The sequence below is a fragment of the Myotis daubentonii genome, chromosome 11 (assembly GCF_963259705.1).
Source record: "Myotis daubentonii chromosome 11, mMyoDau2.1, whole genome shotgun sequence".
Lineage (NCBI taxonomy): Eukaryota > Metazoa > Chordata > Mammalia > Chiroptera > Vespertilionidae > Myotis > Myotis daubentonii.
The window spans coordinates 81,327,476-81,457,185 of record NC_081850.1 but is presented as its reverse complement, the minus strand read 5'-3'; the positions used below and the strand labels follow the sequence as shown (position 1 = coordinate 81,457,185).

Sequence of the window (129,710 nt, the reverse complement as noted above, 5' to 3'; positions counted from 1 at the left end):
GGCGCCAGGAGAGAGTGAGAAGCCCACGGGGCACTGCGCCAGGGCAGTAACAAGCCTGGCCCTGGCCGGCGTGCTCAGTGGTTAGAGCGTCGGCCTGGGGACTGAAGGGTCACGGTTTATTCCTGGTTAAGGGCATGTACCTCAGATCCCTGGCCCTGGTTGGGGCATGGGCCGTAGGCAGCCAATTGATCTTTCTCCTTCCCTCCCTCCCTCCCTCCCTCCCTCCCTCCCTCCCATTCTCTCTAAAACAGCGGTTCTCAACCCGTGGGTTGCCACCCCTTTGGGGGTCAAACGACCCTTTCACAGGGGTCGCCTCAGACCATCCTGCATAGCAGATATTTACTTGACGATTCATAACAGTAGCCACATGACAGTTATGACATAGCCACGAAAATAATTTTATGGTTGGGGGTCACCACATGAGGAACTGCATTTAAAGGGCCAGAAGGTGAGAACCACTGCTCTAAAAGAAAATCAATGGAAAAACATCCTTGTGTGAGGATTAGCATAAAAAAAAAGTAACAGGTGGGTCAGGGACTTAACACAGTGCCGAGGCCGCCCTCGCCAGGCCCGGGGGAGGGACCCTGCAGCCCTGCTGAGTGAGGAGCCAGCGGCAACCAATGAGGCCACACATAACACTCAGACGAGCAGGTTCCCATGACTCAGCATCGTTTTGTTCAAAGCCGGGAAGTACCGAGTGGCATCTGACTTATGTAAGAACTGCAGGGCCCTGGCTGGGTTGCTCAGTGGATAGAGCATCGGCCTGCAGACTGAAGGGTCCCGGGTTCGATTCCAGTCAAGGGCATTTGCCAGGGTTGTGGGCTTGATCCCCAGTGGAGGGCATGCAGAAGGCAGCCAATCAATGATTCTCTCTCATTATTGATGTTTCTCTCTCTCCCTCTCCCTTCCTGTTTAAAATCAATAAAAATATATTTGTTTAAAAAAGACTGTAAGTTATCAAACATTCATGCTTAACAGACTCCCCAGACGTGAGCGTCAGTGGCACTTACTTTTTTATTTTTTAATAGATTTTTATTGATTTCAGAAAGAAAAAGGAAGAGAGAGAGAGAAACATCAATGATGAGAGAATCATGGGTCGGCTGCCTCCTGCACACCCCACACTGGAGATGGAGCCCACAACCCGGGCCTGTGCCCTGACCGGGAATTGAACCCTGACCTCCTGGTTCCCAGATCAATGCTCAACCCCTGAGCCACACTGGCCGGGCCAAGTGGCACTTACTTCTGTTGGTCTGGATTCTGAGCCTCCTTCTGCTTCTCTCTCTCAAGGTGTTTCCTTCTCCTCTCCGTTACCAGCTGCTCCTCAGGAACCGCCGGGACCCCCATGGCGGCGGCAAATTCTGCAGCGCCCAGGCCGGTCAGGAGGCAGTGAGGCGTCTGACCAGGGAGAGGCAGACACGGGATTGGTTTTTTAAAACGTTGAAATCTTGTTAACCATCCCTATGTGAGCAGGTGACACTCCTCCCGCCTCTGGGTACCAAGCATTAAAAACACACAAACCAAAATGATGGCATGTTGGTGGGAATGTGACTCAATGTGACTTTTTTTTCTCATCCTCACCCCAGGATTTGTTTACTGATTTGAGAGAAACACTGACGTGAGAAACAGCCATCAGTTGCCCCCTCCTCCCTCCCCCCTCCCCCCCAGTACATGCCCTGACCAGCTGAGCCACCGGCCAGGGCTACAGGTGATTTTAGAGAATGTGCCCTGGCCAGTTTGGCTCAGTGGATAGAGTGTTGGCCTGTGGACTGAAGGGTCCAGGGTTCGATCCCACTCAAGGACACCTACCGCCCTAACCGGTTTGGCTCAGTGGCTAGAGCGTCAGTCTGCGGACTAAGGGTTCGATTCCAGTCAAGGGCATGTACCTTGGTTGCTGGCACATCCCCAGTGGGAGGCATGCAGGAGGCAGCTGATCGATGTCTCTTTCTCATCGATGTTTCTAACTCTCTTTCCCTCTCCCTTCCTCTCTATAAAAAAATCAATAAAATATATTTAAAAAAAAAAAAAAAAAAAAGGACACCTACCTCGGTTTCCGGCTCGGTCCCCGGCCCTGGTCGGGGCACATGCAGAAGGCAACCAATCGATTTGTCTCTCTCTCCCACCCCGCCCCCCCATTCTTTCTAAAAATCAATGGAAAAAATATCCTTTGTGAAGATTAACCAAAAAATTAAAATTTAAAAAAAAAAGTGAGGCAGGAAAATGGAAGACTTGTTTAAATGTAGAGAGCACAATCCGTGTTTATTTCTCACACGCTGCTCAGCAGCTGGGCTGCTCGGTGTGTGTTGTGTTGAGGTAACACGAGAACAAAGTCATCGCTTTGTTCGTGTCCAATCGCACCGTCCAGTCAGAACCCTGGCTCACCCGAGCGGCGTAACCGCCCTCCCGCTCTCACATGATTGGGGAGTGGCCTCCGGTGTCCCTGCGGCCAGACCCCGGCGGTCACCACAGGGCAGCGGCGCCGGAGCCGGGGGGAAGGGCGGGCACACCCACCTTCTCCATGACGAGCCGCGCGAGCCGAACGGGGTTGGCGATGCGGCGGACGGCGGACACGGCGCCCGAGGACAGGTCTTTGCCACTCATGATGCTGGCGTCCATCTCCACCTCCCCATTGACGTTCAAGACGGACCCACAACCTAGGCCGGAAAGGGAGGGGAGAGCACTTCACCCTCGCTCCTGGGCCAGGCGGTCGTTCATTTTCATTGATTTCAGAGGGAGGGAGAGGGAGCGGGGCATCAATGATGGGAGCATCATGGATCAGCTGCCGCCTGCGAGTCCCCGGCTGGGGATCGAGCCCACAACCCGGGCCTGTGCGGCTAAATCCCCAGTATGGGGCGTGCAGAAGTCAACCAACCCATGTTTCTCATCAATGCTCTCTCTCTCTCCTCCTACTTACACTCTCTCTAAAAAATCAATAAACATATTTAAAATAAATGTCAGACCACAGTGCAGACTGAGTTCATGCAGATGTCCCAGGCGGCGGTGGCCGTGCCTGGCTCTCACCGTAGTTAGGCTGATTGTCACTCCAATCGGCTCAGTGAAAGAAGGCAAACACAGAAAAACCCATTCTGCACGAGATCCTAGGGAACGCAGGTTACTCTCCTGACAGCAGGCCAGCAGGTGCCGGGAGCTGGGGACCAAAGGCGGAGATGAACCCCTCGGGGGTGATGGGAATGTCTGACCTGATGGTGTGGTCACACAGGTGTGTTACACACCTGTCAACACTTAAAATGGACAGTTTGTGGTGTGTAGTCTACCCCAGCCCCCACAAAAAGCCTCTTGGGCCCCAGCCGGTTTGGCTCAGTGGACAGAGCATCCACCTGGGGGCCGAAGGGTCCTGGGTTCGATTCCGGCCAAGGGCACAGGCCCAGGTTACAGGCTCGATCCCCAGTGGGGGGCCTGCAGGAGGCAGCCGATCAATGGTTCTCTCTCATCATGGGTGTTTCTCTCTCTCCCCCTCTCCCCCTCTCCCTTCCTCTCTGAGATCAATAAAGGTATATTTTTTAAATATATTTTATTGATTTTTTACAGAGAGGAAGGGAGAGGGACAGAGAGTTAGAAACATCGATCAGCTGCCTCCTGCACACCCCCTACCGGGGATGTGCCCACAACCCAGGTACATGCCCTTGACCTGAATCGAACCCGGGACCCTTCAGTCCACAGGCCGACGCTCTATCCACTGAGCCAAACCGGTCTGGGCAATAAAGGTATTTTTAAAGTGCTACTTATTCATATATTTAAAAGCCTCTGGGGATGCGAATTCTAGGAAGCGGGTTCAAGGGGACAAAGGGGGGAAAGATTTAAAAATCCTTAAAGCAACTTGGTCACCAGGTAGTAAGACACACGCAGCTCTACCCCAGGGCGGCCCGGTGCCCCCGGGAGGGGCTTAGCCTGACCCGCGCGGGGCACACTCACCGGCGTCGAACTCGGGATCGTCCTCCAGGGCGGCCACCGCGCTCTCCACGGCGTCCAGCGCGCTGCCCCCCTCCGTCAGGACGCGGTACCCCGCGGCGGCGGCTCGGGCCACGCCCTGGCGCACCCGCTCCTCGCGGTCCTGGGAGACCCGGCCGCCCGCGCCCCCGTGGACCACGACCACGGGGTTCATGTCCCCGGACCCTAAAGATGGGGACGGCGCAAAGGCCATGTCAAAGGGCCCGGGACCCCGCACGGGGCGCCACCCCCTCGGGAGACTCCGCAGGGACAAGTCCGGCTTCCATCAGGGAGGACGCGGGGTCAGGGCTGCGGCAACGCCTGGACCCCGGGGCGGGGAGGGGGTCGGTGGGGTAAGAGGCGGCGCGGCTGGGATTTTGCAGGAAAAGCCTGGAGCGCGCGCAGGCGTCCCGGCTCCCCCCGCCGCCGCCGGGGCCTCCGCCTCCAGGGCGCACCCCAGCTCCTGGCCCCAGCCCTCCTCCCGGGCCCACGGGGCGTCTGGGTTCCGCAGGCCTGGACTGCCCGCTGGGGACCCCTCCGCTGCTGGGTCCCGCCGAGCCCGCAAGCCCTTTCGCCGGCGCCCTCCCGCCCCCACCACCAGCATCGGGAAGGGTGCTGCCACGGGCCGGGCGCGCGCTCACCCGGACGCCGCCGCTCGCCGGGGCTGCAGGACCGGGAGCCGCCCTGCACGTGAGAAGGGAGGCGAACCCCCAAACCCGGGCCCCCCTGGAACATAAAACACACCTGGGAGCCGGGCAGCAGGCGGCACCTGTGCTTCCGTGCAGAGGGGCGCGCGCCGGCGGTGGTCTGGGCGCAGGCGCACTCGGAGCCGCGGGCCGCTGGCTTTGTAACCCCGCCCCCTTCCCTGCCCCTCCTGATTGGAGCGCAGGCGCACCGTCTTTCCTGATTGGCTGATTCAAGGGGCGGGGCGGGCCTTTGCCGGTCCAAGATGGCGGCCGCCAGGGGAGCTGCGAGTCGTGCGGCCGACATGGCGCTGCCTGCGGTTCTTGGACGGAGAAGGCGCGTCCATTCTCGGTTCCCCTTTTCTTGATTAAACTCTTTTCTTCAGACTCGGCTGACGGCCACGGCTCTCCCACCGCCAATTCCACGTAAAAAACACCAAAAAAAAGACTTTCCTCGGCGGCGCCGCCCCCTCCGCTCCGCCTCCTGCGCCGGGGCTGGGGCTCGCCGTGCCGACCTGGCGCCCCTCCTGCGAGGAAAAGCCTGAGAGCGGCGACCGCGTTACCGGGGAGGCGGGCGGGGCGGTTCCGGGCGCAGCTTCAGCCTCCGAGGCGCCCCCTTGGGGACGAAGGGAAGCACCGCGGGGCTTGTGGGGGGCAGGGCGGACGCCCGCCCGCTGGCCGTGGAGGACGGGGGCGCAGTGATGGGCCCCCGGCCAGGAAGCATCCCCGTGAGGAGCTGCAGTTCGGCCTCCACTCACCTGCCGGCGCAGCATGGTCCTCCCTGCGCTCACCCCGCCCGGCCCTGCACACCCAGCAGCCGGCCCTGCACTGCACTGCACACCCAGTGGCCGGCCCTGCCCTGCACACCCAGCAGCCGGCCCTGCACTGCACTGCACACCCAGTGGCCGGCCCTGCCCTGCACACCCAGCAGCCCGCCCTGCCCTGCACACACCCAGCAGCCACCCTGCCCTGCACACCCAGTAGCGGGCCCTGCACTGCACACCCAGCAGCCGGCCCTGCACTGCACACCCAGCGGCCGGCCCTGCCCTGCACTGCACACCGAGCAGCCCGCCCTGCACTGCACACCCAGTGGCCGGCCCTGCCCTGCACACCCAGCAGCCCGCCCTGCCCTGCACACACCCAGCAGCCACCCTGCCCTGCACACCCAGCAGCGGGCCCTGCACTGCACACCCAGCAGCCGGCCCTGCACTGCACACCCAGCGGCCGGCCCTGCCCTGCACTGCACACCGAGCAGCCCGCCCTGCACTGCACACCCAGTGGCCAGCCCTGCACTGCACACCCAGCAGCCGGCCCTGCACTGCACTGCACACCCAGCAGCCCACCCTGCACTGCACACCTGCAGCCGGCCCTGCACTACAGACCCAGCAGCTGGCCCTGCACTGCACTGCACACCCAGCAGCTGGCCCTGCACTGCACTGCACACCCAGCAGCCTGCCCTGCACTGCACACACCCAGCAGCCACCCTGCCCTGCACACCCAGCAGCGGGCCCTGCACTGCACACCCAGCAGCCGGCCCTGCACTGCACACCCAGCGGCCAGCCCTGCACTGCACTGCACACCCAGCAGCCCGCCCTGCACTGCACACCCAGCGGCCGGCCCTGCCCTGCACACCCAGCAGCTGGCCCTGCACTGCACTGCACACCCAGCAGCCCGCCCTGCACTGCACACCCAGCAGCTGGCCCTGCACTGCACTGCACACCCAGCAGCCCGCCCTGCACTGCACACCTGCAGCCGGCCCTGCACTACAGACCCAGCAGCCGGCCCTGCACTGCACACCCAGCGGCCGGCCCTGCCCTGCACACCCAGCGGCCGGCCCTGCACTGCACACCAAGCAGCCCACCCTGCACTGCACACCCAGCGGCCGAGGCCCGTGCACCGGCATCTGCATTGTTTTGGTTTTTTTAACTAAATGGCCAGTGGTATGTTCTGATCGCATCACATGGAGATGGGACCGGGAATACTGGTTCTGGGAACACCCCCTCCCTCTGTTAGCAGCATGCTCATGCAGCTCTGGGCCTTCGGGTCCAGGAAGTTATTTTTTTTTAATATATATTTTTATTGATTTTAGAGAGGAAGAGAGAGAAACAGAGAGAATATCATGGATCAGCCGCCTACTGCACGCCCCCCCAACCCCCCCCCCCCCCACTGAGGTTCAAGCCAACAATCTGGGCACGTGCTCTTGACCAGAATCAAACCCAAGACCCTTCAGTCCACAGGCTGATGCTCTATCCACTGAGCCAGACCGGCCAGGGCAGTTATTTTGCTCTCACTGTTTAACAAAAAAAAGAACAACATAAAAATTCTTGCAAACCTTGTTTGATTGGAGAATTTTAATGTTTTTCATTTTTTACCATTGTAAAACCAAGGATGATTTTATAACTCTGTTGTACGCAGCTGTTACAGGGAGGGCGATCTGTCTTTACGTAGGGATTCAAGTACTCTAAAAAAATGAATCCTAGATAGTTTTCCCTTAGTCAAGTGTCTTGTTGTTTAAATAAACTTCTTGTTTAAAATGAAAAAAAAAAAAAAAAAACCACACCACAAACAGAAAACTTTTCTTAAAACGTAAACCCTAGGAAGGTTGTCAAACCCATTCTACCAAAAGATTATGTAGCAAAGTGACAAGAGGGTATAAAACACAAACATAAGATCGTAAAGCTTCAGTTCCCATAACTAAGTTTCTTTTTAGTACCTGGTTAATAGGACACATAATAGTTTATAGGACTTTTGCTTTAGGAAAAGACTAACCAAAGTAAGGTTAATGTTCTAATTTCGTTTGTTCTTGGGTGCGGTCAGCAAACCTCACTCATTGGGTTTCTCTCCAGTCTCCCCGAGTACGTTGACATAAGCCATTTACCCTCTGGTTAGGGAGGCAACATGCAAATCATTCGCTCTAGGTGCCTTTGGCTTAGGGAAGTCGGCTTACCAGCTGGCCCCAAATTGCTGTTTAACTATTTCAATTTCCCTATCCTACGCATCCTGGCTTACTGGCCTGTGTCATTTATTCGATTTTCTTTTCAACATTTTTCTTTACAAACATTCTGTATCTTTTACAAATTTTTCTTTAGAAACCTTATAACTTTCAGAAATAACCAGCTTTAGCAACCACATTCTTTCTTCTTCAAAATGCATTTTCACGCCTCATGCTTTCTCTGTTAAACCGAAACCATAATTCCTTTTCATAACTTTTGAATTTTTTAACCTTAGAAGCCTTGATGTTTAGGTGGCATGTAATCAACATTCCTCAGATTAGCAATACATTCACATTTTAAGAGATATTTCAAGTAAAACCCAAGACTTATTCATTAATAGATTCAAATCCATCCTCTATATATTTTCCCTAAGAGGCAAACCCAAATTAATTAATGTTGCAGTATCCTGGTACTTTGAAATATTTAGATGTTTATTATTTAACCCAGCAACGCTCCAAGGCCTGTAAGTTATCAAAGACTTTGGGAAATGGTGTGTCGGCCCAGGAGGCTGGAGGAAAGGGCAGGGGGAGGGAGCAGGCCCCACAGCCCGTTCCCAGGCCTTGGGTTCAAAACTGCCCCATGTTCCCTGGAGATGACCTGCTCAGGGGTGGGCGATGCTCCGTGGCTCCTGTTCCCAGCCCCTGCCAGCCCTTCCCTGGGCCACTCGTCCGGCCGTTGTGAGCATTAGGTCAGCCTTCTGTGTCTGCCTTTTTTATCTTTACGTCTAGACCTTCTGAGCCTCTGTTCTCAGCTCGTCCGCACTCTCTCCTTCCAGTTCTCTAACGTGGCAGTTTTCGTGAGATGTCAGGGCCACTATTGGTGACCAAATGTAATTTTTAATATTTCTCGGCCCAACAGGTCCTGGGGCCTGGCCCAGAGCATGCTCTCTGAGCCTCGGCAGAGGTCGGAAGGCCCTTCTTGGCCTCGCTGACTGCTGAAGGCTTCGACCTAGAAACTGTGCTTAGCCCTGCACCTGCTCCGAGCTGGGCCAGGCAGGGGTCAGCCCCAGGCGCCGGCGGGTCGGTGCAGGTGTGGGTGTCTCAGCCACGGCGCCCCCTCACGGAGCCCAGACTGGGGCCTCACAGGGCCTCACCCCACAGGCCTCCTAGGGCCGGGGCGGGGACCTTGGTCACACAGGCAGGACCAGCCCCCACAGACCCCCTGCCAAGGACAGAGCAGCGGGTGACAGTCTCGCCTGTGCCCTGCCTGTCCCTCGGGCCCCAGGGACAGCCATTGGGTGACGGGTGGCCGCTGCCAGCCAGCGCCCAGGAATGCTGCGGGGCCGGGTGGCACTGGGTGGCACAGGCGGAGCGAGGCCTCCGCAGCCTCCAGCTATTTCCTGGGCGAGTCACCTCCCGGGAAGGCGCTAGGCCCTTTCCTTGGGCTCCCGCAGCCTATGCCCGTGGGCCCTGCCGGCCCCTGGCAACCCCCACCTTCCAGGGACTTGGAGGCCCCCAAGGAGAGGAAATGTCTGTGGGTGACCCAAGGGGGCCTCGGGGCAATGGGGGGCACATGCTCCCCAAACTGTGCAGAAGCTTTTCTCAGGGTAACGAGCTTATTGGAAACAGTGCTAAACCTGAGAGCTCCTTTTCCGTAAGCCAGTGCGTTTGTGTGTCTCTTCCTCCTCCCCCCCTCCTCCCCCCCTCCTCCCCCCCTCCTCCTACTCCCCTTCCCCTCCTCATTCCCTCCCTCTCCTCCCCCTCCCCCTCCCTCCCCTCCCCTCACCTCCCTGTCCACCTCTTTCCTCCCCAATTTGGGATCCACGCAGAGCTTGGCCAAGCCCCTCAGGTCCTGGTGGCACCCGGTGGTGGGCGGGTCCTAGCTGCCACTGGGCCTTGGGGGAGGGGCTCCAGGGAGGTGGGCGCAGGAGGAAGGCGGTCTGGGAGGAGGGGGCTCGGAGCTGCCACCCCAGCCCTGGCTGCAGCCCGCGGGCCGGTTCTCTGCCCTGCGGTGACCTCAGGTAGCCTGGCCCCCTTGCCCTGGCCTGGTCCTTGTCCGAGGCCCACACCGGCCTGGAGGGTCTACCTCTCTCTAGGTGCCCAGGCCCCCCTTCCCAGGGGCACAGCAAGAGCCCTGCAACTGACCACTGCCGCCTCCTGCCAGGCCTCCCGGGTCAGGCCCAGGGAGAGGCGAGTCAGGGAACCAGGGCGAAGCCAGGCACCCGGGCACCGGAGGCGGAAGCCGGGCGCGCTGGGCGAGGCGCAGGCACGCGGTGCTGACATCGCCCCCTGGCACTCCAGGCAGGTCCGGCGTCACCATCTGCACCCCCTCCTTCCTGCTCCCCGAGCCTGGGCCGGGCCAGGGCCTGGCGGATGGGGCAGTGTTCTCCTCTCTGAGGCTCCTTTGGGATGAGCCCATGGAGGACCTGACGGCCTCCCCGGACCCCCCTCCCAGGGGGCACTCTGCCCGGGCTGGTGCGTGAAGCTCGGGGCGGTTTACAGGGAGCAGGCGAGGGTCCAGGTGTGTCCAGGCGTGCGTGCCCCCAGGCGGGGGAAGAGCAGCCGGGAGGGAGGGGAGCAGAGTAAAGGGGGGTGCAGAGGGGCCGGCGCCAGGGGGAGGCACTGTGATGGAGGCTGAGTGCCCAGGAGCGCCCCCTCTCCCAGATGTCACCCAGGAGCCCCTCCTCCGTGGACAGAGCACGTCCTTCCCGGGCGGCCATGGGGGCAGCGCCGTGTCCCTGGGGTCTGCCCCCGACCCACCTTCCTTTGGGGGTTGTGCTGAGAGTCAGATCTCCAGATGCGAGAAGACACATCCGGGTGCCGTGGGCGGGGTGTCCCCGGCCCAGCTGGAGCGGCCAGCAGGGGCCCAGGGGCCAGGGCCATCACGGGGCAGCATGGGCCCAGCAGCTGGAACCAGAGCTCCTACTGTGCGCCGGGCTCAGCGCGCCCAGACCCCTGACCCCTCGCAGCCCCTGTGGGACGGGCTGTGGAGCCCTCGTTACAGGCGGCAGGAGCGAGGCTCAGAGGGGGAAGGCAACGTGTGCTGGTCACACAGGCTTACCTCCGAGTCTGAGCCTGGGCCGGCTCGCGCCGAGAGTCCGGGCTCTCCTAGCCCAGGGACCCCAGCGCCCTGGTCTCCCTGCGTCAAGGAAGGAAGAAGAAATGCCCTCCCCCCCGCGGTGACAGCTACGGGGCCACCGAGCGCCCCTCAACCCGCCATCCACGGCTCATCACTATGGGGGCCTCCTTGGCCCAGGCCCCTGGCACACGCGTGGTCCACGTAGAGGCCACAGCCGGGGCCTGGCCCAGGTGGGCCCGGGGCAGCCCCTGCCCGTGCCGAGAGGCAGGCCTGGGCTGTCACAGACCAGGGGGGCCCCCTCCGCTGTACCCCGCACCCGCAGCGGCCGGCTGGCGGCGGCGGCCAAGGCCAGGCGCAAGGCCGTGCCCAGCTCCTGTGGCTATCGGGGGAGGGCGCGTGGGACCAGCCTGGGGCGCCGGCTCCGGGCACAGATGGTTCTCATTGCTGCCGCCTCTTCCTCGGAAAAACAAAGCAGCCGGCCAGGCCGTGCTTTATCTTGGGTTGGTTTCGACCCCGCTCCCTCTTCTTGGCCCGAGCCAGCCGCCTGTGGGCTGCGTCCTGCCAGGGTCTGGCTGGGAGGCTGTGGCATTTTTTCTGACCTGGGGCCGCTCTCCGGGGAGGGGCTGGACGCTGGGCGGAGGGGGGGGATGAGCGGGGAGTAGCCCGTTTCCCGCTGCTGGACTTGTCTCCATCCTGCTTGGTCACAGCGACTCTCCAGGGTTTGGGGTCTCCTGGCTGCACCAGGAAGGTTGGGAACGAGGAGGGAGCAGGACAGAACCAGAAGGTGAGACCCACATGTGCCCGCGGTGCCCAGGAGCTGGCCCTGCCCCCGACTGGAGAGAACACCCTGAGCCCTGGGGGGTGGGGGGGGGCAGAGCCAGGGCGAGGGCGGGTGGCTAAGAGGCCGCATCTCACAGCCGGGCCTTCGGGCCCCGGGAATTCAGAGCCGGAGGTGGCCCAGTGCCCACACCAACCGGCCGCTCAGCCAGCGGCCCTCCCTGCACCGGTCCAAGTCTCCCCCGGCCCCCTGGCCCCCCCCCCCCTCGCAGGTAAGGCCAAGGGTCGGAGGGGGACAAGGCCACTGCGGGTCTCAGGGTCTCGGTGGTGAGGGACAGCAGGGACGGGGCTGCCACTGTCCACAGCGCCCTGGCCGGGCCACACTGCCCCCCACGCCCCTCCCCCTCCATCCCTCCTCCCAGACCCCAGGTCACAGGGGCAGGGGCTGTTGTGATCAGCACCCCCAGGTCTCTACCCGAGGCCGAGGAGCTCCCCAATGCCCACTCCCCTGCCAGTTCCAAGGGGTGACACGCGGGGGCGGGACCAGAGGAGAGGGGGCGATGCCAAACAAAGGCAGCGGGTCCTCAACATCCCCCCGTGGGGGTGGCGGGAAGGGGGCGGGGAGGCCAGCGCGGCTCAGCAGCTGGGCCAACGCCGGGCCCAGCCCCGGATCCTGGGGTCGGGGCGCAGCACCGCCCGCCCCCCCTCCCCCCTGTGCCAGGCGCAGGAGGTCCCGCCCGCCCCCGCCGCGCGTGGCCGCAGCCGCCCCTCCTCCACCAGCGGCGGGAGGAGGGACCGTGACATCACGGCCACGGCGGGAGGGGCGGCGCCCGCGCACATCACTTCCTCGGCGCCTCCGCCGGCGGGGCAGGCGGACAGACGGTGGACAGCGGGCAGCGGGCAGCGCACGGGACGCCGACGCTGGGCAGCGCGGGGAGGGGTGCGGGGCCCTGGCCTTCGGCGACCCCGGCCCATGGCCAGCCCGGCCCCGCCCGCCGTGGACGAGCTGGCCGGCGCGGCGCGGCGCCTCTACTCCAGGTGGGCTGGGCGCCCCGGGCGGCGGGCGCGGGACCGGCGCGGGGCTCGGGCGACCCGAACAAAGGCGGCGGCGGGCGCGCAACGTGGCGGGGACGCGCCCTCCCTCCGGCCGGCGGGGAGAAGCGCCGGGGGCGGGTAGCGGGGATGTAGGGGGTGTGGGGGATGCTGGCCTCCCTCCGCGGGGGACCAGCGAAGGCCCGCAGACGGGTGGGCAGGGCGGGGGCTGGGCTGGGCTGCTGCCGCCGGACCCCCACCCCGGACATGGGAGCTGGTAGCTTCTCCCCGTGGTGGGGCCACCTGCACAGCCAGGTGGGGCGGGGGCTGCCAGGAGCTTCCCGCCCAGCCTGGCACCCCCTGCACCGCCGGCCTGCGCGCTCAGAGGCCGGGCCGCGCCCCCAGCCCGGGTCTAGCGGGTGGCACTGGGTTGAGGCTGCAGAGCCCGCCACCAGGTGGGTGTGTGCCGCCTGGAAAGACACCTGCCTCCAGGCAGATGCCTGGGCGATGGCACTGCCTGGGCCTGTGCCCCGTGCCCGCAGGGATGGCAGGGTGGCCCTGCCCAGGCTGCGTGCCTGCTTGGTGACTCCAGGCCTTTCCGGGGTGTTCCGCAGGGTGATGCCCTGGGCCAGGCCCTGGCGGGTACAAGACCCTCCGAGGGGCTGGGCTCTGCCAACCTATGCAGGGTCCAGACCAGTGGGGCGGGCACGCGTGCTGGGCAGGGACGATTCTTGGTGGCAGCTCCCAGGGGCGGGCCTGGCGCCCTGCGTGAGCCTCACAGCACCCCCCACCCCCGACCTGAAGGACATTGTCACCCCAGCTCCCCGGCCGCCCCTAACGCCCGGTCCTCGCTGTGGGGCCCTCAGGGGGCCGCGCCGGGCAGCCCAGCCGCAGGGAACCTCTGCCCGCGCCCGGGTGCGGAGTGGGGGCGTCGTGGCGGGAAAGGCCCTGCTGCCCCGCCCGCTGGTCTGCTCGGCGCTGCTGGCCAGACACAGCCCCATTGTGTGGGCTCCTGGGCCCCCCACGGGCGGGAGGGGGCGTGGTGTGGGTGGGTTTGCTGGCAGCTGATGCGGGAGGCCTCCCTGAAGGACCCCTCCAGGCCCCCGGGGATGGAGGGCTGTGCAGGCAGCCTTGGCCCAGGGCCGTGCTTCACGGAGGGGGTGTCGGTCCCAAAGAGGAGCAGGAGTTCATCTGGCTGCACCGGCTGTGAGTGTGTGTGCGTGTGCGTATGTGCGAGTGTGTGCGTGCGCGTGTGTGTGTGTGAGAGAGACAAATAGACAGACAGACAGGCTGGGAGACCGAGGACAGCTGAAGGCCCACAGCATCCTGGTCACCCCACGGCTTGACATGGGAGCCGGGGTGTGGGCTGGTGCCAGAGCCCAGTGGGGACACAGACAGGGAACTGGCCCGGGAGACAGCCCGGAGGGGACGCCGGGAGAGGCCTGGGGCCCAGCCTGCCTCCGTGTGAACCGAGGTCACGCTGAGCTGCCTGCAGGGCCGGCGAGCAGGCCCCCTGGGCTGAGAGCCGGGGAGCCAGGCCCAGGTGCGCAGCAGCTCCCGGGCAGAGCGGGCAGCCTCGGGCCAGGGTCCTGTGCCCCCCTGACGCCTGCGTGTCGGGGGAGGAGGGGCAGCCCACCGGGATGCGGTGTCGGAGCGGGAAGGCTGGCCACCCGGGAGCCATAACCACTTCACCACCGGGAGCCAGCAGGCAGCGGCGGGAGCGTGGCAGACAGCGCCGGCCTCCCGGCCACTGCGGTCTGGCTGCTGGGAAAGCGCCTGGTCAGCCCCTTGCAGGGAGCGGTGTGTGCGCCGACAGGATGGCGTGAGAGAGTAGACCCGCCAGGCTTTGGGCGGTGAGTCTGGCGGGGGAGCTAAGACCACAGCCCCGGGGACCAGAGCGCCCTGGCGGCCAGCCGGGCCCCAGTCTCCTGTCCCGAGAGTGGGCGCCGTGGCAGCCCTTGGGTGCACAGGCCTCGGGGAGGCCCAGGCAGCCGGTGGGGTGGGGAGCCGGCCGCGGGCAGGAGGGCTGGCCCGGGAGACCACTTGGCCCAGTGCACACGGGCACCTCGCCAGGTGCGGGGCAAACACCCGCAGGCCTGCAGAGGGGGTGTTGGGGCAGAGGCGCGGGAGGGGCCTGGCCGTGCGGGGCAGCTTCCCAGGGGACCCGGGAGGGTGGCCTGCAGTGCATGTGCCGGGCAGCAGCCTTGGGGGGTGGAATCGGGGCCTGGGGGTGCTGTGTGCCTGCAGAGTTTGGGGGTTCAGCTCATCAGCAGGGGCTGGACACGGAGCAGGTGGTCTAGGCCCCACCCACTCGGCTGAGCTGTTCTCGGGGGCGATGGTGGCATTGGACAGAGACCTCAGGGCAGGGAGGGGAGTGCCCGCTGGACACCCTTGGGAGCAGGGTCTGGTGTGGGCGGGTGCCTGGGGCCTGGTGCCCCCTCGGCATCCACTGCCCAGAAGGAATCCAAGCTGCCCTCCAGGTGGGCCCTGGGCTTGCCCCTACCCGGTCTTCACGTGGAGGGCGGTGTGTGAGAGCAGGGGCTGGGGCTGGCGGCAGACACACCCACTGCCCCGTCTCCTTCCTTCCTCCATTCCTCTGGGCTCCGCGCACCCCCCCCTCCGCCCCCGCCTGCCCACCGGCCCGCCCTGCTGACTGCGCTGATCCCGGCTCTGAGCTGCCCTTGATCCTGTCCACCTCGGGCCCTGGGAGCCCCAGATGATCCACTCGAGGACCTGGGTCTCCTGCCGCTGAGGCTGCCAGAGCCTTCAGCCCACCACCCTGGGGCGGGGAGCATCAGGGGAACCCCGACTTCAGTGCAACCCCAGGACCAACAGCCAGGGCAGGGGAGGGCTGACTGGCCAAGAGGGAGGCCGGGAGCCCGTGATGCTGGCCATGGCCGTGGAGGGCCAGCCTGTGGCCCTGAGCCTGGCCGACAAGGCGGCGTGCCCCACCCCCGCCGCCCGTGGGCCTGGAGCTGCAGCTGCTCGTGCAAAAGATGCGCAACCCGCAGAGGGCACCTGGGCAGGGGCGGGCGATGGGTGTCGGTGGGGCGGTCAGGTGCCATCGGAGGTTTGGGGGTGCGTGGAGAGGAGCCCTGTACACCTGCCTGGCCTTCTCCAGGTGACCTCCCTGCGTTGCTGGGGCTCATGTTAGACGCCCCTGTCTGCCTTCGCGATGACGCCCCATCAGGGTGACCCCCCCCTTGAGTTTGGGGCCCTGGTTCCCAAGCCAGAAACCTTGGCTCTGGGACAGGTGGGGGCGGCCAGGCCTGCCGGAGCCAGCAGGGCCTGTTCCTGCCCGAAGGGCCCACAGTTCAGAGCCCACGTCCCCCCACCGTCCCCGGAGGAGAGGGCAGGTCGCCCATCAGATGGCTGGCCAGGCAGCGGGGCAGGGACAAGCCGGCCCTCACGGAGTGGCCCCCGGCGTGGCGCCTCAGGGCTGCCCATGGGCGCCTGGGACGGGGCATCTGGCTGGCTCTTCCCGGAGCACCGCCAGTGGCTGCCCGGCATACGGGGGGCGGGGGGTCCTGACAGAGACCGAGGTCTCAAGGCCGTGTCCCTGACCGCTGGCTCTTGCCGAGGTCACACAGGCTCTGCTTGAATCTCGGGGGATGGGGAGGGTCCCAGAGCCCAGGGCCCTGGGTTCACGGAGGGGAGGAGCCTGCTCTGCCCCCGGTGTCGGGAGTCGGCTGGACAAGGGGTGGGGGCTTCCCCGGCAGAGAGCTGGGGGCCGTGGACGCAGCTTCCGAGGGTCCCCAGGCCCCGGCCTGCCGTGGGGTTGCGGCCGCCGGGAATGTTGGGGCGCGTGGGCGCGTGCAGCAGCGCGGAGGGCTGCATGAGGGGCGCTGGTCAGCGTTTCAGAAGCGCCGGCCCAGCAGCTGTTTATCTCTAAGGAGATGTGTTGGTTCCCAGAAACTGCTCATCGCACGTTTCCCGCAACACGGGGGGCGAGGGCCTTGGGCGCACGGGTCGTGTGTGCGTATGTCTGGATCCACGGGCTCCGAAAGCTCCACACGCAACGGAACGAGACAGGCCCGTGGGGCGGCCTGACCGTGTGGGACGTGGGGACAGGACCTCTGGGCTCCCCCTGCTGCCCGGCACTGAGCCCCCCTTCCCTCCGCCCTCGGGCCTCCTCTGGCTGGGGCGGCAGTGTCAACGGGGCCCGAGGCCGGGTCAGGCCTTGAGCCTGGGACCCACGTGACCAACAGGAGCCGCCGGGGGAGCCGAGGCCGGGGAGAGTGTCCGGCCCAGGCCGCACCGCAGGCAGGGCCACAGCCAGGCCTGGGCTGCCCCGACGCCCAGCTCCCCTGACGAGTCCTGAGTCCTGAGGGCAGCTCAGTGAGCAGGGCCCACGCGGGGTGCTGAGCGGGGCCCCCGGGTCAGGCCTCTCGTCTGAAGCTCCTGCCCACAGCCCGGGGAGGAGGGGGGACGGGGAGCCAGCACGGCTTCCCGCGAGGTGCTGGCGGTCACCCAGGCCCTGGCCTTGGTCCGTTTCCTCCCACAGCAGCACCCTGGGGTGGGGACGCATGGCGGCCGCTGTTTCTCAGGCCCGTCCTGGCCAGCAGCCCGCAGAGCGCTTCTCAGCCTGGGGCCGGGGCCCGGGGGCAGGACGGGCCGAGGCAGCCACGTCCCCCACGAGGACAGGCGGTGGCTGATCCTCCAGCCACTGAGGGTGAGCCCCCTCCAGGAAACGGGCTGGGGGAGGGGCTGGGCCCAGGCCCAGCCTGTGTGGCCGCGGGCAGCTGGCTGGCCCCCTCTGAGCCTCTCCATGCCTCTCAGGAAGATGGTGCAGGCTCCTAGCCTCAGGGGCCCCTCCCCCGGGCGGCTGACACTTGGGGGTCGCAGGGTTTGGGGCTCGGCCATTGCAGCCCGAGGTTCACAGACTCACGACTTCGGCCCAGGTGCTCCTGCGCCCTGGCAGTGAGCAGGCTCGGGCAGCGGTGAGCTGCACAGTGTGCCAGCCTGGGCATGGGCACGCCACCCGCCCGGCCCCGGCTGCTGGGCGTTTGTCTGTCTGTGTGTGGCCGTGGGATGGCCACAGCCCTGGAGGTCCTGGTCCCCAGCGAGCCGTGACCCTCCTCTCCGCCAGGATGGAGGCCTCGTGCCTGGAGCTGGCCCTGGAGGGCGAGCGGCTCTGCAAGGCCGGGGACTTCAAGGCGGGCACGGCCTTCTTCGAGGCGGCTGTGCAGGTGGGCACCGAGGACCTGAGGACGCTGAGCGCCATCTACAGCCAGCTGGGCAATGCCTACTTCTACCTGAAGGAGTACGCCCGCGCCCTGGAGTACCACAGGCACGACCTGCTGCTGGCCCGGTGAGCGCGGGGAGCCTGGGGGTGCAGGCCTGGGGGTGTGGGCGCGGGGGGAGATCGTCGGGGGAGCGGGGAGCTTTGGGGTGCCGGCCTGGGGGTGTGGGCACGGGGGCTCCGGCAGGATCTGCACGCCCTGCCCTCGGGGCCTGGCTGTCAATGCCAGCCGAGGGGCCGAGCTCTCCGGGCCCACAGGAGCCTGGGAAGGGGGCCAGGATCCAGGAAGTGCCCCCAGGAGGCCGTGTGTGAGCTGAGACACGTGTGAGCACGTCTGTATGTCTGCATGGGTGTGAGCATGGGCGAGGCCCCGTGTCCCGTGTGCATGAGCACACGTATGTGCCCGTGTGTCTGTGCCCGTCTCTGGGGCTGTGTGTAGAGGGGTAGCCCCCTCCCTGCCCTGTGTTTCTGGGTGTCCCTGCCCCTCCTGCTCCTTCTTCCGGCTGCAGGGGCCACTCCTCAGCCGCCTCAGTGGCCGGACCCCCAGCCCCAGCCTGTGCGGTGCTGGCAGGCGCCGTCAGACTCACTGCATGTCATAACGTTAAGTCTCACTTCAAGGCCCCCCAACTCTCCCTGCCTCCATCCAGGGCCCTCCCTGAGCCCCTCCCTGAGCCCCAGCAGCTGCAGGCGATGCAGGGCCCCCCCCTGGACCTGGCCCCGCGGAGGGTCGCCCTGAGTGCTGCACCCGGTCCTCCCCCACCCTTGCCGAGACTCCCTGCCGAGCTGACCCTCGTCCGCCCTCCAGGACCATCGGCGACCGCATGGGGGAGGCCAAGGCCAGCGGGAACCTGGGCAACACGCTCAAGGTCCTGGGCCGCTTTGACGAGGCTGCTGTCTGCTGCCAGCGGCACCTGGACATCGCCCAGGAGCAGGGCGACAAGGTAGGCGGTCGGCCCCCCCACGCCCCCCACACCCCCCCCCAGCATGTGGGCCTGGGGATGCCCCTCCCTGAGTCCTTGCTTTTGGAGCCCTGGGAACAGCCTGGACAGGCGCCCAGCTCTGCATGCGCCGTGGGGCCACATCTCCACCCAGGGGTGGCTTCGGGGCCACCCCAACCGCGGTGCCGCCCGCAGATCGGAGAGGCGAGGGCGCTGTACAACATGGGGAACGTGTACCACGCCAAGGGCAAGCAGCTGTCCTGGAGCTCCGCGCAGGACCCCGGGCACCTGCCCCCCGACGTCCGGGAGACGCTGCGCAGGGCCTCCGAGTTCTACGAGTGAGTGGGGGGCGGGGCGGGGCCACAAATGGCACACGCACTGCCCCAGGCACAGCGCCCCCCTCCCCGAGGGCCCCGACAGTGGCAGCCAGGCTGGCCTCCCCTACCCCCCACCTGCCCTCGGGGTCGGTGTGTCCTGCTGGTGCTCGCGGAACCGCTCACCCAGCGCGTGCGGCCTTTACAGCGCATGGGCTGGCCTGGCCAGGCGGGCATCAGCCCGCACGCTGAAGGGTCACAGGTCCGATTCCCGGTCAAGGGCCCATGCCTGGGTGGCAGGGGCAGTGCCCAGCCCGTTCTGGCAACGTGCAGGAGGCAGCCCCTTGCTGTCTCCCTCACATCGCTGTTTCCTCCCTCTCTTCCCGCTCGCTCTAAAACTCAATGGGAAAATACCCTCGGGTGAGGATTACCAAAAGCACCCCAACATTTGGCTGGAAACGGCCAGGGCGTTGGCCGAGCCCGCGGGCGTGGGAGAACTCTTCCCGTTAGAACAGAGGTTAGACCCGGGCCCAGTCGGGGACGGGGGAGCCGTGGCCGGAGCCTCGAAGCTCGGACGGCAACGCGCAGACCAGAGCTAAAGGGACCGCTCAGCGCGCTGTGCCGGGGGACGGTCCCAGGACCCCGCTGCCCCACCGGGAGGGCCACGGCTCTGACCCACTCGCCCCCAGGAGGAACCTGTCCCTGGTGAAGGAGCTGGGCGACCGGGCGGCCCAGGGCAGGGCCTACGGCAACCTGGGCAACACCCACTACCTGCTGGGGAGCTTCGTGGAGGCCACCACCTTCCACAAGGAGGTGAGCGGCTGACGGCGGGCGGCCCGACACCCACCCCAGGCTGTGTCCGGGCTTGGTGCTGGCTCCCGGGGCGCCCCCTCTGGACACAGACAGGGCGGGCCGCTGTGGGCCGGAGGCGGCAGTGCTGTCGGTTCGGTCCCGGCTGCTCTGTGACCCCGGCTGCGGTCGTCCTCAGCGCCTGGCCATCGCGAAGGAATTCGGAGACAAGGCCGCCGAGCGGAGGGCCTACAGCAACCTGGGGAACGCCCACATCTTCCTGGGGCGCTTCGACGTGGCGGCCGAGTACTACAAGTAGGCACCCCGCAGCCGGGAGGGGGGCCAGGGGGGGTCCCCGGCCACCCCAGGAGGGCTGACTGACAGCCGTGGGCCAGGGCTGCCGGGGCTTGGTGAGGGCCTTGTGCCCTGGCTGAGGGCCTTCCGGTGCCGGTTACTGGGGGGACCCAGAGCCGGTACAGCCGTTCCCATATGGACTCGGGACGGTCAGGACCGTTGGCTCCTGGGGGACCCTGATTAGGGCCAGGACACTCGCTGGGCCGTCGGCCTCCTGGTCTGAGTGGCTGTGCCAGACCACATGCACTGGGTTCTGCGTTGAGCCTGACGCCCCACGTCAGGACGCTGACCACATGCCGTGTCCCCAGGCCCCCCCGTGAGGCGCCGGGCCGGTGTGGGCAGAGCCTGGTGGGGTGCCGCGTCCCGACCGAGGGGGGCAGCGTGGTGGACGCCGTGGAAGGCGCGGTGGCCACCGCCCACCCTCAGGCAGGCGTGGGGGGCTGAGCAGGGCCCTGCCCCAGGGAGGGGGTGCTGGAGCCTCCTCTGGGTGACCCGCCCGCAGGAAGACGCTGCAGCTGTCCCGGCAGCTGAAGGACCAGGCGGTGGAGGCGCAGGCCTGCTACAGCCTGGGCAACACCTACACGCTGCTGCAGGACTACGAGCGCGCGGCCGAGTACCACCTGCGGCACCTGCTCATCGCCCAGGAGCTGGCCGACAGGTGCGTGCCCACGGGTGGGGGTGGGGGTACGCCGCCCGGGGGCTCCCGCAGGTGCTCTGCCCCCCCCCCCCCCACCACCCAGGGACCCTGGCAGGCGACTCGCAGTGACTCCGGCACAAGCCGGTCGGAGGGGCGCACCTAGTCACCGCTCATCGATCCTTTAAGACGCCCCCCCCCCCCCCCGTATCTACACAAACAGTCTCGTGCAGAGACAGACAGACCGAAGGTTCCTAAACGCATAGCCATGCAGGACCGTCTGGGGTGGGCGGCGGCCGGGGCACGGGGGCTCAGGGCCACAGGCTGCGGGCTCGCGCGGGTGGCGGAGAGGAGGTGGAGGAGTTTGGCCCCAGACGGTGGCAGTGGTCACGGGTGGCACGCGCCACCACCGAATCAATCGTGCTCCCAGACGGCGAAGCTTAGCTTAATGACCCAAGGGGCTGGGCCCGCTGTCCCCAGGGTGGAGGGAGCCCTAGGAGTGAGAGCCTTGCCGGCCACTAGGGGGCGAGCAAGCCATGCCGGGAACCCTGGTAGCTGAGTGTCCAGCCCCCCCACTCCACTCCTCGTGGGCGGCCCACCCCTGGACACCAACCCCCGTCCTTCCCACCTCCTGTCAGGCTGGGCCTGACCACCTGGACGCGGGGGCGTGGGAGGCTGGCAGGCCCGGGGGAGGGGCGTGCAGGTGTGGACTGTTTCCCTCCCTGGCAGAGTGGGCGAGGGCCGGGCGTGCTGGAGTCTGGGGAATGCCTACGTGTCCATGGGGAGCCCGGCGCAGGCCCTGACCTTCGCCAAGAAGCACTTGGAGATCTCGCAGGAGGTGAGCCAGGCCGGCCCTGCCCCGGCACCAGCCGCTGCCCCGGCCGCGCCGGAAGCTCCCAGGCACCCAGCCCACTCCCGTCTGGCCAGGTGCCCTGTGCGCTCCCGGCTCCTGGACTGTCCCGTGTCCTCTCGGTCCATCGCTGTGTGCTGCCCAGGGGCTGGCCTCCCCACCTCTCCTGAGGCCTGAGGCCAGGCGACCCATTGGCTGCTGCAGCCAGGAGGTGGGGGGGCGGGGGGCAGGGGGCCTGGGTTCCACCCCCCCAGTCTTGTGTGCCCTGTGGGCAGGCACACACCAGGCCCTTCTGTCCCCGCGGACCTGGTCAGGCCAGGCCACAGGGACGCCTGTGCCCAAGGCCCCGGGTGGGAATGACCTGCCAGAGGCTGCCCTGCAGCGTCTTCCGGGAACCTGCCAGCCCATCGCCGCCTTGGGGAGGGTGGGCAGGTCCCCTCCTGTTGTCAGGGCAGCCCCTGGCTGGGAGCCGCGGTGTCTCAGTGACCTCTGGTTCCCTGGCCCCTGGCTGACCTCTCCTGATCTGACCTCTCCCCCTTCCTGCTCCTTGCCCCCCGCCCTGCCTCCAAGAAGCAGCCCCCATTCAGAGCAGGGCCACGCCACCTCCCTCCCGCACGCCCCCAGCGCCCGCCCGGACCCACCACAGCCCTGTGTCTGGGGGCAGGTGCGGCCCACAGGTGCCGGGGGGAGATGGAGGGAGCAGGAGAGCTCGGGTCTGGGGAGGGCCTGGGCGGAGAGCCCTCCACCGGGTCCGCCCTGTCCCTCCGAGCACAGGCCCTGGCGCTCCTGCAGAAGCCCGCCGCCCTCCGGTTTGCTCCTGGCGCTGCACGCCCTCTGCACCCAGGTTCTCCCGGGAGCCTCTGTCCGAGCAGGAGCCGGGAGGAGCCTGGAGCCTGGCAGGCACCCGGGGGTGCAGCCTGGCCGAGCAGGCGAGGCCCATGGAGGGTGCCCGAGGAGGAGGGTCCCACGGGCAGAGGGACTGGCTGCTCGGACCCCAGCCTCCGGCAGCGGGAGGGAGGTGGCCTGGGTGCGCGAGGCCCCACCCAGGGACAGACCCCCTCCTCTGGGGCAGGTGCGGCCTGGTCTCCTTGGAGACCCAGAGGCCCCCCAGCCTGCTGCCCACTGACCTGGCACTGCTTGGCCACAGATCGGGGACCGAAATGGGGAGCTGACGGCCCGCATGAACGTTGCGCAGCTGCAGCTGGCGCTGGGCCGGCTGAGCAGCCCGGCGGCCGCGGAGAAGCCCGACCTGGCCGGCTACGAGGCTCAAGGTGAGTCCCCGGCTGGGGGGGGGGGGGGGGGCGGTGCCCACAGGCAGGCCTCGGCTGGGATCAGGGCCTTGGCGGGCAGGGCCGTGCAGGAGGGCCGCCTGGGAGGGGCTGGCGCCTGCAGGGCCGGGCAGTACTGCAGGTCCCACAGAGGTGGGCTCTGACCTCGAACAGGGGAAGGGCCCCGGAGGTGGGGAGCCCCTGCGCCTGGGGGTGTCAGCATTGGAGCCCTGCTCTGGCCTGCTGAGCCCACGGTGGGGGTGAGGGCACGATGGGCTATGCAGGTGCTGGGGGGCACACACGATGGCCCTGTCTCCCCAGGGCAGGGCAGGCGCGGGGAGATTGGAGATGGGATAGTTAGGCATTCGAGGGCTGGGAACAGCATGCGAAACGGGGGGGCGGGGGGCAATACGGGCCTCGGGCGCCTTCTTCATGGTCTCTGGGCAGCAAGAGCCTGTGGTCACCCTCGCCGCCCCCCCCAGTGGCCCCTCGGCCGGCAGGAAGGGGAGGGCCCTCTGCTCCTACCTTGCTGCCCCCCAACCCCCCCCCAACGTCCGAGGACGCCCCAGGGGACCAGGTGGGAGGGGCTGAGTCAGCAGATGGAGTGGGCACGGGGCACTGATCAGGTCCAGCCGCTGGGATGACCTCATCGCTCCCGGGCTGCTGGTCGCCCCGTGCAGGTCAGCGATGCGCACGCAGGACAGACCGTTCCCTGCCGAGCAAACAGATGAAGAGGCGGGGGAGGGGGGCTGGGGCGGGGGAGGGGGGCTGGGGAGGGGGGCTGGGGCGGGGGAGGGGGGCTGGGGCGGGTGCTGGGCGGGGGCGGGGGAGGGGTGCTGGGGCGGGGGAGGGGTGCTGGGGCGGGGGAGGGGGGCTGGGGAGGGGGGCTGGGGCGGGGGAGGGGGGCTGGGGCGGGGGAGGGGGCTGGGCGGGGGAGGGGGGCGGGGGCGGGGTGCTGGGGCGGGGGAGGGGGGCTGGGCGGGGGAGGGGGCTGGGCGGCTCAGGCGCGAGGTAGCGGCCCCTCCCCGCCCCCGTGGTTCTTGCGTTTTCCTGGAGTCTGGCCCCGCCTCTCGATGGCCATGTTCCCGGGGCACCCCCTGCCCCCCACCTGGGCTGCTGAGAGCCAGGCCACGAGTCGGCTGCTGGGGGTGGGTCCCAGGGTTTCTGGCCGTGGCCTGTCCTAGGAGATGGGGGTACATGTCACCCCCAACTCAGCTTGCTGAAGACTGAAGGGAGGGAGCCGTCCTCTGGGGCCCTCGGCCTGCCCGTTTTGGGGGTGCTGTGGTCGAAGGAATGGGATGGAGTGTGTCCCCCAGGAAGCATCAGGCCAGGGTGTTCCGAGGCTGGGCAGCTCTGAGAGCCCCTGGCAGCCCCTGGCCCTTGGGGGCCACCCTCTGGGAACCCGGGCAGGAGGTGGGGGCAGGGCTGTGCCTGGAAAGGCCCGTCCTCCTGGGGGAAGGGGGGCCGTGGTGGGTGAGCAGCCCGCTGAGCGGAACAAGGCGGCTTCTGTCCTCCTCACGCCAGCTCCTCGGGCTGGACCCTCCCCGGCCAGGCCCCCCGCAGCCCCCCCAGCAGGCTGGCGGCCAGGGAAGCCCGCAGGCCCTGGGAACAGGCCATCCTGGGAGGGCGGTGGCCCTGCAGCCTGCCCAGGCCGGTGCGGGGGGGGGGGGGGTCTGGGGGCCACAGCCTGGAGGCTCCGGCTCTGGGGTGCGGCCTGCCTGCCACTGGAGGCAGGCGGGCGCCCTGAGTGTGGGCGGCCCTGGAGGAGACCCGCTCAGGTGAGCCCTGCTCAGCTGCCTGCAGGGGGTGGCACTCATTCCCTCACGCCCCCCCCCCCCCCCCGGGTGCCTCCTGAGCCAGGGTGGTGGGCTGGCCCAGGTCCCAGAGCCAAGCACCCACTTCTGGGAACTCCCCTGAGGGGTGGGGCAACCACATCTCCAGAGCCTGTCCGTTGGGGTGGGGGGTGGAGGGGAACAGGGAGCACCTCGGAGGGCAGGGGCTGGGCCCAGGAGAGGGGGTGCAGCGCGCGGTGGGCGTGGTCTGTGGCTGGTGTCTGGCCGGCTGGAGCCAGGCCTTGGGCTTGCTTCCTTGTCTTGATAAAAACAGGGCCCCTTCTGCAGCTGGAGGACCCAGAGCCTCTCCATTCAGCCCCCACCCCCCAGCGAGTCTGTGTGGGTGGGGCGCCTCCCTGTCACTGTGTCTCGGCCCCAGCGTCCAGGTGTCCTGGGTGCCCACCTGCCCTTCCCAGCAAGGGCACCTGGCGATGGGCGGGCAGGACGAGGGCCCGGGACATCCCCGACGCGCTGCTCGATCGGTGCAGAGCAGAGGGAGCCAGTCCGCCTGCCCTCGGTGGGGCGTCCCCCGTCGGTCCCCACGGGCCTGGGCCGTCCCGTCCCCCAGGCTCGCACTGCTCTGCGGCTCCCCCCTCCTCCCGGCCCTGCTCAGGGCGTCCGGGCGCAGAGCGGCAGGAGCCCCCAGGACACTGCACGGAGGGTGGAGATGCACACGGCGTGTTGTCCGAGGGGCTGTTCAGACCGCGGGCTCTGGTCCCGGCTCTGCTGCGTCCTGGCTGGCCAAGTGTCCGGACCCAGCTGTGCCTCAGGGTCCCCATCTGGGAAGTGGGCCCACGGTCACCCTGGGAACGGCACCTGGCAGGAGTGAGGGCACAGCTGCCCTGTGCAGGCGCGCCTGCGGCCCTGACTTCCCCGTCCTGCCCCTGCCTGCCCCTCCCCGCTCTGTGGCCTTGTCCAGGCGGCCCCCTCCCTGGGCCCAGCCAGTGTCCACCGTCTCGGGAGGGCGGCCCGAAGGGGATGGTGCATGGGGAGCCGCACGCAGGGGCCCACACGCAGGCGCTCAGCCAACACTAGCTCCTCGCCACGTCCTGATGTAGCACCTACTGTGCGCCAAGCCCTGGGGGAGCGCTAGGCCAGTGATGGCGAACCTTCTGAGCTCGGCGTGCCAGCATTTTGAAAAACCCTAACTTCACTCTGGGGCCATGCCACATAGAGAATTTTTTTGATCTTTGCAACCATAGTAAGACAAAGATTTATATTTTTGATATTTATTTTATATATGTAAATGCCATTGAACAAAGGAAAATCAACCGAAAAAATGAGTTCGCGTGTCACCTCTCAGACGCGTGTCCTAGGTTCGCCATCACTGCGCTAGGGGCACCCCAGGGGCCAGAACAGGCAAGGATGGCGATCAGTCCTGTGCCAGGAAGTCGCCTGTGTCCCCGGGCTTCGGGGGAACACGGGGGACAGTTGGGGTGTCAGGTGGACAGCGGGTGGCTTCGCGGAGGCCGTGTCAGTCCGCGCCGGCTGTGCCATGGAACCGCGGACCGGGCGGGCGGCTGAAACAATTCTTTCTCTCAGTCTGGAGGCTGGGGTCCGAGTTCAGGTGCCAGCGCGGTGGGTTCCGGTGAGGGCTCCCCAGCTTGCAGAGGGGAAGAGTGGGGTGCAGGAGAGAGCGAACTGTCTGGTCCCTTCTGAGGGCACCAACCCCAGCACGGGGCCCACCCCCGTGACCTCAGCCACCCCACGTCACGTGCCAGGGCCCACGGCCCAGCCGTCACACTGGGCTCTGGGCGTCCACGTACGACACAAACATGCAGCCCTTAACGGTGACATCTGAGCAAAGACGAAGGAGAGGGGGAGTGAGCCCTGAGCAGAAATGGAGGAACCGTGTCCAGACACGGGCCCCCCATGAGCGAGCCTGGCCCGAGGGAGGGAGTAGCGGGGCTGTGCCTGGGGCAGATGAGCGCGAAGGGGGGGGGGGGCGCGGCAGGGCTGACAGGGAGGAACAGAGCTAACGGGGCCTAAGCTGTGCGTAGAGAAGGGATTTGGGCGCAAGGCTGGGGGGGCGGGCGGGTGTGGGGCAGGCGGGCGGCACGGGACTCCATCTGGATGAGGCGGGAAGGGGTCGGGTTGGGACAGGATGTCAGGGTGGCTGGTGGGGCAGATCCTCACCAGGGAGGGAGGGACGGCCGGGGAAGTTTCCAGGCCTCGCCCTCAGGTGGGAGGGGCGGGCGGGGAGCGAGCCGGCGGTGCCCGGCCTGAATGCCCCCAGTCAGCCGAGGTGTGGGTGCCGGACGGGCAGGCGGGAGGACCGGGGCTCCCTCCACACAGAGGCCGCATTTAGCCGGGCCTGAGGCTGCCGCCGCGCTGGCCACGGGGACCCGCCCGGAGCTGGACGCTGCGTGTCGGGGCGGTGCAGCTGCTGCCGAGGCCAGGGACTCGGAGGGCCAGGAAGGGCCAGAGCGGCCGAGGGGGGCCCGGGCCCAGCAGACAAGGTGGGGAACCCGAGGGGGGCCCTCAGGGTGTCGGGCGGCCGAGAGAGAGGCCCCACCAGGCCGGGCGGGCGATGGAGCAGGGGCCTTGCTGGCCGTGGGGAGCAGGGACCTGTGCCGCGTCCGGCCCTGCGGCCCCTCAGCCCTGGCACCGAGGTGTCCCTCCTTCTCCCTCCTTCTCCCCATCCATGCAGATGGCAGAGGGGCGGGCAGAGCCTCCAAGTGCCATGGGGTCTGAGAGTGAGTCCTTGCTTCTTCCTCATGGGCTGGGAGGAGGGGGCCCTGACCACACCCTGGGGCCCGTGTCCCGCAGCCTCAGGGGCAGGGAGGGCAGCAGTGGCCCCGCCTGGGCTCCTGGGACAGCGGCTGCGGCTGCGGCTCCGGGGCCACTGTGTTCCCGCCCAGGCCGGCTCCTTTCCCGCCTCTAGAGAGCAGGACGGGGTGTGGCTCCCCCAGATCCTGGAGGCCGGATTGGGAGAGGGCCCGGCCGCCCAGCCATCCCCTCAGCCCGCTCTGGACCCCAGTTCTCATGAAGCCCTGGACACTCGGTGGCTCCGTCCCCCGGGGCTGTCCGGGCAGGAGGTGTGGCCGGGGCTGGGGGCTCCCCGTAGGCCACAGCGGTTCTCAACCTTCTGGCCCTTTAAATGCAGTTCCTCATGATGTGACCCAACCATAACATTATTTTCGTTGCTACTTCATCACTGTCATGTTGCTGCTGTGATGAATCGTCATGTAAATATCTGATCTGCAGGATGGTCTGAGGCGACCCCTGTGAAAGGGTCGTTCGGCCGCCAAAGGGGCCGCGACCCACAGGTTGAGAACCGCTGCCGTAGGGCCTGCAGTCGTGGGGCCCGCGTGGGGCCTGGGCAGCCGCCGAGTGGGCAGGGGAGAGCCGGGTCCAGAGCTGGGGCCCTGGCCCTTACGGGGGACACGGCAGTCAGACCCGACCCAGGCCCTGCAGGGCGCACGCCGCCTCCACGCGGGCGGGAGAGGCGAGCTCGGCCCCGGTGCCGGCCCACCAGCCTCCGCCCCCCGGGCCCCGCGGGCTGACGGCCGCTGTTTGGCAGGGGCCAGGCCCAAGAGGACGCAGCGGCTGAGCGCGGAGACCTGGGACCTGCTGAGGCTGCCCCTGGAGCGGGTGAGCGGGCGGGCGGGCGGCTGGGGACACGGCGGGGACAGGAGGACGTCAGTGAGTGCAGAGCGTGGGCCGCGGGCTAATGAGGCCGCTGCCTGTCTGCTGAGCGGCCACCTCTGTCCACGCCATCCCTGCCCGGGAGACAGACGTGCCATCTGCCCATCGGGTCCCTGAGAGGCCCACAGGCCTGTCGTGCCACCGCCCACTCCCTCCCTCCCCCCATCAGGGCCCTGCCCGCCGGAACCCCGGGGCCCGAGCCCCGTGTCCTCACCCCACAGACCCCTCTGCCCTGCCCAGCACGTCCCCAGCCCCCCATTAGGGCCTTGGGGTGCTGGTGGCCCACCCACGCCAGGCCTCCCGCCCTCCCCAGGAGCAGAATGGAGACAGCCACCACTCCGGGGACTGGCGGGGGCCGGGCAGGGACCTGCTCCCCCTCCCCGTGAGGAGCCGGAAGTACCAGGAGGGGCCGGACGCCGCTGAGAGGAGGCCCCGGGAGGGCGGCCACTCCCCGCTGGACAGCGCAGAAGTCCGGGTGCAGATGCCACGCACGGTAGGCAGCTTGCCCTCGGCTCAGCAGGGGGCCCGGGGGCCTCACCGCCCGTCAGGACGGCACACGGGGGCCGAGGTCACGGCCCTGGCCGCCCGGACCTGCCGGCAGCGCAGGGACATGTTGAGCTGTGAGCCGCACCCACCCCGCCGGCCCCGCGGACAGAGCAGCCATGCCCAGCGAGGGGACGGTAGACGGACGGTGGGGGCGGGTGGACGTGCTGGCCTCCTGCAGCCTGGCAGGTGTCCCTCTGTGCCCTGAAGCCCCTCCAGGCTCACGGGAGGTCAGGGTTCAGAGGTCAGCCTAGACGCCCCCCCACCCCAATACCTGGTCCAAGCCTCCGGAATCAGTCTGAACGGTTCCCTCCACGCTGTCACCCCCGCCCCAGCCTGTGGGTGTCTCGCAGATTCTCCACACGGTGGCTGCTGCCCGCCCTTTCCCAGGAGCGCGGGTGGGGTCTCTGCCGACCCCTTTGGCCCCAGCGCTGCTGTCGTCAGGGCCTGTGTCCGTGAGCTGAGGAGGGATCGCTGCACAGGAGGGGGCGCTGGACGCCGGGCGAATGGCCGTGTGGTTGGGGTCCAGGCAGTGAGGGCCTCGCCCCACAGGAGGGCCGTGCGGTCTGAGGGCACCGGGCATGGGGGACAGGGCTGGGTAGGCCCAAGATAGAGCCTGGGGGGTCCTGAGCGGGCCCAGCCAGAAAGGACCGGACAGGGAGGACCCCAACACCCAGGCACGGGGGGGGGGGGGGGAGCCACGCGGCTGAGGCACAGGGAGGACTGCCCAGGGCTGAGGGTGGGTGGCACCGGACCTTGCTTGTGGCCCCGTCCCCGATCTCCCCCACCCAGGCAACAACACTGCCCGCACCCACTGTTGTCACGTGACCCGGGGCTGAGTGAGGCGGGGGCAGAGCCCAAACCCCAATTCCCTGGCGTCTCCCCCACAGCAGGGAGAACAAAGGGACTTGTCTTTCTGGCTCCCGCACTCCTCACCCACAGCAGCCTCCCGCCCGACAGCTGGTTCCACCAAAAGGCAGCCGGGGCCAGCGGTGCGCCACCTCCAGTGCCCAGGGGCTCAGCCTCGGGCAGAGGTGGGCCCAGCCCGCGGGGTCCAGGCTGTCCCCATCCAGCCAGGCCAACGTGCCCCCGGCCCACATCTGCCAGCCCCCCCATGCTGCTCCCTGGCACCCCTGTAGCTGCCGCCTGGGACCCCTTCTTCTGGACAGACAACAGCCGACACCCGGGCCTGTCCTGTGGAGCTCGTTTACAGAAACCCCAAAGGGGAAACTGAGGCAGAGGGCAGGGGTGTCAGGCCGGACCGGTGGCGCTGGGGCTCCAAGGCCTGGTCGGCCCAGCACCTGAGGCTTGGTCCCGTGAGAACAGCGGGCTTCGGGGTGCTGGTGTTGTGGGGGGACTCCCATGGCCGTGCTGAGCCTGGCCCCACTGGAGGCCCGGACCCCGGTGGCAGGGTGAGCCCCCTGCCCGCCAGGCACCTGACCCAGCTCCCCGGCCAGGAGGCAGCCTCGGAGGGCGGGGCCTGGGCTGTGGGGGACCCCTCTGCCCCGGGATCTGCGCTTGCTGTGGAGGGAACAGGGCAGGAGGGCCCGGGAGGAGGCTCCAGTGGCCCCGTCCTGGCCTCACTCCTGCAGCTCACAGCCACTGCCCGGTGCTTCTTGGTGAGCCCGGGCTGGCCGTGGTGACAAGGACAGGCCTCCTGCGCCGGCCTCCAGGGCAGGAAAGGGACGTGGGGGACAGCTGAGGCAGGGAGGGCCCTGGCCTTGGGGCTGGGCGGAGGCCAGGGGGCTGCTGTGTGGGGAGGGGCCGTGGGAGGGTGTCGGGCTGAGGGTGACCGAGCCCCCAGGTGGGAAGGCCCAGGGACCAGCTCCCCGGGGGCGGCCGCCGTCCTAGCTCCGGAACCGCCTGGAGACAGTGGCGGGTCTCCGGGCTCACCCAGGAGGGAAGGACGCGGGTCTGGGCTGGGAGTCGGTTCCCATCCCCCAGGCCCTCCGGTGTGACCGCCACTGGCCCAGCCAGAGGCTCAGTGCTGTGCTCAGGGAAATCCACTTCCGAGTGTTTACGGAGCGCCTGTGTGTGCCTGTGTGTGTGCGTGTGTGTGTGTGTGTGTGTAAGCGTGTGAGTGTGCATGAGCGTGTGCGAGGGAGCGAGCTTCGGCGCTGGTGGGCGGGGACGGGGAGGGCCCTCACGGGTCCTATTTAAGCGCGCAGCTCCCAGGGCCCCGAGTCTCAGCGGCGAGGTGCGCGGGCAGGGCAGTGAGTGGCACGGGCACCTTGGCGTCCTGCCCTGGCCCCACGTGGCCAGCACCCGGTGGACCCAGAGAGCTCCGGACGCGGTGTGAGTGTGGGGCCCTGACCGGTGGAGGGGGAGCCTCCCGGTCCGTGTGGACCCCAGCAGAGCTGTGGGGGAGGGGTCTGGCAGGTGGGTGTGCAGTCAGCCCCGGGGACTGGGTGGTCATCCCAGGCCCCGTGCCCGGGTGAGTTCAGGGTGTTCCCTGCCCCTGCGGCCTCCCCGCCTGCTCTCAGCCCCGGCCCTGGGTTCTGGGCAGCGCTGGGCCATGGCATCACCCCTGAGGGGCTGGCTAGGCAGGCGGGGAGGGGCAGCCCAGGCCGGGGGTGGGGGCTGTGCTCCCAGTGAGAGACTGGCCTGAATTCTAGCAGGGGCTGGAGTGAGGCCTGAGGAGCTCTGAGACCCGGGGTGGACGGAGCCTGAATTTGGGGCAAAGGAGAGGTCAGAGCAGGGACAGCCCCCAGGCCCGCTGGGCTGGGCTCCAGGTGGTGGCCTGAGCGAGGGCGCGGGGGCTCCGAACTGTCCAGACCCTCCCGTGTGCACCTCTGGTCTCGGGCCCACAGCCCCGTCACACGGGAAGCGTCAGCCCTTCCCAGGTGCCCCGGCTCCCGGGGGTGGGGCTGCCAGGCCCGGGATGGGCTCTGCCTGTGCCTCAGGAGCCTCTGTGTGTCCAGGGCCCTCGGAGGCCGGCCCCGCCCCCCCCCCCCCCCCCCGCCCCGTCCCCGGTGGCGATGGGCTGCGGAGGCCTCGGGGCGAACCCTCTCCTTCAGGCGCCTCCGGGGGAGGCTGGAGAGCGCTGGGGTCACACCTGTCCTGGGAGGGGCTGGCTCCCTTCACCTGGCCTGTGTGGGGTGCTGCTGTGCTCACCCCACTCCTGGCTGAGCCCGGGGTTCCCCACAGCCACTCAGCCCACAGCAGCCTGGGAGCAGAGCCCACGACCTCAGGGGAGGCACCCGGCCGCCCCGCGCTGTGCTCCGCCTGTAGGTCCCCATGAGGCCTCGCCAAGGGCAGCCCCCGCCAGGGCCCCTCATGCCAGCTGTCCCTTCCCTGCCTCCCGGCTGTGAGGTTGGGGGGCCGCAGGAGAGCAGAGACCTGGGGGGCCTTAAACTGTGGCGGCCTTGGCTCTGGGCCTGCGGGGGGCGGGGGGAACCTGCCGGGGTCTCTGACCCCCGAGCTGCCCCTCCCCACAGCGGGAGGCCAGGCTGGCCACTCCTGCTGCCGTGAGCTGGGGCCTGCGAGCTCGGGGCCTCCGTCTCCCCGTGAAGTGGCGGCAGGTCTCTGCTGCTGTGGTCTCTGCGCGCCCAGCCCAGCGCGGAGCGAGCCGGAGGCCACCAGCTGAGAGATGGCCGGGGGCTGGGCAGGGCCCTGGACCAGGCTGGGAGGCTGGGGGTTGGGCCTGCTCCGGCTCTGCCCTCTGGGGAGGCCCGACAGACCCCACCTTCCAGCCGCCCCTCCTGTGGGTGTGAACCGAGGCCCCGGGCCACCTGCCAGGAGGGACTCCGCCAGGCCCAGTGGCCCCGTATCTTGTCTCTCACCCCACCTTCCCCTTCCCTCCAAGGACCACTGTCCCCATCCTGACCCACCGGTGGGACCTGCCTGGGCCCGGCTGGGTCACCCTGGGGTCAGGCTGCACTGATGGCATCTCCTGGGGCCCGGGTGGTCCAGCTGCAAACCCGGGGAGGGGCAAGGTCATGGCCGAGGATGAGGGACTGACGGGGCGAGGGGCGGCCTGGGACCAGAGGCCGAGGGGAGTCCTGCCCCCGCCCAGGCCCAGCAGCCCCCGGGTCGTGTCGGGGGCTGTGAGGGGGCCTTGGTGGCCAGCGCTGACCGCCCCTCCCGTCCCAGAGCCTCCCGCGGGTCCCGTCCACCGACGAGGAGTGCTTCTTCGACCTGCTGAGCAAGTTCCAGAGCAGCCGCATGGACGACCAGCGCTGCCCGCTGGAGGAGGGCCAGCCCGGGGCCGCCGAGGCCATGGCCGCCCCCGCCCTGGAGGAGAGGATGGGTGAGCACCGCCGGCTCCCGACCTTGAAGGGGCAGAGCCCCCAGCTCCCAGGGCGAGGGGGGCGAGGGGGCGAGGGCGGTGCAGCCGCTGCCAAGTGCCCGCGTCACTGAGCTCCCGCCCCCGCCTCTCCCAGCTGCCTCCTGGGACGTGTCATCCGCCCTCCATCCCGTGTCAGAAGCTTCATGTCGGGGGCGGGGGGGGGGGCTCCCCTCCTGTCATGTCCTGGAGGCAGGTGTGGGGGCCCCGGCAGGGGCAGCGGGGACCCCGCGTGCCCCCAGCAGTGCTGTGGGCTGGGCTGACCTCCCGGCCCTCCCTGGCCCTGTCCCCGCAGCCCAGCCCTCGCTCACAGCCTCCCCGCAGACGGAAGAGCTCTTCGACCTCATCGCCAGCTCGCAGAGCCGCCGGCTGGACGACCAGCGCGCCAGCCTGGGCCGCCTCCCGGGGCTGCGTGTCACCCACAACAACCTGGGGCACCTGCGTGGCGACAGGGACCCCCAGGCGCCGGGGGATGAGTTCTTCAACATGCTCATCAAGTGCCAGGTAGGCACTGCCCTGGGTGGGGGGTGGGGGGCGTCCGGCCCAGGCCCCCTGCAGGGCTCTGCCCTCCTCTTAGGCAGGGTCTGGGGAAGCCTTGGGGGTGTTAGGGCGGGGCGGGGGAGGGGGGAATGACAGGTGGCTCAGCAGGTGTCACCAAGCGGCCATTGGTGGTCAAACCCCCCTGAGGTCACCCCCGGAAGTCCTCAGTTTGGCTGTTCGGACAGAGCTGGGGGGTCCCCAAGGCAGTGGCTTTGGGGACCCCTCCAGCCTTCCACCCTGGACAGAGAAAAGCCGCAGGCCAGACGGCACCCGGATGGGGAGGCGGCGGGTCTCACTGCCCGGGGTTTCCAGCACGGGGCCCAGGCCAGCAGAGCCTCCCGGGCAGGGGCCGGGCACACGGCCTGCGGGCAGAGCGGGCAGTTTGCAGACGTGACGCTCGTTCCACAGACAGGAAAGCACCGCCCTCGGCGAGCCTGGGGGCCCCCCCGAGCCCCCCGTCCACATGCACGCAGGCTCCTGGCCCTTCTGCTCCAGACCCTGCAGAGAAGCCCCCGCGCTGCTCAGCCCCCGAGGCCCCCAGCACCAGCCCCACGCGAGGCCCCTGAGGAGCTCCCCACCCCAGGCTCCGGGGGCTGCGGCCTCCCGCCCTGTCCCAGGGACTCCTGACCACACCTCTGTCAGGGTGCTCTGGGGGGGCCCCGGCAGCTCCACCTCCCAGACGGCTCACCCCACACCTGCAGCTGTCCACCCCCCACCCCGAGGCGGCCTCGCCCTCCTGGCCTGGCCGGTGACTGGCCGACAGCCCGTGCCTTGGGGTTGTCCGCGAGGCCTCTGCTGGGCCGGCCCCCCGAGGCCTGGAGGGCCAGGCCCCCGACCGCGTGTCCGCTCTGCCCAGTCCTCCAGAATCGACGACCAGCGCTGCCCGCCGCCCGACGGGCTGCCCCGCGGCCCCACCATGCCCGACGAGGACTTCTTCAGCCTCATCCAGAGGGTGCAGGCCAAGCGCATGGACGAGCAGCGGGTGGACCTCGCCGGGAGCCCGGAGCAGGAGGTGGGCGGGCCCCCCGAGCCTCGGCAACAGTGCCAGCCCGGCACCAGCTAAGGCCTTGAACCCACAGCCAGGCCCACCCTCCTGGAGGCCCAGGGAGCGGCTCTATCGCCCAGGATGCCCACAGCCTCTGAGAAGCTCATCCTCCCTAGGCCGTGGCTGAAGGCCGCTGGCCCCCGCCTTCCCCACCGAGCCGGACACCGGGCACCGCCCCCTCTGAATGTCCCTCCCCAGGGAGGCAGGCTGGGCCAGGCCAGGCCGCCTGGGGGGAGGCCTTCTCTGTCCTGGGCCCGCCCCCCGTGGTACACAGCTCCCCGCAGGCCTTCCTGGTCAGCCCTCCCTCGCCCCGACCCCTGCCCAGGTGCTGTCCAGGCCTGGGCCTCTCCCTGCCCCACCGCTGTCCTGCCGCCAAATGTGAAAACCCTGCTGCCGCCCCACCCCCCAAAGGTTCTGTGCCGCCTCCTCAGGGGGCCGCCAGCGACACGGACGTCCCAGAGCCGGTCCCAGGCAGGCCAAGCGCAGACATGCTGGTCCCAGCCCCGGCCTCTCACCCCCAGGAGGGCCCCTCCCTCCCACCCAGGCTGCAGCGGGGGGACAGGAAGCCCACAGTGGAGGCAGGCTCACCTGCTCCCACAGCCCCTGGCCCTGAGCCCCAGCCCCAGGCGGCCCTGAGCAGGCAGGCCCGAGAGGAAGGAGGGGGTGAGCGTCCACATTCCTCAGCTCCAAGCTCGGGAGCCCCGCCATGGATGGGGCCTGGGTGTGCGGGGACCGGGGCCAGCCAGGCCTGCACCTGGCCGTGCAGGACGGGCAATCGCCTGGAGGCTGCCACACCATGGCCACGGGTGGCAGCGGGTCAGCAAAGCTGGGAGGCTCAGCTCCGCCCTCCCCCACCAGCGAGGGCTGTCGTCCCTGCCTCCTCCGTATGTGGAGGGGGTCCTGCCCCTCCCTGTCCCCAAGTTGGCCACGGGATGGGCAGGAGACAGCCCTCACCCACACCCATTCCTGGGCCCACTCGCAGGCCCCCTTCTACCCCCACCCCCCGGCCTGGGGTTGATTCTCAGCCCCAAGACCCAGGATGGCCCCTCCTCTCCAGGTCCTGCTCTCAGCCCCGCCCTGGGCTTGGGGGGAGGGGGGTGCTGGGGCCCGCCTGGCGGGGTGTGACGCGGGGTGTGGGGACCGAGGGCGGGGCTGGCCGCCGGTACTTGAAAGGACATGCGTATTTATTACCCTCGCGTTTCTGCCATTGTCCAAGGGCCCTTCCCAGACCAAGGGTACATCTGTTTTTCCGGAGAAATAAAGTCGGCCGAGCGAATGCTGTCCGTGTGGGTTTGGGGGGGGGCGGTAAGCTAGCCTGCGGGCAGAGGTTCCAAGTGCCCGCCGCCTGGGGTGCCCTGCTCCACCCCCACCCTCACCCCTCAGCCTTGCCCCTGCGAGGGGCAGTCGCTGTCCTAACTGGACTCACACGCCAGGATGCGCTTGCCTTTTGGGTCTCAAGTCCCCACCCAGGACCGGAGGGGCCACCTAGAGCACGGGGGGTGCAGTGGGCCTGTGACATCACCGCCCCCCCAGACCCTGATGGACGCAGCTGAGAGAGCAGCCTGGGGCGATGCCCCACAGATATGGACACCCCAAAATAGCAGCCGTCATAAGGCCCTGTCCCCAGGAGGGTCTGGGCACCGGGTGGGGCAGGGGGGGGCCCCACTCTCCTCACTCCCCAAGACCCACTGCTCCATCCACACCCCACACTGCCCACAGGGGCCGGGACCCCGCAGAGGGGCGAGGTTGGCTCAGCAGGCAGGAGCACACGGGTGGCATCGCTCCTGAGACGGAGCAGGGACCCCCACAACGGTCCTCACTCCCCAGGAGCCCTGGGGCCTGAACGCTCTGCAAATAACACCGGGTGCTGTGTCCCTTCTCGGCAGCTAACGGCTCCGACAGTCCTGCAGGAAGTCGTGTGATGCTGTCCGACCCTCCTGAATGTCCCCAGACACATGACCCCTGATTTGACCTTTTGGAGAGGGCCCTGGACTGGGGCTGGGGGGGGGGGGCAGAGAAGCCCGGCTGGAAAGGGCAGAGGCCTGGCGATGGCCACTGTTTGAAAGGGGGGGTACTGTCGCTCCGTGTGGCGAGGCCAGTAGACCAGGCGACGGTGCCACTGAAAGAGGCATTTGATCCTGTGGCGGGAGCCAGAGGAGGGGTCCCAGGCCACGGGCCACACGGGAAGGTTGCAGGTGGGCCAGAGGCAGGGGAGGGGACGTGCACAGGGCCTGGCAGGTGCAAACAACTGGTGGCTCCCAGCGGGGACTGCCCTGAGCGTCTGGTCCCTGCCTGGTGCGCTCACAGGCATCTGTCATCTCTCTTGGGGGGGGGGGGACGGGGGACAGTCCCTCCAGGGTCAGCAGGGCTTACAGGTCAAAGCATCAGAATGTAAAAATGACACGGTCAACACACACATCCAAACCACAGGCCTCAGTTTCCCCAGCCATGAAGGGAGGATCCTGGGTGGCCCTACTAGGTCCAGCCAGCTTCCCAGGCCTCCCCAAACTCAGTCCCAACGCGGGGGGCAGTGAGGCAGCCAGGCCAAGGCCCGGCCCCCGCTCCTGCGCCCCAGGGCAGCCAGTCCCCGCGTGGCCTCGGGGCTCCGCGGGGGAGCAGGCGGGGGCGCTGAGGATGACAGTCCCTGCAGATGGCGCAGGAGGCGCTGGCGGGAATAATGGAGGGTTGTTTGCCAAGGAGAGGACAGGGGGTAATCGAGGCGAAGCACAAGCTGCCAGGGCCCCGGAGAACAAAGCCGAGGCTCCGGGGGCCGGCGCGGGGCGGGCGGGGATCCGACGGGCCGGTGATTCATGCTGAAGGTCACACAGCCCAGAACACTCGGGAGATAAACACACTTTCATAAACACAGGAACATCCTGGGGAGGCCGTCAAACACGGCAGCCAGACAAACCGCACACCCCGGGGTGGGGGCCACGTGGGGCCCGCCCGCCCCCGCCCCTCAGAGGGCGGCCCAGCTCCCGCTGCCCTCGTCGCCAAGGCCGCCCGGCCCGCCGGCGGCTGCGGTGAGCGGCCTGGTGTGTGTCCAGGGGGTGGCAGGTGGCAGGGAGGGATCTGGGGGGCCTCCCTGAGTCTGGCCCGAGAGATGTGCTGAACCTGCCCCAGGAAGGACGCTGGCTAACTGGCCGTCCCTCGGGCCTCTCCCCAGAAACAGCTGGGTCACGACTGGGCCACCCTGTCCCTGTGCCCAGTCTGCTCTTGCCGTCCGTGCCCGACAGGGTGGCCTCTCTTCATCTGCGGACAGGAAGGCAGCGACTCAGCGGGGCAAAGGGACCGCCCCAAGGCCACACAGCCACGCAGGAGGCCTGAGACTCCACGTCCAGCCCCCCCCCCCACGCGGACATGGCCAGCCCCTCCGAGCCAGGGGCCGGCGGTGGGCCAGGGGTCCCCCGGCTGCACCTGGAGGGGGTCCTGGGAGTTACTGACTCGGAACAGGGACAACAGCAGAGCCCAGGGCCCGTCGCCTGCCAGTGATGTCTGTTTATTGCCAGAAGCCGGCGTGCACAGCGGCCGGCCGAAGCAGCCCTCTCAAGGGCGGGAGGCAGGGTCAGCTGGGCTCTGTCTTGCCAGGGTGGGTGGGATCCTTGTCCTCGCCCCCTTCTGTTGCAGTGGTAGATTTGGGGGCCCCCGCAGCCTCTAGCACCAGCTCCAGAGCCCCATCACCGGCCACTCGGCACACCTTCTCCCCTCTGGCTGCCAGGATTTCTTCAATATTCCTGAGAGAGAGGGAGGCACCATGACGCTCCGGGCTCCTCACTTGTCCTGCAACTCGGCCCTTGAGGGCACCCAAGGTCAAGCTTGAGCCAGGAACACCGGGTGGCATTGGGGCCACGGCACATCGGGCCACTGCGCGCTGCCCTCGGGGGCCTTCTCCACGCCCCCCGGGGGTGCCTGTTACCGGCCCATTCCCCGGGAGAACGCGCGCTCAGAAGCCCATCTGAACTGTGGAGGGCCACCTGGCCTCAAGGCTGCTGACCACTGCCCCCCTGCTCTCCACAGAGGGTAGCCAACTCTGCAGGCCCCCGGCCTCGTCCACACCGCCTCGCACACCCCCCGTCTGGTGCGTCGACCCGGCAGCATGGATAGAGGACAAGCTCCCGCCCACAACCGGCACTCAGACATCTTTGTAGGGTGAAGGAAGGAACCACAAAATGCAAGAGCCGTTGCTTTGAGAGTCAGCCTCGCCTGACCCTTCACTGTCGGGGAGGCCTGTGGCCCCGACAGATGGGTCCTGCCTGCAGTCCGTCCTGGGGCTCATTTATATAAAGTTATCGGTGGTTTCTCTGAAATTCAAATTTAGCTGCTCCTCCAGTTGGATAAGGTGGGAGAAGAGGGCTCGGTACACCTCCTGAGGGAGGCGGGGTGGGGCTCTGACCTGGGACTCTGACCCCCAACCCTGCCCAGGCGGCCTCCTCACCTCTTCCCATCCAAGTCGGAGAACCAGCCCAGGTTGTCCGCGATGATGTGGTGGTTCTGGCAGCCAGGGCAGGTCACGATGACCACTCCCTGGTGATAAGCCAGCTTGGAGATTCGCTTGGAGGACCGGGTCCCACATACCTGGGGGAGACGTGGAGACAGGGCACGTGAGGCCATGGGCCCGCCCTTGGGGGTAGCTCCACCCCTCCGGCGGCACCTGCCCTCCCAGGACACGCCCCCAATGCATAGCTCCACCCCTCCGGCGGCCCCTGCCCTCCCAGAAGGACACGCCCCCAATGCATAGCTCCACCTCTCCCAGATGGCACCGCCCCTGGGGACAGCATTCCCGCGTGGCCCCGCCCCTCCTAGGACACGCCCCAATGCATAGCTCCACCCCTCTCCCAGAAGACCCCGCCCCTGAGGACAGCATTCCCGCGTGGCCCCGCCCCTCCGAGGACACGCCCCCCCGATGCATAGATCCACCCCTCTCCCAGAAGGCCCCGCCCCTGGGGACAGCATTCCCGCGTGGCCCCGCCCCTCCGAGGACACGCCCCCGATGCATAGATCCACCCCTCTCCCAGAAGGCCCCGCCCCTGGGGACAGCATTCCCGCGTGGCCCCGCCCCTTCTAGGACAAGCCCCCAAATGCATAGCCCCACCCCTCTCCCAGAAGGCCCCGCCCCTCCGAGGGCACGCCCCCAATGCACAGCTCCACCCCTCCACGCGGTCGCCCCGCGCCACCCCTGCCCGCAGCGGGCTCCAGCGCCAGGGGCCCCGCCCGGCCGCGCGCCCACCTTGCAGGTGTAGACGAGCTGGTAGTGCGCCGCGCTGGGCCCAGGCTCGGAGCTCCAGTGCCGCCAGCCGCAGCGCCAGGGCCGCCTCTTCCCCGCGGCCTCGGGGCGGGCCCCGCACCCCCACAGTCGCCTCAAGCCGGGCCCCCCGGGCCGCGCGCGGCTCACCAGCGACGACACGCGGCACAGCGCCGCTCGCAGCATCCCTCCCGCCGCCCTACCCGCCCCGCCCCGCTCCCGCCCGGCAGAGCTGAAGCCGCGCCGCCGCCATCTTGGAAGCGGGCGGGCGGAAGCGACCCTCCCGGGCCCGCGCGGCCGCTGCTGCCCCCTGGCGGCCGGCGGGGCGGCTTGGACGGTGCGCGAGCGAGGCCGCGGCCGCGCGCCCGCTGCAGGGGGCGGGGTGTGTGTGGGTCCCTCTTGGGGGACAGGGCAGACCCAGCGCCACCCGCGGGCGGCTCCGCTGCGGCAGTGGCTTTGCTTTTCAGGAGCCGCATTTCTTTTCTCTCTTTAAAAAACATACTTTTATTGACTTCAGAGCGGGAGGGAGAAACGTCAGTGATGAGCACCATGGATCGGCCGCCTCCTGCACGCCCCCGACTGGGATCAGCCATTAACCTGGCCGTGCCCTGGGCGGGGCTCGAACCCGGGACCCCTCGGTCCGCAGGCGGCGCTCTGTCCGGGGCCGCCGGCCGGGAGCCGCACTGAGTGCTCCCCGTCCGCCTCACACCCGGGGGACCCCACGGGGCTGTGTGCGCCGGTGCGCGGACGGTGCCCGCCGCTAGGAGCCCTCGGTGTCCGTGTTGTCGCTGCCCGTCGTGTTCTCCCAGTCCACCTCCCCCGGCCGCGGGCCGTGCTGCAGCTTGCGGAGCGCGCGCTTCCTGCGGAGAGGAGAGCCGGCGCGGTGTGCGGGGTCCGGGGGGCCGCCGCCCGCCCCGCCCGCCCCGCGCCCCGCGCCCCGCGCCGTCCCGCACCTGCGGTAGTTCTCGAAGCTCTCCTTGAGGCGCCGCCGCTCCTTCTCGGGGGGCTCCCCGCCGCTCAGCCCCGCGTCCTGCAGCAGCGGGAAGATCAGCTGAGCAGCGCTCCGCGCCCGCACTGCGCGCGGGGGGGGGGGGGGGGGGCGGGGGGGATGGGCAGGTCCGAGCGGCAGCACCAGCTCCGTGCGGGGAGCGGGGTGTGGGTCCCTCCTTTTGGAGGACAAGACAGACCCAGCGCCACCCGCGGGCGGGGCTCCAGGCCAGGATCCCTCTGCTCCTCGGCTGGGGGTGGGGCTGGGGGGTTGGGGGGTGGGGCTGGGGGGGCTCCCGGCAGTGGTGATCCGTTCAGGTTGCCTGGCCCGCACAGAACACAGGCCTCCCGTGGCTGCCACTGCCCAGGCACAGCCCTGGCCTGGCCACCCCTCTGCCCACTGCTTTGCGCAAGGGAGGGGCTCAGCTTGAGGTTCCAAACACTGCACCCCAAGTGTTTGCTCCCCCATACCCGCCCCCAGGCATCCCGGGGGAGGAATCCTCTCCCCAGGGCAGGGCCACCCCAGGTCAGCCTTACATTGGGGGTCAGTAAGGGCCGCTCGCTCTGCAGAGCCTCCAAGGACCGCTCTGGGCTCTCCCGGTCAGCGGGGCCGCCTGCAGAGGAGAGTGGTGCCTGTGGGTGCCGCCCCCCTGCCAGGACCCAGCGGGCCGGCCGCACCCCCTCCTCGCACCCCTGCCAGCACCCAGCGGGCCGGCCGCACCCCTTCCTCACCCCTGGTGCTGCCTGCCCAGCCCGGCGCTGCCTGCTGGGACCCCACAAGGATCCCCATGTACAGACAGGGCCCCGGGGCGCTCCCACCTCAACCTCTGCTCCTCCCACCAGCATGGCCCTACCCTCCTCTGTGGGGGCCGAAGGTTCCAGGCTGCTGGGCCCCCCCCCCGAATGGGCCAGGGCCTAGACGGCCCAGGGCTCAGGACTCTGGGGTGGCAGGTGCCCTGAGGGGCTGGCTTCCCTAAACTGGCCATGAGGGGGGACTCCGGGCTCAAGTCACAGAGACTCCATAGGGAGCCCAGGTCTCTGCCTGCAGCCGACACCTCCCCCTGAGCCTCTGACTGCAGCGCCCGGCTCCTGTGAGGGGCCGCCCCCCTGGGCCAGGGCTCCAGGCTGGCTGGGCTCACCACCTTCAGGCCGGTGGCCCCAAGCTCAGACCACCCAACCCTCACTTCTCTATTCGGTGCCTCTTCTTCCGCTTTTGCCCCTTTGGGAGCTGGGTCAGGCCTGACGCTGAGGAAGTCTTGTCTGGCTTCCCACACAGCCTCTGCGGTGCCCCCTAACCCCTCCCCCCCAAGCCCTGGCCCAGCGCCGGCTCCTCCCGAACTCAGACCCCACCTTCCGAGCCAGCCCCTGCCCCATGTCACCTGCGGGCCACCTCCTGGCCGCCCGCGCAGTCCTGTCTTCAGGAGGCAGAGGGTGCGGCCCGTTACCCGTAGCCCCCAGCTCCCCCCACCTCCGACAGCCCCTCTGTCCCTCCTGTCCCCCTTCCTGGTGTGGCACACCTGGGTGCCAGCTGGCTGCCCCTCCCCTGCTCCCTGCTCAGGCCTGGGGCTGGAGCTGGAGCTGGACACAGCCAGCAGGCCTGGCCCCGGGTTCAAATGCGGCGCTCCCTGGCTCACTGGGGGGCTCCGGGGGTCACTTCTCCCTCCCAGCCTCAGTGTCCCCAAGTGTGAAGTGCACAGGACAGGGCTGGAGGACACATCCCCAGGCACCAGCCAGCAGGGCTGCGTGGGCCGAGGGTCAGGCCTGGGTGGCAGCCCCGCCCTCCTCACCTTTGTCCGAGAGCCGGGCGTCGTCCTCCAGGTCCCGGGGGATGGAGAGCTTCCAGAGAGAGACGGGCCGCCGGTCAGGACACTGCCCCGCAGACGAGCCCCGCCCCCTGGGCTGCTGTCCCCTCGCTGTCCCCCTCTGCACCAGCCTCTCGGGGGGGTCTCCGCGGCCCAGCCGGGCCAGGGCCCAGCGGGAGGGCCCCCACGAGGGCACGGGGTGGGGCTGCCGGGTCCGTCCTGCCCTGAGCACACAGAGGCCCGGGACACCAGCTGCCCGTGGCGGGTCGGGAGGAGAGGGGCCGGCCCAGCTCACCAGGGCCGCTGGCAGGCGGCCGAGCTCCTGGAACTTCCCAGGGACGTGCGTGGGGCCGCGGTCCGGTGGGGGCCGTGGCCAGGAGCCCGCCCGGCAGGCGCACTCACCTCCTGGGAGCTCCTGGGTGAGCTGTCCTCCAGGTCGGAGCTCTGTGGTCACAGAAGAGGCCGGTCAGCAGGCTGCGGGGAAGCTGAGCCGCCTCGGGAATGGGCTGGGGTGGGGGTGGGGGGGTCCCAGGCCAGTTCTCCAGGGAGGTCCCCCTCTGCCCCTCACCGCACCCAGAGCCACCTGCCAGGGGGCTGAGGAGGGCCTGGGACCTGCCAGGGCCACCAGGGGGCTCTCCAGCGGCTCTCCTGGGCTCTGGGGTCCCTGGGGACATGCCTGCACCAGGGGCCACCCCCCCTATCCGCCACAGCAGGGCCCCCGAGAGGCCCCCGGTGTCCCACCACTGCAGGGCTCCCCTAGAGCCCCCCTCCCCGTGTTCTGCAGCAACAGCCCCCCCAGAGGCGCCCTGTGTCCCGTGGCAGCAGCCTCTCCAGGCGCCCCCCCCCCCCGTGTCCCGCGGCAGCAGGGCCCCCAGGAAGCGCACCAGGACCAGCATCTCCAGCTGCTGCCGCTTGAGCCTGCCCTCGGCGGCCAGCAGCTGGCCCTCGCGCTGGAACAGCTGCAGCTGCAGCTCGTCCGCCTTCTCGCCCAGCTCCCGGGCCTGCTTGCGCAGCGCGTCCTTGTCCTGCAGGCTGCGGGCGTACTGCGCGTGCAGCTGCTCCCGGGACGCGATGGCCTGCGGGGAGACCCTGCGTGGGGACCCGGACGGCCGCCCCCGGCACGGCCGCCCACGTCCAGCCCGGGCCCAGGCCTCCTCTGCCCCGTCCAGCGGCGCAGTGTCAGGGATCGTCAACGCAATGAAGGCGCGTGACGGGAAGCGTGGGCCGTTCAGAGAAGGAAGGACATTAAAATCCTCCGCACCAGCCGGGCCGGCCGGCGTGCTGGGCAGCCTGCGCTTGGTCCCCACACGCGGGTTCGTGCGTCTGGGCCGCGGCCGCCACCAACACCATGAAGGTGTAGCCCTAGCCGGTTTGGCTCGGTGGATAGAGTGTCGGCCAAAGGGTCCTGGGTTCGATTCCCGGTCAGGGCACATGCCCGGGGTGTGGGCTTGATCCCCAGTGTGCGGTGTGCAGGAGGCAGCCCATCAATGATTCTCTCTTGTCATTGATGTTTCTCTCTCTCTCCCTCTCTCCCTTCCTCTCTGAAATCAATAAAAATATATTTAACAACAGCGATTGTGAACAGCCGATAATATTCTTTAAAACGAATGTGTCACACTGTGCTGTGCCCCCGCCCTCGCCACGGCAGGCTGAGCGTGAGGCTGAGAGGACAAATGCGCCACCGCCAGACCACGTCCGGCTCGGCCGCAGCCCACGACCACGGTGGGCAGGTTGTCTGTGGGGACCGCCCAGGAGGCGGGTGCTGCCTCCCGGCCACAAGGCGGCAGCCAACCGAGGTGCCCGTGGTGTTTGGGGTTAACAGTTATTTGCAAAACAAGACAGAGGCTTCCAATTTTGTAAAATAAAAAACGAAGCTGTATGTACGTCGACAAAGTCTGGGGAGCCCAGTGCGAGGTGGACCTCCTGCAGCCGCTGGGCGGCGGTGGCCGGCGGCACGGTGTTCACATGTGCTCTTGTCCTTTAAAAGCCACTTGGAGCCCGGCTGGTGTGGCTCAGTGGACTGAGCGTTGATCGTCCCAGGGATCAAGAGGTCCCAGGTTCGATCCCCATCAGGGTACCACAAGCCCAGTAGGGGGCGTGCAGGAGGCAGCCGGTCCATGTGTCTCTCTCATCTCTCATCAATGTTTTTATCTCCCTCTCCCTCTCCCTTCCTCTCTGAAATCAATAAAAATAGGTTTTTTTAAAGATAATTTTAACCACCCCCGCCTCCCCACCCGGCCCCGGCCAAGCTATTGCCCGGCGGCCCGCCCTCCGCGGGGCCCCTACCTGGTCCCGCTCGATGGCCACCTCCTCCAGCTGCTGCAGGATGGCCTCGATGCGGTCCTTGTACATCTTGGAGTCCTTCCGCAGGGCCTGGCACTGCAGCTCGAACACCTCCTTCTCCTCCAGGCACTGCGGGCGGGAGACGGCAGCTGGCCACACCGCCCGCGCCCCACAGCCTGCCCGCCGGGGCTTCCAGACCAAACCCTCCCCAGGGAGAGCGGGCAAGGGGTGGGGTGAGGAGCCGGGCCCTGTGCCTCCCGGAAGGGGCCTAGGGATGTGGAGCTGAGAGGGGAGGCCCCGGGCAGACCCTCCGCCCACCCTGCCTGGCGGGCCCCTGCCCTTGCCCGGTCCCGCTACCCGGGCGCGCAGCGCCTCGGCCTGGCGCAGGTCCTTGCGGAGGGCGAAGATGGTGCCGGCCTGCTCCTGGTGCTCCCGCAGCGCCTGCCTCCAGTCCTCCTCCAGCACCTGGATGTAGGGGCTGCTCTTGTCCGGCTTCCCCTCCTGTGGGTGGCGCAGGGCACAGGGCGGCAGGGCAGCGGCGGGGCGGGGGGAGGCGCCCGCCCCGCCGGCCCCTGCGGCGCCCGCCCCGCCCGCCCCCACCTGGGCGGAGGCCTCCAGCTCCTGCACCCGGGCCTGCAGCTCCGCCTTCTCCTGCTGCAGCTCCCACAGCAGCTCCTGGCTCGGCCGCTGCTCCATGGCGTGCCTCAGCTTCAGCGTGTGCTTGCGCTCCACCTTGCAGTCGTCCTCCGCCTTCATCAGGCTGTGCTTGAGCCGGTCCACCTGCCGGCCGCAGCGTCAGCCCCGCCCGCCGCCCCCCTCGACGGGCCCACAAACGATGCCCGCCCCCGCCCCTGCCCGCCCTGTGCCGCCGCCCGGACACCCGTGGGGACCAGAGGGCACTTCCAGCCGCAGGCCCTGCCGGCCCTGCCCCTCAACGGGGCCCGCCACCGTCCCGGCCCGCCCCCGCCCGCAGCCCGCCGCCCGGACGCCCGCGGGGCCGAGGGCACCTCCAGCTGCAGGTCGCGGTTGCGCATGAGCGCGGCGCCCTTCTCCTCGCTCTGGCGTGCCAGGCGCATGGCCAGGTCGTAGTTCTCGTCCTTGCAGCGCTTGAGCTCGCGGCCGCAGGCCTCGCACTCCTCCTTGAGCCGCTGCACGCGCTCCTGGTGCTTGCGCAGCAGGCAGTCCTTGACGCGCAGCTCCTTGATGAAGTCGTCCTTGGAGCTCAGCAGGGCCGTCAGGTCCTGCACCTTCTTCTGCAGCTTCATCACCTCGCTCATCAGCAGCTGCGTCAGCCCCGACTCCCCGGACGCGTCTGCGGGCCGGGCCGGGGTCAGAGGTCCCGACCCCGTCGCCCGGCTCCATCACCCGGCCCTGGGCTTGCCCTGCAGCTCCCGGCTCGGCTCAGGGACGGTTCCCAGTGGCTGCGGCTCCCCGTGGAGGAAATGGACTGCGGTTCTGACTCCGCACCCTCCCCCCAGGGCGGGGTGCAGCCAGGGCGCCGGGCCCCCTCCCCTTTCTCTAATTTTGTTGTGATCTGGATCCTGAGGCGAGGGGACTCGGATCCAGGGCCCGGGACCCACAGGCCCCTGACCTCTCAGGGGTCAGGTGGTCTTCGGGCCGGACAGGCTCGGGGCCGCAAGCCGGCCTGGGCACCCTCACCTCCCGCCTGCCCCCCACTCCAGAGCGACGGACGGGAGCCAGGCCCAGACCTGCCCCCGCGTGGACCCTTCCCCGGCGTCTCACCCCGTTTTATCCACTGGGAGACCCCACAGGGAGGGGCCAGCAGCCCTGCCCCCAGGCCCCTGGGTCCCGGCCCTGTGCCCCAGGCCCGCCGGGTGCCCGTGGGCCCCGCCCTCACCGATGATCATGGAGAAGACGCGGGCGGGCTCCTTGCCCGTGACCTTCTGGTAGAGCTGCGGGTAGTAGAGCTCCAGGCTCTCAAGGAAGGCCACGTAGCCCCTGTGGCCCGTGCGCTGCAGGATGTCCAGCAGCGCGCCTGCAACCAGACAGCTGCTGGGGCGGGCGCAGGGGCGGGGCCCTGGCAGCCCCGAGGCCCGGGCGCCGCCCGCCCGCAGGTGCCTAGCCCGCCGGACAGGGCAGGAGGCCGGGGTTTCCCGCTCCCACGCGGCCCTCCCGGGGAGCGGGCGGCGGCACTGACCCACTTTGCGCTTGCGGATGGCCAGGCTGGGGTCGCTGAGCACCTGCTCCTCGTCGTCGGGGCTCAGGACCTTGCACTGCCGCAGGTAGGGCGTGATGCGCGCGGGGTCGATGACGGAGATGAGCTTCACGCGGAAGCCCTCCAGGGCGCTCCAGCACTCGTCCTCGTTCTCGTAGTCGGACATGGCGGCGGGCGCGGCCGAGCCGGGGCGCACTGGCAGGACACGCGCGCTGAGCTGGCGTCCCAGCCGGGACCAGGCCGCCACCTGGAGCCCGGCCCGAGCTCCGGGCAGAGGCAACCAGGAACCAGGCCCCGGCGTGGTTGGGGGAGTGTGCAGCCCCACCCACCTCCCATCTCGGAGACCACAGAGGGCACGACCGCGGCACGGTGACCCGCACCCCATCAGCTCACTGGCGGCGCCCCCAAGCCGTCCCTGGGCGCCCTGGCCTCTCTCCGGGGCCCCCTCTATGGTGGGGGGGTGGGGGAGACGCTGTCAGACAGGGGGAGTCTAGGAACACTGCCCTCCGACCCTGCCCTGCTCCTGGGCACCCCCAGTGCCATGGAGTCAGACAGCTGCCTCCCCCAGGGAGCGAGCTGCGTGGGTGCCGCCTCTGGCACTGCCCCCTGGCAGGTGAGGGCGAGGAGGCAGTCATCGGTGCCCAGGCTGGAGCCAGAGTGTTGGCAGGGGACCCTCCCACCTTCCCAGCCCCACGACTTCCTCATTCGCCCACTCAGCGCCCTCACATCCCAGTCCATCCCCTCCTCTCCTTCCGGGCCGGTGGCTGGTGATGCAACTGCCACCCAGCAGCTGCCCGGGCTGGCGGCTCCGGGTGAGGCTCCGCAACTTTGCGGCTTGGGAAGGTGGCCGGGCGCCCATGGGGGAGCCAGGGCCCGCCCGAAAGGCGGCTTCGGCGCCTGCCCCAGTCGCTCAAGTGCCGGGCACCCAGCCACCTCTGGCCTCCTCTCCCGCCTCCCCGAGGCGCCTGCTCAGGGCCTGCTCTCGGGGCTGTCACCTGGCTCTCTGACGGGACTGCCCGGCACAGGCCAAGGCAGGGAGCGGCCGTGCGGCCGGCCGTTGGGCAGTGGGGACAGAGGCCGTGACCCACCCTCGTGACAGAGCCTTGGGCCCACGTGGGAAAGGCCACTCGTCCTGGGAGCTAGACCGCAGCTTGAGGCCTGGTGGCGGAGGCCTGGGCGGTGGCGGGTCCCTGCCCCCTGCTGTGCCTGGGGGTGTGTCCCAGCCTAGCGACAGCCGGGCATCGGGGCGCCGAGGGGAACAGGGCAGCGCCCACGCCGCGGCCGCCCACGCCCGCCGCTGTTGCTGGTTCCCAGATGCCCCCAGGTGCCCTGCTGGGAGGCTCCCGGTGCCTCTGGGACCTGCTCCTGCACCTTTCAGAAGGGGGACCACCTACCTCAGGGTCCCGGAGGGAGCCAGGCAGCTGGATGCCCGTCAGCCAGCGCCACTGATTCAATGAGGGCCGGGAAGGGAGGGAGGGAGCCCTGACTTCCTGAAGAGGGACAGGCCCAGGTGGCTGCCTTCTGATTGGCCTGGCCAGGCGCCCCGGAGGCTGGGTCCAGGGAAGTGGAAGTGGCCTGCGCTCCGAGGAGAGCTGCTGGGGGCCCTCCCGCCCAGGAGTCCCGGCCTCCGTGCTCTCTGGGGGCCGCTGCGGCCACAGGCTACTGGGGGCTTTCGGGCAGGAGGTGCCCTGTGCCCAGCACGTCCCCCTTCAGCAGCTTCAGGGGTCCAGCCGCCAGGGGACTGAGGGGACCAGCCCCACTCCGGGGCCCACACAGCCAGGCCGGCACACCGAGCGCCACGGGGCTGCAGTGCGCTGTGCGAGGGCAGGGGCTGGGGAGGCCGCCAGCCAGCGCCGCAGCCAGCACACCCTCCCTTCCCAGGAGCGCCCCGCTTTCCACCAGGACTCACTGGGGTGTGACAGCCCTCCCTGTGGGCCGAGGGAGCCCCCGGCCACCACCTCAGGGGCAGCCACACTGGCCAAGCGGAGTTGCCGCCGGCGTGGCTGGGGTGACAGCTACAGGACAGGCAGGATGAGCAGGTTGGGCGCCTGCCCTGCTCTGGCCCCGCCCCCCAGGTGCTGCCTCCCCGGCCGCTCCCTTCCGGGGAGCCCCATCCTCCGTCCTGGCGAGTCTGCTCCGGCCCATGGCAGTCTGCTGTGGGGCTGACCTTGGGGGTCCTGGCACATGCGGGGGCTGTGAGTCTGAGTGCAGTGGCAGGGCCCACCCGGAGGACAGCCCGCTGTCACACCTGGAGAAGCAGCACCCAAGGGCCCCTGGGGCTCACGCCCAAGGTCGGGTGCAGCAGGTCTCCCGAGGGAGGGGGTGGCTCCGCTCGGAACCGTGGCCCGTCTGTGTGGGTCCCCCACCCTGTCTCCCTACTTTGTAAAACGAGGCTGTGGGGGGCATTAAATAACAAGCACGTCTCACTCGCAGGCACTGAGCTGGGATTTGGGCGGAAAACAGCTGGGCGATCCCTGTGTATTTGGAAAATTTATTTTTTAAAAAATGTGTATGTACTGACTTCAGAGAAGAAGGGAGAGGAAGAGATAGGAACATCCGTGATGAGAGAGAATCACTGATCGCTGCCTCCTGCACGGCCCACACTGGGGATCGAGCCGCAACCACTGAGCCACCCAGCCAGGCTGGAATGTCACCCGAACCCTCGAGAAGCCGTGGCACAGGGGGCCGGGGAAACCAGGAACTAGTGGGGAGAGCGCAAAGCAACACCATGTCCACAGCACCCGAGTGACGGCTGGCGGGAGGGGGGGAGCCTGGGGCCAGGACACGCTGACCCATCGCCGTTTCTCTGCTGGACACGGGACAGGAAGTCGTGGCGGCATGGCGCGGCGCCCACAGGACGAAGCGGCTCCGTGAGCCTCAGTGCAGGCTGAGCCCGAGCCGGGCCCCGGGGCAGGCGGAGCCGGAGCCACGGGACCGGCTCCTGCAGGGAAACGCCGCACGAAGGAAGGAGGCCCGTGGGCTGCTGGGTCGGCCGGTGTGGTCTGGACAGCAGGGGAAGTGGGTGCCCTGGTCCCTGAGGTGACACCCGAGGGCTGCCCGCCTCTGCTTCCCTGTTCCCACCCGCAGAGGCCCAGCCTGCTGCTCCCGGCAGGTCCAGGAGACGCCCAACCCTCCACTCACCGCCCAGTATCTCAGAGACACAGGAGCCTATGGCTGCTTTTTAATGAAAATATAGAACATTTATTAATTCCTTCCAACATGCCCACGTGCACACAGGCGCAGCCGCGCCCCTGCCGCCAGCTCGGTTACTCCTGGCAGCGCCTCCCAGGCACCAGCCACGGTCTCCTGTGGCCGGCGGGGCTGGCGGGCCCGTGGGCTCCAGCTCCTGTGGGTGTGGCCGTGGGCATCGGGCGAGCCGTCCTGGAACACAAGGACCCCGTGGTGGGGGCGCCCGGAGGCACTGCGCCTGGTGGGGGAGGGCGGGCCTCAATGGCGGGCTCCTCTATGGTCCTCGCTCCCCAGAGCCCCTGGCCCCACCCCCTCCAGGAGCTGCTCCTGCCTCTGTGATGAGGCCAACTGGGCCAGGTCTGGGACGGGGACCCCTTGGGCTCATGTTCAGGGGAAGACGGGAGGGGCGAGTGCCTCAGGACCGACGGCTCCTCAGGGGAGCGGTCAGGTCAGGGAGTGCGTCTCTGAGGAGCTGCCCCTGAGCAGACAGGAAGATGGCAGGAAGGAGCCCCGGCCCTCTGCCCAGGACCTGCCTCACACATCGCCCACAGAGAGCTCGAGGCGCCCCCCCGCCCCCTCCCCCAGCAGACCGCACGCGGGGCCAGCAGCCTCCCGGACTCACCGGCTCACAGCAGCCGCCGCCTCTTGCGGGCATGCCGGCCATGCCGCGTCTGGAGCACATCAACGTCGTCGAGATCGTCCGGGCAGGAGGGGGCAGGGTCTGGGGCTCCCTGAAACAGGGGAGAGCAGTGACCCCGCAGCCAGGACGGACGAGATGAGCAGTGGGAAGTGAGGAATGGGCTGAGGGAGCCGTGGGCACCACACACTATGGGGCCTCTTCCCCTTGGCATCTGGGTCCAGCCGGGTCTCCAGGGCTCGTCAGCCCAGAAGACAGCCCTGGGACCCTAGGCAAGGCCTCAGGCTGGAGCGAGCCCCAGGGAGGGGGACCCAGCCTCAGCCACAAGCCCGGCCTCCCAGGTGTCAGCCAGCCCAGCAGCCACAGGCACCCAGAGGGGAGGGAGACAGATGCTCCCAGGACACTGCCAGCACCGGACAGCCTCCCTGACAGGCACAGCGTCTGCGGTGGCCCAGCGCGCCTGCTCGCCGACAACAGGGCCTGGCTGCAGACTGCTGGGCGGCGCAGCACGAGGTGCAGGGACACCTCCCGAGAGGTTCCTACCAGGTTCCGCAGAGGAAACAGGGACCCCAGACCCACCTGCAGCTCAGCAAGCCCGCGGGCGCCGTGCAGGGTGGGTGGGGGCCGAGGGCTCCCCGGGTCAGAGGAGGTTCCTTCCTCTCACAGCCACAGCGGCCCAAGGGGAGGCGCCTCTGCACAGTCCGCATGCAGCCACGTCCCCTCCACACCAGCCACTCTCCCACCACTTCCACCTGCTGCAGCCCCGCCCACCACCCTGGGCAGGGCAGCGTGGGGTGCAGCGCTGGGCCCATGGCCACCCACCTGCACCTGGGGTGTGGCTGCAGACCCAGCCTGGGCACTGCTGCTCGCCCGGACTGGCTGCCTGCTGCCATCGGAGCGTGCCAGCTCCTCCAGGTCCTCATCCTCGCTCCCCGAAGTGGGCCTCGTGGCTGACAAGGTGGTACGGACGCCGGGAGGGGGCAGGGTGGCCAGCAGCGCGGGCAGAGTGAAGGCAGCCAGGAAGCGGGCCTTCAGCAGCAGGTAGGCCGGGCTGTCCTGCAGCTGCTCCCGCACCCACCCCCGCGAGGCCTGCAGGGTGCCAGCCGCCGCGCCGGGCACCAGGGCTGCAGCTCTGCGCTCCAAGGCCTTCTTGTGGAGCAGGAGGCCGGACAGTGCCCGCAGGCCGCACAGGGCGGGGGGTTGGTAGGGCAGTCTGCTGCCCAGCGGGGGCACACACACCCCCCGCAGCCCCCGGAGCCACTCCTGCACGGCCGGCTCGCTCTCCTGGGAGAGCAGGCTGAGGTCCAGGGCATCCTTCTCAGGCCCGCGCTGGGGTGGGGGTGGCCTCTCCAACCCCAGAGGCGCCCTGGTCCCCCCTGGCTCTGCTGGGGACAGCAGTGTCCTTCCTGGGCCAGCACCAGGGGGCAGAGGCAGCTGGCAGGGCTGGGCTTCTGCAGGGATCTGGGGGGGTGGGGCCGGCGAGAGGGCCTCGAGGTCTGCCCTGGAGGCAGGGCCTGGTTCTGCGTCCCTGTTGGCTTGGCCCTGGCCTCCTGGATTCTCCGTCACTGAGGGCAACAGAGTCACCGCCAGCCCTTGGGGGTCAGGGGTCGCTGCTGGCCCGGGGAGGCCCAGCACGGCTGGCAACGGCACGGGGAGCAGCACGCTGCTGATAGGCAGAGGGGCGCTGGCGGCCACATGGGGCCCACCCCTGAGGGTGCCCAGAGCTGGCGTCAGCCTGAGGGACTGGATGAGCGGCTGAGCGGGGTTGGGAGCCGCAGGAAGCAAGGCTGGTGCCTCGGGCAAGCCCTGTCCCCAGGATGTGGCAGGGGCTGGAGACGGTCCGCGACTGTCCAGCTGGCGGCCCCCAGGGACCTGCAAGGCCACGGTGGGGACAGGAGCCCAGGCCAGGGCCTGCAGGGCAAGAGGCTGCGTGGGTACGACCCCAGAGCCTGGGGCGCTCGGACTGGTGGCAGCAGGGGCCCCCGGCCCAGACAGCGTGGACTTGGAGACGCCTGGCCCTGTGGCTGGGGGGCCGCAGGAGGCCAGTGTGAGAGGGGGCTGGAGGATCACAGGCGAGGAGACCAGCAGCTGGGGTGGGAGCACGGGGCCCTGGGCAGCCTTGCTGGCTCGGGCCTCTCGCAGCCGCTTCTCTCGAAGCAGCTGGAACACAGTCTTCACTTTGTGCAGGGGGCGGCCTGGAGCTGGCGGGGGCGCCGCAGGGGTGTCCTGGGGAGGGCAGGTCTGCAGCCCCCTGCCCCCTGCCCGCCTGGGTCTCTTTGCTGCAGCGCCTTGGGCTGTCACCTGGCTTGGAAGGTGGCCTGAGGGAGGACAGAACACACCACGGAGGTCCAGGTGCCTGTCCAGACCCACCTCAGCCCGCCCCGCAAGAGGTCTCCTCGGGCAGCTGCTGGGCATGTGGGAGCAGGAGCCCAGGGCCCCCACATCTTGGACGTCTTCTCTGCCTCCCGGGCCTGTGCTGGGGGAGCTCAGGGCTTACCCACTGCACTCAGCACCCCCCTCGGCCAGCTAGGCTCACGCCCCTCAAACAAAACCCTCATCCGTCGTGGCCAGGCAGCTCCCGTGGGGGACAGAACAGCCGAGAGAAAGGGAGAGGCAGTACCTGGGGTGCTCTGGGCACTGGAGGGCGCCTGGAAAAGAGGGGAGAGACTCAGCACTCGGGGAGTCCCGGGCTGGATCCCTTCTTTTTCCTTTTTCACGTGGCCACGCCCCCTTGTTCACCTGACTGCTCCCCCAACCCGTTGTGCCACCAAGACCTCGGCTCACTTCTTGCCCATGGAGGGGGACAAGGCCTGGCCGCGCCCCCACCTGCAGCCAGAGGCTAGGGCCCAGCCTGGATGGCCCTCCCGGGCCTGGCACCCCTCCCCAGGCCCCTGCCCCTCCCCCCCATGCAGCTCCGCTCCCAGGCCCCCTGGCAGAGCCCATCTAGGTGGCCGGGCTGTGGGACAGGAGGGCACAGGGGTCCGTGGCCTGGTCGGGGCACCACGGCCACAGTTGTCCTTGGACCACTTTGTGGTCTCCTCCCGTGGTGACCAGGCTCAGGACAACCTCTTCCTGGTGGACCCCGTGGGCTTGGCCACCGGCACCAGGCGAGCAGCTCAGCTGGGTGGGGGTGAGAAGCTGGGAGCCGGCGGCCTGCATGGGGGCCGTCTCTCTCCCGGACGGTGGGGAGTCTTCGGGGCTCCAGGCCCTCCCCGAGCCCAGCCCCACGGGACCCCAGACACCCTTGTCCCTGGAAAGAGCTGGCATCCCTTTCTTCCCGGCTGGACCAACGCCGTCTACACCCAGCACTGCAGAGGGGACGGGGTGGAGGAGCCGGGGAGCCCGGCCGGCACCCCCACTTCTCACCTGAGCCCCAGCCGGGGGCAGGGGGGGCGGCCGGGCCTTCCTCTCTCGAATGACCTCCATGCAGCCGGCAGTGTCGGTGTGGAACAGCTGCGGGACACACGGGGCACACACCACACACGCTGACACGTGTGGCAAGAGGCTCTGCCCGTCCTGAGCTGCCCCACAGCCCAAGGGCCACGGGGAAAGGGTCTGCATGGGGCCCAGGCCAGCCCCCACCAGTCCTCTCGGCACGGGTCCGAGGCCCAGAGGCGCAGGCCGGTCGCCGGGCTGCCTGCCCGCCCCGCCCCGAGCCCGGGGGACAGTGTTCCCCACGCAGCCCCATCCCTTCCGGGTCCGGGAGGGGGTGTGGCAGGGACGCTGGCACTGTTGTCAGGACCCACGGCTTTAGGAAACTGCACTGCATGAGGGACGTCCACCGGCGCCCCCCACAGGCCAGGCATGCAGGAGGGCGCTCTGCAGGGCTCACCTGCATGAGGAGGGTGAACACCGGGGTGCTGGCCAGGCGGGCGTCCTGCAGCTGCGCCCCGATGCTGTCGGCTGGGGGACAAGGGCACATGTGCCAGGTGGCCCCGGAGCCTGGGTGCCAGGCAGGGAGCCCCGAAGAACCCCAAAGCCAGCTGCCACCCCTTCTGACCAGGGAGGGCAGGGGCCAGAGCGCAGACTGGCCCTGACTGGGCCTCAGCTCGGCCTTGGGGCCAGGCACTCCGGGAGCGAGTGTCACAGGTAAGACGTTCAGACACCCCGCCTGCCCGTGGGCCCACAGGCCATGCTCACGGGAACGCGCTCCTGCTGAGGCTTCAATGGCAGGACGGAGGCTAAACCCACACCTCCCCCAGGAAAACAAGCAGGTGTCCGCGGGCCCCCACGCCCCTCCCCCCAGCAGGCCCCCAGAGCCGCAGGGCAGTACCTCGTGTGGGCGCCGCAGTGGGCCTCCTGGGAGCACAGGGCACGATGATGTCGCCCACCCAGGGGCTCACGGCCATCAGTAGCTGGCGCCCGAGGCGCCTCTGCTGCAGGGCGTGTCTCCGGTGCTGCCGCCACAGCTGCCCCGTGTGGGGCTTGGTCACAGCGCCGTTGCCGCCGGGGGTGGTCCCCTGGGGTGAGCCGAACAGGCACGGCTTCTTCTGTGGGGGGAAGGCACCTGAGTGTCGCCCTCACTGCCCCCCAAAGCTGTGTACCCAAAGGGACAGGGTGGGGCTGTGGCAGTGTGCACACACAGGTGCAGGGTGGGGCGGGCTGTGGCAGTGTGCACACACAGGTGCAGGGTGGGGCGGGCTGTGGCAGTGTGCACACACAGGTGCAGGGTGGGGCGGGCTGTGGCAGTGTGCACACACAGGTGCAGGGTGGGGCGGGCTGTGGCAGTGTGCACACACAGGTGCAGGGTGGGGCGGGCTGTGGCAGTGTGCACACACAGGTGCAGGGTGGGGCGGGCTGTGGCAGTGTGCACACACAGGTGCAGGGTGGGGCGGGCTGTGGCAGTGTGCACACACAGGTGCAGGGTGGGGCGGGCTGTGGCAGTGTGCACACACAGGTGCAGGGTGGGGCGGGCTGTGGCAGTGTGCACACACAGGTGCAGGGTGGGGCGGGCTGTGGCAGTGTGCACACACAGGTGCAGGGTGGGGCGGGCTGTGGCAGTGTGCACACACAGGTGCAGGGTGGGGCGGGCTGTGGCAGTGTGCACACACAGGTGCAGGGTGGGGCGGGCTGTGGCAGTGTGCACACACAGGTGCAGGGTGGGGCGGGCTGTGGCAGTGTGCACACACAGGTGCAGGGTGGGGCGGGCTGTGGCAGTGTGCACACACAGGTGCAGGGTGGGGCGGGCTGTGGCAGTGTGCACACACAGGTGCAGGGTGGGGCGGGCTGTGGCAGTGTGCACACACAGGTGCAGGGTGGGGCGGGCTGTGGCAGTGTGCACACACAGGTGCAGGGTGGGGCGGGCTGTGGCAGTGTGCACACACAGGTGCAGGGTGGGGCGGGCTGTGGCAGTGTGCACACACAGGTGCAGGGTGGGGCGGGCTGTGGCAGTGTGCACACACAGGTGCAGGGTGGGCTGTGGCAGTGTGCACACACAGGGGTGGGGTGGGCTGTGGCAGTGTGCACACACAGGGGTGGGGCGGGCTGTGGCAGTGTGCACACACAGGGGTGGGGCGGGCTGTGGCAGTGTGCACACACAGGGGTGGGGCGGGCTGTGGCAGTGTGCACACACAGGGGTGGGGTGGGCTGTGGCAGTGTGCACACACAGGGGCGGGGCGGGCTGTGGCAGTGTGCACACACAGGGGTGGGGCGGGCTGTGGCAGTGCACACACAGGTGCAGAGTGGGCTGTGGCAGTGTGCACACACAGGGGTGGGGTGGGCTGTGGCAGTGTGCACACACAGGGGTGGGGCGGGCTGTGGCAGTGCACACACAGGTGCAGAGTGGGCTGTGGCAGTGTGCACACACAGGGGTGGGGTGGGCTGTGGCAGTGTGCACACACAGGGGTGGGGCGGGCTGTGGCAGTGTGCACACACAGGTGCAGAGTGGGCTGTGGCAGTGTGCACACACAGGGGTGGGGTGGGCTGTGGCAGTGTGCACACACCGGTGCAGAGTGGGCTGTGGCAGTGTGCACACACAGGGGTGGGGTGGGCTGTGGCAGTGTGCACACACAGGTGCATGGTGGGGCGGGCTGTGGCAGTGTGCACACACCGGTGCAGAGTGGGCTGTGGCAGTGTGCACACACAGGGGTGGGGCGGGCTGTGGCAGTGTGCACACACAGGTGCAGGGTGGGCTGTGGCAGTGTGCACACACAGGGGTGGGGTGGGCTGTGGCAGTGTGCACACACAGGGGTGGGGTGGGCTGTGGCAGTGTGCACACACCGGGGTGGGGCGGGCTGTGGCAGTGCACACACAGGTGCAGAGTGGGCTGTGGCAGTGTGCACACACAGGGGTGGGGTGGGCTGTGGCAGTGTGCACACACAGGGGTGGGGCGGGCTGTGGCAGTGCACACACAGGTGCAGAGTGGGCTGTGGCAGTGTGCACACACAGGGGTGGGGTGGGCTGTGGCAGTGTGCACACACAGGGGTGGGGCGGGCTGTGGCAGTGTGCACACACAGGTGCAGAGTGGGCTGTGGCAGTGTGCACACACAGGGGTGGGGTGGGCTGTGGCAGTGTGCACACACCGGTGCAGAGTGGGCTGTGGCAGTGTGCACACACAGGGGTGGGGTGGGCTGTGGCAGTGTGCACACACAGGTGCATGGTGGGGCGGGCTGTGGCAGTGTGCACACACCGGTGCAGAGTGGGCTGTGGCAGTGTGCACACACAGGGGTGGGGCGGGCTGTGGCAGTGTGCACACACAGGTGCAGGGTGGGCTGTGGCAGTGTGCACACACAGGGGTGGGGTGGGCTGTGGCAGTGTGCACACACAGGGGTGGGGTGGGCTGTGGCAGTGTGCACACACCGGGGTGGGGCGGGCTGTGGCAGTGTGCACACACAGGTGCATGGTGGGGCGGGCTGTGGCAGTGTGCACACACCGGTGCAGAGTGGGCTGTGGCAGTGTGCACACACAGGGGTGGGGCGGGCTGTGGCAGTGTGCACACACAGGGGTGGGGTGGGCTGTGGCAGTGTGCACACACAGGGGTGGGGTGGGCTGTGGCAGTGTGCACACACCGGGGCGGGGTGGGCTGTGGCAGTGTGCACACACAGGTGCAGGGTGGGCTGTGGCAGTGTGCACACACAGGTGCAGGGTGGGCTGTGGCAGTGTGCACACACAGGGGTGGGGCGGGCTGTGGCAGTGTGCACACACAGGGGTGGGGCGGGCTGTGGCAGTGCACACACAGGTGCAGAGTGGGCTGTGGCAGTGTGCACACACAGGGGTGGGGTGGGCTGTGGCAGTGTGCACACACAGGGGTGGGGCGGGCTGTGGCAGTGTGCACACACCGGGGCGGGGTGGGCTGTGGCAGTGTGCACACACAGGGGTGGGGCGGGCTGTGGCAGTGTGCACACACAGGTGCAGGGCGGGCTGTGGCAGTGTGCACACACAGGTGCAGGGTGGGGCGGGGCTGTGGCAGTGTGCACACACAGGTGCAGAGTGGGCTGTGGCAGTGTGCACACACAGGGGTGGGGTGGGCTGTGGCAGTGTGCACACACAGGGGTGGGGCGGGGCGGGGCTGTGGCAGTGTGCACACACAGGTGCAGGGCGGGCTGTGGCAGTGTGCACACACAGGTGCAGGGTGGGGCGGGGCTGTGGCAGTGTGCACACACAGGTGCAGGGTGGGGCGGGCTGTGGCAGTGTGCACACACAGGTGCAGGGCGGGCTGTGGCAGTGCGCACACATGCACTCAGGGGGCAGAGGGTGTGGTGGTAGATGACGCGGGCAGGCCCTTACCTGAGCCTGGCCCCGGACTGTCATGTTGGTCTTGAGCATGTACCTCAGGGTCTCCAGAGGCACCTTCAGCAGCCGCCTCGCGCCCTGACGGACAGACAGCGAGGCTGAAGGCAGGAGCCAGCGTGGAGCCGCCACCTGGCAGCACGCTAACTCCTCACCCAGACCCCAAAGCCGGCACCACGCTGGTGAGGAACGTGCTCTGGGTGCCTAGGCAGGGCCTCCCCCAAGACAGGCACACGCCTGGCAGGCCAGCGGGACCAGAGCCCAGGCCGGCAGGCGGCTCCTCCTTGCCCACCGCCCTGCCCAGCTCGGGGGGAGACGTTGCAGGAAGGGCTCCAGGCCTACGTGCCCCGAGCAGCTCTCCTGCGTGGCTTTCACGGCAAGTGAGGCCACGGCCTCGGCGGGAAGGCTGCTGCTGGGCCCCCCAACACGGATCAGGAGTAAACCTCGTCAGAGCAAGGTGGGGGTGCTGCCCACACGTGGGGCACAGCTGGCATGAGATCAGGCCGGCCCACTGCCCTGAGCACCGGCCTGGTGGCTGCCAAGCCAAGCGGCAGCATCCAGTCCCCAAGCCTGGGTACACCAGGGCCAGGCCCACCTCGTTGGCCGGCCCCTCGGAGCTTGTGGGATGAGGGTCCTCGCAGGGCGGGGGCCCGATGCCGCCCAGGCTGGCGTCGTGTGTCCCGGACGGGGCCGGTCTGCCCGCCTCCACGTCCCTGCTGCCACCAGGAGCAGCACTGGAGACCCGGGGACGGCCGGGGGAGGCGGCTGAGCGTCCCGGGCAGCCCCCCGGCCCCAGTGTGTGGGCGCTCTGCCTGGCAGGAACCCACAGGTCCACGTCCGGCACGCTGTGCTGTGCCGGCGGCAGGGACTGGCCACCCTCCTGGGGGCCCAGGGCTTCCTCTGGCTCCGAGTCCGGCTCCGAGTCCCCGCTGTCCCCATCGCTGCTGCCGCTGCTGCCGCTGGCCTCGCTGCTGGAGCTCCACCGCACGCTGCGCAGGCGCCGCCGCCGCCTCTTCCCCTGCCTCTTGCCCTTTCGTGGGGAAAGGGCTGCGTGAGGCCTCGTCTCCTCGGGCTCAGCAGCGAGGGCACAGGCCCGTCTCCCTCTGCCCTGGGCCACAGAGCCCTCTCCTCTTCGCCCACCCGCACCCCTCGCCCTGCCCCGGGCGGCGGGGCCTCACCCGGCCCATGATCTTCCACTTGCTCAGACACTGGGAGCCCGTCCGGTGGGGCAGCTCCGAGGCGATTTTCTCCCAGTGGCCTGCGAGGAGGACACGTGGCAGCGCTCACGTCTGAGGACACGCCCTCGGCCAGGAAAAGGCTCTTCCCCGAGAAGCTGGCCCCCCGGGACGCGGTCGTCCCCAGAACGGGCTCCCGCTGCCCTTCCCGCTCAGAAGCTTCCGGCACAGCTGGGGACGGAGCGACTGGATGGGAGAGGCCTTGCCCAGGGAGCAGCCGCGCGGAGACCGAGGCGCCAGAGCCGGCGAGCGAGGCCTCTTCCCTTCCAGCTCACCTTCGCCTCCGCGTCCCCGTGACTGGCCTGGTCCGTGTGGTGGACGCCACCACCTCCTGTCTGGGGCCGCCTGGGAGGGGAGGGGACCGAGGCGGCCGGGCCTGCAGGACTCACCCACACCGTGCTTCTCCACCAGCTCCAGCAGCTGCTCCTCCTCCTTGGGGCTCCAGCGCCCCTTCTTCAGGCTGAAGTGCAGCCTCCGTAGGTACCTGGAGGCGACGAGGACACGCGTGTTTTGGGCCGGGACGGCCTGCCCCGGACGTCAATGGGCCACAAACCGGAGCCCTGTGCCCGCACCACGGGGTAAACCGGAGCCCTGTGCCCGCACCACGGGTAAACTGGAGCCGTGCCCGCACCACGGGTAAACCGGAGCCCTGTGCCCGCACCACGGGTAAACCGGAGCCCTGTGCCCGCACCACAGGGAAACCGGACTTTGTCAGAGTGAAAGGTCGTGGACTTCCGCGTCGGGAAAGGGAAAGACGGTCCCAGACGGCAAGTTTGCAAACCGCGTGCCCGCGAAGAGGCCTGGTCTGGAGTTTACAACGGCCTCTACGCGCCAGTGACCCGACAGGTAGCCCAGCGGACACGGGCAGGGCACCGGGCACTTCCCCAGGGAAGGCAGCGCGCGGGGGCGCTCCCAGGGCAGCCGCGGGAAAGGCCACTCGCGCTGGCGGGACACACAGCGCCCAGACGCCTCGTGAGAACAGCAAGGCCTGCTGGCGAGGCCATGGAGACCGGGCCCCGCACGCGGCCGGGGACAGAGCGCGGGCAGCCCCTGTGGAGGGCGTCTGGCGGTCCCCGGGGGAGCTGGCACCCACAGGCCCAGGTGTGTCCGAGAACAAGGACGCCGAGTGCAGCACCTGGCTCACTGTGTCCCTCTCCCAGGCTCTGGCCCACGCGCTCAGCACGTCCCCACCCGTTTCTCAGGCAACAACACGCGACCGCCCAGACACTGCCCGCTGTCTTCCCATCCTCCCTGTCCAGGGCACTCTGTGTGCCCTGCCCAGACGCCACAAACACGCGTGTCCCCCTCCCGGATGCTGGGAGCGAGGCGTGTCCCTGCCTGGACCCTGTGGACGATGCTGCTGTGAGCACAGTGTACAAACAAGTGTCTGAGTCCCTGTGTTCACATCTTCTAGGTGTGCAGGGGGAGGTGTGGGCCACGGGTGTGCAGGGGGAGGTGTGGGACGTGGCAGCAGGTGTGCAGGGGGAGGTGGGGGACGTGGCGGCCGGGTGTGCAGGGGGAGGTGGGGGACGTGGCGGCCGGGTGTGCAGGGGGAGGTGTGGGCCACGAGTGTGCAGGGGGAGGTGTGGGCTACGGGTGTGCAGGAGGAGGTGTGGGCTACGGGTGTGCAGGGGGAGGTGTGGGCTACGGGTGTGCAGGGGGAGGTGTGGGCTATGGGTGTGCAGGAGGAGGTGGGGGACGTGGCGGCAGGTGTGCAGGGGGAGGTGTGGGCTATGGGTGTGCAGGGGGAGGTGTGGGCCACGGGTGTGCAGGGGGAGGTGTGGGCTATGGGTGTGCAGGGGGAGGTCGGGGACGTGGCGGCAGGTGTGCAGGGGGAGGTGTGGGCTACGGGTGTGCAGGGGGAGGTGTGGGCCACGGGTGTGCAGGGGGAGGTGTGGGCTATGGGTGTGCAGGGGGAGGTGTGGGCTATGGGTGTGCAGGGGGAGGTGGGGGACGTGGCGGCAGGTGTGCAGGGGGAGGTGTGGGCTACGGGTGTGCAGGGGGAGGTGTGGGCTATGGGTGTGCAGGGGGAGGTGTGGGCTATGGGTGTGCAGGGGGAGGTGGGGGACGTGGCGGCAGGTGTGCAGGGGGAGGTGTGGGCTACGGGTGTGCAGGGGGAGGTGTGGGCCACGGGTGTGCAGGGGGAGGTGTGGGCCACGGGTGTGCAGGGGGAGGTGTGGGCCACGGGTGTGCAGGGGGAGGTGTGGGCCACGGGTGTGCAGGGGGAGGTGTGGGCTACGGGTGTGCAGGGGGAGGTGTGGGCTATGGGTGTGCAGGGGGAGGTGGGGGACGTGGCGGCAGGTGTGCAGGGGGAGGTGGGGGCCCCGTGGCGGTCCTATTTAATTCCTGAGTCTCCACAGCACATTCCCACCCGCGGTGCCCCGGGTTCCAGTCTCTCCACTTCCTTGTGCGTGAAGTGGTAACCCGTGGGGGTTTGACTTGTATTCCTGAAACGATGGAGGATGTGGGCATCTTTTCATGTGTTTAATCTTTGGAGAAACGTCTGTTCAGGCCCTTTGTCCATTTTTGACTTGTTTTCTTTGCTGGGGAATAGGTTTCATGGGGGGGGGGGGGGATCAAAATACCCTAAAAATGATGGCCACGACGACTCAGTGCTCACACCAGAAACCACAGACCGCACGTGCTAGAGGGTGAGCTGGGTGGCAGGGGAGCCACGCCTTCACAGAGCGGCCTGGATAAAAGCCAGCCCAGAGGGGCAGGGGCTCAGCGAGCTGGGGCGGGAATCACAATAGGGCTCAGGGCGCCTGCCTCTCAGGGACCGTCCCCACTGGAGTCTGAGTAAGCTGCAGCTTGAAAGTGAAGAGCTGCCCCACTTCCCAACTGGGTCTCCCCTGGGCCCCAGGCCGCCCTGGGCCAGAGCACCGGCCTGGTCTCTGCACCCACCCAGGCCCGCCGCACCCGCAGTGCACACTCACCGGTCTCGGCACTGGGCGTCGCTCCTCCCTGGCACCTCCTCCCGGATTTTAAACCAATCGTGCTCCCCGTATTTGGCAACGGCTTGAAGCAACTTCTGCAGGAAGGACCCAGACAGATGGGCCTCTGCAGTAATCACAACCTCCACTCAGTCCGCTAAGGGGCCGCCAGTGCGCAGGTGCCCTTCCCAGGAGGTGGCCCTCCCGGCCCCCACACCTACCGTGTCTTCCTCTGGGGTCCAGAGGCCCTTTCTGAGGCGGGGGTCCAGGCTCTTGGTCCACCGGTAGATGAGCTGCATGGAGTCCCTCCCCTCCATGTAGTAGACAACTGGGGGCAAAGGGGCCTCGTGAACTTGCCCCCCCGGGTCCCCCAGGAAGGAGCAGCCGTCCCCACGGAGCATGGGACCGGGACCCCGGGGCGGCCGGACCCTCCCTTCTTCCTCCAGCCTGGCCTCGCCACCCGCCAGACGCCCGGCCGTCCCTGTCCTCCCGTCGGCGGCCCGGCCGAGGGCGCACTCACTGCGGCGGTAGGGGATGTGGTTGCCCACGCGCATCTCCTGCACCAGCTGCGTGAGCATGCGGTCCTCCGCCTCCGTCCACGCCCTGCGCCTCAGGGCCTTGTTGTGCTGCTGGAACTGCTGCAGACACTGGAAGGCGCTGCGCCGGGTCTGCGGCCACACCAGGCGGAGGCTGTCACTGGCGCACCGCGGGCGGAGGCGCCATGCGGGTGAGGGCTTCTGGGCACCGACAACCCACTCGCTCCCCCCTCCCCGCCCCAGGACAGCAAGCGCCTGTGACGAACGCAGACGTGCTCGGCAAGAAGACACCTCAGAGGAGTCACAGGAAGACTCCGTCTACGTGACACCCAAGCCGCACGCTGCCTCCCAGCTCGGCGCCCGCCGTACCCCAGGGTCTCCAGGTCCCTACAGCACCCACACCCCTGCGGTCTGGGAGGTCCTCACCCCCAGCTCCTCGGCGATCTCCTGCCAATGCAGGTGGCCGTGCTTGGCCGCGATGGCCTTCAGCTGCTCCAGCTCTGGCCTGGTCCACTCCTGCTTGTTGATGCTGGGGTGCTCCCAGTTCTGCCAGAACTTCCGGATCTCCTCTGCGCTGCGACCACCTTCAAACTGCAGAGACCCCCGCGGAGCTGTCACTGGCAGCAGCCGTGCGGGGAGAGCGGGCGCTCCATCCAGGCGCCAGGCCTCGTGCAGCCAAACCCATAGGCTTGGCTCTAAATGCAAAGCGACTCAGCACCCGCCCCCTTCAGCAGAGGCTCACACCAGCGGGCCGGGGAGGAGGGGGGTGCAGGGGGGGGTGCGAGGAGCGGGGGGGGGGTTGTGTGCAGGAGGGGGGGTGCTGAGAGCCACCGCAGTGCTGGCCACGCACCTGGCCACGGGTCACGCTGGGTCTGGTGGTGGCCACGGAGCGTGCTCCGACTTACATTAATGTTGGAAATCTTCTCCCAGTCGTGGCTGTCCAGCCTGCTGCCCAGCAAGGCCTCCTCCGGGAGCTGGCTGCAGAGGTGAGGGCACCGGGTCAGGCCGGCCCCTCGCCCCGTCCACGCCACCCGGCACCCCACTCACTTGATGTCGCGGATCTCCTCCTCGGCCTTGCTGCTCTGCTCCTCCAGGGCCGCCCGCTCCGCCTCGCTCGTGGCCCTGCTCAGCTTCTGCTGCAGGTACTCGAGCCTGCGGGCGGCAGAGGCCAGTCACTGCGGGCAGGCGGCTCCCACAGCACCGCCGGGGCACTGGCTATGAGCCTGGCAGGGGTTTGGGCCCGCGGGCTAGTTCACCGCCCGGAACGGCCGCGGCTCCTCGCCTGCAGAGAACGCGGCGCCACCCCTGGCTGTCACGTCAGCAGCGAGTGCAGCAACGTGCTGCTGACGCAGGGTGGGAACTGCGGCCGCCCCACCTGCCAGAGCCAGAGCCCAGTGACCAGCTGCCAGCCGTGTGCCAGCGCCCGGGGCGGGTCCTGCAGCCCGCGCACATGCCCGCTTCCCGCAGCCCAAGGAGGGCTGTGACCGTCACACAGGCAGCCCTGACCCCACGTCAACGCCTGAGGCCACAGAAGGCCCTGGGACCCCCTGGCTGGTCCAGGCGCTGTGATTTGGTCACATGACGCCACCCCATCAGCACACACAAAGCAGGCCTCGTGAACGGTCCCCATTTTCACAGGTGGACGCCGAGGCCCAGACCAGAGAAACTGCCTGAGTGAGACCAGCACTGAGGGGGCTCGGCCAACCCGCGTCCGTACTGGCCTCCAGCCGCTGCCGCAGGGGACCCCGCAGGAGGCCGAGCCTCCCTAAGCCCAGCGGCTGCTCGGCGAGGCCCTGGGACTCACTTCAGTAACTTGGGCTGGAGCAGGCGCTGCAGGCGGCCGCTCACCACCGCCTTCCTGAGCAAGGCCTTCTCCCAGCTCTTCCCTGAGGAGAGACGCGGCTCAACGGGGCTGCCAGGGGCGGTGCCTCCCACGATGTCAGCTCCAACTTCCACGTTCAGTCAGAGAAAGCGCAGGGCAGACCACCCAGCCGGCCCCCCGCGAGGAGGCGTCCCCCCCGCCCCCCCCTCAGTGCAGAGGCAGGGCCGGGAGGGAGCGGGTGGGGGAGGCGGTGCCCGAGCGCAGCCCTCACACTTGGTCACCAGGAGCTCCTCGAAGGTCTTGATGCCCTGGCCAGCCTTCTCCCGCGCGTCCTCGTTGGCAGGAGGCCCCTGTCCGAGCACGGCGTCACGATGCGGCTCCCTCCTCCCCCGCCGCCTCCAGCGGCCGGCCCCGTGCCAGGCCTGGCCCTCAACACCTGGACCTGGAGCGGCCGCCTCACCGGGCACCGGGCACCGCCCCACCAGCAGAGGGTGGCGAAGAGGAGAAAGCCGCCACCAGCAACACCGGGCCCCACCGCCAGGACCGGGCAGCCCTGCCTCGCTGGCCCTGGGCCACCCCTGGAGGCCAGGCCCTGGGCTGACCCGCGGAGCAGCAGGCCGGCCCCACAGGAGGGGGCCCGGGAGGGGCTAGGACGCTAGAGACCACCGCCCTGAAGACCACGGGAATTCACGACCGGCTGTGGGGGCGCCCGCCTCCTGGACCCAACGCCCCCGACTCACCACTCCGGTGACCTTGTCCTTGAAGTAGGGCTTGAGGAAGTGCCCGATGTACAGGTTCAGGGGCAGGCTCTTGCTGTCCTTCACCCGGGGGCCTTTGGACCCTGCCAGGTCCCACATGACTTCCTCCTGTGGACACGAGGGGCCTGTGGGAGGACCGCCCCGGTCCCGGGAGGCCTGGCGGGGTGCGCGGGCCGGCCCGTCCTACCTGCTGCTCCTGGTTCTGGGCCAGCAGCAGGCTGACCTCCGCCAGCTTCTCCTGCAGCACCAGCTGGTAGACCATGTTCAGCTGCAGGCAGGTCTCCGGGTCCTCGGGAAGCGCCTTCCCCTTGGGGTCGTCCTCGTCGTTGCTGGCTCCGTCCCACCTCTCTCCTTCCTGCTCACCATGGAGACTGCGGGTGAGGAAGCGCGGCCACCAGCACTCCCGCCCTCGGGCCCGCGACCCAGACGCTCGACTGGCAGGACCAACCCTGACGTGAACTCCAGGGCACCCGTTCCCTCATGGAAAACTCATTTCAGTTTCTAGGAAGGGGGGGGTTTGCGTGAGAAAACGGGGTGTGTGTGTGTGTGTGTGTGTGTGTGTGTGGTAGTTCCACTTCCATTTCTGCTAAACGTGGACCCTGTGACGGCCCGTGGCGTCCTCACAGGCAGGGGAGGTGCAGGCGGCAGCAGCGCACGCAGCCAGAAAGTAGGAAGGCCGCGGGTCTGAGCAGCGAGGCAGCCCACAGGGGGCCTCAGGGGCCAGCCCGCCACTGGGACAGGAGGTGGCGCCGCTCCTACCGACGGGGCGAAGAAACATGCCAACTGCGGAAATCCCCCCAAATCACAGAAAATCCCCGAGTGACCGAGGAAGAGTTAACAGTCGCCAGGCCGAGCGACTCCTTGCCCGACACTGCTCTGGGCGCTCCTGTGTGCGACTGACTGGGCTGTGCCTGCCCCCCCTGCACAGGCGGGGAGACCGCGGCCCAGGTGCCCGGTGCCTGCCCTCCGTGCGTGGTGTCGGGTTGAGAGGGACGAGGGCTTGGGGAACGCGGGAGGGATGCACTCCAACCTGCTGACGGTTTTAGTTTGACGGTACAAGACGAAGCAACCGCCGCGCGTGGTCTTTATACTGCAGGAACCCCCTTCCAGCAGGAACCCCCTCCCAGCAGGACCCCCCTCCGTGCACCCGGCTGGCTCAGGGCGGTAGTTACCGAGACGGGGGGACCAGCAGCGGCGGCGTCCTCATCGGGCAGCGAATCTGGGGACACAAGCACACGGCTGCGACCGCCATGCAGGCAGATGGCTGGCAAGGGGCCCCCACAGGCGCCGACCGCAGGCGCGGCACTCGGCCCGCCCCCCGGGCAGCTGCCGGCCAGGGAGGGGCTGAAGGACCTCAGGGTGAGACTTGTGTGGCTGGACCTTCCCTCCCCGACAGCACCCGGGAGCTGAGCACCGCTGGCAGGCCAGGCGGCAGGACTGGACCGGGCAGGTCAGCGAGAAAGGAGACAGAGGCCCAACACGAAGCGCCCCAGGCACGCAGGGGACAGGGACTGTGGGGACAACCGGGGAGGAGACAGACGCAGAGGCCCTGGGAACAGGGGAAAGAAGTAGGGCCTCCGAGCTGAGCCTGGGGCGGAGGAGAGGGGGGCAGGGTGGGGGGCCCCTCTAGCAGGAGCTGTGAGGGGCACCGGACCCAGGGGACCCGGGGGGGGGGCAGTTGTTTGCGCCCGTGGAATAGGGGGCCAGGGACGGGGGTCCTCAGCGGCGGCGGCTGTTCGGGCCGGGGTTATCCCAGGACGGCCTGACGCAGGTGCCCACCACAGGCGGGCGCTCGGGAGGGCCAGGGGCTGATGGAGAAGGTGTGCGCAGAGTCCGGTTCTGGGGAGAACGGCTGGTCCCGCAGCACCGCGTGGCCGTGGCCGCCAGGAGCCGCGGGCAGAGGCGCCCGCTCAGCAGGGAGGAGGCTGCGCGCCTCGGAGCTCACCCGCGTCCCCCGCGTCGGAATCCGAGTCGAGGCTGGACTCTGAGACCTCCTCATCGAAGCCCGAGGGGCCGGGGCCCAAGATCCGCTCCAGCGCCTGGATCTCCTGCGTGATCTTCTCTCTCTCGGCGTCCACGTCCATGGTTTCTGCCGCCGCCAAACGACACGCCACGAGCGTCAGAGACGGAGGACGGGGACCCCTCTCCCCCCGACCGCGCCCGCAGGGGCGGCAGGAGCCCACCGAAGCCGGCACCGGGCTCCCGGAGGCCTGGCTGGGGGCCGAGCTGAGACCGACACCCCCATCCCGGGGGAGGCTGCGACCAGCACGTGGGGGGGCGGGGCGGGCACCAGCAGCACCCCAACGCCTGGCCAGTCTCCCCACAAGCAGCCGGGGCGCTGGCACCCAGTGCAGACGCGCAGGGCGGGGGGCTGTCGCCCGGGGGCGGGGAGGCCCTGGGCCACCGGCGGCGCCGCTCGCGGGTGTCCGCCCGGCGCTGTGACCAGGCGGCCGGCACCCCGAGCAGAGCCGGCCCGCGGGCCCCGTCCCCCGGCAGCCGGAGCCGCACCCGTGGTGGCCGACGCTGAGCGGACGCCGGCGGAGGCCCAGGGGCACCGGCCCGGGACCCCGAAGGGGGAGGAGGCGGGACGGAGGGGCGGGGAAGCCCCGGCGGGGGCAGCGCCCAGGAGCGCAGCGCAGACCCGGGCCCCGAGCGCGCGAGAGGGGCGGTGCCCGCCGTCCGCACGGCCCCGCCGCCGGGGCAGCCCCACCCCGCACCGAGCGCCCGCTTTACCCCGGAAGCGCTTACAGCCGGAGCTCCGTCCCGGGAGCCGCCGCCGCCGCCGCCACGCTTCCGGCAGCCGCGCGACTTGGACCCCGCGGACCGGAAGTCCCGCCTCCGAGACCGCGCACCCGGCGCGGGGGACGCCGGGAGGGGCCCTGGGCGGCGGGCAGGCCGGTGCTGCCCCCATGCGGTCGCCCCCGGCACTGCCCGCGTGCGCCGGCCGCCAGCGGAGCAGCTGGGCGGGAGGCGGAGGGGGCCGGGGTCCCCAGTCCACAGCGCCCCCCGCAGCCGCGCGGGCCCGCAGCCGGTACCTCCTGGGCTCCGTTCTTCCCTGTGAATTGGATCCAGGGTTCCGGATGAGCCCCCAGAAGGAAACGTGCCAAGCGTGGCGGTGCTCCTAGCCGCGCCGGGTCTCTGCAGGCCGCTGGTCAGCGGGGTCAGCCCGGGCAGGGCGGGGCGGCCCTGCAGGTCAGAGGGGGTCAGCCCGGGCAGGGCGGGGCGGCCCTGCAGGTCAGAGGGGGTCAGCCCGGGCAGGGCGGGACGGCGTGGGCGGGCGAGTCATTCCTCGTAACACGGGCCGCTCCGCTCCACCGATTGGCAGAGGCCATGCTAATCTCTGTGTCGTCCAATGTAGTGTCTGTGCTGGGGCAGCTAACGCTGGGGTCTCGGGAGATGACTGGGCCCCCCTCCCCCAGAGGAGCGGGTCTCCCGGGGGGCAGCGGATCAGTCTGCACTGAAGGTGAGCCCTGGAAGGGCAGAGCATGGGCGGCTCCTCCCTCCCAGCGCTGAGGTTCAGGCTTCTCCTGGGGAACACTTCCAGCCTGTCCGCCCGCCCTCCGCCCCGCAGCACGTGGAGGGGCTGAAGGGCGGTGCTCTGGGTGCTGCCCAGTTTCAGGCCCAGCCTGGCGGTGGGCAGGGGGCACCGCTGGTTACCTGCCGTGTGTCCCCTGCCCCCATCAAGTGCTGTGGCCCTCCTGCAGGACCCCAGGAGGAACCCCCGCCCCGCCTTCATAGGTCTCCCACAGCTGCTGTGTGAACACAAGAACCTCATCCTGGCACTTCCTACTGCATGCATGTCTGCAGTCGGCAGAACCCACTTGCTCTCCACCACCGGGATTTCTGGAAGGCTCTTGCCTGTAGCCAAGTTCAGAAGGTCTAGCAGTTTAATCACCTTTTGAAAATTCAACTGCACGATCTCCAAGAATGCTCTAATTCCAGAACCAATCGGTCCAGCGCCAAACCTGCAGCTGCTCTCGGTGGCAGCAGTGGTCTGAGCCCCCCGGGCCGCACAGACCACCCGTAGGACAGGGACGAGATGCCTGCCCTCGGGGGAGGACAGTCACGATTCTCAAGCACAAGGAACTGGCCGAGTCAGAAAAAAAGGGCCGAACATGTGCATTTAGAATTTATTAAGAAAGCTGTCAATCTGAACAGGAGGGAACATTTATCTTAAAAAATAACATCTGCAGGAAAACAGCACAAGGCACTGAGTGCACGTCACGCCTCCCCCGTCAGAAGGGCTGGAGCAGCAGCAGCCCTCTGCTACCGGGAGGCTCTGCACGTCCTCTGGATCCGACTTCATTGTACAAAGGCCGCTTGGAACATGTATCAGAACCCTCCATCCAACACTGTTCAAACCCCAGGCCCCTAAAGAGGTGCGTTCCAGCGGCTTCACAGTGTAGAGTCTGTGCCCACCTTGGTCCCTGCAGGACAGCAGCATCCAACCACCCGGCTGCCCACTCAGGCCCCAGTCGCAGGTGCCCTGGGAAGGCTGCAGGGTGGGCTGAGCCGGGGCACTGAGCAAAGGCAACAAGGCACGCAGCCCTGTCCAAGGCAGTCATTCCATTTCGGCTCATTTAGTGTTTCCTTTATGTGGGAAATCAAGGACAATCGATCGAACTTAGAATGAACGTTCTGTAATAAGAATGGAAGACTCGTATCACAGAACTGCTGTTTCCATGTTCAGCACTTAAAACATGGGTGGCTTTTATAAACACGCCTTCCAGTGGGTCATGGTCTCAATGCAGGGGTTCGCCCAGGAGCACGGGCTGCATGGACAGAAACCTCAGTGACGCTCGCTAGTCGGCCGCTCCTCGCTGCAGCAGGCTAATAACACTGTTCTCAGTCCTGAATTAGCATCTCGTGATAAACAGCTTTACTGGGAGACTGCGTATTCAAAGACACAATGGCATTTCACAGCCCGTGAGCGGAGACTGCAGGCTGTAAACAGAGTTGCGAGCTAGAAGCTTCTCAAGACTCCTCCTCCCCGACCTCCTTGATTTCAGAGATTCTGTCTATAGATTTAAGGATTTCAGCAACAAGGTTCAGTGTCTCGGCTCCGGAAACCAGCTGCCTACGAGGAAAACACTGGCATCACGAACTGCAACCCCCCTGATCAACAGAACACGAGGGACCAGCAGACCAGACACCAGCGCGGGTCCTCCAGGCCTCGGGTCTCCCCCGAAGAGGCCTCGCCGTGAGCACGTGGGCACCCCACCCACTAGAGCACCCCTGCTGTGCACCCCGCTGCCCGCAGCGCAGCCAGTGGGAGGAGCGTGAGGACTGTTTGTGACCCCTGCTGTCTCCCAGGAGCTCACTGAGCAATTTGTGGGGGCGGGGGGACACGGGATGGGGCGGAATTTGTCTTAACGCCCGTGCCTCTCAAGTAGAAACAGCCATCGCCACACAGAACGGGGGAGCCTGCTGGCGCGTACACCTGACCTCCGGCCAACGGGCCCATCAGGGGCACCCCACCCTGAGCCCTGGGCCCCGCACTGTGCGCGCGCGTGCGCTCTCCGTCTGAAATGGCCCGAGCCGCCACCGCCTCCCGCCGCTCACCTGATGGAGGCGTGCGCGTTGCTCATGACCATGCGCAGGTTCTGCAGGGCCACGTCTGTGTTCTGCTTCACCACCGTCAGGCTGGCGCCCTGGCCCGAGCGCAGGGCCTCATTCTCCCTCTTGAAGTTGGAGACCTGCGCCTGGGGTGGGGGCGTGGCCGTGAAGGGGTTTTATGGTCAACAGGGAGCAGCCACGCGCTGTCCACCTAACGCCAACAGGGCACCGTGGGAGAGGAGAGGGCCCGGTCCCACCAGGGGCCCACCCAGCCGGGGCTCCCAACGGGCCCCTCTGCTCCAGTCTGTCCTGGGCAGTCGCCCATGGGACCGAAATTCTACAAAACTGGACGCTTCCCAGGGTGGCCACGGCCCGGGGAGCGGGCCGAGGAAGACTGAGCCGGGGCCTTGGTCTGCACGGAGTTTGCCCGCCCGCCGTCGGGAGGAAGAGCCCATCAGAGGCCCTCTGGTGTCTTTTCTGGAGTCACTGAACCCACAGAGGCATGGAGCTCGGGGCCTCCGCTTACCTGGAGCAAGCTTATGTCTTGTTTCAGCTTCATGACGTGACTTTCTGCCTTTACCGCACGTTTCTGTTACCAGAGACACAACACAAGAGCATCAGCGGCAGGTGAAGTGCCCACGGTGCCCTCGCCCAGCACTCTGGCCGCTCCCGCCGCAGGCAGGCCCCACCTGTGCCCCAGCCCCGCCCCTGCTGGCTGCTGCGGCCACCTGGGCAGCCTGGGTCCGCTAGTGACACACCCGCCGCCTCACAGCCCTGCCCACCCGTGCGTACGGTCATCAGCTCCAGGTTCTGCTCCACCTGCTGGACCACGGATTCCAGGTCGTGGTAGTCACTCTCCTCCTTGATCATTTTTGCTTCCAATTTCCGCTCCAGCGTCCTGACCCTGGCAAAGAACACCCGTGTCACCGTGGCTCTGCGGCCAATTCCGGGGCTGCTTCTAGGGGCACTTCGGCGGGTTGGCTCGGTAACGGCCACGAGTGCCCACTGTTCGGAACGAGCCACGTCAGTGAGGCGCAGGCGAGGCGACACCCTCAGCGGGGTCTGAGTGAGCGCAGCCATGGGCCCTTAGGGGTCTGCCGCTCGGTTGGGACGTTTAAAATACACGGACACAGCAGGGAAACGTGTCTGTTGCCAAGGCCCGACACAGAACAGAACCCAGCCCCAGCCCCAGCCCCAGTACACGGCTCGTGGCTCCTGTCAACCGCCTGGCACGCCCTAACTCAAGGCTTACATCTCGGTTTGCGTCTCAGAGAAGCTCTGCACCTCCGTTAGCTTCCTCCTGAGCTTCGAGTTCTCGTCTTTCAGCTGCAGAGAGAGGAAGTCCTGGTTAGGAACTCAGCGGGTCTCCCGCAGAAGGGGTCTGTGCGCTGCGGTGTGGCCTGGAACTGCCCGGTCAGCAGAAGTGCCCTGGAGTCCACCCCGGACCTTGCAGAGCACGGGTATCAGGTGGGGCCGGGCCGGACTCCAGTGTGCTCATGTGACCCGTCTGCAGGCTGCTTCAGACTAAGACTTTCCTCTACTTGGAGCACTGCGCAAGACGCTGAAGCCGACCGGTGGGCAGCCCCAAAGGTCCCCACTCTGCTTGGTCCCTTCCTGCACAGCCGCACCCGACTGCCCTGCACGGCCGCTGTTCCCGCGGCACCGGCAGCCGGGAGCGCGCCCCACGGAGACGAGGGAGCAGGCTGCTGTGCAGACGGTCCTGTCCTGGAGCCAAACCCAGGCCCCTGAGGACGCCAGAGGCTCAGGTGTTCTCCAAGAACACCGCTCTGACACGGCGGTTCCCCGTGCCGGCGCCGCCCCTCACTTACTGCTTCGTAGCTGATCTGCAGCGACCGAAGGTGCCTGTCCCCCAGACACTCTCCGTGGGCGGCGAAGTCTACACTGGGACTCGCCACGGGAGAGACTCGGGAGTCGGAGTCGCTCAGTGTCCACGGAGGCAGGGACTCGGGCCCTGCCAGCTCCGAGGGGCTGAAGAAGGAGATGTACGTGCTGCAGGGCGACGCGCTGGCCGAGACCCTCGAGTGCGTCTGCTCCACGGCGGATGGCAAGTAGGCGCCGTTCCACCCGTCCTCGTCCTCGTCCTCGTCCAGGAGGTCGCCAGCCCCCGTTGGGTCTTCGAAAAACGGCTGCTGGAAGTCCAGGCCGAAGCCCATGGGCTGGGGGGGCGGGGAGCTGCAGTCGAGGCCCAGGGAGTGCCTTGTGGCTTCCTAAGGGCGGGAGGGGCGGGGCTCAGACGCCGGAGCCAGCCAGGCCCTTCCTGACGCCCAGGCAGCTCAGAGGCGCCATCTGCCCGACCACGCCGGCCCACCCGGCTCCCGCCTCGCTCTCCCGCCAGCAGCGGCCTCTCCCAGGAGCCTGCCATCAGGAGACAGCCCTGCGGCTGCCGTGAAGCGGGGACGGCCGGGCTGACCTGCGCGTGGAGCCGGCTGTTGGCCGCGTCCTCCTTCAGCAGGCTGAGGTTCTTGGTTTTCAGGAACTCCTTAAAGGAGAACGGGTTTGCCTCTTCCAGGTCCGCAAGCTTCTCATCTGAAATAGCGACAAAGACCTCAAGCGTGAAGCCTCAAGCTCGTCCAAAGGGGACTCCCTGTTCACTTCTCTTCCCGGACACAACGCCACCTAAAATAGGGAATGCCACGCGAGTCGCTGCCCGAGCTCAGCGCTGGCCCGTGACATGGGTACTTCCTCTCCTTCCCACCCCACCCCGCGGTTCCCACACCTCGGGCACAGAGGCCACTCGGGTGAGGATGTGCCTGCACTCCCACCGGGCTGTCCCAGCTCCAAAGGCCCCCAAGCTGGGGATCACCGCCCGCCTCCGCCCCTCCCCTACTCACCCACCCCTTTCCTCCTCTCCCTGCCTCTCGCTTCCCCACCACCTCGCCAGCCACACTGCGGCCCTCTCAGCCCACCCATCGCCCAGCCCACCCATCGCCCGAGCCCGGCGCCACCCTGTGCGATGCTGGCCGGGCCCAGCCCCGGGGCCTCTCAGACTCCCAGGAGTGACCGCCCTCCCACTCCCGGCCGTCCCTCACGCCTCAGGGTGTACCCTGCGTCCTCCTACCCCAGGGCCAGGACCCACCCCGCGGGGTCCACCCCACCTGCTCTGGCGGCTACAGGTGCGCTCGGCAGGCCCGTGCTGTGGCGGGACAGCCCTGCCCGGGCGTAAGCCTGGAGCTTCGAGTTGGGCAGAGAGGAGGGATTACCGAGGTGCTCTACCTCCAAAGTGTACCTCCTGGGCTCCTGGCTTGGTGCCCTTCCCCTTTCCGCGGACAAAATCTGCGAAGACACCCCGCGGTCACAGCGCCCCCAACGGCCTCCGTGCCGCGGTTCTCCGGCCGGGGACCTGGGGGGCCTGGGGGACCTGCCCGGACCGAGAAAGGTCCGCAGGCCTGGAGCTCCGTGGGGCGCTCGTGCCTCCCGGCGGCCCCTCCGCGGGCCGCTGTGACCACCGCACGCCCGGGGACAATGGGGGAAGGAAGGCGGGCCGCTGCCTGCGGCGGCGGCTTTCCAGTCGCGCCCTCCCTCCCTCCCTCCCTCGCTCGGGCACTTGCCATCCTACATCGGGACTGTCTGTTTTTTGGGGGGAGGGTCTCCCCAAGACCAGACGGTGAGCTCCCAGCCGCAGGACTCTCTCCACCTTCGTATCCGCAGCGCCGGGCACGGCCGGGTCCCTGCGGCTCGGCTCACCTGTGTCTCCCACGGACGCCAGCACCGGGCTGGGCACATAGCACATAAACGCCGGCCGAAGGCCGAGGAGGTGGGGGTCCGGGTCCCGGCCGCGGGGGCGCCCACAGTCGAGCTGGGGGAGCCCGGCCCGGCGCTCGGAGGACGCGGCCGCTGCAACAACAAGGAGAGCGACTTGGCCGCGCCCCGCCGCGCCCGCGGCCGCTCCCCGGGACCGGGACCTCGGCGCCGCCCGGACGGAGGCCCGGAGCCCGGGGCGTCCGCCCGCCCGCCCGCCCCCGGCCGCCCGCCGGCCGCTCACCGTCCGGAATGACGAGGCTGCGGGCCCGGGACAGCGGGGAGACGCCCGGGCGGCGCGCGTAGCCCGACATCGCCGCGGGCCCGGGGGCGCCGGCCCTCCCTAGCCCGGCAGCGGCGGCGCCATGGCTCCGGCTCCGCCCCGGCCGCGGCGCGAGTCCCCCGCCCCCGTCGCCCGCCGCTCGGCCGCCGCTCCCAGCCTCTCGCCGCGGCTTCCGCTCCGCGCACCGGAAGCGAGCGCCCGAACGGCAGGGGCCGGCGCTGGGGGGGCGGGGCGCGGGGGGCGGCGCCGGAAGTGACGCCAGAAGCGGTGGGCGGAGACCCAAGATGGCGGCGGTGGTGCTGGCGGCGACGCGGCTGCTGCGGGGCTCGCGTGCCTGGGGCCGCTCGCGGCTGAGGTGAGCGGGGGGCCGGCCGGGGAGCCAGGGAGAGCCGGGGGGGCTCGGCCGGGGGCCGGCGTCCCTCGGGGCCCGCGGCCTCTGGTCCCCCGACGGCCAGACGCGGCGCCGGGCGGGCGGGCTCGGGCGGCGGGATTCCGGCCAGGTCCCGGGGGCGCCCCCCTGCCCCGCGCTGCGGGCCCGCGCCCGGAGCCCCGGCCGCCGCTCCGTCCCGGCCGCGGGGTCGGCTCCCGCCCTCCGCTCCCGGTCGGCGGGCTGGGCCCCGGTCGCGTCGTGTCCGCCGGCCCCTTCCTGCCGCGCGCGCCCCTCGGAGCCCGCGGACACCTGGCTCCCCCGCCCCGGCGCCCGCCGCTCCCCGCCCGGCGCGCTCATCCGGCGGCGGGCAGGTGGGCCGTCCCGGGGCCCGCTCCCGTGCGGCGGGCGCTGTCGGCCATCGGCGCGTGTGAAACCAGTCGCGATGGCGGCGGAGACTGACTCGGGGGGAAGGAGGGGGCCGCTCGGAGGGGCGTCTCCACGGAGAGGACGGGCCGCCGGTGGGGCCCGGCGACCCCGGAGCTTGGGGGCCGGTGAGCCGCGCGTTCTCGGGGAGCCAGCCCGCCACCGGGACCGGGACCGGGGTGAGGGGGTGCGACGGGCTGGAGGCCGAGCTGCCGGTCCTGCGGGCGGGTGTGACCACTGACCTGCACGGGCCGGTCAGACCCCCGAAGGAGAAGGGCCTGCCCCGGCCTCCCCGACCCCCAGAGGTAGCAGGACCCTCCCGAGGGGGCGCAGCCCACGGCCCCCCACTCCCTCTGCTGTCACCGGCGACCTCTCTGTTTCAGGTTTGGGGCCCCCGGGGACAGACAGTTCAGCAGTGGGGGCGCCTACCCCAGCGTCCCCCTCTCCGCCCCCCTGCCCGGGGTGCCCACGCCCGTGTTCGCCACTGCGGACGGCCAGGAGAAGTTCGAGACCAAGGTCACCACGCTGGACAACGGGCTGCGCGTGGCCTCCCAGAGCAAGTTCGGGCAGTTCTGCACGGTGGGAGGTACGTGCCCTCGGGGCGGGGCGCAGGCTCTGTGTGGGGGGGTGCAGGCTCTGTCCCCGGGGGGAGCACGCTCCGTCCACGCACAGGCGCACGCGGTGCCAACCTGGCCGTTTGGGGTGCTCTTCCCCTTTCCTCTCGTCTGTACCCGAGATTTCCGCCGACCACACGCGGCTCCATAAACAGACGAACGCTGTGGCTGTGGGACCGTCGCAGCGGCGTGGGGAGCGGGCCCTCTCCTGTGACGCCGTCCGTCTGCCTGTGGAGTCGTGTTCACAGTGTCAACTGAAGAGGTTTCTTTCGCGTAAGTCGTCTGTTTTGAAAACTGATTTAACCTGTCAATTTCTTTCTTTCTTTTTTTTTTTTTTTGCCAGTTCTCATTAATTCAGGATCAAGATATGAAGCCAAGTATCTTAGCGGAATCGCTCACTTTTTGGAAAAGTTGGCATTTTCGGTCAGTGCCCAGTGTGTGGGTTTTGAGGGTAATTGGGAAGGATTTACATAGTGGTGCTTTTTTACAGGCGTTACTTTATGAAGTGGCCGAGGAATGGTAAGAAAAGGTCACTGAATTTCGTGTTGCTTTGAAAGCAAAAATAAACTTTGCTAAGAGCTGTGTGTTTTGGGGTTGCTGAACCCGCGGGTGCCTTCCTTGTACCCCTAGTCCACGGACCGCTTCGACAGCAAGGACAGCATCCTGCTTACCCTGGAGAAGCACGGGGGCATCTGCGACTGCCAGGCGTCAAGGTACCCAGCTCGCGCACAGGCTTGTCGCGCGTCCCCGTGGAACGGCTCGGTGGTCAGGGTCCCACAGCCCTCAGAGAGGCCGTGGCGACGGCGATGAGACGTGGGCGGGAAGCACACACTCCACAGAGGAACATCCCAGGGCCAGGTGGTTCCCCGAAGGCTGTGCCAGGGGACTTGAGCCAGGCAGGAGCTGGGCACGCAAGAGCCCTGTCCCCGGGTGCTCACAGGTAGAGCAGGAAGCCAGGGCCCACGGGCGGTGGGAGTGTGGGGCCGGGCAGCTGACGTGGTCTGGAGTCGGGAAGGATTGCCAGGAAGCCTGACACCGGGGCTGGTTCCCCCGCTGGCCAGTCAGTTCGCACAGGAGACGCGGGCACGGACAAGGGGCTCCGCACGGCGGAGCCTGTGCTGGAGAGAGCCCTCCGCTGGGCAGCGCGGTGCTGGCGCAGGCTGTGCGCGCTGCCGTCTGCCTGTGGCCAGCCCGAGGCGGGAAAGCCCGGTGCGTGCTGACCCTCGGCGCCGAGTGACGTCACGTCCCCAGGACCCCACCCCCCACCCTCAGGGCCGATGCTGCTGGTTTTTCCAGAGACACCACCATGTATGCGGTGTCTGCCGACTCGAAAGGCCTGGACACGGTGGTGGGCTTGCTGGCGGATGTGGTCCTGCACCCCAGGCTCACAGGTGGGTGTCGAGGCCGCCGGGGGCCGGTGGGGGCGGGACACTGGGAGGTGCAGGGCCCTGCCCATGGGGACGCGCACTGTATCGTTGGAGACCTCAGCTCACCTGCCCGTGAGTTGGCGCAATTTTATCGGAAATAACGCTGGCGAGGGGCAAGTTCTAGTGCTGGTTCTCCGAGACACCAGCTCACCCTTCGATGTGTTAGCAAAATTGGTCCTTTGAGCAGCGCGTCTTGGCTGTGAACATCCTGGTCCGTTCCCTTCCTGGGCCCTGCAAGTGGTGGACTCGCTCCCGCAGGGCCGGGGCCGGGAGCGGCCACGTGGCCGTCACAGCCGGTCCGACCGCCGCTTCCCCGCAGCCCGCCTGTCGGCTGCAGTCCCGCTCAGGGCTCTCTGGCCTGTTGCCTCAGCACCGTCACACCCACTGTCCTCACATCCTCACACAGCACTGCGGCCGGTCAGGGCCAGTGCCTCCAGCGGAGGGGGCTGGGGCTCAGAGCACGGCCGGTGGTGCTGCGGGCGCTCTCCCTCGCTCACACGTGTCCCCCAGGCCTGCCCCAGAGGAAGGCAGGGGGACGGCCAGTGTTCGCCACCAAGGACGCTCGGCCCAGCTCTGCTGGCCTGTGGAGCCTGAGCCTGTCTCGTGCCCTTCGCAGAGGAGGAGATTGAGATGGCGCGAATGGCTGTCCAGTTTGAGCTGGAGGACCTCAGCATGCGGCCTGACCCGGAGCCTCTTCTCACTGAGATGATCCACGAGGTGAGGCGAGCTCCGAGGCCCTGTGTGCGGCCGGGACCAGGACGGTGGGAGGGGCGTTCTAACCTTTCCCGTCCCTACAGCGACTGGGTCGTCCCCTCCATCTAGAGCAGCGGTTCTCAACCCCTGTGGTGGTCGAACGACCCTCTCACGGGTCGTCTAAGACCATCCTGCAGATCAGATATTTACATGACGATTCGTAACGGTAGCAGCATGACAGTTATGAAGTAGCGACGAAAATAATTTTATGGTTGGGTCACCACATGAGGAACTGCATTTAAAGGGCCAGAAGGTTGAGAACCACTGATGGAGAGAGAGCCTCTGGGCTCTTGGCGACTGTCCTCCCTGGAGGCATCTCACTCCACGCATGGGAGGCTGTCCTGCGGCTGGGCCAGCGGAGCCGCCGGGGTGGCCGCGCTCGGAACGCGGGGGCCTGCGCCCTGTCACGCGTGCGCCTCGCTTCCGTTGCAGGCCGCTTACCGGGAGAACACGGTCGGCCTCCACCGCTTCTGCCCCGCAGAAAACATAGCGAAGATCGACCGCGACGTGCTCCACTCCTACCTGAGGAACTACTACACGCCAGACCGCATGGTGCTGGCGGGCGTGGGCATCGAGCACGACCACCTGGTGGAGTGCGCCAGGAAGTACCTCCTGGGCGCCCGGCCGGCCTGGGGGAGCGGGGCCGCCGTGGAGGTTGACCGCTCCGTAGCGCAGTACACCGGGGGCGTCGTCAAGGTACAGGCAGGGGACCGTGGCCTCGGGTCATAGACGCGCTCTGTGACCTCAGGTCTGGGTTCGTTCGGTTGGTTCTGGGGAGTTCGGTGAACTGCACTCGTGGCTTTGCCTCGAACACGTCCTGGTCTCTACAGCACGTCCTTGAAGCCGGTGCCTGTGGTGGTTAGCTTCAGCGGGGTTGGGGTACATCTGGCTGAGGCACTGGTGAAGCCTGATGCAGTTTGTCCTTGCTGGTTACAGCTAGAGAGAGACATGTCCAAGGTCAGCCTGGGCCCCGCCCCGTTCCCTGAGCTCACGCACATCATGATCGGGCTGGAGAGCTGCTCCTTCCTGGTGAGTCCCGCAGGCTCCCTCCCCGCTGGCCCCGCGCCCCCCGGCCCGGTGCGCCCCGGCGTGGCCCCTGTGAGCTCCGTCCTCCCTGCAGGAGGCTGACTTCATCCCCTTCGCGGTGCTGAACATGATGATGGGCGGCGGCGGCTCCTTCTCGGCTGGCGGGCCCGGCAAGGGCATGTTCACCCGGCTCTACCTCAACGTGCTCAACAGGTGAGCGGCGCCTGCCCCTCGCCATCCCCAGGGCCACACGCCCAGCGGAGGGCGCCTCACCTTCCGGGTGTCTCTCCCGTCCCCGCAGGCACCACTGGATGTACAACGCCACCGCCTACCACCACAGCTACGAGGACACGGGCCTCCTCTGCATCCACGCCAGCGCCGACCCCAGACAGGTGGGCCCAGGCCGGTGAGGCAGCTGCCGCAGGGCGTCTCAGGCGAGCTGTGTAAGCAACTCTCGCGTTGGCCTCATGCCTCCCTCGCAGGTTCGAGAAATGGTGGAGATCATCACCAAGGAGTTCATTTTAATGGGGGGGACCGTGGATGTGGTAAGTACGGCCCGACCCCGTGACCCCGTCCAAGGCTGCGCTTGTCCCATGGGGGCCTCCCTGGTTTTCACTGGGCACCCGGTCTGCTTGCACCTGGCTGACCCCGTGCGTCTATGGCTGCCTGAGGTCCTCGGCTCTGCTGACAAATGCCGCACACAGGCAGGTCCCCCCACCGCCTGCGGGCGGTCAGAGCAGCTCTCCTGGCTTCTCCTTTTCAGCTCCTCGGGCTCTAGCCCCGCGCTTGATGCCTTACGTGTTCAGAAGCCTCATTACTTCCTGGCCCAGAACTGGCACAAAGAGCACATTTCACACGCACATACACACGCATTGTGCACGTGTACACGCACACATGCGCACAAGTACCAGACAAGCCCAGCGTGCAGGCCCCGTGCCTCTGGGGGTCGGTGCACATGCTTCAGCTCAGGTCACACTTTCTGCGGCCCCTGTAGCCTCGCATGGCCCCTCTCTGAGCAGAAAGAAACGTCACTCCAAGCGGAAGGGCTTGAAGTCACTGGCGGGTCCACAGGGCCCTGCTGGGCAGGCAGTGCTCCCCGGGAGGCGCCGAGGTCGCCTTCAGAATTTGCCTGAAGTGCAATCGTGACGCGCCCGTCCTGAACGGGCAGCTGCTTTACTTAGAAATGACACAACTTCCAGCCAGTCTGTCAGGACTCGCTCGGCGAAGTCTGTCGGGTCCCAGAGCCATCGGGCCACCTGCCTCCCAGCTGCCTCTATCCTCGAACCCCGGGCCGGACTCCCTTGTAACACTCACCTCTGGTCAGAAGGGCTCCTGGAAAGGAGCTGGTAGCTGGGCTGTCCCCTCAGCGTTGGCCCGGGAGCACGGTGGGCAGGGCCTGGGCACCGGGGAGCCGCCTGCCTCAGCGCTGACCTTGGGCCGGGACACCCTTCCGAGCCGCTCGGTGGCTGGAGTGCCTGGCTGACGGCACGCCGGGCTGTCGACCCTCAGGTGGAGCTGGAGCGAGCCAAGACGCAGCTCATGTCCATGCTCATGATGAACCTGGAGGCCAGGCCCGTGATCTTTGAGGACGTGGGGAGGCAGGTGCTGGCGACCCGCTCCAGGAAGCTGCCCCACGAGCTGTGCGCGCTCATCCGTGAGTACGGGCACGGCCGGGCTGGGAGGGACCTGCCGTGTGTGCGGAGGCTGCGGCTCTCACCACGGGGCCCTGTGGCTCGCGGGCGGCGGGTGTCTCGGCCCCAGGTGTCTGGCCTCTCACTCGTGGCCTCCAGGGGGCTTGGACGTCCTCTGCCGAGTGCCCAGTTTTACTTGCTTGTGCGGCTTAGGGGACAGTTTCTTAGCTTTCTGATTCCCACGGGGTCTGACCCAGAGGTCGGCACTGTTGGGAGGTGAGTCGCCTGGTGTGAAGCTGGTACCGTTTGTAGTGTCCCCTGGGCTTGGAGTCCTGTGGGGCCCCTCAGGCCCTCGAGAATGACGGTGCTCCACCTTCCTGTGGCCTCATCTTCCGCAGCAAAGCCGGCACTGCTGGGTGCGTTGCCGGGTGGCTCCTGGCTTCTCTGCCCAGGCTCAGCGTGCGGCCTCTGCCGCGTTCCTCCCTCAGGCCACGCACTCGGAGGGGAGGGCTTCCTTCTCTGCTGACCCACCAGCTTTTCTCTGAATTCCTCCTGGGGGGCACGTCCTGTTACATTTGGAAACATGGGCACTTCCCCGTCGCTAAGCGAAGCCAAGCCCATGTCCGTCCTTCGCCCTGACTCACGGGCAGTCCCCACGGCGGCTCCTGACCCTGAGTCCCGTTCCCCTCCCCGGGTGGTGGCAGATGAGCGGCCTGGAGGCCGGGACCAACAGTGTGTCAGGCCTTCCCGTCCCTGTCCCCGTGCCAGGCGACGTGAGGCCAGAGGACATCAAGCGAGTTGCCTCGAAGATGCTGCGCGGGAAGCCGGCGGTGGCTGCCCTGGGCGACCTGAGCGACCTGCCCAGCTACGAGCACATCCAGGCGGCGCTGTCCAGCAGGGACGGGCGCCTGCCCAGGACCTACCGGCTCTTCCGGTAGAGGCTGTTTGCACACGTTTCTTTGGGGGTGAATTTAGTGCAAGAACTGAGCGCTGCGAACCACAGGACGCTTCGCAGGGTGAACGCACTCGCTGACGTGGCCGCACTCGGCGCCCTCAGGACCAGGCGTGCCTCCAGCACTCCCCTCGGCTGGGCAGCGTGCAGAAGGCTCCGGCCGCCGCTTCCGCTTCCAGTGCCGGCCACGAAGCGCCTTGTCAGTGCCAGGGCGTGGCCCGGGCACGCTGCCTGCTTCACGGCGCGGCCATGCGCCTGGGCTGTCTGCCATGTCATCAATTGCATTGGTGTCCTCACCCTTGATTTAGGACGGGTCGTTCCAGGCCACTGGAATTTTCTAGAACAAGGCAGGGACGTGCCAGCCACCTGTCCCGATAGGCCTTCTGTTTGACCCAGCATTGCCAAGCCGCTTGCCCTCACTGGAAGATGGGCTCTGACTTCAGGTGTCCGCGCACAGGGTGGGAGGGGCTTCTTGGGCTTGGTCGGCGATCGCCTTTTAAAAGGTGGGAGACGGGAGCTGTAGGTTCAGAAGGGAAAGGTTTGTGCTTCTCAAACTCCAGTTCCCATAGAAGCCCAGGTTCCACATGGGTAGTTCTAGGCCACCACAGTGTAGAGGGCAGCGTCCTGGCACGGCCATGGGGCACTGGAGGAGAGGAGTCTCCATGTCATCTTGCCTGTGACCCCAGGCAGCCTGGCCTCTGCCGTACAGGGGGGTGTGCGTGGGGGGTGAGGAATCAAATAAACACGTCCGCGTTACTTCTGTCTGCAATCGACTGTTTTGCAGGGCCTGTCAGTTGCTTTACAACACACCCCAGTGCAGGCGCCTGGTGGGGCATGTCGGCCCAATGTCTTCCGTGCACCCGGGCAGGAGGGAGCCCGGGGTTCGGGGCTGTCAGTCCAGCAGCGGACTTTCCGCAGTTAGACTCCCTGTGATTCCACACGGGCAGGCACCTGGCCATGGACGGTCCCGCAGCTCCGCCACCCCCAGGCGTGCGCTGTGGCAGGACGGCCGGAGGCAGGTGGTGGCCTGGACGCGGCACCTGCCCGCTGCCCTCCTGCGGGGCTGGATTGGGCTTCGACCTGGCAGCTTTGTACATGTTCTAGAAACTGCCGACTCCTAGATGTGTCTGTTTTGGAGGCTGGTCCTAAGTTCTCCCTGCCTGCTGGGTCCCGTGCCACCCTCAGGGCTCCAGGCACCAAGTTCCCTCAGCAGGGACCACCCTCTCCACTCCGTGCCCGGTCCTGCACAGAACCACGCTCCCCTCCCCCCACCCCTCCAGCCCCAGCCATCACAGCCCAGTGCCTGTGCTCCCAGGTGCGCACCCTTCTCTCCCCTCTGCTCCCCGGGGGCAGCCGGCCTCCTGCCTCCGGTCCTGTTCCGCATGAAGCCCCTTCCAGAGGCTGGCCAGTGAACTCCGTCCTCCTAAAGCCTCGCGGCTGGTACGAAGCAAATCACTTCCCACCCAGGATCTTACCAGGGGTGGTGGCCGCCCCAGAGACGAAGTGTGACCTTGGGCCACACTATTTTCAGATTCACATTAAAATCTCCTCCACGGTGTGGGTCAGACCATGCCTAGAAAGAACCGTAAAACTGTACTTATTTCAGTCCCTGTTGCCACACGCTTTGTAAGAGATTTTAGGTAATTGATTTGAGCCTCAGCGGCACGTTCACTTCAGCGGCTTTCAGGGTCGCGTAGCTCCGAGATCCCTGGGATTGGCTGTGCCACCCGACTGCTGCCACGACGTGGCGTTTGCTGCTTTCCCGCCTCTTCTGGAGGCTGATGCTGGTCACGTGGTCACGTGGCCACACGGTGGGCACTGACTTCACCACTCACACCTATAGGGACTAGGGACAGAGCACGCCCTGCGGGGGCTGAGGGACGCAGTCAGCCGCCAGCCCAGAGCACCCCTGCCTTTCCGTACAAGCTCTGGTGAGAACGGCCTGAAGACAGGCTGTGTCTAAGACTCACACTTTGACCAGAAAGTTAAAGACTCAAAATATGCATTTATTTAAAAATATAAATATGGAAAATAAATAGTTGGAAAGACTAGACCGAATGCCCTGGGTTTCCCCACATTCAAAGCCTATGCTTTTTCAAGAGATGGAACCAGACGGGAAGGAATAACGGTCTAAACACCTTGAAATCCAGACATGGTGGTGCCAACCTGAGTGGCAAGGAGGTGCCAGCCAAAGCTTCCAGCAGCAGCTCTGGCTGGCAAGGGCACTGCTGCTACTGACAGGCCTGTGGTGGGGGCGCCGCCGCTGGCTGGAGGGCAGGGCCAGCCCTGAAACATTGGCCACGCCCCCGTCCCGGCCCAGCAGTGGGGACCACGCTCGCTCCCTGGACACCCTGGACGTCGTCTGGCTTCAGCCTGGTGACCAACCTGGTCCCAGCACGTGCCGTGGGGTTGGGGGACCCGGGTCACCCCACCGAGCAGCCTCCTTGGTACCAGGCCAGGTGTGTGCAGAGAAAGGGCCGGAGGATGGAGATGCAGACGCTGGAGAGGCCGTGAGCTGGCCGAGTGAGGCTCTGCTGCTGGCTGGAGAGGCGTGAGTCCCAGGAGATGGTGGTAGGTCTGGTGGGGCATCCTCAGGCCCGAGCTCTGCCTGCGGAGAGGGAAGCTGGGTGTCTGCGGGGAAACGTGGAAGCGAGCAGTGGGGCTGGTCCAGGGATGAGGTGAGGGCCGGCTCCGCTGCAGCCCAGTCCCGTTGGGTTCCTGCCAGGACGGCGGCCTGCCTCTGGCCACGGGTGCTCAGCGTCCCCCAGGCTGCGCAGTCCAGGCAGCACGTCCTCATCCTCGCCAGGGATTCCGGCGGCGGTGCCTGCCCCCGTGGGCAGACCCTCAGGACACGGTGCAGATGGCGCTGGCGTGCTGTGTCTTCAGGGCCTGCTGCCTCTGCATCTCTTTGGAAATCCGCCGTTTAATCCCGATCAGGTACAGCTCGCGGTCAAACTTGCCAGCCGCTAGCGGGATGCTGTGGAGAAAAAGGCGTCAGGAGGGGGGCGGGCCCCGCGGGTGCCCCACCCTCACACTCCAGGGTGGACGCTGAGCCAGGCTGGCGCTGTGAGCCAGGTGGAGATCACTGGGTCTGGCCAGCCCATGGGCGTGGGGGCCGGGCCAGGTCCCGACCCTGTGTTAGTCACTCCAGTGACGGCCGCTCAGGTCCACCCAGGGCAGTGATCTCCGCGTGAGCCCTGGAACCTGGCTCCTGTCTGGGGGCAGGACTCCGAGACCATGGCCTGCGCCAAGGTCCAAAGCTGGCACCCCCATGGCAGGCAAGGCGTCTGTCCCTGCCCCCGCCTCGCCCCGCGCCCCAAGAGTGGACGGGCCTGGACGGTACTGACTTGTCTCTGCCCGGCCTCACTTTCACGCGGAAGAGGCCGTACACGGGGCGGTGGTCGGAGGTCTTGACCCCGGGGCAGGAGGAGTACGTGAGCGGACAGATGTCACCCCGGTGGCGGCTCCGGTACATGACCCGGTCCTGCAGGGACAGCCAGAGGCGGGGTCCCCCCGGTGACATGAGCAGAGTCCCCAGTCAGTCCTGCTGTGGAAGCCCGTCCCGGAGCCCCGCACCCCAAACCCCCTTATCGCCGGGCACCCCGGTGCCAGAAGAGGCAGTTGTGCCACTTCCCCCGCCGCCCGGATGCAACATCCGTGCCCTCAGCCCCGTGGAGAGGACGAGGCAGCCAGGTTCCAACCCGCCCCTGCCTCCGACGGGGCCCCGACAGCCAGTGGTCCAGGGAGGGCCCCACGGCGTGCGCTGAGCCAGGCCCCTGAGAGCGGGGGCCGGGGACCCACCGGGACGCCCCTGGGAGGGCACGCAGCGCAGTCCCCGGCCGGAGCAGAGTCCCAGCCGGGCCCTGTGTGTGCGGCCCCTGGAGGCCCAGCTCGGGGCACTGCCCGCACAGGGGCGACCCCGAGCCCTGGCTCAGGCGCGGCTGCGCTCACCGTGTAAGACGGGGTCCGCTGCTTGGAGGAGGTGTCGTAGGAGTCCCTCCCGACATCAAACTTGTACGACGGCAGGAAGTGGATGTCTGCCTCCTGGAAGCCCTTGAAGATGGACCCTGGGGCGGGCACAGGCCTGGCTCAGACCTGGCGTGGCGCTCCGGCTCGCCCTCTGCAGGCCTCCCCCTCCTAGTCACCACCCCCTCCCCCACCCCGGCCTCCCCCTCCTGGTCACCACCCTCTCCCCCGCTCCGGCCTCCCCCTCCTGGTCACCACCCCCCCCCCCCCCCCCCGCTCCGGCCTTACCCCTCCTGGTCACCACCCCCTCCCCCGCCCCAGCCTACCCCTCCTGGTCACCACCCCCCCCCCCCCCCGCTCCAGCCTTCCCCCTCCTGGTCACCACCCCCTCCTCTGCCCTGGCCTCCCCCTCCTGGTCACCACCCCCTCCCCCGCTCCAGCCTCCCCCTCCTGGTCACCCCCCGCTCCGGCCTTCCCCCTCCTGGTCACCACCCTCTCCCCCGCTCTGGCCTCCCCCTCCTGGTCACCACCCCCTCCCCCACTCTAGCCTCCCCCTCCTGGTCACCACCCCCTCCCCCGCTCCAGCATCACCTCTCTGCATCTCCCGGGCGAGCTGGTCGAGCTGCAGCAGGGCGGGCACGCGGGCTCCCGGGTCCTGCCTCAGGATGGCCTCCACGGACACACGCCCGCCGCTCAGGCGGAAGTTGAAGTCGCCAAACCAGAAGACCCCGTCGAAGCGTGTGGTGACGTCCGCTGGGCACAGGCCAGAAAGCGCATGAGCCCAGCTTTCCCCACGCACGAGCCGCGGTGACGGGATCTGACGGGATCGGTCCCTGTCCCCTGCCCCCATCTGCCTCCATCAACTCCCCAGAGCACAGGGCAGAGGCGCCTGCCGGGCAGGGAGCACCGTGAGCACCGTGGGGCCCGCTCACCTGCGTCCGAGCGGTAGGGGCAGGTGTCCGGCACGTTCTTGGGCAGCGCGAGGCCCTGGATGGTCTTGCTGTAGTCCAGCAGCCTCTCGCTGACCTTCCCGTCTCCGGCTGCAGGGATGGGGGGAGGGGGAGCCCCGAGGGGCAGGGTTGGCTCAGGGCTGGACACGGGTCAGTGAGGGTGGAGACCCCGCAGCTGCAGGGCCCGCAGTGAACCCCCCACAGGAGGGGGCACCGCCAGGGCCTCTCGGTCGGGGCTGCAGGTCAGGGCGGCCGCACAGAGGCCCCCGGCACCCGGCACCCGCCTCCCGGTCGGGCATTCAGTGTCCCCACACGAAGCCTGGGTCGGGCAGGTGACTCACAGGTGAAGTGGGACGTGATGAAGAGGAAGGAGGTGCCGAAGAAGGTGAAGCCGACACCCAGGGCCCCCTTGGTCTTGATCTGGGACACGATGCGTGTGGTCACGGTGGAGCTCTCCACCTCTGTGGGAGGGAGCGGGGCTGACGGCCGCAGCCCGAGGCCGGCGACCCGGAGTGTGTCCCCCATGGGCGAGGGCGGGGCGGGCGCTACCTGAGCAGAACCAGATGAGGTCCCTGCGAATGAGCACCGACAGGTGCAGCGCCCCGTGGGCCGCCGAGTGCAGCATCACGTAGTGCGGGCCCAGCGTCTCCTGCAGGCGCGTCTCCCACTCCCGCCTGGGGGGACAGCGGCGCCCTGGGCAGCGGACCAGGCTCCTGGCTCCACGCCCCAGGGCGCTGGAGGAGGGGCCAGAGGGGCCCCGCGGTCTGGCCTCCTTGTTTTGCAAGAATGGGGGGACATGAGCAGCACAAGGGGTTTGCTGGGCCAGAGACTGGGGCTCCCCGGACATCGCGGAACTGTCACCCCGCTGCCTCTCAAGGCTCCAGGGATGTGGGCCGGGTCCCAGCGCTGCTAAGACTTGAGCAGAGTTCCAGGCCCACCCGGCGGGAGGGAGGCCACGGCACCTGCCGCTGCGAGGAGCCCGCACCTGCTCCCGGGGACCCTTCACAGAGTGAGGGTGCACGGCAGGCAGAGGCCGGGGGGGGGGGGTGCAGCCCCGGGCCCCAGGGCGGCCGGCGACGCCCCTCGGGGGCCTGGGGGCCGAGCTGCTCCCGCTGCACCCACAGCCTCAGAGCAGCCGGCGCTCAGCGGAAGGAAACCCGTTTAGTTCAGGTCTGAGCCCGTGTTAGGAGGCGGCTTGTGTGCTCAGCTTGGTGCTGGGGTCTCAGGCCACCTCAGCAGCGCTGTGCATAGGGACGGGGGGGGGGGGGGGGCGGGACACGGGACCGGGGGACCAGGCTCGGGGGCCTACCTGTCGGAGCAGCCCTCCTGCACCCCGACCACATACAGGTCCTGGGCGTAGTCGGCCTCGGCGGGCAGCAGGAGCTCGTCCAGGTTCGCAGGCAGCTCCTGGGGGAGGCAGCGCCTAGCGAGGGTCCGAGGGGCCGGCTCCCAGGGCTCCTGCTCCGCCCGGGACCGACTCCCCCGCCGGCCTGTCATCGCCAAGGCCCGGTCAGCACCTGCCCCAGGCTGTGCCCCCCGCTACTGCTCAGCTGCGTCTGGCCCTGAGCCTGACCTAAGTGTGTGTCCCCCACGTGCACACCCGGGCCTGAGCCTGACCGAAGTGTGTATCCCCCACGTGCACACCGGGCCTGAGCCTGACCCGAAGTGTGTGCCCCCACGTGCACACCCGGGCCTGAGCCTGACCGAAGTGTGTGTCCCCCACGTGCACACCTGGGCCTGAGCGTGACCCGAAGTGTGTGCCCCCACGTGCACACCGGGCCTGAGCGTGACCCGAAGTGTGTGCCCCCACGTGCACACCCGAGCCTGAGCGTGACCCGAAGTGTGTGCCCCCACGTGCACACCGGGCCTGAGCGTGACCCGAAGTGTGTGCCCCCACGTGCACCCCGGGCCTGAGCCTGACCTAAGTGTGTGTCCCCACGTGCACACCGGGCCTGAGCGTGACCCGAAGTGTGTGCCCCCATGTGCACACCCGGGCCTGAGCGTGACCCGAAGTGTGTGCCCCCACGTGCACACCGGGCCTGAGGGTGACCCGAAGTGTGTGCCCCCACGTGCACACCCGGGCCTGAGCGTGACCCGAAGTGTGTGCCCCCACGTGCACACCCGGGCCTGAGCGTGACCCGAAGTGTGTGCCCCCACGTGCACACCGGGCCTGAGCGTGACCCGAAGTGTGTGCCCCCACGTGCACACCCGGGCCTGAGCGTGACCCGAAGTGTGTGCCCCCACGTGCACACCCGGGCCTGAGCGTGACCCGAAGTGTGTGCCCCCACGTGCACACCGGGCCTGAGCGTGACCCGAAGTGTGTGCCCCCACGTGCACACCGGGCCTGAGCGTGACCCGAAGTGTGTGCCCCCACGTGCACACCGGGCCTGAGCCTGACCTGTGTGTGTGTCCCCACGTGCACACCGGGCCTGAGCGTGACCCGAAGTGTGTGTCCCCCACGTGCACACCGGGCCTGAGCCTGACCTAAGTGTGTGCCCCCACGTGCACACCGGGCCTGAGCGTGACCTAAGTGTGTGTCCCCACGTGCACAACCGGGCCTGAGCCTGACCTAAGTGTGTGTCCCCACGTGCACACCCGGGCCTGAGCGTGACCCGAAGTGTGTGCCCCCACGTGCACACCGGGCCTGGGTGCAGCGGGTCACTCCACCCTGCGGCCGCATGGCCACCTAGATTTAGCCCTGTGAGTCCCGCAGGCCCAGGACGAGAGAGGGACACCCTGTGGACGGGAGGGTGGCGCCCTGAGGACAGCGGGGCTACCAGCTGGGCACCTGCCTCCTCCTCCACGTTCGCCAGGCCCCGTGGAGCGAACAGGAGCGACCCCGAGGCAGACCTGGGGCCCAGGGTGACCTGAGCCAGCGGTTCAGCGTGGGGAGGGAGAGGCCTTCCTCTCCAATGTGCTGTCCGCCTGAAAGCGCTCTAACGAGAGGGGCTGCCCAGTCACGGAAGGGGGGGGGCGGGTGGCCACCGGCAGGAGGTGTCCTGGGTGTGGCTCAGAGGCCAGCAGGAACAGGCAGGAACCCCGGCCGCATCCCGAGACGCGTGGGCGCCCGCTCACCTTCTGGCCCTGCATGTTCCACGTGGCCACGAAGAGGGCCAGGGTGCGGTCGGGGAAGTACCGGGCCAGCTCCTCCGCCCCCATCAGGGCCCCGCTCGCCAGCAGGCTCCCCTCCAGGTAGCTCCTGCAAGGACAGACGGCACTCGGTCCGAGCAGAGGCCCCTCGGGCGCCCCGGGTCAGGGCCAGGCCGGACTGTGCTCCAAACAACCGCCCAGCCCTGGTCAGGACGGGAGCCGAGGAGGCCGGAGCCCGTGTGGGGAGACGCGGGAGACAGGCCTGGGGGACGGGGCGCGGGGTGGAGTGACCCCCAGGCCAGCTCCCAGGAGAAGCTCCGGCTCAGGAGCCCCAGCTGGGGACTCACAGCTCCGGCCTCGGGAGAGCGGAGCCAGAAAGAAGCCCGTGTTGGGGCGTCGTGAGCAGAAGGGTAGCCGTGGGGACGGCATTCAGGTTCTTTTCAGGCCGTAGAAATGCCGACGTGGGTTCAATATTAAAGCCCCGAGCCCGTGGCGCCAGTCCTGCCCCAGGAGCGGGCGCTCAGCACACTGGGTCCCGGACACCGGAGACGCCACGGCCCTGCTGGAACCCAGCAGCAAGCCGGCCGCCTCTGCCCTCCCTCCACCAGCCTGGGCAGGGTCGCCTGGGAGACCCGGTCAGTCTCCACCTTTATGCGCCGGACACATTCCAAGAAGCACTCGGTCCTCTGACCCTAAAATAAAGGCCACAGATGCCGAGCCCCACCCCCCACCCCCCACCCCGGGGGGCCCTACCTGCTGCGGACATCCTTGGCTCGGATGGGCGCTAGGAGGCTGAAGGAGGACTTGGCCGAGCGCAGGGAACAGTCGTCGGAGGCCAGGGGGCTGGGGGGCCGGCCGGGGCCCAGGCTGCTGTGGGCCCGCAACAGCCTGGTCTGCACGCGGAGCTTGTAGTCGGCGTGGTCTGCGTCCACCTTGTGTGCCGTCCGCAGGGAGTCAGAGGCCACGCTCCACTCCATGGCGGGTAGTGGGCGTGAGGGAAGCCCGCCGGCCAGGCGGGGGCTGCTCCCGGCCAAGGCCCTGTCCTGGTGCAGGAGGTCCTGGGAGTTACCCCAGGAGGAGGGGCCCCTGTCGCCGGTGCCCGGAGTCCTGGGGGACGCGGGGATCTCCTGCAAGGAGGTGCTCAGGCCGGGCGGGAGGTAGGGGCGGGCGGGAGGCCCGGGGACCGCGTTGGGGGAGGAGCCCCTGGAGGGGCTGGCCCCATCGCGGGAGGCCAGGTCCTCCTGGCTGTTTGGAAATCTCCGCCTCCTCCAGCCCTTCTCATCCAGGGACAGCGCCCGCTCCAGCCGGGGCCTCATGGGTGGCTTCGGGGCGAAGGGCTTGGCCTTCCCCTGGGGGTCTTCGTGGCTGATTTTTGCTGGAATGTCCAGGGGGACCCCTGGGGACTTCTCGGGGCCGGGACAGTCGGCGGCCGGGGATCCTGGGCCTGGGCCGGGGGCCAGGTCCCTGTCCGTGTCCACCAGGTGCCCCTTGGGCATCCTGCCTTCAGGCTGCAGGGGGTCCGCCTCGGAGCGCCCGGGGCAGGCCGACTTGGAGGGCATAGTCCGGCAGCCCTCACCCACGATGGCGGCCAAGCCGACCCGGAACACTCTCCGGGGCCGCCGGCGGCGCCCAGTGTCAGGGATGCGCGGTCCGAGGTCCTGGGTGCGGCTCGGCGAGGACCCGCAGGGGCTCCCGGTCCGGCGCGGCGCGGCCCGGCAGGCGCGGGGCCGGGGGCGGCATGGCTGGAGCCCGGATCGCGGCCCCCGGGGCCTAAGGGAAAACCGCCGTCACCGCTCGAGGCGGGGCCCGGAGCTCGGCGGCGGGCGGGCGGGTGGAGGCGCTACCTCCTGGGACGGACGCGGCGGCCCGGCGGGGCTGCTCCTCACGGGGCTCGGGGGGCATCGCCCGGGAGAGCGCCCCGGTCCCGGGCCCAGGCCGGGCCACCGCGCGGCCGGGGGGAGGGTCTGCCGGCCCCGGTCCCGCCCCGAGCGCCCGCGACTCCAGCGGCTCCGCCGGCGCCGCCGCCAAAGGCCCCGACTCAGCCGCGACCCCAGCGGCTCCGCGGCAACGACCGCAGCGCAGGGGGCGGGACACGCGCCGCGGCCACTCCGCGCAGGACCCCGCCCGCGGGCCACCTCGCGCCCCGAGGTCGCCGCACCCCGGACCCTTGAGCCGCCCTGGGGACCCTGAGCTCCGAATCCGCCCAGAACCCCCGCCCGGTCACCAGCCCCCCACCTCTCCCCGGGGTCACCCGGCGCCCAGGACCCCGCGTCCCTACCTCCCGCCGCCGCCCGCTGCCAGCCCCACGGCCTCGGCAGCCGCTCGCCGCAACCCGCGGGCAGAGCGCCCCGAACAGGCGCCTGCAGCGCCCCTGGCGGCCGGAGGACCGCCCCACGCGCAGCTTCCCTCCCTCCCTCCCTCCCGGCCGGAGGGGGTTGGGGGTTGGGGGGGCCCTGCTCCCCTTCGCAGGCCGCCACGCTCCCCTGGTGGCGGACGGGGTCTGAGAACCTACCCACCGCCCAGAGCGGCCCCTGAGGCCCAAGCCTGGAACAGGCCCGCGGGCCGCAGCCGGGGGGAGGCGCCCCTGCAACATGGCCCTGCAGGCACCTAACAGCAGCCGAAAGGCCACCGGTCTGGGGCTCACTGACTCCAATCTCCAATCAGCTAAGCAAGCAGGTGCGCGCGCCGAGCGCAAAATACTTTATTGAACAATTTGCATTTAGGAAAAATAGCCCCTCCGGGGAAGCTTCTGGAATCGAGTCACTAAGAGAACAAGGGCTGGAGAAGCCGGGGGCAGCAGGTCTCAGGCCCCAGGAACCCCACCCCTGGACAGGGACAGCGGGACCCTAGCGAGGCCGGGCCTTTCCCAGCGAGAGAACATGGGTCCCATCACACCCGTGGGTGCCCCGACGGTCACGTGACCCGGAAAGCGGGAGGACCTGCGCCCAGGCCACATTCCCATGACCCTCCGCTGAGATTTAAAACACCAGGCAGAACTACAGAATGAGTTCCTAGTGGTTTTATAAATATCTCCACCTGTCCTCAGCCCTTCAGGCTTAACAAGGTGAACGGTTCTGCGAACCGGCGTGAAGGTGGAGCTGGAGGGAGTCCGGTGGGAGGTCAGCCCCGCCGGGCTCGGTGTGGGGGAACCAGGGCAGAGATCAGCTTCAGGAGGTTCTGCAAGAAGGTATTTAAGCCACTTTCGTCAAGATGTCGCCAGCAGTGCCAGCCAGGTGAGGGCACGTCGCTGGATGGCGCAGAGCTGGCAGCCACAGCGGCTCTGCCGGAGCCCAGCCAGGCTGCTCGCTGAGCCCCACAGGTGAGCCCAGGCACGGCTTCCACACCGGCTGATGGGCGAGGACCAGTCCCACGGAACCCAGGCTGTGCCGCGGCCCTTCCTCCCTCGCGGGCGGACAAAGCCAGGCCCCTGGCGGCAGGAACCCTCGTGGTCCTGCTGGGCCGCAGACACGCTTTGCTGCGGGAGGAGCGCACCACGCTGACCGCGGCGTCTCCGCCTGAGGCTCGGCTGCCAGGCTGCCGCCGCCTTCCCTCCGAGGCTGGTGAACACACCCGCCAGCGACTGCTGTCGGGGCTGCGGACGCCGGGGCGGGAGCTGGCCCAGTGGCCGCAGAGCAGGCGTCGGGGCGCTCAGTCAGGCCTGCTCTTCCCTCCAGCGTCTTAGAGGAACTGGGGACGAACCTGGCAGCCACTCGCCATCCTGAGTCCCTGCAGCTCAGCTCCCCAGCAGCAAAGGGCGTCCGTCCGGCTGCGCTCAGCACGACACTCCTACGTGACTACAGGCTTATCCTGAGCTCATTCTTAGGTAGAAGGGGAGCCGAAGTCTCTCCTGTCCTCGGATCTGGGCGCTGCGGGGCACCTGGCAGCTCTTCCTCACAAGGTGCGAGCACGTGGCTCTACGCGTGTCCCTCGGGCACAGGAGGGGGCCGGGCGGTCAGCCGAGTGTCGGTGGAGCGCAATCTCAGGCCCCAGTGCTGACGGAGCAGGGCCCTCTACCTCAGCACTGGGTACTTCCTCTGGCCAATCCTCCCAGGCCTGGCGCTTCCCGAGGTGGCCGAGGCCTGAAACGACATGGACAGCACTGACTCTGCCCGCCCCCGAGGTGGGTGCCCCTCGAGAGGGCTCAGGGTGCTGTGACGTGGGCCTGGGTGACAGGCCAGCACACCCGACGCCCTAAGGGCAGGTTGCTCTGCCCTGTTTTTGCAGCCACGACCACGGGCCGCGTCAGGGTCAGGTCCTGGGGTCCCTTTAAAGGTGCAGCCGTTTGTTAGGGGCTCAGAGGGAGCCAATCCCAAGGGCTGAGCATCTGAGGAGAAGGACAGGCACCGACTTGCTCCCTCGCAAACCAGGCTGACGTGCAGGCTGAGGGCTCCTGTGGAGGGTGAGCTGCAAGATCGAGGTCTGGGAGGGAGAGCCACCACCCCATCCTGAAGTGGAAAACAGATGGGTCCCAGGCGGGAACAGGCCTTGGCCCTGGAAGGGGGAGGGGAACAGAGGCCAAGAAAGGGCCTCCTGGGCAGCTGCCCAGCGCAGAGGGCAGCAGGGTGGCTCTGAGTAAGGAGGCTGGGCACACCGGGCGGCGGGCACACCAGGCGGTGAGGCAGGGTGTGCCCCAGGGCGCTGGTGAGGTTTCCATTCCCAATGCCCAGAGCTCTGCAGATGCCTGTCCCCCAGCTCCCCTGACCCGACAACCAGTCTGTGCTGCAGAGGCAAGAGCCGGGGAGGGAGGGGAGTGGGAGGAGCAGTCAGAAACACCCTTCCTCTCTGAAATCAATAAATATATATATATTTTTAAAAAAGAACACCCTGACGGAAGGACATGGCCACCAGGTGGCGCAGCACGGCCGGCGCTGCCAGGGAACCGCCGTGGGCACAGCAGCAGGAGCAGGAGCGGCAGGACCCGAGGCCGGGTGGAACCGGCGCTGGGCCTCCCACTCTCTCCCAGGAGACCGCGCAGCTTACCTGTGCGAACTGCGCAGGGTTGTAGAACGTCACGGATGCCCCGGGGGGCGCCTCTGCCGGGGGGTGGTCACTGGGAGCCTGAGAACCAGAGAGCGCAGCTCAACAGAGGATGTCACAGCCACAAGCACAGACACTACTCTGGGTGAGCCGCAAAGCAGCATGCAGAGCTCGCGACCGGGTGACCAGGCGCGTGCGGCGTTAGTGCGGTGAGCAGCCAGCAGGCACGGCAGTGACTGCCATTAGTGTCCAGCGCGGAACCAGGGCGGTGACACGCAAACTAAGGCCACGTGACGCCTTCTGACCAGTCACGGGCAAGCCTGGCTCCGCGCGACACGGAAGATGCAGCATTCCTTTCCTTCCCTTCCCAGCGCGGCCACAGGACACCTGTCGTGCTGCACTCGCCCGGCTGAGCGTGAACCTGCTTGTGCTTGAGCAGAAGAGGAATTCTTCCTTTCAGATGAGCACTGACCCTGGCGGCTACTGACCTGCTCACAGAGCGAGGCCACGCCCACACCACAAGGCCACGCCCACACCACAAGGCCACTGATTTGGAAAAAGCCAATTCAGGGAGTGCAGTTACAATCCCCCACCCCTGGCACGTTGGGGTCCACTCAATGGTCAGTGCATCTACACGTGGACACTCGCCGAGACGCTGGAAGAAAGGAACCCTGCATCCCAGTCATGTGGCGGCTGGGTGACACCTGGGTGACGTTAGTGAGCCACCAGCACCGCGCCCTGAAGGAACACGGAGGTGACCCAGGAGAGCCGTGTCCAGTGAGAACCGCCCGCCACGGGTACCTGGGGGAAGTGCTGGCTCACTTCACGGGACAGTGAGCTCACTGAGCTACAGCGCGAAAGCTGCAAAACAGCGAGAGCAGACAGTCAAACGCGCCGCGCTCCAAGCCGGGGAGCAAGCCCAGAGCTTTACAAGCCACGAGAGCTCCAGCGGAAGAGGCGGGGGAGCCTCGCAGGCCGTTTTAACGCCCAGGTCTGGTTAAGACGCATTAGAGGGGGGTCTGTCCGGGTCTCGGCCCGAGCCGCCGACCGCCGCACCCAAAGGAATGCAGCAATCGGCGTGCCAGGCTGCGGGCAGAGCTTGGGTTGTGACCTCAGACCCCTCCCAGGGACTCTGCTCACAACAGTGCGATTGCACTTAGGATACAGCAACTCTTCAAGTTGTGAAAGCGTTTCAACTGCCTGTTCTGCCCATTAACACTTATTTTCACAGGAAGAGACTCTGGGGCGCCCTTACCTCTCCCCCCTGGGGACTGTCCACTGGGCAGGGGGCCAGTTCAGAAGCAGGGAGCGAGTTTGCCGGGCTCACAACCTGCCGGGAAGGACACGAAATGCAGCAACTACCAAGGTCAGTGAGCGAGCCTCCCGCAGGGGCGGGTGACATGGCGCCTTCCTTGGGTCCAGGCTACAGACTGCCCTGCTCCATGGAGGGCTCCTCCGAGAAGTGAAGCAAAGAACCCACTGTGGTGCACCGGACATCACCGTCCCGCGTCCCACTGTGTGCCTGTGACCTGGTGTGATTTGTATCCCATTTCTGAGAAGGAAACCGAGCCTGGAAAAGTGACTCCCACATCTCACACACTGACTCGCGGGGACCAGGGCTGAACCGGCTGATCCGACTTCAGAGCCCACACTCTGAACCGCTCTCCTTCCCATCAAGTCCTCCACAGGAAACACCTTTCCTGCCGGGACCTCAATGAGACACCAGCACGTCCCACGCGTGGTGACAGTGTGAGCCCCCACTGGACGGTCGCCCGCGCACAGGAGCGGTGTCCCGGGGACGCCCAGACGATCAAGAGCTGCTCCCGGCCGGGGAGGAGGCAACCCCCCACGGGGCCTGTTCTGTCCCACTGCGCCCGCTCACCTGGGGTTCCGAGGAAGGTTCTGGAAGGGCTGGACCCCCAGCTAGCGCCTGCCCTTCCCTGCCAGACCCTTCTGCAGGTGGGGCTCCCTCTGCGTCTGTGCAGGAAACAGCAGGGAGGGGCTGACACATCCCAGCAGCTGGCCGTGTCCACCTACCCGCACGCATGTACTCGCGGAGGGAGGGCACGCGAGGAGGGAGGGGATGAGGCCCTCTGCACCCTGCGGCACTCCTCTCCGGGGAGAGGAAGGCCAGCGGCTCCCGGGGGGTCAGGGCAGGCGCGGGCTACCGCAGACGTGCCGCCGCACTGCCTACCTGGGTTTGGTCCGAACAGCTGCGCCGGGATCGGGAGCGGGGCAAGTGGAGCAAAGAGGTCCGCGGGAGCCAGCGCCGGCTCGGTGCGCTGGGGCCCGCCCGGGTTGAGGATGTCCACGTAGCGCGCTCGGCTCCCGGCTACGGTGGGAGGCGGCAGTCAGCGGTGTGCCACCGTCCGCTCCCACTGCCTCCTCCCCGCAGGGAGGCCTCCTCCCCACGGCAGAGGAGGAGCCGCAGGAACCTCTCCCGTCCCACCAGCGGCTGCGGGACGGCCCCCGTGGCGCGCCTCTGCTGGCACCTGCCCCGGGGCGGGGCCCCCCTCCACCCTGCTCTGCACCCCTCGCCCACAGGGGGTGGCGGGCACTCCCTGCAGTCCCACTCAGGACCCAGTCCCCGGCACGGCTGCAGGACACACGGTTATCCAAACCAGCGCCCACTCTGGCCTGACTGTTACCTGCTTTTCTAGAAAACATGTTCACAGAGGCTCTGGGGGGCCCGCCAGGCCCAGGGGCGGCAGCTTGCGGAGCCTTGGGGAGCGACACCGGGGGTGGGGGCGGAGCCTTCTTCTGCGGAGGGACAGTGGCTTCAGAAACCTGCTCCCGAGCCCAAAGGCCCGGACGCGCCACAGACAGAGCCTCGGAGGCAGGGCTCCTCCGGGCACAACGAGCCCCCCGCCCCCCGGCGAACCTCCTCCTCCGGCTCATTGGTGTCCACCCATCGGTTCTTCTTCTCGTCCCAGACGATCTGCCGCGATTGCGAAAAGCAGAGAACAGGGTCAGCGGGCAGAGCGGAGCGGCTAGCCCAGTGGTCGGGAAACTGCGGTCGAGAGCCACATGTGGCTCTTGGGCCCCTTGCGTGTGGCCGCGAAGTTTCAATCGCACTGTACGTGCGCGCCCACACGTGGTATTTTATGGAAGAGCCACACTCAAGGGGCCGCAGTTTGCCGACCGCTGGGCTAGCCCGACTCCTTTGTGACCCAGACTGGAGGGACACGTATGTGTGTCGTTCTGAAGCTGAAATACAGTGCCAACAACGCTGCCGGACACGCCACCGCGACACCCACCGAGCCCTCGGGGGCCCCTCGGGCGACACCCACCGACTTGTTCTTGTCGTCTGGCAAGTACGCTTCCGTCCTCTTCTTCCCAGACAGCCAGCGCGAGAACCAGGACTCGGCATTCTGAACCAAACCAGGACAAGCACGTGAGGGCGCGGCCGGGCGAAACGACACAGGACAAGCCTGTGTGAGCCGCTCTGAGGACCCGCGGCCAGGAGCACGCGGACTGTGTCCACATGTGGGGGGACCTCCTGCGAGTCCTGACAACACAGGGAGCCTGGAGGAGGACAGCGCACGCGGCCGAGGATGGAGAGTCACAGACAAGCACCACTCCCACCAGGAAACGCCAACGCAAGCACAGCAAGTGTCACCGCCTGGCAGAAGGGCCGGCAGGAGCACCCTCCCGCCCTGCACACGGGACAGGGCCTGGACGGTGGTGCCACTGTGGGCGGCTGCCGGGAGGGTGGCCTGCACACCTACAGCGCCTTCCAAAGCTGGCCCAGCTGCCTGTGCCCTCGCCACCAGCCCAGCAGAGCCGGGTGTGCCCGGGGGGGAGAAACCCAGCGCCCGTCGGGAGGAAGGGCAGTAGGACGGTGGCAGCCACACGGATCGCCCCAGTCGGGGGACAGGCCTCCTTCAGGCGAAACCCAACAAAGGCCGAACTCCTCAGTGAGACAGAGGCAGAGAGGCCGCCCCGGGCGGGAGGGGACAGTCCTGGACACGCAGGGCCTCTGGGAGCAGGAACGGCCCTCGCTCTGAGCTGGGCGGTGTGACACGTGGGCACAGACAGAACGCCCACCACTGTGCCCCTCACCCCGTGGCTCCTCTGAAAACGCGTCTGGCTTAATTAGAGAAGAAACGACCGCCTGGCCCTGGCCTCCCGGTGCCCGGCGCCGTGGGAGCCGAGCTGGCCCCGCTGGAGGCGGCCGCGTTACCTTCTTAGGCTCCTTGGGCTCTTTCTTGGCTGCTGGCACCGGGCTCTTCCCTGTGGGAGCGGGCGTCCGAGACGGAGGCTGCAGGGCCCCCAGGCTGGCACCCCCCCACGCTGGGGGGGCCTCGAAGTCCTGCGGCATCCTCGGGGAGCCCTGTCCAAGGCAACGCGGGAACCGGTTCACCTGGGGCACCGCCCAGGAGCCCCGGAACATCCCTGAGAGGCCGGAAAGCGAGAAGGAGGAGAGGAGAGGAGAGGAGAGGGAAGGAGGTGGGACAGGGCAGCCCTGGAGCCCTGGGCCAACCTGAGAGCCAGCCCACAGAACAAGCGGCTCATCAAGGGGCATCACGGGGACCAGAAGGCGGGCTCTGGGCCGGAAGAAACGGACTCCACGTGCCCCAAGCGTAAAGACTGGTCAGGGAGCCGTGGGCGTTTTAATGAAAAATGTCCCTGGTCAGAGTCTGTTTTCAATAGTTAACTCTCATTTTTACTCTTCCAGGACAGAACGTCTTAATGGCAGAACACACAGTGCAGTTTCAACGACAGCGATCGCCTGCTGACGGTGTCCATGCTGAGCTGGGCACCCTAGAGAAGGTTCCAGGAAGTGGCTGTAGACAGCATTTGTCCCACCCGCTGGGCATCAGAGTAAACAGGTGGTATTTACACCAAACAGGTCTGGTAAGATGAGTCTGTTCCCAGGAACCCGGTGGGACTGCAGGGACCCCGTGCAGAGCAGGTGCAGGGCCGGGGGGCCATAGGGGCCCCTAGAAAAGGTGCGGTGCAGTAACAGCGGCTGCCAGTGCTGCTCCTCCTCCAAGCAGCGGCTCCCACACCAGTACATTCCCCTCCCGTTTCCTCCCAGGGCCGTCTCCTATGTCAGCACTATCTGCCCACTGGCAACGGAAGCCCCAGGACCCCGCCCTCGTCCACAGGGAGGTGGGAGGAGCCAGTACCGCATTCTCAGACTTGCCACCCAGATCCTCTTCTCTTCGCTCCGCCAGCGACCCTCTCCCGTGGGGGTCCTGGGGCAGCGCTCCTGTCAATGGCAGAGAGGGCCTCTGTGACCTCGGAGCCGCCAGGCACAGGACAGAGGGAGCTGGCACGGAGGGGGCATGCGAAGGCCGCGCCCTCTCCATGCCCCGTGAGCACCAGGCCTGAGTACCCTGACTGCAGGCTCCTCCCCCGCCCGCTCCTGGGACAGGAGGCCCATTCAGCTCTGCTCCGCGGCGACACCTCGCAGACCCACCTGGGTCCTGGGCCCGGAGCAGGTGTGCGCTCTCCTGCAGAGACGGTGCGCTGGGTGGCAGGCCAGGCCCTGGGTACCGGGCCGTGGGGTCCGGCCCAGAGGGCTCTGCAAAGCCAGGTGCTGGCTCCCCAGGGCCCGGGGGCGGCACGGGGAACATGGGCACCCCGGCAGGGACGGCGGGCAGGCCCTCGGGGAGCGTCGGCGGAGCTGCATGGGGACATGGAGAAGAGTCAGAGGTGCCGAGGCCACATCTGTCCCGTCCCTGCAGCTGCCCCGGTGCGATCGGTTGTGGTGCGGTATCGGCACGGCCTGCTCCTCCCCGAGAGACAGGAGGGCCTGCCACCCAGCAGGACACACCGAGATGGCATCACGGCTGGAGCAGTGAACAGACACCTGCCAGCGCTGAGGGGAGGCACCGTGAGCGGCAGGACCCAACCTCTGCTTCTGGGGCTCAGACCGGCCACCCACCTGCCCCCGGACATCCAATGCCATGGGACCCGCTGAGCTCGGCAAGGTTATGAATAAGCACGGAGGAGGAGGGGGAGGGGGAGGAGTGGGGAGGAGGAGGGGGAGGAGGAGGAGGAGGAGGGGGAGGGGGAGGAGGGGGGAGGAAGAACAAGCGCCCCTGGGTTCTCCTCGTCTGGAAGCTGCCCTCTCGAGAGAAAGGGGCGAGGGCCTTCCCCGCGCAGGCTCACCTGACGGCAGCAGCCACACGCCCTGGCCAGAGTGCTCGGCGCTGGGCGCAGGTGGCGCCAGCAGTGGGTTCTCGGTGCCCGGGTGCGAGGGCTGCTCGGGTCCTGGCCCATCGTACTGTCCCACCTCGGAGCTGGGGGTGCTGGCACAGCGCTGGGGGAAGGCCGGGTCCTGACGCCACACCACAGCGCCCTCCTGTGGACAAATGGCTCAGGCCTCGCTGGCAGCCAGGCTGTGGGAGCCATCCCGCCTCATCCCCGAGCCACACACCTGCACGCCTTCCCTGTCCTGTCCACGCCCAGCACCACAGGTGGAAACCAGCCACGAGAAGTGCCAGCGCGACGGAGCCACGCTCACCTTGACCTGCCGCTCCACACGCTGCAGCTGCACCAGCCAGGCAGGCTCCACAAAGGACTCCTCCTCCGGCCTCTCTCTCAGCTGCGGGTCGAAGAGGCGTAACTGGGAAGCGATCTGGAGACACAGGAGAAGGCAGGCCCGTTACCACCAGTGTCTTCACAGCCGCTCCGACCTGGAGCAGGCGCACCCAGGGCCGAGCGGGCCTGCGGCAGGCCTCCCACTCAGTGGGGCCACAGGGCGAGCCCGGACGCCACGCTCACAGGAGCCGACCACGGGGTGGCTGCACGGGGTCCGCAGGGCCCAGACCCCGGAGCTGAACTTCCTGCTGCCGCCACCTGACGACAGACTGGACTTGGCCAAGCCAAGTGCGGAACTGACGTAGACACAGACGTACTCTGATCGGGTGGGGAGATGGGCTGGGGGATTGGGGGGAACTGAGGGGCCGTGGGCGGGACCAGATGAAGCAAGCTTGGCCTCAAACTGTCCGAAAGCCTCCACAATAAAACCTTCCTAGGTGTCACTCGAGCACATTCTCCGGGAGGGGGACACACGCTGTGGCGCTGGCTGGGCGCTGTCCCATCCCGTCTAGGGTCCACAGTTCTGGGGCCAGTCACGCTGCCTCACTGCCCAGGACGGGGAAACCAGGCCGCAGTGGGTCAGCAGGACCCAAACCCAGGCTGTCGGACCCGCAGGCTCCACTAACGGCGGGACCGACCTCTGCTCTGGCCTTGGAGCTCCCGGCGCAGTCTCTGCACGGGAGACGGACGGACTCGTACGCTAACGTGCCAGACACCAGCAGCTGCCCGAGAGCATCTCAGTGTGTGACTCGTCCCGACCTCTCCCCCGAGTCTGGCGCCCGGACCCCAGGCTGGCGGGGGCGGCTCAGGACCGCACCTGGACCAGCTGGCTGATGAGCACGGGGGAGTGCCTGTGCGGCTGCAGCAGGATGCCCTTGGCGATGACCTCGCAGTAGTGGAAGGCCTGCGTGGCCAGCCCCATGTCGGCCAGGCGGCAGGAGTAGATGAACTTGAACACCTGGAGCAAACACACACACAAGCTCAGCCCCCGCGGCACCGCCCTCTGCAGCCGCCCCACAGCCCCGCAGCTGAGAACTGAACTGGACGGTTTGGGTGCCGCGCCCCCCCAGCCCCTGGCCCCACCCCGCCCCCCGCAGCTCGTCCTGCCCCTGGAGACAGTCAGAGCACAGGACACTGCGAGCTTCGGAAGCACAGTCCTTCTCTGCAGCCCTCAGAGCTGCCAGGTCCAAGCAGAGAGGCTGCAGTCAGCACACGCTCACAGCCCCGCCCCCCGCGGACTGTCCCACAGCCGGTCTCCTCGCTCAGGGTCATGCAAGTGCCGCACACACACGCACACACACGCTCAGACACTCTCACACACTCACTCCTGGCTCAGATAACACTCCTCATCATGCTAAAAATAGCCGATAGAAACAAAATACTCCAGATTTATAAGATTTTAAATATTAAGACCCAAAATACAAACAAAATCCTCAATTCAACAGGGTTTATTCTCAAACGTTACTGATCAATGTCGCCCCAAGATTTCCAAAAACACCTTTTGCATGAGAATTTTCCACCCCACAGCCCGCAGCCTCACCAGCCTGTGGGCGGGGCTCACCTGGAAGTTGGGCATGGGGCTGGACTGCATGCCCAGCGACTGCGCGTACTCATAGGCCTCTGTCCTCTGGATGGCTTCATTGGTCGCAAACTTTGAAAATGGCAAACTGTTGAGGAAAGGAGTGAACTTATTTGAGCCAGTCCCCCAGCAGCATGTCATGCCACACGGCCAGGCCACAAGGCCGCCTCCCAGCTCCGTTCTGGGTTAACAGGAGGGAGGGGCGGGGAGGGGCACACAGTTATGCAATTCCTCACCTGTGGTTCGATCCAATTAAGACGAGTTTTGTGGTTTTCTTGGTATAAACCCCAAATCCAACTTCAGCCATGAGGTAGCAGAAGTGTGCAGCGTCCAAGAGGCCTTTCGAGGCTGAGAAGACACAGGGGCCACGTCTCGGTCGGGGGGTTCTCCCAAAATCAAAGATGGCGAACAGCCAGTGGCAGCGATGCCAGAGGCACGGAGTCCTGTCCCTTCCACCCAACACGCTGCACGCAGTCTCCGTGCCCCACGCCCACGGCCTCCCGTCTGCACGGACCCACCTAGCGTGTCGCCCATCGTGGCCATCGTCCTGGACTCCACATCCATGTTGTTGTTCAAGTTGGACAGAACCATGGCGAGGTGCGGCCTCCAGTCTCCCCACTTCTCATCGCCGCAGCACTAGGTACAGAAAGCCAGCGGGACACTCCTTACCCTGGGTGACCCCGGGCCGAGTGTCACCAGCCCGCAGGGTCGGGCTCCGGGAGCGAGGGGCAGGGCAGAAAGGAAGGCAGCCTCATCCTGCCATGAAACCGCCAGAGCAGTCCCCACACACGCGGCCGCGAGAGCCACGGAGTGCCACTGACCGTGGACGCTGCAGGCATCCGCCCGGACATCAGCTGGTAGACGGTCTGCAGAGGGTCGTTGATGGGAAGACTGTTGGCGAATCTGGGGAGACACGAGAGGAAGCTGACCTGGCCCGGCTCCCCACACGACTGGCCCGTCTCAGCCCCTCAACCATCAGCCCGATGCCTCCCGCCCCTCAGCGCGCACGCAGCTCAGTGTTAAAGGCCCGAGAGAGACAAGGCGCTCAGCGAGCTGACAGCTCAGCACCGAGCAGTGCACAGGGCGCGGCCCCGCAGCGCAGGGGAGGCCCAGCTTTCTCTGGAGAGCTAGACCCTGTGCCTCGAAGAGCTGCCCAGGTGCGGCTGCCGGACCGGCTGGCTGCGCCCAGAAGCCGCCAGCCCAGCGAGTCTGTACCTGGTCATGACTCTGGCGTGTGTCCGGCTGTCCATCTTGCTGGCAAGCAGCAGAGCGTGACCCCACAGGCCGTTCTTCATCGCGGCCTCCAAAGCATCCTGCAAGGCAGCGCAGTGAGCCGAGGTGGCAGGCTCACGTGATGGAGTCAGGCGCCGGGGAGCGTGTCGTCCGCGTGGCCGGGAAAGAGGAAAGGGCTCGACTGTGGTGCGACACACTTGCCTCCACGGCCCCCAGAACACACCTGTGCCACTGCCCCCACCCCCCATCACAGTGCCTGTGGCCGTGGGTCCTGCTTTTACAAACTGTTACAAGCAGCCCTGGCCGGGCGGTTCGGTGGTTAGAGCGCCACCCCGACGCACCGAGGTCAGGGCACATGAACAAGGGGAACAAGTCAAGGTCCTACTTCTCTCCTCTCCGCAACATCAATACGTTAAAAACTTATTTTTAATAACTAGGACAGGCAGGCCCGTAGACATGGGACACCGGGAGGCAGCGCTGCCACCCTCAGAGGTCCTTCCCACTGGGCCACTGTGCACGCCACTCCCAGGGCGATGACGCCTCTCCCCGTGGGCAGCGCGTCCCCTCAGCCAAGTGACCTGGTATCTCAGAGAACTTCTGACCGTGACCTGAGCTTATCACGACATACAAGCACCAAGACTTGGGGTTGTCAGACCCCTGCCACCGGGCCACGCAGAGCTGGGCATGTGCCCACAGCCCACAGGGACCCCTCTACCCTAGACCCGCCCTCCACTGGGCACAACCAGAGAGAACGTCCACAGTGCCAGCACCTGTGCGAGGCCTCTGCCACTCTCCCCAGCCCGCAGCCTCTGCACGCGCTGCGCCTGATCCATTCCCGCTGGGCACCGCTCCCCCACACCCAGCACACCTCAGAGGCCGAGCGCACCCCTAACTGTGACCACGGGCTGTCTGTCTGTCTCGCGCACGTGTTCACCCGACAGCACTGCACAGGCGGGCACAGCCCGGGCGCAACTGCGTGCACTTGTGCGGGAGTGAGGAGGGAAACTGAGGCTTCAACACTGGCAACGTGTGAGGAGACGGCGCGGACACCTTCAGAGACGACAGGGCCAGACCCCTGTTCACCGGTTGCCGTCACGGCCCGGTGCTCTCCAGCAGCCTGTCCCTCCCACAGCTTCCTGGCACGTAAGCCCATGGGGCGGCGCCAGGACACGCCCCGGCGCCCGAGAGCTCGGAACTCGCCTTCTTGCGGCCATAGAGCAGCAGCTCCCGGAACCGCTCCGTCTCCTTCTCCAGAGAGCTGGTGGCGGCCTGGCTGTCGGTGAGGAAGGAAAGCTGGGCCTCCACCGACTCCTCCTCCTCCTCGGCCTGACCCACGGCCTCGTTGGTGAAGTCGATCAGGTTGGCCTCGTTGGGCGACTTCCCAGGAAGCCACACCGTCCTGTGGTCTTGTAACAACAGCTCGGCAATGTCTGTGCCCACCACGGTCTGCAGGGCGGCGGGGACAGAAAGAACAAGGGCCTTCACGACGGATAGGGCTTCCCACAGGCCCTGCTGGGGGAGGCCACCAACTGGCCGCCCAGTGCACGCCGCCACCCCCACATGCCCAGGAGCCCGACAGCCCAGCGTGGCGGGCCTGAACCTGCCCTCGCCCCAGCTGCACACCCGCTTGTCTCCCCTGCCCCACGTCACTGCTGAGAGGGCTCCGCGTGCTCGGCCCAGCACAGACATCCTCCCCACGCCGTGGGGGACCCAGGATCCCCGAGACTCCAGGCCAAGAAGAGGCATTTTCCAGGCAAGACGGCGCATACCCCATTCTGTCTGCACAGCAGGATGATGAAGTTCCAGAGGAGATTTGCGGACTCTTTGTCAAGTAAGCTCTCATTCTGCAAACACTGGGTGGCTTTGCTCTGCGCAAAGTTAATAACGTCCACCTTATGGGTGTCGTCTCTGAAAGAAGGACAGCCCTCAGTGGACAGCGATGAGCGCCGCGGCCCAGCCACGCTCACGCGGTGCCCACAGCGGCCCGTGCCCGGCGGGACCTACTTGCCCAGCGGCCCCGGGAAGGCGCGCATCTCCTCCTGCTCCGGCAGGTGCTGTAGCAGCGTCTGTGGACAGGGAGGGACGGGGGGGGGGGGGGGGGACAGGGAGGGGCAGTTCAGGGCAGGCTCCGCCACTGCCCCCTGTGTCTGCTGACCCGAGGACTGTCTGTCCCATCGGGGAGGCCGAGGCGCCCCACCAGGGGCTTGGCCGTGTCTGGTTGGCAACAGTGACTTTCACCCTTGAAAGCGGTGAGACCCATTCCCCCTGAACTCTGAGCCAATACATGTGACAGAGGCTGGTGGGCCACAAAACAGTGCCCACCACACAGGCTCCCAGGGCACCCCAACCCCCACTGGCCACCTCCCTACTCGTCATTGAAATCACCAGTACTGAACACCAACAAGCCCTCCCCTCAAAATCAGAAACGCAAACAAAGATAAAAGACGCACAACCACACAGAACAAATAAAACCCCCTCCACCGAGGGTCCATGGAGGAAACACTCCGCACGACCGTTTTCAGACGAGGCTGAGGCACGGCCTGTGGGCCCGCGGCCGCCCCCGGCCTCACCTCCATGCTGTGCACTTCCACCAAGGCCGGCTGTCCCTCCGAGGGCAGATTGGGGATCACGCGGATGAGCTGACCCCCAGGACCAAACCGGGCACAGACATGGGGCACCGAGAACTTCTCCGGGGAAGTGGGTCTCGACGGAGCTGCAGGGAGGACGTGAACAGGACACAGCCAGGGGTCAGCTCTGGGGCCTCGGGGCCAGACCACAGGCTGAGGCCCCACATGAACTGACTTTCAGTTGGAAGTCACTAGTGGCTAAGGGCGCCGTGAAAGTAGAACTCCAGCGCAGCTTAGGAAATGTCTAAATCCTTAGAAACGAAACCATCTCCTCAAAATGTAAAAGCTCTTGAACACCGCCCGAAGCGCCTGTCACAGGAAGCAGCACCCAGGACCTTTCGTGCCTGAGCCTTTGTCCTCAACGGCGGGGCCGTGACCGCACCCATTGAAGGCGAGGAGGGCCGCTGCCCAGCCTGGCGGCTCAGGTCCAGCACATCCTGTGCACTGAAAGGTCACGGGTTCAAGCCCCGGGCATTTTCGGATTTGGTCCCCAGGAGGGGCGTATGCGGGGGGCGGGGGAGAGGACGGCAACCAATGGATGCCATTGCTGTTCCTCAGGTGAGGACTGCAATGGAAATACTATCTCAAGAACGTCACCCATTTTTACAGTTTCCAAGACTCAGCAGTAACAGGCCTTCCCGAGGGCTGAGCGTGGCAGTGGGAAAGCCGAGGGCAGCTTTTCTAGGGGAATCGGAGTTCCCCCCACAGACTGCTGACCCGCGTGGTCGGCATGGGAACAGGAGGCCCCACCCGAGAGCCTGGCGGTGAGCCACACGGAGTCACACGAGTGCCTGTGACAGAGGCAGGGCAGCTCTCCGGCCTGTGAGTCCAGCTACAGCCGAGGGTGCTGCCAGCCCAGCGGGACCAGCCTGGCCCTCAGAAGGACGGGCGTGCTGTGACACAGCTGTCCCTACTCCGGGGAGGACCGGGCCGGGCCCTCACAAACGCCCTCAGTTGCAACTCACTCCCGTTTCTCGCCCCAGGCTTGTGAGGTGACCGAGGGGTGACTCGGCGCCCCTGCACCTGAGGGCACCCAGGGCCTTGGCCACACATACCTTGCTCCACGGAGGGCCAGCCGGCGTCGGCAGGGTAGCCGTACTCTGGGAAGCCCTGGGCGCTGCTGAAATTGCTCATGTAGGCGTCGTAGGCATAGTCCCCGTGGAGGGAGCCTGGCGGCGGCGGAGCCTCATAAGGCCCCATGGTCACATTGCAGCTTCTGTAAACCTGGCTCTTAGGAAACACAAAGCCGGCAGGTAGTTAGCTCACAGGCGCGCCAGCCAGACCTGGAGGTGCTGCCAGAGCAGGGGGAACCTGGGTCTACACAGAGCTGTGGACAGCCTGCCTGCCGCCCCCGCGGGCCCGCGCGCACCTGCTGCGAGTGGGCGCTGAAGCTGCTGTGGCGGCTGTGCACGCTGGGCGCGCTGCGCAGGCTCTGCCCCGAGTGCTCGCTGTGCACGCTGCGCCGGTCCACGTCGTCCCCGTAGGGATCTCTGTGGGGCTCAGGGTCGTCATCAAAACTCCCTGTGAAGCGAGGGTCGTACCTCCAGGGGTCGTCGTACCTCTCGGGCCTGGAGGGCCAGTGGGGCAGAGGCAAGAGAGGGCACTGAGGCCGCTGGCATGACGCACTGCTGGCCAACACTCAAGCCCTACGGGTCCTCATCGCCCGCTGCCCTCACATCATGACGGGGCCTGCCTCGCAGGACACAGTACGAGCCCACCCCCGAGGGGATGCCTGGAACCCAGGGGCAAGGTCAGCCCCGGGTGAAGGTTCAGGGGAGCAGGCTGCAAGGTCACAGCCACCAAGGCGACAAGGGCAAGGCGATCCCAGGCGCTTGTGCTGTGCCCACAGTGAGTGACGCCAGCGGCCCAGTCTGCCCGCCCCTTTCAGACAGTGGCCGTGACGCCAGTGGCTCCCGGGACCCCCAGCCGCAGCTGGTGGGGCGTTACAAAGCGCAGCTGATTCCCATCCCCCTTGGCGAAGGGCTTCTCACCCACCTGTCAGCATAGGCGTAGCTGTCTTTCCTGTACGGCTCATATTCCGCGTCATACCAATACCTGCGGTCATAGGGGCGGGGATCCCTGAACCCAGACCCATAGGGGTACCGATCCCAGCGGCCCGGATCTGCAAGCAAGGGATTAACGAGCTGATACAACACGCGCGGGAGAGGCTGCGCCCCAGCACCGAGGAGCCTCGCTGTCCTCCCGAGAGGCATGACCCTGGGTGCTGAGATGCCGGAGGTCTCGCGGAGTCCTGTCCCTGTGTGACACCCAGTGGCCGCTGGCTTGTCCTCCCAATACACGAATAAGAAGAGAGACCTGCTACGTGCCATCTGGTTAAATTCTTGCCCGTAGTTACTACTTCTGAACAGTTCATCCCGTAACTATACACTTTACTCCCACCTCTGCTGATGTGGCCTAGGAAGGGTGAGGAAACCCTCAGAACCAAAGGGCTGCTTGAACAGGGCCAGTCCCATCCGAGCGGCCAGTGTGTTACGTGGAAGGGAGGCAGAGGCCTGTGAGCGGGGCGGGGCGGGGCGGGAGGGCCGTGTTGGGTAAGCGAGCTGCCGGCCTGGACCCTCTGCACCGAGCAGGACACAGCTTGGCAGAGGAGCAGGGCTCAGGGACACGTGGCCAAGAGGCCCCCCTCCCCCGACAGCGAGGGGACACGCCTGCACCTCCAGTGCCGGAGCCACAGCCCCGTGGCCACAGAGCAGGGCAGACACACGAGCCCAGGGGCGGCTCATGTTCCTCTGATCAATGTGAACGGTCGCGGGACAGGAAAGGCAGCCCCGGGCCCCTGGCCACTGTTCTCGGAAGTCAGAGGACTGCTCGTGTTCCAGGCACACGCGTGCTGTGACCACGACGCAGCTTCTGGATGAAAAGCAGCCACAGAATCACTTCCAGAAGCAGGTGCCGTGGCTCTGGGATGAAGACAGACTAACAGCGGGGACTCCGCCTAAGGCCCGGGGCTGACGTACCTCCATAGTCGTACTGGCCGCAGTAGTAGCCGGCGTAATCGCTCTGGCTGCTCCATCCACGCTTGGAACTGTAGTAGCCCTCAGGAGGCCCCTGCCTGAAACCACACAGGAATTACCAACAAGCCACCTACTTCTGAAAAGCGCAACAGGTATCGGCCTCCAGACTGCACCCGGGTGACAGGCACTCATCCAAGCCCTTGGTCGTGGAGAGTCCTAATCAGAAGACCCAGAGCCAGGAGCGTCAGGGATTCCCTGCGCCCAGCGCGCTGAAGTGCCTCTATGATAACAACCACACGAGCGGCCAGCACAGATCGTGGCGTTCCCAGTGCCGTCGCCGGAGCAGGGCCGGGACCGGCTCTTGAGTGTGGATGTCAGACTCAGCCGATGCCAAGGTGCCAGGGTGTGGAGGGGAGTAGGATCCGACTTCCAGACCCGCTGCACAGACCGTGCCCGTGTCCTCCGGGCGGGTCCCAGTGCGCCCAGCCTGGTGCCCTCAGAGCAGACCAGCGTGGGCCCTGCCGTGCACCGGCCAGGCTGGCCTCACAGAGCAAGCCTGGCTGTGACCTGCATTATAGAAAGGGTGGAATTTAGCATGAAGATCAGGTATCTGACCTGCTGAAAGGGCTTACTGACATTTTTGTTCTTTAATAGCAAGTTTTAGGTAATACTTCATTTTTTTAAGAAATATATTTTTATTGATTTCCGAGAGGAAGGGAGAGTGGGAGAGAGAAACATCAATGAGAGAATCACTGATTGGCTGCCTCTTGCTCGCCCTCTACTGGAATTGAGGCCGCAACCCGGGCTTGTGCCCTTGACCGTAACTGAACCCGGGACCCTTCAGCCCCGAGGCTGGGGTTCTACCCACTGACCCACACCAGCAAGGGCTGTAATAATTGATTTTTAAAAGCCTTCGCTCGCGTCTCACTCAGCTGAGCCTGGGGCTTGGTGGGTGCAGCCCTGGGGAAGGAGTGCAGGACCTCAGCCCAGCACCCGCGCTCACTGCCCCAGGGTGAGAGCACCCGTCCGTGCATGGGGGAGGGGGGGTCTCCGAAAAATGACCTGATGCAGCACAAAACCAGGAACACGCACCTCCTCGCCCCCACGAACCCCGCATTCGTGGGAAAGACAATCATAGAAACAACAGCCACGTCACCTCGAGCAGCGCCCACAGGGATGTGATCCCAGCTGCACAACGAAGACGAACGGATGCTACACACCACGTGGGAACACGCACGCACCCCACCACAGCAGGGCCAAGGAGGCTGCTCCCCAGCGCTGCGAGTGGTGCGGACGTGGCAGACGGGGACACACCTCCCACGTCACCACCCGCCTCGTTGGGCGCCTCTCCACACCGAGCAGCTCTGGCTTCTGAAATGTCGCCACATGAATCTGCAGGTGGATGAGTGAAGGGAAACCGGAACAGCCAGATGCACCCTGGCTCCACCCGCCTCCCGACCCCTGGCCTCCAGGGGTTCTAGAAAACACCGGCCCACGGCTCTCGCCAAGTCAGAACGCTGCCCAGGCAGCAGGGTGGTCCCCAGGCGCTAGGACAGGGGTGGGCAAACTTTTTGACTCGAGGGCCACAATGGGTTCTTAAACTGGACCGGAGGGCCGGAACAAAAGCATGGATGGAGTGTTTGTGTGAACTAATATAAATTCAAAGTAAACATCATTACATAAAAGGGTACGGTCTTTTTTTTTTAGTTTTATTCACTTCAAACGGGCCGCATCCGGCCCCGCGGGCCGTAGTTTGCCCACGGCTGCGCTAGGACATGAGCACCTGGCCCGCTGGGCCACACGCAGGTCAGCGCACCCTCTGCGGGCCTGGACAGAGGCCAGCTGATGGCACAGACTCACTGACCAGCTACCAGACGTCGAGGGGCCGGAGTAAGGAGCCCACGGTTCTGAAAGGCAGTGCGTGAACCAAGCCTGCACCGGCGGCCACACCTCTCTGTCCCACGTTTAAGGAACCACGTGCCCTCGTAGCACCGACAGCTGTGAGGCATTACTTCGCCAGGCGAAGGCTTTGGGAGGCGGCAGAGCTGGAACCCTGACAGCCACCTCCCTCGTCCCGCCCCCCAGCCACGGAGCGGAGGCCTCTGAGCTCCAGTTCTCACGCGGCTGGAGGTGTGGCCCGGGGCTCTTTCAACATGCTTCTTTGTAATCGCAAAATCCAGCCAGGGTCCGCCCGCGAGAGAAGCCGGCCGGAGCGCCGGCACAGAGGCTGCTGGGAAAGCACCGAGGCCCAGGCCTGCCTGGCATCAGCGCCGTGGACTCTGGCCTGCGGGGGGACCAGTCCGCAAGGTAAAAGCTGCCACAGTCTAGGACCCTGAGCATTCCGTCAGCGAGCCTCCAGTGCGCACGCCCCCAGTGATGACCGCCGCCTGGGCTGGGGGAACCCTGCCCGAGGACGGGGGTGCCTCCGGGGCCCCGCCCTGGGTCTGGCTGACGCGTGGCCATGGCTGCATGGGGTGTGCTGACCTCCATGTAAACACGCATCCTGCAGCCTGTCCACATGGACAAAACGGCAACCAGCAGGGTGTACACTCCTCACACAGTCTCTCCACATCAGGACATCACTACAGCCAGCAACACAAACATCACCTGGCAGACGGCCGGTCTGAGCAGTGGCTCGCCCGGGAGCTGGGCCGCTCCGGCTCGGGGTAGCGGTAGTTCTCAGCGTAGGTGGACGCCGCGCCATCGTAGGGCCTGTACCTGGGATCGTATAGGCCGTAGACGTCCTGTGGGAAGACAGGTTTATGCAGCATCAGGCCCCCAGGAGCAGGCACCAGCTCCAGGCTGCACGGGTGGCTCTCCCAGGGGCGCAGGACACGGGACCTCCCCCGAGCAAAACAGAAAACCTCCAGGATGACGGACCCAGGCAGGCAGCGCTGCCCTCCAGCCCCAGCCCGCTCAGGGGAGGCCAGCACGCAGCAGGCGCCCCGGAGCCATGGCAACTCATGAGGGCTGTTAGGCTTCTGCCTCCTGAGGTCTCAAACGTGGAGGTGCCGGGACTCAAGCTGTGCCCTGCCCCAGACACCACCCCAGGTAAGCAAGCCAAGGACCCAGGGCTCCATCTGCCTGGTCCTGAAGCTACAGGCAGCCCAGGGGGAGGGCACTTGGCTCTTAGAGGCATCCAGCCTCTTACAAATCACTGATCGCCACGGCTCCGCCTCTAAGGGGCGGCCATGTGAGGACCTGAAGCAGAATCAGTTCGTGTCTGAGAGCCCGACTCTCCGCCACTACCTGGCACACACTCTTGGGCTGGTGCTGGAAGCTGGGGCGGCCGAGAGGAAGGCAGAGGGCGCCAGCCCACAGGAGTGGTGCCGCCGGGCGAAACTCGGGGCGCTGCGCAGCGCCCACAAAGGACCTGGAGCGGCGTGGTGCTCCCTGCGCCCCCCGGGCTCCCAGCAGAGCTCAGTCCCTGCTCTGGGAGTCAAGTCCTTGGGAACCTACACTCGCAGGGGTCAGTGGTCAGAGGTATAGCCAACCACTCACACACACACACACACACACATGCTGAGGGGCCCACAACAGGGCACAGTCTCCCATCAGGCGACCCGGCCCAGCCCTGACCCAACCTCTTTGAACACAAGGTCCCCAGCTCGGCCACCGGCCCTTGCCCCTGCCCTGCCTGCGGCGAGTCCGTGCTTTCAACCTCCCTGGCCCACCATCCTGCGCCTCAGCTGACCTTGGAGGACCCTGGGCCTGGACTAGAGGTGAGGAAAGCCAGGTAATAAGGAAACGTGTCCACCTGGAACCCCCTTTTCCAGCGAAGGCAGGACTCAGCAGAACCTGAGGCAACCACACTGGGAGCTGCCGCACCGTCGCTGTGAGGCCCTGTGTGCCGCCTCCCCGGGCCTGGGAGGAGCTGGTGGACTCTCACCCTCCTCGCGGCTTCACTTGGGTTACAGGCCAGAGCTGACTTCCCCGTTTCTTCTGAAGGAAGCATTAAAAGACTAGCTCCCTGCCGTTCGTAGGGAGGTTTCTGATGTCACCACACACCAGCCTCAGGCGGCGGCTCTCCTGTCCCAGCCTGTGACTCTGAACGGGACTAGGACAGCCAACAGGCGCCACAAGCAAAGGGCTTTCCTGTCCCACAAGTGGGGGCGCTGCGTTACACGAGGATTAAGATTATCTCCGCAATTCAATGCACGGACACGTTGTGTGGACTCCGTGAGATGCGCCGCGGGGCAGAGCAGTGGTGGCTGGAGCACTTTTCTCACGCCCAGTGCACAGAACCGGCGTCCGCGGGCAGTGCCCACCGGTCACTTCTGAACCCACAGAACCCTGCCAAGGAACTCGCAAGGAAAGACCGCTGGTCAAAGGGTTCAACCGTCGGAGCTCAAGCCTACCTGGTAGAGCGGGGCTGTGCCCGGGTCTGGTGGGTATGGAGAGGGGTACTGGGCCGGGTAGCCGTCGTACGGGGGCCTGTAATAGTAGTAGGACGCCAAGTCCAGGGGCTGCGGCGGCATCCACGGCTGGCCCGGCGGCACGGCTGCCTGGCTCGAGCTGCTGGACACGGCCGATGCGCTGGAGGACGGAGGGGGCCGAGGGGGCGGCTGCTGGCCCAGGTCCGCGGGAGCCGGACTGGCAGGTGGCTGGGCCGAGTTCTGGGGCTGCCCTGGTGCTGGTGGGCTTTCTGGGTTTGAGGGTTCGGAAGGCGCTGCTGTGGGCCCTGGTGGGGGAGGAGCTGGCTCCTGCTGGGCTCTCTCGGGGCCACGCTGGTTGGGAGCACCTTTCGTCACCTGTTGGTAGAAATGGTCTGGGTTACGTGCCCCAGGCCCAGGCTGACTGGGATGACTGGGGGTGGGTTGCGGAGCAGCAGCTGGGCCATCGGCATGGGACAGGCTATCCATCCTCACAGGCTTCTCCACGGTCCCATTCAGCGTGAAGTCTAGGGCTCCCCACGTCTCTTCCCGATTCCTGGGGGGGTCTGCCTTATTACTGTGAGGCCCCAAGGCGTCGCTGGCGGGCGCCACCAGCAGGAGGCCTGTGCTCCCGGCAGGGCTACTAACCAACTCCGGCAGCGCGCTCTCGGCACTGGGGCTCTTCTGACCTGGAAGCAAGTTCTTTGGAGCTGGATGAGATGGTGGTTGAACCAGCAAATTAGCAGGTGGAGTGGAAACCGTTTCAGAAAGAGCAGAAACGTGTGGGAAGTTACTCTGGGCAAAGCTGTGAGACAGAGGCGAGCAGGTGAGCGCGCTGGCTGCAACCCCAGGCAGAGGCGCGGCTTCTCCAGCATCAGCCCCCGCGGCCCGGCTGCTCCTGGCAGATCTGTCCCCAACCCGAGCGTCTCTCCAGGACGGAGTCTTCTCCGTGGGATGGGACAAGGACACGGGAAAAGGAAGGGGCTGAGCCAGGCGAGCGCTCTGATCGGGCTGAGCGATCCAGGCTGGCTGGCTGTGCAAAGATTCAGTGGGTGGCGAGGACAGCAGACTGGCACAACCAGAACTTGCCTGTGACAGGAGGGCCTCCTCTTCCCCCATCTTGGGAGGGTTCTCGAGGTTCTCAGAAGCACCAATGCCCTCCGCGCCTTGCAGAGGGGCGAGGCAGCCCGGCGGCCCGGCCCGCTGGCCGGACACCCCCTTGTCTGGAGGCTGAACCACTTCGGATGGCTGAGGCTTCCCAGGCACGTGAAGTGCAGGAGCGGCCGGGGCCAGCAGGACGTTGCCCCCAAAGTCTGGCAGCTCATTCTGCGCCCACAGAGTCGTGGCTGGGCTCTCACACTTCATGGCTCCCTGGGCCCGGGTCGAGGGCCTCTTCTCCGGTGTCGCGGGCACAGTCTCCAAGGGCGGCCCTCCAGGGTGCGGAAGCCTGTGACTGGCTTCTGCGGGTGAGGGAAGAGGCAGAGGGCAGACCCGAGGTGGCAGGAGGGTCTCCATGTTGTCTGGTGGCTGCTCCAGGTTGCCAGGGCAGGCGTCGGGCGGTGCAGCGGCTGGTCTGTGCTTCTGGTGGGCATGGCTCCCCCTCACCTCACCCACCACATTGGCACGATCTGCCTCAATTGGTTTGACTCCAACTAAGTGGGATCTCACTGGTTCAAAAGAACTATTTGCACTCGTCTGAAAGACCCCTGTAGGTTTGGGGGGGCTTGGGGTCAAGGGCTGGGACAGGCTGTGGTGGTAATTCTGGCTCATGGTGGTCACATCTGTCTCGCCTCCCACAGGAGAAGAATCGATTTGCTTAAAAAAGCTCCCGGGAGCCTCCTCCTCGGGTTTGCCGACTTCCTGCTGGATGAAGGTGCCCAGGTCCTGGGGCCTGGCTGTGCTGGACGCACTCCTGTGGCTCTTGCTGCTGTAACTAGACGACACGCTATCAGACCGCACGGGGTGCAGCGGCGCGTCCAGGGCCTCGAGGTTGGAGCCCCCGCCTGCCGCGTGGCCTGTGACACTGAGCCTGGGGCCCGGGGGCCCGGGAAGAGGTGCATATCTGGGGTGATCGCCTGGGGAGGAGGCATCCAGATTTGGGGGCTCACTTGGCAGAACCTCCTGGTTCTGAGTGAACTCCAAGTTCTCCACATTCTCACAGTGTGAGCCGCCAGCGTCCTGAGTGCCTGCGCCTGGCGTGTCACCCCACACGTCAGCAGCAGCATTCTTAGCGGCTGGCTGAGCGAGCCGGGTGCCCGCAGGCTGAGGAAAGTAGGGCTGCGTGTCTCCTCCCTGCTGTGCGGCCTCGCTGCGGGAGGCTCTCAGAAAGGCCTGGCAGACGCCGCCTGTGCCCACGTGTGCCGGAGGAGGGCCCAGAACAGGGCCGGGGGAGAAACCGTCAAAGTAAGACGGAGCCGCGGAGCCTGTGTTTTCGGAGGAAAGGGACTCCTCATTCTCCATCTCTCCGCCTCGGAAGAACAGGGAGAGCGTGCCCGAGTCTGCTTCTGGCAGGGCGCGGCTGGCGGCCCCCAGAGGGCAATGCGAATGGCTTTCCGGGCTGCTGCCCTGGGCGGAGGGGTTCCCGAGAGCAGGGTCTGGCCCCTGCTCGTGACTAACGGCGGGACTCGGCCTGACCTCCTGGCCGGCCCCGGCACTGCCCCCGCGGACACTCTGCTTGAACGTGCTCTCCAGGCCAAAGGGACTCGCTGAGTGGTGGCCGCTCTGCAGGGAGGCTGCCCCATCTTTCCCGTCGACCGCAGGTCCTGGGGCGGGAGGCTGGTGCTGCTCGTGGGCAGGCCCCTGAGGCGGGCTGGACAGAGCGGGGACGTGGAAGGCGCTGGAGGCCTGCGGTGCCGCATTGGCAAGCGGGCCTTCTGGGCGGGGCCAATAATGCCCGAAGGGCTGCAGGCTGCCCTGGGCCGGCCCCCACTGCCCTGGCATCTGCCCTGGCATCTGCGGACGCGGCTGCGGGAAGAAAGAGGACGCGGTGGGTGCCGCAGCGCCATCGTGAGGGTTCTGTCCACTCGGGGGCCTGTCAGGCCCAGGCAGGTGCCCATGTGGGGGGCCGCCATGAGAAGTGCTGGAACCCCCTCCTGGAATGTACTGAGCCTGGGTTTCGTGTTCAGAGCTGGAAGTGGCCTGGGCGCTCCTGTTCAGTTCGGGCCCAGGAGGTGCCGAAGGGGTCAACACACTGGAAACGGGGCTGGACGCTGGCCGGGGCTGCGACAGAGGTCTCGGCAGAGGCGCGTGGAATCCTTGGGAGCTGTCCCCAGCATTCGTGTGAGGCACAGGCAGACCCGGGTGCTGAAGGAACGCTGGTGGGGCTGAGCCCAGCAGCACAGGAGGGCTGCTTTTGGACGAACTGCCCAGCGAGGTGTTCTGAAGAGCCTGTCTACTGAAAGCAAACGGGTCCGTTACCGGCTGCAGGGGGCCAGTTACCGGAGCCCCCGGTGCACTCGCCGCCGCCTGTCTCCTGTATGAACTGCCGGACCAGAACATGCTTGGAGGGCTCCCCGCGGGAGGAGGCCCCACCACATTGGGCGGGACAGCCTGCGGCGGCGGCTGCATGGCGGAGCTCCTGCACGATCAGATGCCACTTTCAGAGAGAGGCAGGGTCTAGGTTATCCTTAATTTGAACTGAAAAAGAAAAAGAAAAATTGGCATGAAGTTCACATATCCAAAGCCCTGGCTGCAATCAGGAAAATAAGAACAAAGAACCTGACGGACAGTGACTTCCTGTCACTAAGCCCTGAGGGGCGCGTCTCTCCCACCTCCACTCCCGCCCGGAACTGCGCCTGCTCCGAGGGGAGAACCCTGGACGGAGCAGATGCGGCCGTGCCCGACCTGTCCTCTTCTGGGACTCAGCTCTGCAACACAACCAAGGACCCACAGATGGCGCTGCCTCCACCTTTCCTGGAGCCTGTCCCCAGGCCCCGAGTCAGCCCCTCGACCACACTGCGCATCACCTGCCACGCCAGCCACCCGAAGTCTCGAAGGAAAGCCAGAGCTTACCACGGCTCCCACTCCCTCCCATGACAGAGCCTTACCGAGTACAGCAACACAAGCTGCAGAGCAAACCTTTGGGGGAGACGTGGACTCACCAGAAGGCCTGCACCCCACCTCGCACGGCGCCCGTGTGCTTGCCCTGGGCCTGGCTGCGCACCGACAGGAGCCGGTCCTGAGTGCGGGCGTGACGGCCACACAGAGCAGCTCTAAGGGACCAAATGACAGGATTCTAACCTTTTCAATAACAGAGTGTCAACAAAACGCTCACAGAAAACAAAGGGGCAAAATCCTCCAGACAGTGTTTTCCGTTGCCTGTTTAATGAGCTACACCAAGTATAATCTTGAACAGCTGACTTGTATTGTTCAGAGAAAAATCCAAGCTGTCTCCTTAGGGCGCCGGTTCTGTGAGTCAGTCCCTCTCCCGCACAGCAGACCAAGTTTCACGATCACGGGGAAACGTGAACACGGGCGAAATGGCGGCAGCTCTGGAGTTTCAGCCACATTTTTGCAGACAGGCAATGTTCTTGGTAATCTTTCCAATACTCAGATTAAAGGAAATACCGTGAGTGTATTTTAAGTAAAGCTATTTACAAATAAAAGTTCCCGTCCCTGCCTGAAAACCAGCCCTATGACGCTATTAACTCACCACTGCTGCCCACACATGCTGTCCGAGGCCAATGGGAAACCCTTCCTATTGACAAGCATTTGAAACGCACTCAGACTTAATCGACTGACAACAGGAACAGCACGGAGACGTCACCTGGTTCTAAGCTGTCATCTTTAAAATACGTATATTCTTATTGACTTCAGAGAGAGAGAAACATCAATGATGAGAATCACTGATCGGCTGCCTCCTATAGGCCCCACACGGGGATCGAACACGCAACCTGGGCATGTGCCCCGACTGGGAATCGAACCCTGACCTCCATAGTTCAACGCTCAACCCCTGAGCCACATCGCCTGGGCTAAGCTGTCATTTTAAAGTACTTACAGCTCAGCTCTCTAGGGACTGAGGGTACAACACTCGGGGCCTCGCCTCTCACCCGTGAAGCAAGCACCAGGCGCCTTCCAGGACAGCCTCCTCCCTGCAGGCTTCAGGGAAGACCCTCCACCAGCCTGAGCAGCGTTCAGACAGGACAGAGCCCAGCCTAGCGGCCTGTCGGTCAGGCGCCACTGTGGGCGCAAGGCCGCACCCCGCGGGGTGGCTCAGGCACCCACTTCTTTCTGCCACGCAGTTTCCTCATCTAGAACAGGAGAGAATGATGATGATTTCTCAGCTCCCCTCTGGGTGTAACCTTATGAAATTCTACTCGCAGTGGATTCTGGGATGCTCCAATCCCTACCAGTGTTTAATAGGGAAATCTTATCACAATCTAAATCTCACAGGTGTATATTGAAAGGTTTTGCTTGCTGAAATCCTTACAATTATTTTCTCAACTCCTGGACTCAGAACTGTTTTAGAAGCAAACACTATCACTTCCCTACAAAGTAGCATCGCCTCTCCCCGCCCCTCGCCCCCCCCCACACACAACTGAGAACTTTCTAGCAATAAAGCAATTTCATTTGAAACAATCTTGAAGAATCTTATTCTTTCGATCTTTTTTCTCTATTCACCAGCAAAAAACAGCACAACTGCACATCATTTATCTCATGACTGCAGGGAATTCTATTCAGTCCAGCAAATCCTTCTGTAGCCTCAAGTCACCGAGCTTTAACTTTTAACTGTTTCAAAGACTCCAACTGATCCTAGAGATACTAGTACATTCTCGGTAAACCTCGCTCTTCCTTTAAACTGCCTGTATCTGTGTGAAAAGCACAACCTACTTTTAATGTAAGTTCCTGGCAACTGAACTGAGCGAGTTACAGCACGAGGCCCCTCCCAGAGCGCCGCCTCCAGCTGGGTGTGCAAACCGCCAGCCATGTGTGCAAACCTCCAGCTGAGCTGTGTGTGCAGACCAGCAGGCCTGCGGAGGAGCACCTGCCTCTGCGCCTCTGCCCGCAAGCTTCCCCCATGGGCGTCCCTGCCAGGCGACGGGCACTTGCCCCAGAGAGACCGTACACACCACCCTCTACAGAATCAAACCTTCAGCCGGTAAAAGGAAAGGCGGTGGGGCCTGGGCACTGGGAGCGATGTCTGCCGCCGCGCAGGAGCGTGAGGTGTGCGCACCGCCCAGAGGAAAGCTCAGCACAACTGGCGACTCAGGCAGTGGCTGCTGCTGAAGGTGAATGAGTCACGGGAACAAGAAATACGCTGTTTTGCCTCTTGTCTTATCTTTGCGCGATAACAGCACTTAGGTCGCTAGGTAAGGGGGGGGGGGCTGCAGGGAGGGTGGCTGCGCTCAGCCCTACACGAGTGTCACCCCAGGAAGTGTCACCCGGGACAGCCTCTGGCTCCGGCGGCCTCCTGCCATGTCGGGGACCGGAGGGGACGGGACACCTCTCCGGCTGACACCTGCCGTCCTAGGTACTGAGCACAAAACCGTCAGCGACTCCTGCCCAATCTCCAAGCCGGCCCAAAGGGAAGCGGCAACCACGGGCTTTAAACGGCTGCGATGTGTCCCGGCTCCGTACTGTCCTACTTTCACCGCGAAAAGGGCGAAGCTGGTTCACACATGACCTCTAACCCCGGGCAGGAAACGCGAGCGCTCGGCGGCCTCCGTTGCGACATCTTGGTCCCCTCGCCGCGAAATGACCGGCCAACAGCAAGGCGGCTCCGTGGGTCCGAGGGACGCCGATCTCACGAGGAGGACACAACAGCGTGGGCGCGCCGAGACCCGTCCGGGGCGTCTGCGCCCTGCAGAGCTGCAGGTCGGCCGGCTGCCGGCCGCTCCACCGAGACCCCGCGCCGAGGCCGCCCGCCGGCCAAGTGTCAACACAGCGGAGCCCGGGCCCTGGCCCAGGGCCCGGCCGTACGAGGGGGTCCGCGTCGGTCTGACCGGCGGGCGGCGAGGGGCGTAGAGCGGCGGGCGCGCGGCTCCCCGGCCCGTGGGCGCCCACCCGCCCCGGCGACCCTCCGGCAGCACCCGGAGACGCACTGCCCGCTCGGGGCTGGGCCCGGCCCGTCCTCCCGCCCCTCTCCGCCCCGACCCCGGCCCTCACCGGCGCGCCTCAGGGCGGCCGTGGCCCGCGCCGGCCCCCGCCCGGCTCCTCCGCAGTCCCGGGTGCCAGCCCTTCAGGAGCCGCGGGCGCCAGCCGGCCCGGCAGTTAAGACGAGCGCAGATGCGGCAGCCGCTGCAGCCATCTTGGCACATCCGGCTCCGGTCGCCCGGGCCGCCGCGCCGCCGACGTGTCCGGCCGCGACGTCAACGCGCGCCACGCCCGCCCGCCACGCCACCAGTCCCGCCCCTCGCAGCTGTTCTAACGCCCCGCCCCTCCTATTAGACCCGCCCCCAGGAGCTGCTCAGGTGACGCGACGCTCCGCCCCTTGGCCCGCCCCTCCCCGGCGTTCTGTCCTTCACCGCGCAGCCCTTCATCCCGCTCCTGGTCTCCGCCCATCCCTTCGCCACGCCCCATATTAACCCCGCCCCTTGCTCACCACCTTCCTTGGCCCATCCTTGGCCCCGCCCCAGCCTGCGTCCAATCCTTCACTGCCGCATCCCTTGGCCCCGCCCTCGACGGCGTCCAATCCTTCAACGCCCCATTCTTTAGTTCCGTCCCTTGGCCCCGCCCTCCGCCTCATCCAGTCCTCCAACGCCCATCTCTTCGCCCCGCCTCTAGCCCACCTGCCTGGGAGGGCGCGCGGGGGGCCGCTCCTAAACGCCGCCCCGGTTACGCTGACTCTGTCTCGCAGCCGTTTCTCGTTGTAGGATGTGTGAATAGTAGGGATTCTTCAATCAGACTCGAAGGAAGAATCAGTCCTGGACGACTGATGCCAGCAGGTGCACCTGCCGAGAACTGCTTTCTGCTGAGCGGAGAACCCGAGCGGTGCTCTGGCGCAGGCGCGTTCTTCCCATTCGGTCGTTGGACTCGAAGGCTGGTAGACTGGCGGGAGGCGACGGCGCATGCGCTGACCCGCGGCGGAGTGCGCGTGCGCACCTCGAGCCGCCGGCGGTTGCCTGGTTACGGCTATCGCGTCTCCGGTTTCCAGTTCTGCCGGTGACGCTGGTTTCTGTCCACACTAGTTCTCGCGAAGCAATGCCCGCCTGCTCCACAGAGCCCTAGACGGGGCAGGCGCCGCCGGCCCCCAATCCACAGGCTGCGTCGAAGCCCCACGGCCCACCTGTGCGCGCCTCGGGGTCGGTCGTCCTGTCGGCTCCCAGCCGCGCCGTCCGCCTAGCCCAGGCCCCATCCTCCCTGGCTCGGCGGCCACCTCCACCGGCCCCTGTGCGCGTGTCCCATGCACACACTCAATCCTGTCCGGACGTTGGGCGCGCAGTCCCCAGTTCCTCTCTTGCCTGCCTAATGCCCCTCGAGAGCCCAGCCGGGTCCCCTAAACCGCGGAGCCCCGTGGATGAAGGCTCCAACGGCTGAGTGGATATTTGTGTTGAATGAGCGCGACCCCCTAGGTACCGAACGACAGGTTAAGCTGCTGGGCCCCAATCTCCTGCTCCTCCCGTGGCTGCTGCCTCGTCCTGGCACCATCAGAGCCCCCCATGGAGGATCCTAGGGAAGAAGCGTGCTGCCATTTGTAACTCCCTTTTTCCGATGAGAGAAGGGAGGCCGGACCCACTCACCTGCACTCCTGCCTGGCAGGGATAGGCAAGGGCAGCAGCCGCCCCACTGACCAGCCTCTTCCGGAGGCAGGAAGGGTCGTCGGTGTCCCTGTCTGGCAGCGCCCGATGGCCGAGCTCTCCGTGCTGCTGCTGCTACTGCCACAGGGGCTGCCACGCCGCCTGGGGTGGGAAGGCACCCCAGTCACCCGTGGGACCCAGAGGCCAGGAAAGAAGGAAGGAGTGTGGTTGGGCTGTTTGTTTGCTGTGACGCTGGCGAGGGAGCAGCCACGCTGTCAGAGCCCAGGCGGGTGTGGGGAGAGTTTCAGGCCGTCTGACGTGGCCGCTGCGCTAAGCTAACATTTGCCTGGCGGAAAGCGAGTTCTCGGCCTGTCTCAACACAGGGCTGGGGACTCCTGGTGGAACGCAGTCCCGGCCCGGGCCCTTGATCCGCTTCCTCCTGGTGGCCACGGTGCTCCGCAGCCGCTCTGTCCCAACAGAACACTGGGTGTCCTTGCCAGCCCTCCGCCCCACAGGCGGCACCTTCCGTCCTGGGCGCTGAGGCTGGGGGAGAGGGGGAGCCGGCGGCCTGGAGAGAGGAAGGGCAGCCTCCACGAGACAGGGCTGGCTGAACGGTCCAGGCAAAAGCACTGACTATCCCGGGCTCGGGCCCAAGAGCTGGAGCCCAGACCTGCCCCTCTGGTGTTCGGAGGAGCCCCTGGTGGGCCCAGGGGGGGGGGGGGCGGGGGGACTCTAACTTGGAGAGACCATAAGCTGCAGAAACCACCCTCATGGGCAAAGGAAAGACTCCGGGGCCCTGGGGCAGGGCAGGTAAAGAGGCAGCAGGTGCTGACTCCTGTGGGGCGACTTGAAGGAAAGCTGTGAGCCCAGCGCTGGCACGAGGGGCCTTGGGCTCTCTTCCCCTTCCCCCCTCCTCCCGCCACGCCTTCCCATGGAGGCCGCCTCTGTTTCTCAGCTCTTTGCAGCCTTGGGCGGGGGGCGGGTCCTGAGGCCCAAGGCCGAGCCATCAACCCTCTGGGCCAAGAACCCCTGAGTCAAGAGCCTCTGCTCTAAAGCCCAGCCTGCTGCCTGGAGGCCGTGTGCCCTTTGCCAGCTTCCCGACCTCCCTCAGCACCAGCCTGGGGGGCAGGAAAGGCTGGCGTTCAGGCCAGGCCAAGCAGGTCACACTCGCTGCCTGAGCGGGGGCATGCGGCCCGCCCGCCGCGAGTCTGACCTGCCCCAGGGGGACAGGAAGGGGGCGCTGTTGATGCATACACGGGGACCACAGGCATGACCTGGAACTGTGTGGGTGACTGGGGTGTGCCTAGGAGGTGTGCTGCCATGAGAGCCATCCTTCCCTTTGCCTGCAATGTCCACTCCTCAGTGGACGTGTCGCCCCTCCCTGAGGCCCCCTAGGTGGGCGAGAACCAGCTGCAGAGTCGTAGCCGAGTCCGAGGGCCAAGTTGTAGCTCCTCCCCCAAAGTTCCAGGACGGAGTTATTGTCCCCTTACCCAGCCCGCAGGGCCGCACCCTTGCCAGGACAATGGGTAGAGGCCGTGCCAGAGAACCCGGCTGATCTTCCCATGGTTACGCCAGCCGGCCTCCCCCATGGGTCCGTCCGTCCAAGGAGACCGCCCCTGAGCCCTGGGCGGGGATGAGCGGAACCTCCATGGGCTCCAGGCGCAAAGTACGCGCTGGAGTGCCAAGAGCTCATAATAAATTCTGATTACACGTTGAAATGATAATATTTTGGATAGTTTGACTTCAAATGTAGCAACTAGAAAGTGTGGCTCAGTGGTTGGTGTCGACCCAAGCACCAAACACATGCCCGGGTTTCGGCTTCATCCCCAGTAGGGGGCGTGCAGGAGGCAGCCAATCAATGTTCTCCCGTGGATGTTTCTATCTCTCCCTCCCTCTCCTTTCCTATCTCTCTGAAAAAAATCAATAAAAACATTTTATATTTTAAAATCCCTCAGTGGCTGGCATTGCATTTGCACTGGACAGTGTGGGTCTCGACTGAGCACGGGGCTTACTGGGGCTGTGGCGCTGGCTCTCTCCTGAGGAGCCCTCGGGGTGGGGGTGGGGTGCCATCTCAGACCCCCGCCCCCGCTCCACCCTGCACGCTCCCCCCCCTCCCCCCCACGCGCATGAAGCAGCTGCATTAACTGGTTTGTAGGTAGTTGTAGGGCAGGCCTGCTCCATGCCAGGCACCCCACTCAGCCCCTGGCTTGCACCTTCCGTCCTGGGCGCTGAGGCTGGGTGGAGGGGGACCTACCCCGCTTAGCGGCCTGGAGAGAGGAAGGGCTGCCTCCATGAGACAGGGCTGGCTGAACAGTCCAGGCGAAGGCCTGTAGGGTCCCCCAGGGGGGTGAGCTGGCAGGGAGGGCTTCCTGAGGAGGCGAGAGCTGCAGAGGCCGGGATAGAGGGGCAGGGGTGGGAGTCACCCCGGTCTGGTGGTGGAGGGGCTTGGGTTAGTGTGTCCTGTGGATCTGAGCATCCGGCCCCTGTCGGTGTGCGGGGGCCTGTGGTGAGCATCCAGGCCGAGTGTGAGAAGCGTGTGCAGGCCGGGCTGGGAGGCCGGCACCGTGAGGCCGTCCCCGGCTCCTGGGGGCCCTGCAGGAGCAAGTCCACAGCAGGCGAGTGAGCGCCGTGCCGCTGGCTTAACAGATGTCACCGCAGTCCGAGGTGCGTTAGTGTGAACGTGGCCCTCTCTCCGGTGCAGCCTCTGGGCATGGCCCTGTCCCAGGGGCCTTCCTTTCTGAATTGCTGTGCCAAGTGCCAAGCATCTAAATCCCTAAATAAGCAGCAGGGACAGGTGCCCATTCTGCACCCGGGGTGTCACAGAGCCGCAGGCGACTGCGTGGTGGCCCCTGAGCTGCAGCGGGGCCCCCGGCCTCCTGCCCCAAACTGTTCGCACACATTCACGCCCCAGGCCCTGCTGGGAACTGGGGGGCGGCGGGTCAGACAGCCCTGGCCTTCACCCCTGCGGAGCACGAACACCGGACAGCGGCCGGGCCTGGGTCCCCCCGCGGGGGGTGGGACGGGGCAGTGATGGGAGGGGACGAGCATTTGCAGCCAAAGCTCGCAGATGCTCCTGCAGCGGCTGGGACGGAATCCGGAAAGCAGGAAAGCAGGGCTCGGCTGGGGGTTTGCACTGGCCCCTGCGGGGGATTTCACATCTGAAAGCGAAGGCAGCTTCTGGGCTTGTCAGCCAGGTTGCCGCCACCGCCAGGCCTCCTGGGCTCTCCGCACGGCACCAGTGAGAGCCGAGAGCCGGGAGCTGGGCAGGTGTCTTTGGGGTCCCTGGGCGAGCAGCGAGGCGGCTGGGCCAGACTGGGGGGTGGGGGCAGCTGACCCCCGGATGACCCTCCTGCCAGCTGCGCCCGCAGCCCCCGGCCCGGCCCAGCACGGGCGCCACCCACCAGCCCGGGAGCAAACAGCCCCGGAAGGCGAGCGTCCTGAGCGCCGGTGGTGACATCACAGGCGTGGACTTGGCGGCTGGGGTGGGGGCTGTGGTTCGGAAGAGAAAGGGCCCGGTGCCGCTGGCGGAGCGCCAACAGCTGCAGGTTGCCAAGTGCCAGGCTGGCAGGGACATTAACTCCTGGCCGTGACCTTGGCAGCTTCCTCCCTGAGCATGCTTCCTTGTCTGAAAAGCGACAGGCCGAGTGGCATAGGCCCCCCAGGCCCCCCAGACCTCCAGTCCTCCACGGGAAGGTGACCCCTCAACTGGTCATGAGAACATGGACCCGGAGTCCCTGGGCCCGGGCGTCACCGACCTCTGAGCCTCAGCTCCCTGGGCTGCCCAGTGGGATAATGGCAGCGTCACAGGAGGCGGCCCTGAGTGGCCGGTGAGGTGCTGACTAAACAGACTCACCTGGCCAGGTAGGCGGAACCCCCGGGAACCACCTGCTCGCCCAGGGCGCACTGGCGGGGCGCGGCCAGCAGGGGGCGGCAGACACCGCCTCTGAGCGGGCAGGCTGGGCCCCGCTGGCGGCTCCGGGCAGCTGGCCGCAGGGACACCGGGCTCCTTCGGGATCTGGCCCCGGGGCTGCAGAGGGCGGTGTTAGGCTCCTCCTCGTTACCTGACTGCGCCCTCGGGGGCCTTCATTTCTGGGCCCCCAGGAACGGGCGCGGGGTGCTGAGAGCAGTGGCTCCTCGCCTCCCTTCATTCTTCACACGAGGACCAGGTGGCGAGGAAGGCGGGCTGCCCGGGGCTCGCACACCTTCCGGGGCTGGTCCTACTCTCTCCCGTGAGCTCACCAGGCAGGTTGGGCCCGGACCCGCCCAGTGCCCTGGCTTTACCTTCACCGCCTCCGGAAAGACCCAGCTCCAGACGCAGCCACGTGCGGAGGTGCCCGGGGACCTCGACCTTCAGCACGTGAATCTGGGAGACCCAGCTCAGCCCATAAGACGCTCCTCAGTCAGGGGTCTTGGCTGAGCTCAGCCCCAGGGAGCGCCCGTGTCTTCCCTGGGAGGTGCCTGGTGAGGGGCAGGGGTCCGTCTGAGGGGGGCCCTGTTTTAGTTCCTCACACTCTGGCCCTTGGCGGCCTGCCAGGCGGGCGGGGCCGGGTGTCCAGCACCCAGTTTAAATGGCAGAGGGGGCGTCATCGCCTCTGCAGGGGCTCCATTAACTTGGGGGAGCAGATAGGTCTCCAAGGCCAAGGGCACCTCCCCGGGGCCCATCCTGCTTCATCTGTGGGAGCGCCACACCCTGAAATTCTTCTCTTTTGAAATGAATTTTTTGAGGTGAAATTCGCAGAATCTAACCTTGGACGCTCGTGCACATTGCAATCAGACCTGGAATCGCCCTCACGCGGCCCGATGGGTCCGGCCGCCTCACCCCTGCGTCCCAGGCCGGACACTGCGCTGTCTGTGCGCTCTGAGACGGGGGCACACGGAAGAGGTCGATGGCGGACAGAGAAGTCCCAAGGTCCATGACAGCCCTGGACACCCAGGGGGGCCGATGTTCTAGGCCAGCGGTTCTCAACCTTCCTCACGCCGCGGCCCCTTAATACAGCTCCTCATGCTGTGGTGACCCCCAGTCTCATTGTGACAAATTGAACATCATGAAAGCACAGTGATTCATCACAAAAACAATATGGAATTATATGTGTGTTTTCCGATGGTCTCAGGCGACCCCTGTGAAAGGGCCGTCCGACCCCCAAAGGGGTGGCGACCCACAGGCTGAGAACCGCTGGGCTAGACCGGCGCCCGACTGGACGAGGCCCACCCCGAGGAGGGAGGGCCGTCCGCTTTGCTCCGTCCGCCTGTCCAAAGGTGAGCCTCGTCCAGACACCCTCACATTTGGTCGAATGGCCCAGCCAAGGTGACACAAAACTCACCCTCCCTGGGTGGATGGACCACAGTCCCCCCGCCCCCACCCCCTTCCCCCCCCCCCCCCGTCAGCTGGGGGCACCCGGGCTGGGCCCGCCTCTCAGCTGACGTGAACGGTGCTGCTGTGAACACGGACTTGGGTCCGTTTCGCTTCTCCTGGGTGCACACCAAGGAGTGGGATTTGGGGGTGCTGAGAGCTTGGGCAGAACTCAGGCTGAACCCGTCCCTCTGAAAGGTGGGCCACGGAACCTCATTTCATTTCCTGGAGCCGCTTGTCCCACCCACGCATCGCAGGGCCAGCACGTCGGTCGGGCGGAGGCATCCAGACGCAGTGAGGAGCTTTGGCCGGTGTCGCCCAGTGGGTAGAGCATCAGCCTGCGGACTGAAGGGTCCCGGGTTCGATCCCAGTCAAGGGCACGTACCTCGGTGGCAGGCTCGTTCCCCGGGCCTGACCGTGCGAGAGGCAACCGATCCACGTGTCTCCCTCACATCGATGTTCCTCTCTTTCTGACTCTCCCCTCCCTTCTACTCCCTCTAAAAATGGATGG

General features: G+C 67.2%; 9 protein-coding genes and 1 long non-coding RNA gene across 39 annotated transcripts in view; 2 read left to right on the top strand and 8 right to left on the bottom strand.

The window, feature by feature from the left end:
- Positions 1-4,818, bottom strand: part of LOC132212586 (isoaspartyl peptidase/L-asparaginase-like) — a 7,450-nt gene extending 2,632 nt beyond the window's left edge. The window contains exons 1-4 of one of the 3 annotated variants that reach the window (XM_059658558.1): positions 4,690-4,818; positions 3,931-4,131; positions 2,509-2,651; positions 1,241-1,395 (exon numbers count right to left, since the gene is read on the bottom strand). In XM_059658558.1, the coding sequence (XP_059514541.1) occupies positions 1,241-1,395; positions 2,509-2,651; positions 3,931-4,120 (488 nt within the window). In that variant the 5' untranslated portion in view covers positions 4,121-4,131; positions 4,690-4,818. Of the gene's footprint in view, positions 1-1,240; positions 1,396-2,508; positions 2,652-3,930; positions 4,132-4,586 lie in introns of all 3 variants that reach the window. The other 2 variants (XM_059658557.1, XM_059658556.1) reach the window with 2 other exon arrangements.
- A 6,473-nt stretch (positions 4,819-11,291) lies between these two features.
- On the top strand, positions 11,292-36,006 carry GPSM1 (G protein signaling modulator 1). 4 transcript variants are annotated; one of them, XM_059658545.1, is made up of 14 exons: positions 11,292-11,423; positions 17,538-17,759; positions 18,496-18,631; positions 18,824-18,966; positions 19,632-19,755; positions 19,931-20,046; positions 20,588-20,743; positions 21,449-21,557; positions 22,717-22,840; positions 28,193-28,263; positions 28,631-28,810; positions 32,953-33,109; positions 33,441-33,649; positions 34,542-36,006. In XM_059658545.1, exons 2-14 carry the CDS (start codon positions 17,539-17,541, stop codon positions 34,746-34,748), a joined length of 1,953 nt encoding a protein of 650 aa, XP_059514528.1. In that variant the 5' UTR covers positions 11,292-11,423; position 17,538; the 3' UTR covers positions 34,749-36,006. The 4 variants fall into 4 exon arrangements, with proteins under 4 accessions (XP_059514528.1, XP_059514527.1, XP_059514530.1 ...); XM_059658544.1 differs by lacking the exon at positions 11,292-11,423 and adding an exon at positions 12,252-12,454; XM_059658547.1 differs by lacking the exons at positions 11,292-11,423; positions 17,538-17,759; positions 18,496-18,631; ... (4 more) ...; positions 21,449-21,557; positions 22,717-22,840 and adding an exon at positions 27,054-27,128.
- A 2,210-nt stretch (positions 36,007-38,216) lies between these two features.
- On the bottom strand, positions 38,217-40,255 carry DNLZ (DNL-type zinc finger). The gene is made up of 3 exons (XM_059658562.1): positions 39,958-40,255; positions 39,166-39,305; positions 38,217-38,464 (listed from the first exon to the last, which is right to left on the bottom strand). The coding sequence occupies exons 1-3, from the start codon at positions 40,156-40,158 to the stop codon at positions 38,296-38,298; spliced, it is 510 nt and encodes a 169-aa protein (XP_059514545.1). The 5' UTR covers positions 40,159-40,255; the 3' UTR covers positions 38,217-38,295.
- A 201-nt stretch (positions 40,256-40,456) lies between these two features.
- CARD9 (caspase recruitment domain family member 9) lies at positions 40,457-48,888 on the bottom strand. 3 transcript variants are annotated; one of them, XM_059658551.1, is made up of 13 exons: positions 48,615-48,888; positions 47,203-47,415; positions 46,903-47,040; positions 46,052-46,356; positions 45,645-45,824; positions 45,402-45,545; positions 45,048-45,173; positions 43,646-43,837; positions 43,164-43,205; positions 42,747-42,795; positions 41,497-41,573; positions 40,926-41,002; positions 40,458-40,832 (listed from the first exon to the last, which is right to left on the bottom strand). In XM_059658551.1, the coding sequence occupies exons 2-13, from the start codon at positions 47,384-47,386 to the stop codon at positions 40,733-40,735; spliced, it is 1,614 nt and encodes a 537-aa protein (XP_059514534.1). In that variant the 5' UTR covers positions 47,387-47,415; positions 48,615-48,888; the 3' UTR covers positions 40,458-40,732. The 3 variants fall into 3 exon arrangements, with proteins under 3 accessions (XP_059514533.1, XP_059514534.1, XP_059514532.1); XM_059658550.1 differs by lacking the exon at positions 48,615-48,888 and having other exon boundaries at positions 40,457-40,832; positions 45,402-45,509; positions 47,203-48,565; XM_059658549.1 differs by lacking the exon at positions 48,615-48,888 and having other exon boundaries at positions 47,203-48,564.
- Positions 48,889-50,386: 1,498 nt separating this feature from the next.
- On the bottom strand, positions 50,387-68,865 carry SNAPC4 (small nuclear RNA activating complex polypeptide 4). 4 transcript variants are annotated; one of them, XM_059658529.1, is made up of 24 exons: positions 68,792-68,865; positions 68,004-68,147; positions 67,231-67,277; positions 66,246-66,413; positions 66,041-66,166; positions 65,572-65,650; positions 65,283-65,364; positions 64,526-64,630; positions 64,384-64,456; positions 63,905-64,069; positions 63,463-63,610; positions 63,164-63,270; positions 62,946-63,040; positions 60,399-60,493; positions 59,921-60,032; positions 59,370-59,784; positions 58,772-58,855; positions 55,320-55,536; positions 54,879-54,949; positions 54,413-54,499; positions 53,667-53,694; positions 51,869-53,364; positions 51,032-51,140; positions 50,387-50,647 (listed from the first exon to the last, which is right to left on the bottom strand). In XM_059658529.1, exons 2-23 carry the CDS (start codon positions 68,140-68,142, stop codon positions 51,036-51,038), a joined length of 4,044 nt encoding a protein of 1,347 aa, XP_059514512.1. In that variant the 5' UTR covers positions 68,143-68,147; positions 68,792-68,865; the 3' UTR covers positions 50,387-50,647; positions 51,032-51,035. The 4 variants fall into 4 exon arrangements, with proteins under 4 accessions (XP_059514512.1, XP_059514511.1, XP_059514513.1 ...); XM_059658528.1 differs by lacking the exon at positions 68,792-68,865 and adding an exon at positions 68,567-68,700; XM_059658530.1 differs by lacking the exon at positions 68,792-68,865 and having other exon boundaries at positions 50,387-50,601; positions 68,004-68,553.
- A 1,309-nt stretch (positions 68,866-70,174) lies between these two features.
- Positions 70,175-75,835, bottom strand: ENTR1 (endosome associated trafficking regulator 1). Of its 11 annotated transcripts, none has more exons than XR_009447765.1 (10): positions 75,618-75,835; positions 75,320-75,469; positions 74,849-74,908; positions 74,046-74,161; positions 73,444-73,842; positions 72,867-72,940; positions 72,397-72,518; positions 72,141-72,203; positions 71,621-71,760; positions 70,175-71,135 (listed from the first exon to the last, which is right to left on the bottom strand). XR_009447765.1 is itself a non-coding variant. In XM_059658525.1 (10 exons), the coding sequence occupies exons 1-10, from the start codon at positions 75,685-75,687 to the stop codon at positions 71,033-71,035; spliced, it is 1,287 nt and encodes a 428-aa protein (XP_059514508.1). In that variant the 5' UTR covers positions 75,688-75,835; the 3' UTR covers positions 70,175-71,032. The 11 variants fall into 11 exon arrangements, 7 of the variants coding, with proteins under 7 accessions (XP_059514508.1, XP_059514504.1, XP_059514506.1 ...); XR_009447766.1 differs by having other exon boundaries at positions 70,175-71,131; XR_009447763.1 differs by having other exon boundaries at positions 71,621-71,825; positions 72,407-72,518.
- A 24-nt stretch (positions 75,836-75,859) lies between these two features.
- On the top strand, positions 75,860-83,608 carry PMPCA (peptidase, mitochondrial processing subunit alpha). The gene is made up of 13 exons (XM_059658519.1): positions 75,860-76,011; positions 76,833-77,035; positions 77,407-77,486; positions 77,694-77,776; positions 78,360-78,454; positions 79,107-79,207; positions 79,676-79,939; positions 80,180-80,272; positions 80,364-80,482; positions 80,571-80,661; positions 80,752-80,814; positions 81,779-81,923; positions 82,669-83,608. The coding sequence occupies exons 1-13, from the start codon at positions 75,941-75,943 to the stop codon at positions 82,836-82,838; spliced, it is 1,578 nt and encodes a 525-aa protein (XP_059514502.1). The 5' UTR covers positions 75,860-75,940; the 3' UTR covers positions 82,839-83,608.
- Positions 83,609-84,837: 1,229 nt separating this feature from the next.
- INPP5E (inositol polyphosphate-5-phosphatase E) lies at positions 84,838-93,192 on the bottom strand. 2 transcript variants are annotated; one of them, XM_059658517.1, is made up of 11 exons: positions 93,137-93,192; positions 91,612-92,628; positions 90,844-90,967; positions 89,078-89,175; positions 88,318-88,442; positions 88,110-88,229; positions 87,751-87,858; positions 87,410-87,571; positions 86,804-86,919; positions 86,200-86,336; positions 84,838-85,829 (listed from the first exon to the last, which is right to left on the bottom strand). In XM_059658517.1, the coding sequence occupies exons 2-11, from the start codon at positions 92,415-92,417 to the stop codon at positions 85,697-85,699; spliced, it is 1,929 nt and encodes a 642-aa protein (XP_059514500.1). In that variant the 5' UTR covers positions 92,418-92,628; positions 93,137-93,192; the 3' UTR covers positions 84,838-85,696. The 2 variants fall into 2 exon arrangements, with proteins under 2 accessions (XP_059514500.1, XP_059514499.1); XM_059658516.1 differs by having other exon boundaries at positions 93,094-93,168.
- LOC132212577 (uncharacterized) lies at positions 89,185-90,804 on the bottom strand. Its single transcript, XR_009447767.1, has 3 exons — positions 90,408-90,804; positions 90,209-90,247; positions 89,185-89,341 (listed from the first exon to the last, which is right to left on the bottom strand). It is a non-coding gene; the product is annotated as an uncharacterized LOC132212577 (long non-coding RNA).
- A 672-nt stretch (positions 93,193-93,864) lies between the features above and the next one.
- SEC16A (SEC16 homolog A, endoplasmic reticulum export factor) lies at positions 93,865-123,164 on the bottom strand. 9 transcript variants are annotated; one of them, XM_059658515.1, is made up of 32 exons: positions 122,279-122,485; positions 115,823-118,810; positions 115,160-115,552; positions 113,409-113,545; positions 110,805-110,899; positions 109,822-109,948; positions 109,196-109,394; positions 108,882-109,056; positions 107,770-107,912; positions 107,204-107,265; positions 106,969-107,107; positions 106,400-106,645; positions 105,182-105,279; positions 104,788-104,869; positions 104,485-104,602; positions 104,203-104,314; positions 103,949-104,054; positions 103,205-103,345; positions 102,311-102,424; positions 101,956-102,148; positions 101,261-101,467; positions 100,968-101,050; positions 100,019-100,168; positions 99,126-99,206; positions 98,717-98,773; positions 98,484-98,595; positions 98,030-98,167; positions 97,718-97,812; positions 97,091-97,165; positions 96,637-96,696; positions 95,839-95,916; positions 93,865-94,937 (listed from the first exon to the last, which is right to left on the bottom strand). In XM_059658515.1, the coding sequence occupies exons 2-32, from the start codon at positions 118,739-118,741 to the stop codon at positions 94,869-94,871; spliced, it is 6,804 nt and encodes a 2,267-aa protein (XP_059514498.1). In that variant the 5' UTR covers positions 118,742-118,810; positions 122,279-122,485; the 3' UTR covers positions 93,865-94,868. The 9 variants fall into 9 exon arrangements, with proteins under 9 accessions (XP_059514498.1, XP_059514491.1, XP_059514492.1 ...); XM_059658508.1 differs by lacking the exon at positions 122,279-122,485 and adding an exon at positions 122,902-123,164 and having other exon boundaries at positions 115,160-118,810; XM_059658509.1 differs by lacking the exon at positions 122,279-122,485 and adding an exon at positions 122,906-123,164 and having other exon boundaries at positions 115,160-118,810.
- Between the last annotated feature and the right edge of the window lie 6,546 nt (positions 123,165-129,710).

What these genes read in the sequence shown, in the direction of transcription:
- GPSM1 (XM_059658544.1), top strand. Translation starts at nt 12,390, where the DNA reads ATGGCCAGCCCGGCCCCGCCCGCCGTGGACGAGCTGGCCGGCGCGGCG. An exon ending in GTGGCGGCCGAGTACTACAA is followed by an intron (nt 20,047 to 20,587) that starts GTAGGCACCCCG and finishes ACCCGCCCGCAG; the next exon opens with GAAGACGCTGCAGCTGTCCC. An exon ending in GGGTGCAGATGCCACGCACG is followed by an intron (nt 28,811 to 32,952) that starts GTAGGCAGCTTG and finishes CTCCCGTCCCAG; the next exon opens with AGCCTCCCGCGGGTCCCGTC.
- PMPCA (XM_059658519.1), top strand. Translation starts at nt 75,941, where the DNA reads ATGGCGGCGGTGGTGCTGGCGGCGACGCGGCTGCTGCGGGGCTCGCGT. An exon ending in TCACTGAGATGATCCACGAG is followed by an intron (nt 79,208 to 79,675) that starts GTGAGGCGAGCT and finishes CTTCCGTTGCAG; the next exon opens with GCCGCTTACCGGGAGAACAC. An exon ending in CGAGCTGTGCGCGCTCATCC is followed by an intron (nt 81,924 to 82,668) that starts GTGAGTACGGGC and finishes TCCCCGTGCCAG; the next exon opens with GCGACGTGAGGCCAGAGGAC.
- DNLZ (XM_059658562.1), bottom strand. Translation starts at nt 40,158, where the DNA reads ATGCTGCGAGCGGCGCTGTGCCGCGTGTCGTCGCTGGTGAGCCGCGCG. An exon ending in AGCTCGTCTACACCTGCAAG is followed by an intron (nt 39,306 to 39,957) that starts GTGGGCGCGCGG and finishes CGTCTCCCCCAG; the next exon opens with GTATGTGGGACCCGGTCCTC. An exon ending in TCCGACTTGGATGGGAAGAG is followed by an intron (nt 38,465 to 39,165) that starts GTGAGGAGGCCG and finishes CCTCTCTCTCAG; the next exon opens with GAATATTGAAGAAATCCTGG.
- SNAPC4 (XM_059658529.1), bottom strand. Translation starts at nt 68,142, where the DNA reads ATGGACGTGGACGCCGAGAGAGAGAAGATCACGCAGGAGATCCAGGCG. An exon ending in CTGCTGGTCCCCCCGTCTCG is followed by an intron (nt 66,414 to 67,230) that starts GTAACTACCGCC and finishes CATGGTGAGCAG; the next exon opens with GAAGGAGAGAGGTGGGACGG. An exon ending in CCACATCCCCTACCGCCGCA is followed by an intron (nt 63,271 to 63,462) that starts GTGAGTGCGCCC and finishes CTTTGCCCCCAG; the next exon opens with TTGTCTACTACATGGAGGGG.
- ENTR1 (XM_059658525.1), bottom strand. Translation starts at nt 75,687, where the DNA reads ATGTCGGGCTACGCGCGCCGCCCGGGCGTCTCCCCGCTGTCCCGGGCC. An exon ending in GGCGTCCGTGGGAGACACAG is followed by an intron (nt 74,909 to 75,319) that starts GTGAGCCGAGCC and finishes GTGTCTTCGCAG; the next exon opens with ATTTTGTCCGCGGAAAGGGG. An exon ending in CCAGGAGGTACACTTTGGAG is followed by an intron (nt 74,162 to 74,848) that starts GTAGAGCACCTC and finishes TCGCTATTTCAG; the next exon opens with ATGAGAAGCTTGCGGACCTG.
- INPP5E (XM_059658517.1), bottom strand. Translation starts at nt 92,417, where the DNA reads ATGCCCTCCAAGTCGGCCTGCCCCGGGCGCTCCGAGGCGGACCCCCTG. An exon ending in GGAACATGCAGGGCCAGAAG is followed by an intron (nt 89,176 to 90,843) that starts GTGAGCGGGCGC and finishes TGCCTCCCCCAG; the next exon opens with GAGCTGCCTGCGAACCTGGA. An exon ending in GTGAGGCCGGGCAGAGACAA is followed by an intron (nt 85,830 to 86,199) that starts GTCAGTACCGTC and finishes TTTTCTCCACAG; the next exon opens with CATCCCGCTAGCGGCTGGCA.
- SEC16A (XM_059658508.1), bottom strand. Translation starts at nt 118,741, where the DNA reads ATGCAGCCGCCGCCGCAGGCTGTCCCGCCCAATGTGGTGGGGCCTCCT. An exon ending in GCCCCATGCCCAACTTCCAG is followed by an intron (nt 103,346 to 103,948) that starts GTGAGCCCCGCC and finishes TGTTTGCTCCAG; the next exon opens with GTGTTCAAGTTCATCTACTC. An exon ending in AACCTTCCTCGGAACCCCAG is followed by an intron (nt 97,166 to 97,717) that starts GTGAGCGGGCGC and finishes CCTTCCCGGCAG; the next exon opens with GTTGTGAGCCCGGCAAACTC.
- CARD9 (XM_059658549.1), bottom strand. Translation starts at nt 47,605, where the DNA reads ATGGGGTGCGGGTCACCGTGCCGCGGTCGTGCCCTCTGTGGTCTCCGA. An exon ending in GGCCCTTACTGACCCCCAAT is followed by an intron (nt 41,003 to 41,496) that starts GTAAGGCTGACC and finishes CCGCTGCTGCAG; the next exon opens with GACGCGGGGCTGAGCGGCGG. An exon ending in AGCTTCGAGAACTACCGCAG is followed by an intron (nt 40,833 to 40,925) that starts GTGCGGGACGGC and finishes TCCTCTCCGCAG; the next exon opens with GAAGCGCGCGCTCCGCAAGC.